Source organism: Rhinolophus sinicus, linkage group LG16, assembly GCF_036562045.2.
Source record: "Rhinolophus sinicus isolate RSC01 linkage group LG16, ASM3656204v1, whole genome shotgun sequence".
NCBI lineage: Eukaryota > Metazoa > Chordata > Mammalia > Chiroptera > Rhinolophidae > Rhinolophus > Rhinolophus sinicus.
This window is the reverse complement of record NC_133765.1, coordinates 14,701,912-14,845,095: the sequence shown is the minus strand read 5'-3', so window position 1 is coordinate 14,845,095 and position 143,184 is coordinate 14,701,912. Positions and strand designations below refer to the sequence as shown.

The window sequence follows — 143,184 nt, the reverse complement described above, 5'->3', positions numbered from 1 at the left end:
ATTGTGGGGGCGGAGCCCCAGAGAGTAGTTTCCAGGCTCTCGGCCTCACATAGACAGGTGCTGGCTCAGGTAGTAAATGGCCAACTGTGATTGCATGGCCATCAGCTGTGGCTAGTTGGCCGTCAGCTGTAACCAGTGAGCCATTGGCCACAATATAACTGCTGTGGCTACGACAAGGAGAGGGGAGAGAGAGACCCCGCAGGCCTCCCCGCACGACAAATGGCGCAGCGAGCAGGGTATGGTGCCGGCCAAAGCTCTCCGAAGGACGGTGGAGCAGTTTGTGCGTGTGAACACTCAGTCTGAGGAAGACCAGGAGGAGCAGCTGCCGGAGAGCTGGACCCCCGTGGAGGGGTGGGAGGACGTGGACGGTTCTCCCACCAGCACAGGAAAAGCCATGCAGCTGCTGGAGAGATGGAGCCCCGTGGAGAGGTGGAAAGATGTGGACGGTTCCCCAACCAGCACAGGCCGGAGAAAGCGAAGGTCGTTGCAGCCCTGTGGGCCGGGGAAGTTCCTGCTCAGGCAGCCCGGATGCAGGACTTATAGTCCCAGGAGGTAACGCTTGCTGAGTCCTCCGTGGGAGATGAGGGTGAGGTCAAGGTCGTCCCTCACCCCCAGGACAGCCCTGGTGAATGACTATGGACTATGGGGAATTGCCTTCCATCCCTAATTTAATGGACCGCTTGACTGTTTGTTTGGGAACTGTTGTTAGTGGAACTGGGGGATATTTGCTTTTGTCTCTTGACTGGCCACCATTGAGAATATGTAAGCACCTTGATTGTGAGTCGCTGTTGTTCCAGCAGGGTACCCTGAGAGGCACAGAGAGTGGCAGTGCCCTGAAAGCCCTGGCTGAGTCCAGGAAGTGTGGCTGTGCCCACAGAGAGTGGCAGTGCGCTGAGAGGTCTGGCTGAGCCCTGAAGATACCCTGGCTGTGCCCAGGAAGTCGGGCTGTTCCCAGAGAGAGTGGCAGTGCCCTGAGAGCCCTGGCTGTGTCCAGGAAGTTTGGCTGAGCCCTGAAGATACCCTGGCTGTGCCCAGGAAGTCGGGCTGTTCCCAGAGAGAGTGGCAGTGCCCTGAGAGCCCTGGCTGAGTCCAGGAAGTCTGGCTGAGCCCTGAAGTGGCTGTGCCCAGGAAGTCGGGCTGTTCCCAGAGAGTGGCAGTGCCCTGAGAGCCCTGGCTGTGTCCAGGAAGTGTGGCTGTGCCCACAGAGAGTGGCAGTGCCCTGAAAGCCCTGGCTGTGTCCAGGAAGTGTGGCTGTTCCCAGAGAAAGTGGCAGTGACCTGAGAAATCCTAGCTGTGAAACTAGTGGTACCCTAAGAAGTCCAGGAAGTCTGGCTGTGCCCAGGAGTACTGGTGGTGCCCTGAGAAACCCTGGCTGTGTCCGGGAAGACAGGTGGTACCCTAAGAAGTCCAGGAAGTCTGGCTGTGCCCAGGAGTACTGGTGGTGCCCTGAGAAACCCTGGCTGTGTCCGGGAAGACAGGTGGTACCCTAAGAAGTCCAGGAAGTCTGGCTGTGCCCAGGAGTACTGGTGGTGCCCTGAGAAACCCTGGCTGTGTCCGGGAAGACAGGTGGTACCCTAAGAAGTCCAGGAAGTCTGGCAGTGCCCAGGAGTACTGGTGGTGCCCTGAGAAACCCTGGCTGTGTCCGGGAAGACAGGTGGTACCCTAAGAAGTCCAGGAAGTCTGGCTGCCCAGAAGCACTGGTGGTGCCCTGAGAAACCCTGGCTGTGCCCAGAGAGCCTGGCTGTGTCCAGGATATTGCATTCACCCCAGGCTCCTCCAGGTCCCATTGTGAGGCGAGAGCCTGTAGGGGTGGAGTGTGGGGGCGGAGCCCCAGAGAGTAGTTTCCAGGCTCTCGGCCTCACATAGACAGGTGCTGGCTCAGGTAGTAAATGGCCAACTGTGATTGCATGGCCATCAGCTGTGGCTAGTTGGCCGTCAGCTGTAACCAGTGAGCCATTGGCCACAATATAACTGCTGTGGCTACGACAAGGAGAGGGGAGAGAGAGAAGAATGGTGCTAGCAAGAAGATGGCGGCTGGGCTGGTAAGCGTGGATGGCGGTTTGCGGACAGTGTGGATCCAGCCTCCAGTGAGAGTATAGTGCCGCCAGAGAGAATATAGTGGTATGACTCCCCTACCTATGTCTCCGTGGGTGTTCCTTTTTGGCCTCACCATATCCTGCGTTCTTGTATGGGGAGCGGGAGCAGAGACCCCGGCACGACAAATGGCGCAGCGAGCAGGGTCTCCCGCACGACAGGTATATTAAAATTATAGTGCACAGACATTTGAGTAAAGTGCAGTAGGTGATAGCAGGCAAATGCTCCTGCAGCAACAATTAGAAAAAGCTATATTAATTTAAAAATTGTGCTTTGTGAATGTAATTATCAAAGAAACAAAGACAAGATGAATTAAAATTCCACAGGAGATGGAATCATTTGGGGATAAGAAGACAACCTCCAGGAATTTTTACCCTGGAGGAATTTTCTGCTTCTTGGTACCAACTCACCATTGGTCTTGTTCCAAGCGGAGGGTTTCTGTTGGGGAAAGATGAACCATCAAAGCTTTTAGTGGTTGTTACAAGGGTAAAGTGACTATTAGAAGACTTCAAACACATGTCAACTCTTCCTCAGATATTTACTGAGTGTTAGGGTTGTCAGACTAGACCAAAAGCTTCTAAAATGCCAAGCGAAATGCCCTACACCCTGTGGTGATTAGGAAACAAAGACACAGCAAAGGGAGGGAGCCTGCATTAAAGTCACTGATACAAACTCACTGAGCCAGTCTCTTCTTCAAAGCATGTGCCAAATTGTGAAGCTACATGTGGTGGGAGGCGAAGAAGCAAGCTGAAATCCTCTGAAGATGGTAATAAACTCAGAGTCTTTCAGAGGTTTTTAGAGACAAAGACCCAACAGATTCTCAATCAAAAACCTGGAAAGATCAGACTCTAGGAATAGAAAAAAATAAACATAGATTGAAACTTACAAACTCCAGTACAGACCTAACTCGGCTCTGAGCCTGATTGTATTCAGTGGCCAGATACTCACATTATATGCCTCGCTGAAGAAAGGGGAACCACCTTTGGTGAAAGACAGCATTATCTAGAGCACCTCTGGTCCTTATGGTTCTTTTACCCACAATGTTCAGCGTACGATGCAAAATTACAAAGAGGTAAAACCACGTGTAAAAGTAGATTGTAGAAGCAGATACAGATTACCCCAATCCTGGAGTTAGCAGTAAGGATTTTAAAATAACTCTGATTAATATGAACAAGAAAATAGAAGATGTATTAATTAGATGAAAGTATGAAGATTTTCACCAGAAAATTCGGATTTCTAAAAAAGAATAAAATGGGATTTTTTGGAGTGATAATAATGTCCTAATCTTGATGAGGTGTGGATCACACAGGCGTATGCATTTGTCAAAATCTGTGTGTGCACATTTAAGCTCTGTGCATTTCATTGTGTGTAAATTTTACCTTAAAAGAAACAAACTGTAAACAATATTGAAGTAATGTTAGTGATGTGCATGGTAAAGTATTTAGGGAGAAGTATATCAGTGTCTACAATTTACTATAAAGTTATCCAAAAAATAACATGGTTTGATGGGTGGATAGAGGTATGGATAGACAAAGAGATGGATAATAAAGTAGGCCAAATGAAATGCTAATAATAGAATTAACTGTTAAGGTGTTTACTGTAAAACTCTTAACTTTGCTGTATATTTAATTTTTTTCATAATACAATATAATAGGATATTATAAATAATGGTATGTGAAAAAATTGACAATTTGGTTGAAAAATGGACAACTTATTCAAAAATTTAACTTATCTGATGTAGTGGTTTAAAATATACCACAAATTATTTGATACCCCCTTTAAAATGTGGAGCTTAATTCCCCTCCCCTTCAATATGGGCTAGATTTTGTGACTTCCTTCTATTTAATAGAAAAAAAAATTAGATGTAGCAGTTGCAACTTCAGAGATTAGGTCATAAAAGGCACTGTGGCTTCCTGTTTGCTCTCTGTCTTAGATTACCTGCTCTGGGAAAATCATCTGCCATGTTGCCCTAAGGAGATGCCCACCTAATGTGGAACTGAGGCCTCCTGCCAACACCCAACAAGGAACTGAGACTCCCATCCAATGATCACTGAGTCAGCTTGTAAGTCCCCATCAAGACTTGGGAGGTCTGCAGCCCCAGGCAACATTTTCACTGAACCTCATGAGAGACCCTGTGCCAAATAACCCAACTACGCTACTCCTAAATTTCTGATTTACAGAATCTTTGAGATAATAAATGTTTGTTATTTTAAGCTTTCATTTTCAGTACAATTTTTATGCAGCAATAGAAACTAGTGCATCTCAACTACCAGAAAAGCTAGAAAATCTGAATACCCAAATATGTATTAAGGAAATTGAATCCACTAAACGAAACCTCCCCACAAAGAAAACCCCAACCTTTGATGTCTTCACTTGTAAATTTGTCCAAATATTTAATGAAGAACTGATAACAATCTTGCACAAACTTTTCCAGAGAATAGATAAAAAGGAAATATTTCCGAACTCTTTTAGTGAGGCCAACATAACCTGTCAAAGTACTTAGAAGAAAGGAAAATAATATCAAGCTTATTCTATTTCATAAATACAAATGCAAAATCCTTAACAAAATTTTAGCAAACTGAAACCACAAAAAAAAAAAAATCAAGAAGATTTTTATCAGAACCAAACAAAGTTTATTTCGTGAATGCAAGAATAACATTCAAAAACCAATCAATGCCTTTCATCACAATTACAAATATAAGGAGAAAAAAATCATGTTAATATCTCCAAATATGCAGAAAAACTTTTTTTAAAAATTGAACATCCATTCAAAATAATCACACTTAGCAAACAAGGAATATAAATGAATTTCCTTAAGATGAAAATGAATGTCCAGAGAGAGAGAGAGAGAGAAGGAACACCCACTATCACTACTTACATGGGAGGTTCTAACCAGTGCAATAAGGCAAGAAAAAATAAATTTTTAAAAAGAAATGAAAGGCACAAGTTTAGAAAATAAACTGGTCATTTTTCATAGATGACATAGTTGGGTAGATAGAAAATCCAAAAGAATCTACAAACTATTAGAATCAATAAATGAACTTAACAAGTTTGCTGGATAAAAGATCAATATAAAAACATCAGTTGTATTTCCATATACTAGCAACAATTAGAAAATCAAATTTTTAAAAAGATACTGTTAACAACAGTAACAAGAAACATCAAATACCAAGGAATAAATCATAAAAAAAGATGTAGAAGGCATCTACACTGAAAAATAAAAATCACTAGGAACAGAAATTAAAGACCTAAAGAAATGGAGGTATATACCGTGTTCATAAATTTAACAACTCAATACTGTAAGGTATCAATTTTCCCCAAATTATGCTATAGATTTAAGAGTTCCAATAAAAAAATTCTGGCAGGTTTTCATCCTGAAATTGATAAGATGATTGTAAAATTCACATAGAAATGCAAAATGTCAAGAATAGCCAGAACAATCTAGAAGAACAATAAAACTGAGACATTTACACTGCAGGTGAATAGAGCTTAATAGTAGTTAAGACAGTCTAATATTGGTACAAAAATAGACAAATTGTCACCTGGTTTATGAAAACAGAAAACTGCATTACAATGAAATAGATGATCTTTTAAATAAATTGTGCTGAGTTGACTGGATATCCACATGGAAGAACCCTGCCTTCTCATGATGTGCCTGAAGTAGGACAGCTTCAGTTTTGTCATTTATGCCTCCAGCAAGGTTTCATGGTTAATTTGCTCTAGGGCCCACTTATTTGTCTTTCTGATGGCTCAGTGTATCTGTAGAGCTCTCCGCTAACATCATATTTCAAATGAATCAATCTTTTTTTCCTATCAGCCTTCTTCACTATCCAATTTTCACATCTGTACAAGTAATTGGGAATATGAGGGTGTGGATGATCTTAGCCTTGGTCTCTAATCTCTCTAATCCCTACCTAATCCCTGTTTATAGTCTCTAATCCCTATCTCATCCCATATGTTAAAGAAACAATTCCAGATGGACTTAGATCTACATGATAAAGATAAAACAAAAATATTTTAGAGAACAGCTAGGAAAACATTTTAGGACATTGGAAGAACCAAAAGTTTCTTAAATAGGACACAAAGTACTACATACATGAAAAAACTTGATACATTAACTATTAACTACATTAAAATTATGAATTACTAGTAATTAAAAGACACCATTAACACAATGAAAAGTCAACCAATAGAGTAAGAGAAAATAATAAGTAAAACATATATTTGGTAATAGTCTCATATGAAAAATAGAAAAAGAACACCTGTGAATCAATAATCAATATAAGAAGAACTCCTGTAAATTAATAATCAACAGAAAAGCAGGAAAAATACTTGAACATGCACTTGACAAAAGAAGATATCCAAATTGCAAAGGTGGCCAACTGCACTCATCATCAGAGAAATGCAAGTTAAAACCTCAATCCAATGCTACTACACAACTTCAAAAATGGTTAAATTGGTTTTTAATTGCAAATACATAACGGTAAGGTTGTGAAGCAAATAGGACTCTCACAAACTGTTGATGAAAATATAAATTAATATAAACACTTGGAAAACTAATAAAAATGAACATATACAAAGCATTATGGCCCAGCAATTCCAATACACCAATTCTCTTTGGTATATACCCAACAGAAATGCATACATGCATTCATCATAAGACATAAATTAGAATGTTCACAGTAGCATTATTTTGCAATAGGAGGAAACTAGAAACCCAATTGCCCTTCAGTTGGTGAATGGATAAACAAATTGTTGTACTTCTGTACAATAAAAGGAATGGAAATCTGATATTCACAACAACATAGACAAATCTCAAAAAATATATTAAGCAGACATGGATAGGAAGAATTACATCATTAAAATGTCCATACTACCCAAAGTAATCTACAGATTCAGTGCAATCTCTATCAAAATACTAATGACATTTTTCACAGAATTAGAACAAATAATCCTAAAATTTATATGGAACAAAAAAAGACCCCAAATAGCCAAAGCAATTTTGAGAAAAAAGAACAAAGTTTGAGGTATCATGCTATCTGATATCAACCTACAGTACAAGGATATAATCATCAAAACAGCATGGTATTGGCATAAAAAAAAGACACATAACTCAAAGGAACAGAATAGAGAGCCCAGAAATAAACCCACACCTATACGATCAATTAATCAGTGACAAGGAAGACAAAAATATACAATGGAGTGAAGACAGTCTCTTCAATAAATGTATTGGGAAAACTGGACATAAATATGCAAAAAAATGAAATGAGACCACTTTCTTACACCATATACAAGAATAAACTCAAAATGGATTAAAAACTTAAATATAAGACCCCAAGTCATAAAACTCCTGGAAGAAAACAGAGGCAATCAATTCTTTAACATCACTGTTACTAATATTTCTTTTTGGATATGTCTGCTTGGGCAAGAGAAACAAAAGAAGAAATAAACAAATGGGACTACATCAAACTAAAAAGTTTTTGCACAGCAAAGGAAACCATCAACAAAACAAAAAGACAACTTATTGAATGGGAGAAGATAGTCTCCAATGACACAACCAAAAAGGGGTTAATATCCAAAATACATAAAGAACTCACACAGCTTAACACCCAAAAACCACACAATCCAAATTAAAAAATGGGCAGAGGATTTCAATAGACATTTCTCCAAAGAGGACATACAGATGGCCAATAGACATATGAAAAGATGCTCAATGTCACTAATAATCAGAGAAAAGCAAATAAAAACCATAATAAGATATCACCTCACAACTGTCAGAATAGCTACCATCAATAAATCAACAAATGACAAGTGTTGGCAAGGATGTGGAGAAAAGGGAACCCTCAGCACTATTTGGTGGGATTGCAAATTGGTGCAGCCACTATGGAAAACAGTATGGAGGTTCCATAAAAAAATTAAAAATAGAACTACCATTTGACCCAGCAATCCCACTTCTGGGTATTTATCTGAAAAAATTCAAACACTAATTCAGAAAGATATATGCATCCCTATGTTCATTGTAGCATTGTTTACAATAGCCAAGATATGGAAGCAACTTAAGTGTCCATCAATTGACAATTGGATAAAGAAGATGTGGTATACATATATAGTGTATGTATTACTCAGTCATAAAAAATTACAAAACCTTACCATTTGTGACAACATGGATGGACCTAGAGGGTATTATGCTAAGTGAAATAAATAAGACTGAGAAAGACAAATACCATATGATTTCACTTATATGTGGAATCTCAAAAAAACAAAATAAACAGAAGGGAGATCCAAGATAGTGGAGTAGATAAACATTGTGCCTGCTTCCTTCCATGAACAAATTAAAATTACAACTAAATTATAGAACAATCAACCTGGAGAACCATCTGAAGTCTGGCTGACCAGAAGTTTTATAACTAAAGATATAATAAAGAAGCCACGTCGAGACTTGTAGGAGGGACAGAGACATGGAACTGGCTAACACCAAAGCTCCATGTGGTGGTTGAGAAATGGGATGGATACCTCAGCTGTGGACATTCTCCCCAGAGGAGCAAGGGACCCCAGCACCACACCAACCTTCCCAGCCCAGAGTGCTGGTGCTGGGAAGAGAAACCCGCACAATATCTGGCTGTGAAAACCAGTGGGGATTCCAACCATCCAGGTGGAAGGGATGCAGTGGGAAACCCAGGCGTCCTCTTAAAGGGGCTGCACACACTCTTTCACTCCCAGGCACTCACCTTGAGCTCCAGTGGAAGGACAGTAACTTGGGGGGTGTCAGAGACTTACAGGGGGCAGACTGAGTCATGTGGGTCAACAGCTGGAGGATAGTCAGCATTCTCCCTGTGAGAGATTCTCTTCCTGTACAGCCAGCAAGCTAGAGCCATCTTTTCTGTGTCGAGCCCTCCCCCTACGCTTACGGCCAAAACTGAATCTGATTGGTCTGGTGAGCTCTGAAGCTCCAACCTCCTGAGTCACTGAGATCCCACCCCACCCAACTCCCCCAATGCCAGAAGCACTTTCTCCAATAGCAGCCAGCTACACTCGCATTGCACTCTTTCTTGGGAAACTATCAGAGTTTGACAGACCCCAAGCAGGTGGCGACTGGCCTCGGTGTGCTCTGAGACTTTTGCTGAGTAGCTTCAGGCTTAACACTGGCAACAAACCAGAATTTGCATTAACCTGGTGGGGGGACAGAGCCCCAAAGAGCAGTTTCCAGGCTCTCGGCCTCATATGGAGGGGTGCTGGCTCGGGAGGTAGATGGCCGTCAGCTGTGGCTAGTTGGCCGTCAGCTGTAACCATTGAGCCATTGGCCACTAATATAACTGCTGCGGCTATGGAGGAGAGTCGAGGAGAGCAGAGGAGCAGAGTCAAGGGGAATGAAGGAGAGTTGTCGGTCGGTTGGCAGAAAAGCGGACAGCAGGTCGCATGTCCGGTGAACCCAGCCTCCAGTGAGACCATAGTGGTATGACTTCCCTACCTATGGCTCCGTGGGTGTTCCTTTTTGGCCTGGCCACATCCTGCGTTCTTATATGGGGAGAGGGAGCAGAGACTCCCCACATGACACCTGGTGACCACAACTCTTCTCACTCACCCTGATACCCTGCCTCACCAAACCTGCGTACTGCACGAGGCTTTATCAGGGGCTGAACCTTAATGGAGCAGGCCTCAAGATGTCCTGGCATTTTGCAGAGCTACCCCAGGCCCTGTACTGGTGGCAGATATCCTCAGCTCACAGCATGACCTCTCCCACATGCCTCCAGAATTAGCACAGGCAGCAATCAATCATGGTTCATTTTGTAGCTCTTACCACATACTCCTTGGCCAGTCACAGGCAGTAGGAATCTTGGGCCTATACCAGAGCCCCTCCCAAGAGGCCACAGAACCAACATGTTTGGAGGTTGGCTTCAGACCACAGCAGAGCACTGCCCAATTAGTGCCACAAGCAACACACCCAAAGGGCAGTCTCAACAGACACCAGAGCCTGCTGGGGTGAATCCCACTCAGTGGGGTAAGCCACCCACACAGCAGCCTGTAAGCTGTGGATGTGGCCGAACCCCACAGCCAATCAGCCTGAGGGTCAACCCCACCCACTGATGTGCCAATAGCAACCAAGGCTCAAATATAACAGGAGGGCACACACAACCCACACAAGGGACATTCCTGGAACACCCAGTGCAGGTGACCAGGAAGACTGTGCCACTGAGCCCCACAGGGAACCTACTACATAAGGCCACCTGGCCAAGACTGGGGGACATAGCAGATCTACCCAATACATAGAAGCAAAGAGAGAGGCAGCCAAAATGAGGAAGCAAAGAAATACATTCCAAATGAAAGAACAGGAGAAAACTCCAGAAAAAGAACTAAACAAAATGGAGGCAAACAACTTACCAGAGACAGAGTTCAAAACAATGGTTATAAGGATGCTCAAGGAACTTAGTGAGAACTTCAACAAAGATATAGCAAGCATTGAAAAAGGACATAGAAACCATAAAAAAAAGAACCAGTCAGAAGTGAAGAATACAATAACTGAAATGAAGAATGCACTAGAAGGAATCACCAGCAGACTAGATGAAGCAGAAGATCAAGTCAATGATTTAAAGATAAGGTAGCATAAAACACCCAATCAAAACAACAAAAAGAAAAAACATCAAAAAAAAAAAAAATGAGGATAGTTTAAGAGACCTCTGGGACAACATGAAGTGTAACATTTGCATCAGATGGATACCAGAAAGAGAAAAGAGAAAGCAAGGAATTGAGAACCTATTTGAAGAAATAATGACTGAAAACTTTCCTAACCTGGCAAAAGAAATAGACATATAAGTTGAGGAAGCGCAGAGTATCCCAAACAAGATGAACCCAAACAGGCCCACACTAAGACACATTAAATTAAAATAGCAAAGGTTAAAGACAAAGAATCCTCAAAGCAGCAAGAGAAAGGCAACTAGTAACTTATAAGGGAGCTCCCATAAGATTGTCAGATGATTTCTCAACAAAAACTTTTCAGGCTAGAAGGGATTGGCACAAAATATTCAATGTGATGAAAAGTAAGGACCTGCAACCATGATTACTCTATCCAGCAAAGATATAATTTAGAATCTAAGGACAGACAAAGAGCTTCCCAGACAAGAAAAAGCTAAAGGAGTTCATCACCACCAAACAGTATTACAAGGAATGTTAGAGGAATTTAAGATGGGGGCGGGAGGGAGGGGAATCAAAACTATGAATAATAAAATGGCAAAAGCTACATATCTATCAGCAATTACTTTCAATGTAAATGGATTAAGTGCTCCACTCAAAAGACATAGGAGGGCTGAATGGATAAGAAAACAAGATCCTTACATATACTGCCTACAAGACACTCACTTCAGATGGAAAGACACACACAAATGGAGTGTAAAGGGATGAAAAAGATATTTCCTGAAAATGGAAATGAAAAAAAGAAAGAAAGAAAGCTGGATAGCAATACTCATACTAGAAAAAATAAACTTTAAAACAAAGGCTATAACAAGAGACAAAGAAGGACCCAGTAATCCTACTTCAGGATATTTATCTGAAGAAACCCAAACGCTACTTCGAGGGGACATGTGCATCCATATGTTCATTGCAGCATTGTTTACAATGGCCAAGATGTGGAGGCAGCCTGGGTGTCTGTCGAAGGAAGAATGGAAAGAGGAGGTGATACATATATACAATGGAATATTGCTTGCACATGGAAGGGAATGGGTTCTTGACATCTGCAGAGGCATGGATGAACCTGGGAGGTATTGTGCTGAGTGGAGTGTAAGACAGAGAAAGACAGATGCAATGTGATTTTGCTTATATGTGGAATCTAAAGAACAAATTCAACAAACAAAACAGAAACAAAGTCATAGATACAGAAAACATATTAATGGTTGCCAGATGGGAGTGGGGTTGGGGATGACTGAAAAAGGGGAAGGGATTAAGGAGTACGGATTGGTTGTTATACAATAATCATGGGGATGTAGGGTACTTCATGAGGAATGTAGTCAATAATATTGTAACAACTATGTACAAGTATGGTGTCATATGGGTACTAGATTTGTTGGGGTGATAGATGGGAGGGAGTTGGGGGGCAGGGTGTAAAATTGAAGGGATTAAGAAGTACAAATTGGGCTGGCCTGGTGGCTCAGGCGGTTGGAACTCCGTGCTCCTAACACTGAAGGCTACCTGTTTGATTCCTACAAAGGGCGGTGGGCTCTCAACCACAAGGTTGCTGGTTCAACTCCTCGACTCCCACAAAGGATGGTGGGCTGTGCCCCCTGCAACTAACAACGGCAACTGGACCTGGAGCTGAGCTGCACCCTCCACAACTAAGACTGAAAGGACAACAACTTGACTTGGAAAAAGTCCTGGAAGTACACACTGATCCCCAATAAAGTCCTGTTCCCCTTCCTCAATAAAATCTTTAAAAAAAAAAAAAGAAAAGAAAAGAAAAGTACAGACTGATAAGTAGGAAATAGTCATGGGGATATAAAGTAAAACATAGGGAATATAGCAAATAATATGGTAATAATTATGTATAGTGCCAGGTGGGTACTAGACTAGTCAGGGGAGTCATTTTTTAAATTACACAAATGTCTAACCACTATGCTGTACACTTGAAATTAATATAAAATAATATTGAATGGCAACGGCAAGTGAAAAGTTAAAAAGTGGGTGAAATGTGAAGGGGAATAAGAGGTTCAAATTTCCAGGTATAAAATAAATAAGTCATGGGTCTATAATGTACAGCATAGGAAATAAAGTCAATAATATTGTGATAGCACAGTATGATGTCAGATGGTTATCACAGTGACCGCTTCTTTAGGTATACAAATGTTAAGTAACTATGGTGTACCCCCGAAACTAATATAATGTTGTATGTTAGCTATATTTTAATAAAAACCTTTAAAAAATAAAATAGAGGGAAAAAACAAAAACAAAATAAACAAACAAAACAGAAAAAAACTCATGGATAGTGAGAACAAGCAGATAGTTGCCAGATGGGAAAAGGGTTGGGGGGCTGGGTGACAATGATAAAGGTATTAAGTAGTACAAATTGGTAGTTACAAAGTAGTCGTGAGGATGTGAAGTATAGCATAGGAAATATAGTCAATAATATTACAGTAACTATGTATGGTGTCGGGTGGGTACTAGACTTACTGGGGGGATCACTTTGTGAGTTGTCTGAATGTCTAATCACTATGCTGCACACCTGAAACTAATATAAAATTGAATGTCAACCGTAATTGAAAAATTTAAAAATATAAGTCCCACATAAATCAGTGAGAAATGGAAAAAAAAGTGTATGTTGAGCAGAGAATCCAGTCACAAAAAAATGCATACATGTGATTCCATTTACATAAATCCAGAAACAAGAAATAAAATGGTTGATTCTCATAAATCTGATGTAAAACAAAAGAAGCCCAACACAAGAGCGTATACATATGATTCCATTTCTGTAAAGTACAATGAGGCAAAACTAATTTATGCTATTCGAAGTTAGGATAATGATTACCCTTTGGGAAATGACAGTTATTACAAAGGAGCACAAAGATAGCTTCTGGGCATTAGTAACGTCCTGTTTCCTGATCAGATGAAAGTTGATTGAACTGTACACTTATGCTATGTGTATATGAATAGATGTGTATTATACTTCAATAAAAATGTAAACTATTTTTTAAAAGCAAAAGAAAACACATGCATGCAAACCAATAACAAACATTTGGCAAAAACACACATAATGAAAAGATGCAGAAATGGGAGTGTGGCGGGGCTGAAGGGGAATGAAATAAAAGATCCCTTCCCCTGCTCCCATGCCTCGGTCACTCCAGTTAGCACACACAGAGCATCTCTGAGTCAGAGTTGGCCTCTAGCCTGGGGATGGGGAGAGAGGCACACCCAGCCCAAACATTTGTGGGCCCAGGGAAAATAGTTCAAATAGAGGCCCACATACTATATACCTAAAAAATTAAACATTACAAATACAATATGTTCTATCTGCCTATCTTGACATATTTACACATATACACACACATACACACACAAATACATACATACACACACACACCCTTTATAATGATCAGGAATGCCAGTTTTGAATTTAGAATCTTCAGACTCCCCAGGGCCCTTCTTCCCAACCCAGCTAAGTCCCACATTGCAAGAAACTTCACAGTCGCATGTGTGGGCACCCCAGGACTTCTAAATTCCATTCAAACCCCCACAGCAAGCATTCCCTAGTCCCAGGGGTGTGCACACCAGCAGCGAGATCTGTCCATGGGAGGATGCACCTGAGAAAAAGGCCTGCACAAACCTTGGAGGAGGTTGCAGCCATCTGGGCAGGGAATGACAACGTCCCGCATCCCAGGAGAGTGGTCTGGAGCAGGCACATAGGCTCTGAATGGGCATGTCCTCTTGGCCCCACGGACTCCTTGGCTGTGGGAAGGCCAAAGCCAAAGGGGAGCAACATGAAGGCCAAGGTCAGAGCCTCTCTTGCCAAGTCTCAAGACAGATGCCCTAAGCCCCACTATTTGCTTTCTGACCCAACCCCACCAAATAGCAATAAGAGTTGTCATTTGCCCGACACTTTACAGTTTACAAAGTACCTTCACATGTAATACTCATAATCCTCACAATCTTGTAAGATTACAACATAATACCATTTGATAGATGAGAATACTGAGGCAAAAGTGACTTCTTGAAGTCACACAATAAAAAGGAAAAAAAAAATGATTATTGCTAGGTCTCCAGTGCAAGACTTTTCCCTCTAAATTTCAAAGGTCATGTTCTTTCCACGACTCAACACTGCCATCCATCCCTCAGCTTTCTAAAGAACTGACGGGGTTAAAAACATAGCAAATACATGAAAATTGTAACTATGTGGTTGAAGCATGTTAGAAAAATACCAGAGTCAGGGAAGGAAATTTAACACCAAATACAGAGTCCTTTCTGGGAAAGAGGCTGGGCCAAATTCATCGCTGGGACAAAGCATAGTACGTAGGAGTAGAAAACCTAGCTGAGTTTTGGGGGCCTCATCCCCACCCCAAACCACAAAATGAGGGCCTTCAATGCAATTAAGCAATCTCCACCCAAATTCCACACCAATTACATGAGGGGCCTGGCTTCACAGCATGCCTTCTCTCCACCGCCCCACCAAAAATACTTTATTAATGAGAGAGCAGCGTAAAGCCACGGGCCTTCATCTGCTCAGGGACAACCCAGAGACAGCAGGCTGGCACCAGCTCCAGTTAATGCCCGACCCTCCTCCAGCGAGGATCCACTAAGCTATGCCTCCCTCTAATTACCAGGTGTCGGGCTCAGGGCCTGGCCAGTTATTTAGAGAACCAGCGCCTGTTCCCAGCACAGATCTCTATGAGGCTGGGGCTGCAGGCACTCTGCTCAAAGCCAGCTGCTTGAAGCTGCCGTCTCCTCACTCTGCTATTCCAGGACCCCTCCTGCTGCCTCTGCACCCCAAAGCTCAGCAGCATCATGTCGCTCGCACACACAGCTGCAGAGTATATGCTGTCAGATGCCCTGCTGCCTGATCGCAGGGGCCCCCGCCTCAAAGGACTGCGCCTGGAACTTCCCCTGGACCGCATGGTCAAGTTCGTAGCTGTGGGCTCCCCTTTGCTGCTGATGTCCCTGGCATTTGCCCAGGAGTTCTCCTCTGGTAAGTGGCTTCCAAGACCTAGTGTATAGGAGAGATTCCACTTTGTGTCACTCTTTACATGGGCTCTGAAGCGAGGCAGCTCCCACATTGTCCAGGTGGCATGACTGGCCTGGGCATGACCTAAAAGGCAGACTGTGCATGAGTTCAGTGCACCAGCAAAACAGAGGCAGCAAGAAATTTTGAAAAGTCATTTCCAAAATGTTGCAATAAAAATTTAGTTTAAATTTCAGTATTCATGTATTTTATGTCATTGCAATAACTCAACTTTTATTTTGATTGTATATGAAAGAGAGATTAGGGCCCCATAATATTTTAAGGACGTAGGCCCTCTGAAGGTCTTGGTCACCCATGCTTTACGTAAGTCTCTTATCTTCTTGGAGCCTTCTTCCTACTCGCCACCTCTAGGGTTACTGACTTGAGAACAGAGGTTAAGTGGCTGACAGAGCCTGGTACATCATAGGTGCTGAATAAACCCATTCCTTCCTCTGAAAACAGAAACATTAACAAACACATGTATGTAGTGTTCTAGGTGCTGGATTAACTCAGCAAACCTGCCACCTCTATTAAAGAGAAGGTGGATTTCCCAAGAATTGGGATTTCTGGCGTTCTTTTCCGGCTGTGTGATTAGCTTACCACATTTCCCAAGGAAGGGTGTCAACCTCCCACTGCCTCTCCATTTACCTAGAAGATGGGGAGTACTGGTTCCCATTTCTGTCTCTTGGGAATGATGGGAAAACCAAAAACCAGAAACTCTCCTTCCAAGCCTACTTTCCTTCTAGCACCACTCCCCCACGTTTTCCCTGATTTGGGCTCAGAAGTCCAATAAAATAATCCTCTAAGTTTTAAAACCTGAAAGACATCAGCTCTCTCAGAAAAGTGATGTCACCACCAAACTGCAAGCCTTCCGGTGCAAAACTGCAAGAGCGCAGGGACGCTCCCCACCTCCCCCCTCCCACTCCCACCACCACCCACTGCTGCCTGCCTGTCTGGGAGTCCAGGGGGACCCCAGAGGGAAAGGAACTGCGGGACATCAAAGTCAGTGCATGGGCAGGCCTGGGCCAGAGACTGGAGTGCTGTCCCGTCATGCCCTTCCTACGGTGACACTGCCTTGCCAAACCCAGAAACTGGGGCATGGGAAAAGTGCCTACCAGGTACAGAAATTGGCAGAGTTGTGGAGGGGACCCCTAAAAGCTCTTAGTTGCATGTCTCCTGGATTCCCATTCCTCAAAGCTGTATTCCTGTTCCAGGGTCTCCCATCAGCTGCTTCTCTCCCAGTAACTTCAGCGTCCGGCAGGCTGCCTATGTGGACAGTTCCTGTTGGGACTCACTGGTTCACCATGAACAGGACGAGCCTGGCCAGTACAAGCTGAAATCCCTCTGGCCTCACAAGGTAAAGGGGGCTGGGACTCCATCAGGCTGGCTTCCTGGCTGAACGGAGAGGGACAGAACTGCATCATTATATTCTCACTTGCCTCTTCGCCACCCCTCCCCTTTCATATGTTGGTCACTGACTTTCATGTTTCCGACATTCTTCAAATGTCTGATGACCTTTGGTTTCCCACTTTTATCTGATTGTCAGCTTTGTGCTGATGGATGAGGCTTGTTGACCAGCAGCCTTTAGTTTAAGGAGATGTCTTGGGCCATTTTATGGGGAAAAACCTCAAATATCAGTATCTGTGATCCTGTCTCTAGGGCGGTTCAGTTTTCACAAGTATGATTCGATCATGAATTTGTGTAGAGAGGGCAGGTTGCAGTTGGCATCAAGTTCAACTGCCAAACTTCTGGGAACTCAGCATTCAGTATTAATTCAACTAACCCCCTCCCCAATCTCAACATGGTCGTCCCCCCCACCCCCCGCCCTCAATAGACTTAAGTGCAGAATCTCTCTGGTTTAATGTTTCCAAGACATAAACCACAGCCTTCTGCCAGGGACAGGAAATCGCTTGAGTGCATCATGTTACAGAAAGGGTCAGCAGGGCTGTTTCCAATATTCCTGTTGTTTCAGCCCCACCTGCAGCCTGTTTCACATGTACTTGGTACCTCTAATTCCTGAGTCTTTCTGATTCTATGGCACAAAACAGCTTGCTTGCCCCTGCCTCAACTCCATATCCACCCACAGGCTGGTATCTTGTCACAAAACTGCTTTCCAGTTTTCAACATTTTGTTACTGTTGTCTCCCCTCCTGTTTTCTTTCTCTTTGCATGATTATGTCTTTTTAACCTTTATTCTCATTTCAGTGGGGTTTTATGAGGGAGCAGAAGTCAGACGTGCATCCAATTCACAATGTTTAATCAGAAGTCACTCATAATATTTTGTAGTTATGACAATTTACAAGGCCTCAAAACACCACAGTTCTAGAACCCCAAACCAGTGACTTAATGCAGAGTTCACAGAGGGTTGGCAGTTGAACTTGATGCCAACTGGTCTTTGTCACTGGAAATGCGTAAGCAGGATCTGGAAGGCAATAAGTTCAAGATATTGCAGAGAATTCATGTCAGAAGAGTCAAATCTCTAGGGATGAAGAGTGTTTTCAAGAAATGTCATTTTACAAACATGCGTGAAAAGCTTCTAGTTTTCTTTTGTGGCCAAGTATACCTTTCCCAACTTTCCTCCTTAGTTTAGAAACTGTCTCTCACACACACATGCACACATACTCCTTTCTCGTCTACCTAGATGCAACCAAGTACTATGTGTCCTCCCTTTTTCTTCAAATTGTCCTCTAAAATACAAAGCACCCCTGGTTCAGAGAAGCTGTAGTCAAGTAGTCAATGAAGAAATAAGCACCAAAACCAGACTGCCGAGTTTCAAGTCCCACTCACTCACCTACTACATGTGAAACCTTGTAGGTTACTTAGTATTTTTACACGTCAAAAACAGAGATACTAACAGAGTACCTACCTGATAGCAGCCTTGTGAAGATCAAATGAAACGATGCATGTTAAGCACCTAACACAAACATAGCTTTAAAAAGCCTTTACATGTAGAGTTTTCACTGTGACAGAACAGTGGGCCCAACCCCATGAGGTGTGGTGTACGATGAGGAAACAAGGAAAAGCCCCTTATCTCAGGCAGCACGTGAGAGGAGGCTGGGAAGGCAATGGGATCGGACCTCTTTTCTAGAGGGTCTAAGTAAGTCAGCAATGTCGGGGATGCTGGCTGGACTTTGAAAGCTAATGGGCTTTGGATGTCTGGTAATGAGAATCTGGAGCAGAGAAAGAAAATGGAAGACTGAGAATAAAGACACTGTCCCCTGGAATGCCATGACCACTGTTGGCCATGCCTTCTGGTTAGCTACCCAGGCTAACGTGCTTGGGCACTGGGGAGCACTCTTGCTCTCCCCATCCACTCCCTCTCCCCCCAACTTCCTTCCTTCCTCTCTGCCTCTTGCCTTTCCAGATCAGGAAAGTAGAGACGGGGAGCATGGAGATGCACCATCCCCTCTCCTGGGCCCAGTATTCAGCCAGCTCAGTCAGTAGAGCCATAGGTCCTGGGCTGCTGGTGGCTCATCCCCCTTCTGAGGCAGGAGCCCCACTCAGAGCGCTCTCCACAGCTCACTCTCGCCCCACAGGCCCTCCCCTACTCCCTGCTGGCCCTGGCCGTGGTCATGTACCTGCCAGCTCTGCTGTGGCAGTACGCAGCTGTGCCAGCCCTCAGCTCTGACCTGCTCTTCATCATCAGCGAACTGGACAAATCCTACAACCGCTCCATCCGCCTGGTGCAGCACATGGTGAAGATCCGGCAGAAGAGCTCGGACCCCCATGTTTTCTGGGATGAGCTGGAGAAGTGAGTTGTTCCTTCCACTCCTTTCTGAAGGACTCCGTCAAGAATTAAAGTAATATCCGTGCAGAGTAATCTTTAAACTATCCTCTATACCACCTTTCTCCATAGTGCAAAGTGCTTAACATCTCATTAACTTTCTAGCATTTCTGTACCGGAAGAAGAGCAAGGACTCTACCCCTAGTTTACAGATGAACAAAGGGATGGTTCTTTAAAATACTTTCATATACCACTCCCCTGCTCATAAACCTTGACTAGCTCCCCTCATGTCTACAGAAAAATATCCACGTTCTCCCAAATATTTTTCCAAGGCCCTCTACACACTGTCACCAACTACTTTCTGGAACTTCTTACTACGTGACAGAAATTTTCCATTCTAGCTAGGCAGTCTCCTTTTCTCCCGAACAAGTCATTCATCCATCTCAGCATTCATCAATTGTTTGAGTACCAGGCACTGTTCTGAATGTTTTAGATACCTGTGTCTTTGTTGGGGGCAGAGATGGGGAGGAGACAAAGCTACACCTACCAATCCATGTGGGGCTTATATTCTACTGAGGGAAAACAGGCAACAAATAATCGTAACACATTAAGTAAATTTTATGGTAGAAGAGGTATGAAGAAAAAATAGTAAAGCAGGTAAAGGTGGACGTGGACAAGAAAGCTGGAAGGTTGTGGAGTGGTGGTTATTTTTTATATTTTTATCTTTTTAAGGAGGGTGCCGCTCACAGGGGCCCATGCAGGGATTGAATCAGCAACTTTGGTGTATTATTAGCACCACACTCTAACCAACTGAGCTAACTGGCCACCGCCAATGGTGCAGTTTTAAACAGGGTGGCCAGGGTGGATAGTTGAACCAAGAGGATAGGTGAGCTATTTGCAACCATATTCTGTCTCGTGTTTGCGCACATACTCTTTCTGGCCCCTATCTGCCTTCTGGAGACCGACTGTAAGACAATCTTCTCCATGAAGGTTTCTGAACCCTCCAGCCCACACTGTTGTTGTCACTCGCCTAATTTATAACTACCTTGCTTTGTAGTCATCATTTTGACAACAAACCAAGTGCTATTTTTATTTTACGTTTGCATATCTTATCCGCCCCTTCCCCACAAGCCAGACTGGAAGCTTCTTCAGAGCAGAGACTGGCTTACACGTACCTGAACACCACAGCTCCCAACAAATACTTGTTAGCAAATTTATTTTTATAAAAGTGAATGAATTGACCTAAAAATCATAGAGTATACAGACGAACCCGAATGCGCTTATTTAGACTCCCAGTCCAGTGCTACTTTAATAAGCCTTACTGCTTCCTAAGGGTCCAACTTCAGCTTACAGGTGTAGTCTGCCCTGCTGGGCAGAAATCCAGTGTGACCATTTATTATTCATTGATCATTCACTGGACTTACTGCATTGCACTCACTGCTTGGATAATTAAGATATACTTACACACCTTCTTTTGGGGAGAGAGGTAGTTATGGTCAGAGAAGGGAGATTTTCATGTGAATTGAGAATACCATGTTGGATACACACATTGTGTTTTTTTCCACATGGCTCTTTCAGGATATGGTTCTAATGTCCCTCACCTTGTCTCCTTTCTTCTTCTCCCCAGGGCTCGGAAAGAACGATACTTTGAATTCCCCTTGCTGGAGCGGTACCTGGCATGTAAGCAGCGCTCACACTCACTGGTGGCCACCTACCTCCTGAGGAACTCCCTCTTGCTCCTCTTTACCTCAGCCACCTACCTGTACCTTGGTCACTTCCACCTGGATGTCTTCTTCCAAAAGGAATTCAGCTGTTCCGTCAAGACAGGGCTGCTCAGCGATGAGACCCACATCCCCGACCTCATCACATGCAGGCTGACCTCCCTGTCTGTTTTCCAGATTGTTAGTCTCTCCAGTGTAGCAATATACACCCTACTGGTTCCAGTGATAATCTACAACCTCACACGGCTATGTCGGTGGGACAAAGGACTTCTGTCCATCTATGAGATGCTCCCAGCATTTGACCTCCTCAGCAAGAAGATGCTGGGGTGCCCCATCAATGACCTCAATGTGATCCTTCTTTTCCTCCGAGCCAACATCTCTGAGCTCATCTCTTTCAGCTGGTTAAGTGTCTTATGTGTGTTGAAGGACACCACCACCCAGAAGCACAACATTGACACGGTGGTCGATTTCATGACTTTATTGGCTGGCTTAGAACCCTCAAAACCGAAACACCTCACTCACCGGGTGTGTGATGAAAACCCATAGTGAAGAAATCCTGGAACAAGAAATTTTATGATAGTAAAAATCTCTCTCCTTCATCACAAGCCTCACAGACTAATATACAAAAATATCTGTTTTAGAATTGCTAAGCTTGGATTTAGCTGACTCATACATTCTGTATCATGTTATCCTAAAGGTGTGAAGAGATAATCGACACACGGAAATAAATCTGAAAGTTGGATCTGAAGAGTCAAAGAACTGAAAAATTAAGTCTAGAGCATATGAGGAGAGAAGAAAACCCTACAACCAAAATAAAGTCTAGACATTCTACAAGGAAAGAAGGTTCTGAAGGCTATTTAAGGAGGCAGGTTCTTCTCACTGTATTTACTCTATGGCCCTTCTAGGATACACACACAGTTTATCCCAAAGAGCAAGTGGGTTAATCTGGTAGGAGAATAAAGACATGGAATCCCTCCAAACCCTTTGGTGGGGCCTGACATCCTAGGAATTTGCCCAGCTTGCTTTGTCGAAGCCATCAACCGCGCTCAGGCCTTCTGTGGTCTGCAAAGTGGGCAGGAGGTAATGATGGCAGGAACCTGTAATCTGCTCTTTGTGCTTAAGGACCGTGTAGAACAAGACCAGGGCCGTGCCACAACCATGAGGTGTGCAGATACACTGTTTCATCATCTAAATCAGGGACTCCCTTAACCACGGGCTGGGATTATGGGCTGCGGACTACTTCACAACTCTTAATGGGCCCTAGTGTGCTTTTAATACCCCAGGGGAGGTGATACTTCCATTAGCAGCCAATCACCGAAAAGCGACCGCGTAAGTGAAGTGCTGTTGAGCCTCTTCTCTCTTCTCTGACTCACCACCATATCTAAGTTGGTAACTTCCATTCCTGGGCCTGTATTTAAGGAGACCTTGATCTGACTCCAAAGGCCACACTCAGCCCACAACACTATGCTCTCTCTCATTTGATAGTTCTTTTCAGAGGTGCACATTGTTACACCCTTCTTCAGATAGGTAAACAGGAAAATTATCTTGCTCCTGACAAATCTGGGTAAGTTCACCTAAAACAAGCAAAGTGGCAGACAGAGGCATTCATCAATGGCTTCCTATTGTCATTAGGTAAAAGTCTAACTCTTCAATTGGTACAACACCCTTCACTATCCAAATACTGTCTACTACTTCCGTCCTCTTGCCTCTCTCCATATGCATCTTTCACTCTATTCAACTACTTGCAGTTTGTAAGTTCACATGATGTGGAGGACAGCATATTCAAAAGCTTATGAATATGCTGTCCCCACTGTCCAAGATGCCCTCCTGTTCTTCACTGGGCTGACGACTACCTCTCGTTCAGTCAGCCCAGACCTATTTCTTTCAAGAAGTGTTCCTTATCTCCTCCCCTGCCCCCAACTAGGTGCTACCATATCATCCAATACCTACCTCTGAGATAAAACTTATTACACTGTGTTAATACTGCCCCTTTATTTGCCTGGCTTTCCCTCTTAAATAAGTTTCCTAAACATTCTGCCATACTGAGCACTAAATAAATATTCTCCTGAGCAAATAAGTGACTGCATGAGTTGCTTGGTAATATTACATTGTCTGGAGTGCACAGACTCAGCCTCTAAATAATCCTGTACGGAAAAAGCTTTGTGCGCAAAGATGCACTTTGCAGCAACTGGTGACCAAAAAATCAAATTACATGAAAATAATTATGAAAAATTATTAGGCCATAACTGGAATATTAAGCAGCCATTTAAGATTTTGTTTATAAAGAAGTTGTAATAATACTGCAAAATGACTATACCGTGTTTCCCCGAAAATAAGACCTAGTGGGACAATCGGCTCTAATGTGTTTTCTGGAGCAAAAATTAATATAAGACCCAGTATTATATTATATTATTATATTGTATTATATTAATTATATTATATTATATTATATTATATTATATTATATTATATTATATTATTTTATATTATATTATATTATATTATTATATTATATTATATTATATTATTTTATATTATATTATATTATATTATTATATTATATTATATTATATTATATTATATTAATTATATTATACTGGGTCTTATGTTATATAAGACCCGGTCTTATATTATAGTAAGATAAGACCGGGTCTTCTATTAATTTTTGCTCCAAAAAATGCATTAGAGCTAATTATCTGGCTAGGTCTTATTTTCGGGGAAACACGGTAATAATGGTAAGTGAACAAAAGGGAAACATTATATCCATATGATCTAACCTACATAAAGATGCATGAACATATGCAGTATGATATAACCTATATAAAAATGCATGAAAACATACATACCAACATGTTAAAAAAGGTTCACTCCATGTGGCAGCATTATGAATTTTTAAAATCTTTGTACTACATTTTCTAAATTTCTAAAATGTGCATGGAATGTTTTACATATTATAAGGAAATGTTTCTAATGAAGAACGAACAATAAACATCTTAATGCAAATACCACTGAAATCCACTGGCCAGAGGAGTTTGCAAACTAATGCAAATGATGGCACTTTTCCTCCCACTATGTATTACACATGTATATCAAGAGGAATAATGATAATAAAGTCAGATCACAAAGCCTGCAAGGACAAAATACAGCTGTACAGCAAATAAACCAGGCTGTTAGCAGATATGGGATTTAAAAAAAAACAAAACACCCACATCTCTTCCTATCACTCAGAACTATTTTCAGGTTCCAAGGTAAAGTTCCAATCTGTAGTATCAAAGGCATGAGTTGTGGATATTTTGTAGGATAAAAACATTGCTGGCAGTTTCCAAAAACAAATCTATATGGCTGCCTTGAGTATGTTTGTGGAAACATACTGGCACCGTGAAAAGTTGCTCTGTTAAAACCCAGCCAGGTGCAACAAGGGCAGCTTACAAGGTAGATGGACATAAAAGGACTTTCGCAAGCCTTCTCTCTGCGTTAAAACTATTTTGTCAAGACCCTGTCACTAGTTTTACAATTTTCTGAAATGAAATACGGGGTCAATTCTAAACCTCTTTTTTTTTGAACTGTGTTACTATATTAGCGTTAGATTTTTCTCCAGTAATTCAATGAACTTATTAACTATGTATTTCCTATAATTTCGATATACAACTCTAGAAGTCTAAACTTGTAATATATGACCGTAATTCTATTTTGTATCAGTAGTGCCTTACGGTTTAGAACTCTCGTTCACCTTCATTATTCTACAGTATATTGTTTTTCAAAGGAAAATTCTGCCGCCAGAGGCTCACTCAGCTGGTTAGGGGCCCTGCTGAGAGGAGAATGAACACAAGCCTCTGCCTTCCAGACCGGTGCCCTTACCAATACTGCGTCCTAAAGAACTGTTACCCTCCTTACTTGATTTTCAGCTCGACTTTCCTTATGAAGTTAGAGCTACATAAATAGACGTATAAGTATAGAAACATACTTCTGTGTTAGCGTGTTATTAAAGCTGCTTGTTCTACCTTCCATCTCCCCGCTTAGATTCTACCCTGACACAGCAGAGGCTTGTTTTCCATCCAGCACTGGAGTCCCGGCTCCTAGTAAAATCACAGCGTCATGGAAACATTGATGTCACCTGCACAAGGGAAGGGAATCAGGAAGGAAAGCAGCAGCACCAGCACTTGCGTTCGAGCGGGACCTACAGTCCGGGGAGGACTGTGGGCACCAAGTGTGAAAAGCTGGTGTTGACGGCACTGGGCTACGGTGGGGGATGGGACTCGCGCCGCCACGGCTTTGCGGGCTCCCGCCTCCGCTCACACTCACACTCCCGCTGAGCACGCCCACGCGAGTCACGGTCGGTCACGAGGGTCGCTTCCGGCCGCCGGCCCACCCAGTCGCACCTCCTCTAGGCAGCGGACCTGCACGGCTGAGACGGACCCGCGCTGTCGACCCAGAAGTTACGTCAGTCGGCGTCATGACGTAACTTCCGGGCAGACGCGGAAGTGCGGAGAGACTTTGGGAGCCGGCTCAGCGGTGGGGTTTTTTGGCCCAGCAGCGCGCCTTGGGAGCGTTCTGGAGAGGTCGGTTCCTCCGGGCCCGGCTCGGCCAGCGCAGACCGGACGAGACCGACGCCCCGACGCCCCTCGGCTCGGCGTCGATGCCCGCCGCGCCCGGGAGGCCCCGCGGCGGGGCCGGGCCATGAGCCTGCCCCGCGGCCTTGCTCCATCGCTGCGGGCCCCGCTGCAGTCCGGCAAGACCAGGATGAAAAAGCTCCCGAAGAGGAGCCAGAACGAGAAGTACCGACTCAAGTACCTACGGCTGCGCAAAGCCGCCAAAGCCACGGTGTTTGTGAGTCTGACGCCGCTCGGCCCTTCGCCTCGACACTCAATTCGTGAAATCTTTCCCCAAACCGTCCCCCTTCCCAGAGTGGCAGGACTAATACAGTGTTAGCTTTTGCGATATACATCGCTTTTCTGTTGCCTTATGTCCTTGGACAGGTTACGTAATTTCGGTACTCTTATTTCCCCACCCGTGAGGGAGAATAACTACCTTGCCGAGCTGTGAAGATTAAGTGAGGAAAGTAAAGTGCTTGGTACCTAAAAGATGTGCCAATAAGTTTCAGCCATTATCGTTATCACCGCAGAACTCTTGGAAATGCGATAGATTCTCAAGAGAACCCTGAGAATGAGGCACTATTTTTAAAATGACAACACTGAAACCCAAAGAGATAATTAGCTTTAAGGGCACTGTCAGAGCCCTGACTGCAACTTAGACACCCCGATTCTAGTTTCTTTATTACTTCCACTTCACAGCCTATTTCCTAAACACGCCATGTACTCATAACTGACCCCTTCCCTAAACGGACACGTAAAGCTTTCAATAATTTACCTCCTAACCTCTTTTGAGTCTCTCAAATGTTACTGCCTTTCTTTTATTATAGACGCACTGGGTTTATTGGATGAACTGGTTTGCCAGCCACACTTTGCTTTACAATGTTCTGGATCGCGGAAGCTTGCCTCAGTGATGGGAAATAAGTAGGGGAGTCCTCAAAGGCCCTCCCAAGCCTGAATCACCACCTTAATTGTTTTTACCAAAAACTTGAACATCTCACCTTTTCTGGAAGCATAAGGAACAGTTCGGAAATTAGAACATGCATTCCAGAAACATTTATTAGCACTTGCTGTGTGCACTGTAGAGAAATAAGGAAAGTAAAATTAAGAGGATTTGATAGCCAATTGACTGTTACCTTTTATTCCCTCCACATCAAAGGTACATAAAGCTTGAGGCCTATGTTATTAGATTCCATTAACTAGCTGAAGAAGGGATATTGTGTTGTACATTCAGAGTTTGAGGTCCCACCTATGGACCATCAGATTGGAGCATTCCCTTCAGGACTGATGCTTGGCCAATAGATTGAGTCATCAGTAAAGACAGATGATACTTGAATACACATAAGTAGATTATGAATAAGAATTTTACATACTAGAGTTGATTTGGTTCCATCCAGTTTTGTCTTTAAGGTTCATATTACATGGGATGCTTTGGGTTAGGTTGGTTTTGTAAGATCGACAAGAGTCAAGGTACTTGGGAATCGATATTCCTCATATTTATATAAGGACTGAATTTGAGCATCTGTGGATTTAAGTACTATGCCCTTTTCTCTGCCAGAGGCTACCCTAATTAGGGTACATCTTGGTTTGCCTAAAATAGCCCGAGTTCACCATATTGTTCTGGCATAATCATTAATAGCTCCCCCTTTTTACTCATAGGTACCCCAGTTGTGATAAGTTCTATAATTACCCTGCCCCTAGTAGAACTTGACTCTACCTATAGGTTCTCTTATAGTTTACAACAAAGACGTCTTTGGTTTGAAATACAGCTCCTCTTCCCAGCATAATCCTTTGATTTTCTATTCATTTTATATGATTATATTCAAAATTTTTCTTAAAGGAAAATGCTGCTATTTGTGATGAAATTGCTCGTCTTGAGGAAAAATTTCTTAAAGCAAAAGAAGAAAGACGGTGAGCTGACTTCATTTTGTGTTCAGAAACACACTTTTGGTGATTGATATGGTGTTACTGCCCTAGGGATTTTTCTCCATGGTGATTTTTGTGCATTGCACAGTCCATTGGCCCCTGATCAAGTACAGAGAAACTCACAATTTGTGGTATTGCTCCCAGTTCATTTTGGATCACAGTGATGAGACAGCTCCTCTACTCATCTTTCTGACACAGCCCTCTTGCCACAACTAATGAGTAATCTAATTATAACTCCCCAATTATGAAAGCCAAGGGATAAAAAGAAACTCTTCATCCTACAAATATTTATTATGCACTACTCTGTGCAAAGCACAGTGGGTATGTACACATGCAATTCATGGTCTATATATATATATATACCCTTCAGAAGCCTAATACCTTCCAACGTCAAGGTAGAACAACCCTCAGATGCAAAGAGATATGCTACAATTCTTTATCCTTGACTTCTTGAGTATTGTCCTCTAGAGCGTCATTATTCCTAAGGTCCAATAAGAACGGTATTTTTATGAGCATAAGAATCTTTGTATATAGTTCTGGCTTTTCCCAGTCCTTAAGTAAAATAGTGACTTGAGATAAAACAGAAGTTCATACCTCTGCTCCTTTCCTTCCCAACCTCAGGTACTTGCTGAAGAAGCTCCTTCAGCTTCAGGCTCTAACTGAAGGGGAAGTACAGGCGGCCGCTCCTTCCCACAGTTCCAGTTTGCCCCTGACTTACGGTGTGGCCAGCTCTGTGGGAACGCTACAGGGAGCTGGGCCCATTTCTGGGCCTAGCACTGGGGCCGAGGAACCATTTGGGAAGAAATCCAAGAAGGAGAAAAAAGAAAAGGGCAAAGAGAACAACAAACTGGAAGGTACTTTGGAGTTACCCCAGTGGCTCAACAACTAATGACAAAGACCTGGTACTAACTGGTAGACACACACGGCCACAGATCCACTTCACCTCTCCTCTGGTCCTTGAGTAGCCCTAATAAGCCCTTGGAAAACAAGTGCATTAGCCATATTGGGTGGAGGAATTCCAGTTAGACACAAAGGGAGCAGGCTAAGGCCTCCCCATCCTTCCCTGCCAACTCTGGGTCTCTGGGTTGCCTTCAGTTCAGTCTTTCCTAGAGGTAGAGAAATGAGGTAAGTGGCCTTTTGAACACACTGCTGGTTTGGGAAATTTCTGATCTTAAAAGTGAAGTAAGAGGCCTTGAAAAGTATAAGACTCTTAGGTCCTAAGCAATAATAATAAAATTGGTCACTGCCAGGTGGGCGGGTTAGAAAGATACTCAGGGCTTTGGGGCAAAGTCCCATGTGCCCAGTCAGTGAGTGTGTAGAACCAGGATTGGCTAATTGCTCTTAGCATTCATGTGTAAATTTTTTCCTTCCCCTCAGCATTGGGAGGGGCTTAAAGTGGGTGACCCCAGATTTGCGTTTCAGTTCTGAAGAAAACATCCAAGAAAAAGAAAATGGAGGGAGGTGCTCGCAAGCTGGTTCAGCCCATTGCCCTGGATCCCTCAGGACGGCCTGTGTTCCCCATCGGACTGGGGGGTCTAACAGTATATAGCCTGGGGGAGGTGAGTGAGACCAGCGATCCATAGACAGGAGAATCAGAAGCATGGGAATGGGGTTGAGCCTTCCCTCCCTATTCCCATTAGCAGCAGCCCCTTGCTGATGCAGACCAACCCCAGAAACCTCCAGTCCCTAGGAACCAGGTCGGTTTTGTCTGCTACACAGCCTGCACTCCCTCTTCGCAGCCCCAGAGTGGTTCCAAAGGCTACCTGCAGTACACTGGACTTCCACATTCTCCAGTGACCTCACTTGTAGGTTGGGGGAATCCTTTTTATAGATCATCACCGACCGGCCTGGCTTCCATGATGAGAGTGCCATCTACCCTGTGGGTTACTGCAGTACTCGAATGTATGCCAGCATGAAGTGCCCCGACCAGAAGTGTCTATATACTTGTCAGATCAAGGATGGTGGTGTGCAACCTCAGGTAGTTTTCTTTGCAAAAATTCATTGAACTTTCTAGAAAACTAGTCAAGGATTTAAGTTGGCTAGATAGCACTTTTTACAGAAATACTTTCTTGGCAAAAATTCCTATTAGAATAATTCTGATTTAACAGTTTATAGTCAAGGTATTTTGCAGTTCAAAAAAGAAAGAAAATAATGTGAAATGGGGGTTTGCAGTCAAAGTGGCTAACTATTACAAGGATAACCTAAGATTACATAGAGAATGATCTCATGTGTTTTTAAAATAGCATTTGCATTTGAACTTACAGATGTAAGTAAGGATAGCAAGGGTCTGGAAAGGCATGTAACAAACTGTTGACCTCTGGAGAGCAGCCAGGCCAGGAGTATAGAGTTGAAACAGTCAAAGGACTTGCTCTGTTTTCTTTTTTTGTTTGAATTTTTAACAGCACTGTTAGGGCATTGTACCCACCTCCTAGTATGGATTATATCAGCTTCAAGTTCCAGAGTGAAGAATAGTACTGGAGTAGTATGACTTTCTACTACTTCCTCCTTGAAGATTGCGCTCATGGCTCCTTTATCTTTCTCAGTTTGAAATTGTTCCTGAGGATGACCCCCAGAATGCCATTGTCAGCTCTTCCGCAAATGCCTGCCATGCAGAACTGCTCAAGGCTATAAGCGCTACTATGTAAGTTGACCAACAGCTTGAAGGCAGGCAAAAAAGATCACTTTTGGTACAGCGAGACCTTTTCACTTGCTTTTAAAGAGCAGAGATCCCTTATTTTAGAGAACGCTATCCTGAATCCCTCAGTTGTCTTAGCAAATAGTTTCCAGCGTATCCAAGTCAAAGCTTACTGTGTGTGGTCATGTCCGCATTCCATTCCTAAACCCATTCTCATCTCCCTCTGAGGTCTCAAATTAAAACTCTCCCTCTCCTATTTAGGGGGAAACTAATGTCTAACCTGCTTCCATCTGGAGCTGACTTTTTTGGGTTTTCTCATCCAACCATCCACAACCTGATCCAGAGCTGTCCAGGAGCTCGAAAATGTGTCAAGTAAGTGTGGTCAAACCCAGTCCCTTGAGAGAAGCTCAGTAGTCAGTGGGGCAGGGACCTAAACTGCTTTGAGCTGCTTCTGTGCACAAGGCGTGCATGCTCTTTGAGCAGTGTGCCTCAGTATTGGTCCTCTTAGCCCTCTAGACAGGTGAGCAGAAGGCAGTACCCCAGTGTACTGTAATTACCATTTTCTGTGTGTACCATGATAGCCAAAGGAAATCCTACAGAATGGGTCACTAAAAAATCCTGTCTAATTTTTTTTAGCGGTTTTTTTTTTTTTTTTTTTTGGGGGGGGGCAGTAATAAGTTTTTAGATGTACATGGGAGAGAGCTACAGAAAAAAATAGCTGAGACCTCTGGAGTAAGAATGGGTTATGGCTAACAGACGGCTCTTGATAATGATTCCCTTTGATCCTACAGTTACCAATGGGTGAAATTTGATGTGTGCAAACCCGGAGATGGGCAGCTACCCCAAGGACTGCCAGAGAATGATGCAGCTATAAGCTTTGAAGCCTTTCAGACACAGACCTTTGATGAAGATCGTAATGATCCCATTCTACAAGGTACCTTTTAATTTTACCTTTCTGGTTTAAAAATTGACCACTTTTAGACTACCCTCCCCTCTTCATTCATAGCTGAGTACCCCAAATATCTGGGCAGTAAGTGATACAGGCTTTTCACTGTTCCACCATTGAGAATCCTGAGTCAGGAGGACCAGCTGCTCTCCAGCAGTCCTCGCAGAAGTCGCAGGGCATGGCTGTGGTCACAGTAAAGCAGGGCTCCACAGGAAACTAGGGTTCCTCATTGCCTACCTAAGTAAGACCTAAGCAGAACTGCAGGTAAAAGTTTACTAAGATTCCATTTGAGGTAAAGGGCATCAAGTCATGGCCTTGGTCCTGCCTCTGGTCCACGGATTCCTTACCACGAAATGGGTAGTGCAATCGGGGGATCTGGCACTGGGATCCCCTGATACAGGAAGAGCTCTGGACTGCAAATAAGCAATTAGAATTAAAATTGTCCCTCTTTGCCTGATATACTACATAACCCGAGACAAGTCACTTCATCTATTTCAGCCACAGTTTTCTTCATTGTAAAAGAAAGTATCAGTCCTATCTTACCAAACAAGGGCACAGATACACGGGTGTTAAGGAGGTGAAAGAACATACATGGAACTAATCAGTCTCCTGAGATTCCCAGGCAGCACTGGAACTGAAGGAATTTTTTCCTCAGGATCATTGGCCCTCCCAGAGCTTCAGCCTACAGCCTTTGTGTCTTCTTACCGGCCCATGTTCTTGACACGCGAACCCTTGGCAGATGACCACCTACAGCACTTGAGGTCTCCGTCGCAGTGTAGTCCAGCGCAGTCTTCAGATTGAACAAGAAGGGATCAGATACTACATCATTTTCATCATGATGATTTTTTTTAACTTAAACTAAAACTTAGAATATGTGGAAGAAGGCAGCCATTCCGGACTGAAGAAGATATTAAATGAACACATTCTGTCATGGAGGTTCCCATGGTGACTGTTCCCTGAGAAAAACTTCACCTGCTTTATTTTTAGTAATAAATTTCTTTTAACAGTTCTGCTTATTTTCATCCTGTTGTAATCAGGATATAATCTGTTTTGTTTAGCTCTAAGGTAAACTTAAGTCGTTTTTCAACCAGAGTAAGAGACGGCTGCTGACTCATGAAGGAGTTAGTAAGATTCCGACAACCTCGACCCTTGATTCTGATCCTAGTTTAAGGAATATTAAGTCTCAGCCCCTGTACGCCAGGCAGCTGCTTTATTTTCATGTCAGTATGATCAAAATCGAATCCTGCTCATCCCCAAGCTGGAGAGTCCAGTCCAAGGTACCCTTCGTCCTTTTCTTCACGTCTCACATATCAAAAGGTCCTTTTTAACCCTTTCTGCACCCTCTTTGTGGTTCCTTATTGGAGAATGTGCTTTTAAGCTATATATGTTGAAACCACATTAACACAAATTTAGATATATTTGAGGTTTGGCTCCCATCCTCCATTTCATTAAGGGTAATAACATAAATCCGCACTTAGTGTGACTGAATTGTCTGGACCCTGCGCATGGCATTAATGCGGAGGCTAATCTCGACCACTGCACAGCAGTTAGATGGATGGGCAGTGAGGCCATCCAGGTCCGGGTGCTGGAATGGGAAGGAACAGAAGGACTCCAGAAATAGAAGAATGGGGAAGGAGTGGTGAGAACTGGGTTGTTAACTGTGCTGTAATTCCTAACTGCACAAATGGAATGGGACAACACAAATGGAATTAGCATGTTATAGGAGTGAATCTGGCCAGCCGATTCAGGAGGGGCTCAGACAGCACATTTGCACCACACCACACTGACCACTATAAAGTATCAGAAGCTAAAGTAATGTTAATTTTATGACTAAATTATAGTCTTTTTGTAAGTTTGTATAGCTTTTACAGTGCAAAAAAATTATTAAAGTTTAGATAGTGGTAAATCAAGGGTGGAAAGGTATTACTTAGCTGTTAATGTTTTAATATTTTTTTGTCTTTTTTCTCTATAACTTGCCTGACATAGCTGCACTTACACAGAAATGATACATGCTGCTTTTGTCAGATAGCAAATATCTTTCTATTCTATTACAGCTTGAGTAAACCACATTAAAAGACAGCCTCATTTTAAGAAAGATGTTTAAAATTTTTTTTATTAGTGTGTTGTTTACTTTTAATAAGAGTATTCACTTTATAACTTTCCTAGAATGGAAAGAACCCATTAGTTGTTATAAACTCAGAAGATCAAGACCTACATCTTTTAAAATTAAATAATTAGAAAATATTGCACTGCATTCATTGCATGTTGGAAGGTTGAAATTTTGCTTTCAACCATAATGTGTATATATGTATTTATATAAATATCACACATGTCTGGGGATACGTGGAATAATGTTAAATGTTTTTCCTATGGATCATCATTTGAAAAACCTCGAAAAATAACTGCCATATTGTACTTAAAATATCTTTTCATTTACCGGATTGTTACAAAGATTTTTAAAATTTGACAACATCCCATATCATTGAGAATGAGTTAAAAAAAATGGGACTGTACTTGGTGGGAATTTTAACTGTTGAACCCTTTGGAAGGGGTAAGCTGTAAGTATCAAAGTTTTAAATGTATCTACCCTTAAACCTGTTATTCCACATTAAGGACCATAAGGAAATTAAGTGTGGTATGCTGTTTCCAAGTAACATTATCACACTATTAGTTTAATAGTGAAAAACTGGAAAATACCTGCATGTCCACTAATGAGAAATTGGTTAAATAAAATGTGTGGCTCCCACAAACTGAAACACTAAATCTATGTTCAATTTACAAAGGAAAATTATTTTGAAAACAAGTCAAAAACACAGATTACACAATAATAATATAGCATGGTGTGTAAATTATAACCCAAACAAATCAAGTGACTTCACCAAATTATTTAAGTGTGTCTCTCCAAATGGTGAATTTTGGGGTGATTTTTACTTGCTTACACTTTTTACTAGCATCCAAATGTTCTACAGTGATTATAAATGTCATTTTTCAAACAGTAACATGTTGTTTCATTTGAGAAATAAACTGAATTCCCCCTGAATGTTTTAAATTATTCAACCATTAAAATTAACTTTCACATGACTTTTTATTAATACATCCACTCCATAAACCTCATTTTTCACATTGCATGCACTAGGTTATTGGGGATGAAAGGAACCTGGGGGTTCTTGGCTATCTCTAGTTTATAAAGTAAAAAAGTTACAGCAAGCTAAGGTTAATTTATTGTTGAGGAAAAATATTTTTATATAAATGGTAGTGTAGCATAGGTGTACACTGTTTATAATAAGGTCTGCAGTAATGTAACGTCCTAGGCCTTCACATTCACTCATCGCTCACTCACTCACCTGGATCATCTTCCAATCCTGCAAGCCCCGTCCTTTCATGGTAAGTGCCCTGGACAGGTGTACCATTTTTTATCTTTTATACCGTATTTTTACTGTACCTCTTGCATGTTTGGATAGGTTCAGATACACAAGTACATATTGTGTTACAAATGTCTCCAGTATTCCGTACAGTAACATGCTGTCCAGGCTTGCCGCCCAGGAGCAAGAGGCTATACCAGACAGCCCGGGTGCAGTGGGTTATACCACGAGGCTTGTGGAAGTGCACTCACAGTGATGTTCACACGACATAATCACCTGATGGCGCATTTCTTAGAATGTGTCCCTGCCAGTAAAGCGATGCGTGACTATATACTTTTATTTCTAATTTCTAATAGAAACACACAATTATCAAGTACCATGAGCTGTTTTTAATCAACCAATAAACAGCATTATGATTTTTTTTTAATTAAAGTTCACTGGGGTGACAACTGTTAGTAAAGTTACATAGATTTCAGGTGTACAATTCTGTATCACATCATGTATAAATCCTATTGTGTGTTCACCACCCAGAGTCAGTTCTCCTTCCATCACCACATATTGGATCCCCTTCACCCTCATCTACCACTCCCCTCCCCCTTTACCCTCTAGTAACCACTAAACTATTGTCTGTGTCTATGAGTTTTTGTTTCTCATTTGTTTGTCTTGTTCTTTTGTTGTTTTTTATTTATATACCACATATCAGTGAAATCATATGGTTCTCTGCTTTTCCTGTGTGACTTACTTCGCTTAGCATTATATTCTCAAGATCCATCCATGTTGTCACAAATGGTCCTATTTCATCTTTTCTTACCGCCGAATAGTATTCCATTGTGTATATATACCACAACTTCTTTATCCATTCATCTATCGAAGGACATTTTGGTTGTTTCCATGTCTTGGCCACCGTAAATAAAGCTGCAATGAACATTGGAGCACACGTGTCTTTATGGATAAATGTTTTCAGATTTTTTGGGTAGATACCCAGGAGAGGGATTGCTGGGTCATACGGTAATTCTATTCATAATTTTTTGAGGAACCTCCATACTGCCTTCCATAGTGGCTGCACCAGTCTGCATTCCCACCAACAGTGTATGAGGGTTCCTTTTTCTCCACAGCCTCTCCAACACTTGTTACTATTTGTCTTGTTGATGATAGCCATTCTAACTGGGGTGAGGTGATATCTCATTGTGGTTTTGATTTGCATTTCTCTGATGATTAGTGATGTTGAGCATTTTTTCATATGTCTATTTGCCATTTGTATGTCCTCTTTGGAGAAATGTCTCTTCAGGTCCTCTGCCCATTTCTCAATTGGGTTGTTTGGTTTTTTTTTTGTTGAGTTGCATGAGTTTCTTGTATATTTTGGATATTAGCCCCTTATCGGAGGCACTGTTTGCAAAAATCTTCTCCCATTCAGTTGGTTGCCTCTTTATTTTGTCAATAGTTTCTTTTGCTATGCAGCAGTTTAGCATTATGATTCTTAATAGTACACACAAAAGCCTTGCACAGCTGTCCCATCTGAATTATTTTTCTAAATGCTTATCGTGTAGCTTTCCTTTCAGCCTCACTTTTTTCTTCCATCTGGATTATCCTTTATATAGTTAAACCTCTTACCTAAAAAGAGCCTGAGATTTATATTCAATTCTAATGACCTGTTAGCCTCTCAGTGACCTCCACTGTCATATTTCATAAGCTTGTGATCCACCCCCACCACCCTCCTGTTACTAGCAGCATGAGTGCCTTCCTGGGTCAGCACCTCCCAAGACGCCTGCATCTGGTTCTGCTTTGTTAGCTTTCAATATTCACATTATCATTATTTAGATTGAAGCAGCAGAATTGTTTATAGGGCCATCTTCAATTATCTGAAAGACTCAGGTAGTAGAAGAAAGATTTCAGTTCCACACAAGGAAAAACTTGGGAAATTTAGAAAGGAAACTTGATAGTCAAATTCAATAACTGCTTGTCAGATTTGGAAAAAAAAAAAAAAAGAGAGAGAGAGAGAGAAAGAAAGAAAAACACATAAATACTAGCTGGCCTACCTGGCCTTGAGAGGTCTTCCAACCCTAGTTCCCACAATTCTGGGTGTAAGGGGACAAAGTGTCAGGCATTTCACTCTCAATAGTGAGGAAGTGAATGACCGTGAGGTTCAGTGTGCTTGTGGTTTGGAATGAGTCCAGTACAGCCACCAGCCTAACTAGAGGACAAGGACAGGTACTTCATCGTCTGCCGGCCCTGGCTCATCTCAGAATACAGAAACAGCCACGTGCTAGCTGGGAGCTCTCCAACGAGGCTTTCCTATTAATTTCCTTTAAAAGCAACAGTTGTCATCATTTAAACTCCTAAATGCCCAAATCTAAAGGTTCCACACTTACGTCTTAGATATGATCATACCGCAACTAAATCACTGAGCAACCTGTAATTTGCACGCATCTGGTTTGTAATGAAAGCAATGAAGGGAGGAGCTGGCAGGGCACTGCTGGGATGGTACAGGGGACACCATTTATATTCACAAGGCCATGTGGTCCAGGCATAGCGGAGAGCAACCGGAGTGCCACGACAAGAACTGACACTCAGTGCCAGGGTCTGGGCGGAGAAAGTGTTCATGGGAGCTGGAAGCCACTTGCACTGATGGTCATCACAACATGAGATCTAATAAGAGAATCATAAATAGGAAGGGTCAGGTCAGGTAGAAGGATGTGCTAGGGGCCGGGAACTGCTCTTTCAGACAGACTGTAAGGGAGGGAGGGAAGGGGCCACTTTTAGCCAACGATCCACTTCCCACAGTAACCAGAGCAAATCTGAGTCCAGGCTGGGTCTGCTGAGTACAGCCACAGGTTGGTAACATGTTCATGTGATGAAATAAACAACTTAAACCAACAAAACATAAATTACTGAGGGAGACAAGGAAGCACCATCACATCCAGGATCTTGGGAAGGCTCCCCAAACAGCTTTGCTGTCAGCCTCCCACCAACAGCAAAGCCGGAATCTGAGAGTGAAGTAGCCCAGCTGCGGCTCCCCTTTGGCGCTGACAATTGCTGAGGAATGACGAAGGGGCACAAAGGAACTGCGGATAGTAAGCCCTTCTCAAGTCAGGAAGCAATCCAGGCAAGGGAACATAAGTGATCCAGTACCCAAGGGTTAAATTCTGACCTGATCCCGACTGTGACCTCAGGTCCAGATGATGGACACACTGCCAGCAATTGACTAGAGCGGAGAACACGGGGTGCAGAAATTTCCTGGGAGCTAGAATTCACGAAAACCCAGGCTCCAGAAGCTAAGAGGGTAAGCGCTGACTAAGCACCTGAGACAGTGGATGCTGTAGTCAGGATTCCAGAGGAGAAGCTGCCCTAGATCAACTCCCAGGAGGTTAAAGTCTCTTAAATACTATCATCTCCTCCGCTGCCCTCTTTTCATATACCACCCCTACCCCAGCCAAATGGCCTCATGGTTCGCAGACACTCATGTTAAGAAATGTTCCATCTAGGAATGCCTCCACCCCAACTACAGAAGACTCCTGAGAACCTCTTTAATCAATAGCCCCAGTTCCACAGTGGAATGACCCTTGTTAGGTATTAGAAGAACATAGTTTCATTACATTAATTCACACTAAGTTACGAATCACCAAGCTTAAGCCTCTCAAAGGAGACACTAAACTCAAAAGAATTTCAGAATTTAGGATAGTGTGACATAGAGACATCCAAGCATAAGCAAAATATTCTGGAACAAGGATCCTTTCAATAGTTAACCTACACATAAAGCTGCGGGCCCTGCCCAGAGCAACGATAGTTGCTCTGGGAGGGAAAATACAAGAAGAATATTTTAATATGGACTCATTTCCCCTTCCTTAATTGACTTGTCTATCACAATTGCCTCTAAGTGAATGAAAAGCTGCTTATTAGCCCCTCTGAGACAATCTCAGCCCCCCACCAACCAACACCTGCCTCCCAAGCATGTTATAACTCAAGACACGGGCGTCACTGTGGAGGAAATCCTGACTCCCAATACAGTAGGAACCCCTACTGTTTCTGCTATTCTTCTCACCTCAAATATTGTGTCATCTTGTCTCTGCACCCGGATTTCCTGGGAATACGTGATGTTGAGCAGCCCCTTGACAGCAGAGAGCTCTATCTTCTCAGGTAGTGGCCCTTGGAAGGTCAGCTTCTCACCATAAGCCACAGCGCGGGCCCCCAAGTGCAGCCTGTAGGCCACAGTCTGTTTATCTCGAGGGTGGATGCTACAGGATAAACAACAAGGAGAAAACTTTGGGTTTGAGCTCTTATAATAACCACGTTTCAAGAAAAGGAAGTAGTATACAAGCACCCTTCATGAAGGTGAGAACAAAGTTGACTAAATCTAATAAACAGTGATCAGTGGCTAGTTAGCTTAAGATAAATGGTGAATGGTAACCATAGATGGGGCTCTGGGTCTTCTACAGGTTGGGAACCTTGAAATAACAGATGACTTGGAAGGAAGAAATAAAGGGAGGGAGGGAGCGAGGGTGGGCACTGGAACTAACCCAGGAGAGTTAACTCATGTAAGACCATTCCAACCAACATAGCCTATGTTTCATCGGAATCTGCTGTTCATTACTTGGTCCCCTCCAGGTTTTATTTGTTCATTCAACAAATATCTACTCATTCAAAAATAAGTAAATACTAGTTCAAGCTCCTACTATAATCCAGACGCTGTGTGTTGGGCTGCACGTCACATCTAAAAGCCCCTCGTATCCTACAGCTAGCATGTGGCAGTCACCGGGGCCACTCACAACTACCATTGCTCCTCTTCTGAGTCCATGGCAGAAGCCCCTTTCCTGCTCTCCCTGAAGCTGGGGACGGCTACATGACTGCTTTGGCCAATGCAAGTGGGCAGAAGTGACTTGTGTTGCTTCCAGGGGGAGTATTTAATTGCCAGTGTGGGACTTTAAGGGGACAGTGGAAGCACAGATCAACTTGGTGCCTCTGTCTCTCTGGATCTGTGAGTGACTATGATGGCAAAACCTCTCTGGTGACCCCTGGACATGTAATGAGAAAAAGAAGTAAGTTTTTGTGGCATCAAGGCTGAGAGGTGGAAGGGTTTGTTTGTTTGTTTGTTTGTTTGTTTGTTTGTTTGTTTGTTTTACTGCAGCACACCCCAGTGTAAATGATGGTAGATAATGCTTCTAAGGTCCAACCCTTAGACCTACTCTCTGTCCCCTCACAAGTGAACTTCACAGTGAAGGCCTCAGACAAGGAACATACATGATTACTACTCAAACAACGCCCAAGAAGCACTGATACCTGCCGAAAGGTGAGGTTCTGTCACAGAGATCCATAGCTACAGCCATGAAAGTGTTGGGCATCCTTAGGTTGGGGACATAGCCAAAGTCTGCTGTTTGATGCCAACGGATCTGGGGAAAGCCATCATCTGAGGCCACACTGGACAAAGCTGAAGACAACTAGAAAGGAGAGAGATTGTTGTATCAGAATTTTATTGCATCAGAATCCTGCACTGGAGTCCTTTTCACAAGCAGACCCCAGTTCCACTTTCCTCATTTGTTCAAAATGGTCATTCAGCAGGTATTTCCTGAGCCTCTCACTCTCATCCCACATGCCACAGTGTGTAACTCTGCCAGCCCGCTCATCATGAGGTGAAGCCTGTCTCCGCCTACTGAAGCTGGGCTCAGTCTGTGATGTTCTCTGACCAACGGAATGCTCAGCCGTGATGCTATGCAGCTTCTGAGTCTTTGCCTCAAGGCTCCTGCCTTCTGATTTCATTCTCCTGGAACCCTGCGGTGGCCAGGCAAACAAAGTCCAGCTACCATGCTGGAGAAATGATGTGGAGAGAGGGGCCTTGGAATTTGAAAGATAGTGAGGAAGATAGTTGTAAATGTCCCAGCAATCCCAGCAGAGGGGCCAGTCACGTGACTCCCAGATGCTTCAGTTTAAACTGCAGCCACGTCAACAAGCCTGGTGACATCACATAGAGCAGAGGTGAGTCATCCCAGTTGAGCCCACCTGGCTAACGCACAGAATCATGAGCAAAAACAATGGCTGATGCTTTAAGCCACTAAGTTTTGCGGTAGTTTCCTGCAAAGCAATAGGTAACAGACACATCTGTATACAACACAGGGCTAGGCACTGTACGAAAGCACAGAGGGATCTGCCTGTGAGCATGTGGCAAATTGCATCAAAGACCCTAATTCTATTCATCTTTCTATATCCATGCCCTCTTGCCACATGGCTTTGCGGTTTCTCCTATCAAGAGAAAGAGTATGGATTTCCCCACCACTTGATTCTGAGCTCAGCCATGTGGTTTGCTTTGGCCAACAGATGAAACAGAAGTTATGGTGTGTCAATTCCTAGCCTAGCCTTAAGAGACCTTGGATGGTTCCGCTTGCTCTTCTGCTATCACCATGAGAACAGCATGCCTGGGCTAGCCCACCACTCTCGAGAGAAGGATGACAGCTGTGGAACAGAGCTAATCCACTCCAGCCAAGCCTCGACCGGAGCAAAGCCCTCCCAGTTGAGCCACAGAGATATGAAAGTGTCCAGTGAAGCTCAGCCAACATCAATCAACCCCCAGCTACTCAGACATGTGAGGTATAATAATAAAAGTTATTTTAAGTTATGGAGTTTTGAGGTGGTTTGTTACCTAGCAGTAACTAACTGGTACAAGTACTTCACAGCTTTTTTGGGGGGACAGACCTGCACATAAGAAATGTTAATAAAAACTATACAATTGCATGGATTAAATACTATATAGGTAGTTCTAAATTAGAACAGACAAAGTTTATTATTATAAGAACACACATCCTCAGAATATGTAAAAAATTTGGATGGGTATAGAAAATACGAGAAGTCGCTACAAATTAGACTGCTCATATGTCACGTGTTAGAACGTTATGAGATGCAAAGGTAGGAAGGACAAAGGCAGTTTTGAGAGATGGCAGTCTAGTTGAAGTGGAGGGTTTCTGTGGGAAAGACAAGGGTGGAAAGATAGTGAGGCAAGTGTTTGCAGGGAGTTTGTCCAATAAACAACAGGGAACCACTGTGGAGGTAATGGGTGCAGAACACTGTGAATATACTAAATGCCACTAAACTAAACACTTTAAAATGGTTAGTTTTATATTATGTGAATTTCACCTCAATTTAAAAATTAGAGAGCCACTAAAAACTATGTCTACTGTCAGATGGGTACTAGGCTTATTGGCGGGATCTCTTCATAAATTATATAAATGTCTAACCACTATGCTGTATACCTGAAACTAATATAAAGTAATACTGAATTTCAACCATAATTAAAAAAAAATCATCGCGGGGATATAAAGTACAGCATAGGCTATACAGTCAATAATATTGTAGTAATTATGTACAGTGTCAATGGTAATAGACCTATTGGGGTTATCACTTTCTGAGGTACATAAATGTCTAATCACTACATTGTTTTGTACACCTGAAACTAATAAAAAAAGTTCAGAGGAGTCTGGAAGACAATCCAGTAGAACTTTCTAAGTTAAGCTAACCAGTGTCTTTACAATTCTAGAGCCTATCCCAAGAGGAGAAACTAATGCTTTAAATGCACAAAAAGCTCATATTATAGAACATATTTTAAAAGTATGCTTAGTTGTATTGACATTTGCATTGAATTCAATTCAAATATTATAGTAATATAGTGGAAAAACATATATATGTATGTACATACTTATATGTGTGTGTTTGTGTAAAATTTATTCCTAAGCTTCATATATTTATTGTTTAGAAAAATATGTACTAAGATTTAACTTATGACAAGAACAATAAAGCATACTTTTATTACACAGAAAAAAATTAGAGTCACTGAAATTACTAACATGATATAAAGACTTTCAAAAGACTGCTTCAATGATCATACAAATGGTTCTGTGAAGAAAACAAGACTGAAAGCAGAGAGACTGATTAGTTCGGATGCTACTGTAATCTTCTAGACACAAAAGAGAAAGGTCTAACCTAGAGGATAGTACTGGGAATGGGATGGCTCGAAATAAGGCAATCTGAAAGACAAACTTGGCAGAGCCAGGCAGCCAACGGGATATGGACCACAAGAGAAAGAAGGACATCCATCACGCAGAATCGGTAACATCTGAATTATCTGCTTGGGATTTTGCAGATGTAAGTTAAGGTCCCTTATCAGGTGACTTCAAGATAACCAAAAAGAAGAGGATTATGGGGAACCCAACCCAGTCAGATAAGCCCTTTAAAAGATGGCCTGGAAATCAGAGATTTTCTCCTGCTGGCCTTCATGAGTTCTACAGCTTCAAGGAAATGAATTCTGCCAGAAGACACATGAGTTTGGAAGAAAACCCTTGGCCTCAGAAGAGACCCCAGCTCCATCCAACATCTTCACTGCAGCCTTGAGCAGAAGACTCAGCGAAGCCATGCATACCCAGACTCCTCACTCACAAAAACTGAGATAATAAGCTGCTAAATACGCAGTGATTTGTAACGCAACAATAGAAAACTAATATACTGGGGACAGAACTTTCCAGGCAGAAGGAAAAGAAAATGGTGGGCCCTGGGGCGGGAGTATACCTAGTATGCTTAAAGAAAGTAAGACAGAGAGTGTGGCTGAAGTGGCTTAAGCGAGGCACAGAAAATCGCAAGATGAGGTCAGAGGAAAAAGGAAGCAGGAACAGATAACACAACATACGGCTGGCTGCTTAACCTCAGTCATAAGGAGGAACCAATGGAGCCTTCTGATGTGACACACACTTCAAAGGATCACTTCAACTAATATACTGAGAATATCCTAAAGGAGACGAAAAGGTAGAAGCAGGAAGACCAGTAAGGAGGCAATAACTCAGGAAGAGATGATGGAGGCTTAGACTAGCGTAGGAACGGTCAGATTCTGTACACATGGTAAGGAAATAGGGTCTGCTTTCATCTGGACTAAAAGTTAATAGACTCCTATTCCTGCCAAGGACAGAGGGCTCTCCGAAAAATTATTTAACATTACTGTGATGCATGTGGTCCCACTATTTCTTCTTTCCTTACTTCTCTGCTCTTTGTATCACCCTGTTCTCTGATTTAGATCGCACCTTATTCTTAGCCCTAGTTCCAGCCAATGAGAGGTATCAACCTATCATCTCTCTTTACAAACCATGATCTAGCAGTTAGGTCACACCACAAATTAGGAAACAGTCCGGGCAGGCAACACATTGTCTTCAGACTCCATTCCAAAATTTCTGTCCCCACCAGAGGCGCTGCATTAGGAATACACTGTTCTTCCCAGTCACAGAGCCCAGGAAACACCTGAGACTATCCCTACAAACGTGGCCAAGTGATGCTTTGAATAGAGGACCTTTCCTACTGCTTGAGTTATTCCAGGAAGACAGGAAAATCATCAGGAAAACACTGGAGAGGCTGCAATAATAGCAGAAGCGCTATGGAATACTACGGAACGTAAGGGATATTTCCAATTCTCTCATTAAAATCTCTTATGCAAATCGGTTTTAATCTATGAAATAATAAGAGGTACTGAAGCTTCACAATGGAATCTCATGAAAACTAGAAAATGGGATAGAAAGATCCATGAGTCATTCCACTGGTTCCCCCATGACACCCAGAAGACCATGTTTAACAGTCAGTGCCACGATGGGGATCAGAGCAACAAAGCTACCAGAAAGATCTAGGGTATGTACCAGCCTGAAGCGCAACAGGGAGAAATGTTAACTAAGGCCAAGGAAGTTTTCTCAAAATGGCAGTTTGCTGAGAATTCCTGCAGCAATTCTCCACTCCATTTCACTGGCTGCACTACTATATACTGGCCACATGGGGGCACCAGCATACTCCACAACCAAACGAATTCCTGTGTTTTTCCTAATCTGAGATCTAGTAGGGTGCTGTCCAGTCTCTCACGGTGATTAGTACAAATATTGCTACTAATGAAGGCATATAATAGCCAAAGAATAAAAAGTGGCCACATTCAGAGGACTTTACAAATAACATACGGTAGTTTGCAGTCTGTTCCACTGGCCCTCTAAACCCCTTTTAAGAAAGCGTAGTATTAAGGACTGCAGTCGCTAGCCTCCTGCTCTCTTTCCTTCCCACGCTTCAGGTCACCTCTCTACGAGTAACTCTCAGACACAAGTGTCTGGCGCTGGTCTCTCCACTGAACTCGAGTCCTTCATCTCTAACTGTGCTCCAGTTACTGCAACCATCATTTCAGACCTGACACTTCTCTAAAGCCAGCTCATCTTTCCTTACAGACCAACTGTCCTTCCAGATTTTCTGACTTCTCTTATTAATAACAAACACTAATATTATCTGGTGTGTGCCAGGCTTTACGTGGGTTAACTCATTGAAAACTTCAAATAACCAAGAGGTTCGATATCTTGTCCAAAATCCCATAGCTAAAGAAATGTCAGAGCTGGGGTTTGAATTCAGGCAGACTCGTTCCAATCCATGCTCTGAACCATTATATTGTCATGTTGGATATTTCCCTTTAAAGGTGAATGTTTCTATTCCCAGTTTTCCACAAGTAACCAACATATTTTTGATGATGGACTGAAAGCCCATAGGCTAAGGGGCTTCTACTAAATTGTGAGGCCTAAGTACAAGGACCAGGTCTCTGATGCATGTTATTTCTGCACCTTACACAGTTCGTGGCATATAATAAGCATTCAACACACAGTTTAAGCTTGAGTTGGCTGAAATCACATTCAAATCACCATGTACACAGACCAAGAGACCAAAAAAAAAAGTGCCTCAAAAATCCAAATGTAGTCCCACCAACAGTAACACAGAGCTGGTGACAGGAGTTGCTATTTTGATAATAATGAGCAGAATCATCTTGTTTCAAAGTCAAAATAAATGTAAGAAAGAACACGATTGTAAAGTAATTATAAGTGCAAAGAGTGTCTATAAAAATTTTACCTAAAAAAAGTATGGTAAAGTAGGACAAGGTAGGGGAGATGGGCGGGTGGTTGGAAGAAGGTATCGTGAACATGCAGAGGCAGCTCTAGAAGTATCATATCCAGTTCAAATATTAAAGCCCCTTCCATTGTTATGTTGTGAGTTGGGCCTCGTTTTTGTAACACCTTACTTGTTTAACTTCCTATGTTCCAGAAAAGTCAGAAGAACTACCACCCTCCTAAAAAGTCGAGGTCTTGGAGGGGTCCTATGAATACGTGAGGCATATTGAACTTCGTTAAATAAGTTTACGTATTCTTTTTAGGCAAGGCTGAGAGCAGAATCTTTCTGACTAATTACCACTAATTAAAAGTATGGTTTCTCCTGGTATGTTTTTTATTTGTGTGTTTGGTCATATTTAATAAGTGCCAACCAGTTAGGTACTGGGGATCTAAAAGTGATCCAGGAAAATATGGTCATGTGTGCAACCTGCAGGTTAAGTAAAAAGGGAAGTAAAGGGTGCTATGGAATCCCCCATCTGGGTGAAGGGGGTTTCTAACCCAGACTTCGGACAGTCACAGAAGGCTTCCTAACTGATCTCCAGGCTGAGACCTAAAGGATGCTTAAAAGTTAGCGAGGAAAGTATGGGAGAGAAAGATTCTTCCAGGCAAAGAGCAGGTGCGATGGGCTGGCAGTGAAAGAACAAGGTTTATTCTACAGAGTGGCAGGGATAACCAAGACCAAGTTCGGGAGGGTGTAGGGAAGTGGACGTTCTCACACGTTGCTAGGAGTATACATCTATACAAATTCATAAATTTCTACAGAGAAATTTGCGAACATGTTCAAAGCCTTAACAAGTATTCAATTTAACCCAGTAATTTCACTTCTTGGAATTTGTCTTACGGAAATAATTAAGCATGTATAATGATTTAGCTACAAGAAACATAAACATGCCACTGCTTATAAAAGCAAAATGTGTAAAGCAACCATCTATTGAGGACTAGTGAAATGAATTATAATACAACCATATTTCAGAATACTCTGCGATCATTATAAATTGTGCCTAAGGTTAATATTTATTGACCTGAAAAAAAATGTTCACAATATGACAGTATGAGAAAAAGCAAGATAAGGTATAGTATTATGGTGTGGGTCTGATTTCAAAAATACATGAGCAGAAATGTCTGCTTACTTCTAGATTGTGGAACTATAAATCTTTTTAGCTTTTTTGTGTGTATCTTTTTAATATTTATTTAATAAACATGTAATGCTTTTCGAATAAGAAATACTAGTTACTTAGTAACTTTTTAAAAAGATTTAATTGTCCCATCAGTGAACTGAGATGAATTAAGTCTTACATTCAGTTCTTGACCAGCCAGCTATGAGAGCAAAGAAAGGAATATGGATTCCAGGAAAGAGATCTCAACAGCACATTCCCACACCAAAGTCCACAAACCCTCTTCCCCTCGACACATACCTGGACAAATCCAAATGGAAAGAGACGCTCTGTCTGCCCCTGGGAGCCATGGTGGAAGGTCTGACGCCAGTCTTCAATGAGTGCAGGGAACGTGCAATTGTATAGGTCCCTATTAAAATTTACATTGGATTCCCCTAAAAAACAGTCCACACTGTCAGAGGAGTTTGGCGTAGATGCAAACATGGTCACACATTACTCCCCAGCCTCTATCCATGCCCTTAGGAAGTGGGCCTTCCTATAGTCTCTCTGGATTGGCTTAGTGACTTGCTCGGGCCAATGGGGCATCAGCAAACATGATGCAAGCAGAGGCTTGGAAAGTGCTTCAGTTTGGGGGGTCTGCTCTCTCTTGATACACCTGGAGCCCTGAGGTTGCTATGTAAATAATAAACACAACTGAGCTACTTGCTGAAAGATGGGAGGTCACATGAGAACCACGATAACCCAGCAGATAGCTCCCAGTCAACACACATGAGGGAGGGGTCATCCTAGGTCATCCAGCCATTAGACAACTTGCCAGTGGCCAAAGACACCTAAGAGATCCCAGCAGATATTAGCTTTAACAGTCCAACCAGAAAAATCACCCTGCTAGCCCACAGAATAGTGACCTAAATAAATCTGTCTTTGTTTTAAGTCACCAAATTCTAGGATGGGGAGTGTGTACGCAGCAAAGCTAACTGATACAATGGAGAAACAGCATATTGAACACTCACCCTGGTACCATATCACGCCTTTCAGAGTCATATTACACAGTGGATGGATCATGGCATTCCAGAGAACAGAGCGTTCACTGGGACCAGCTACAGAATCGGACAGAATGAACCTGAAACCAACAAGATGCACAAGTGTCACGAGAAAGCTAGTAATTGATCACATCATGATCCCTAAGCTGGGCGTCTATCCAACTGTCACTTGTGGCCAACTCTGATGAAAGCAACACAGAATTACACTGAACCACTCTGTTTCACATGTAAATGTGTGAACAGTCTCTGAATTTCACCTCCAGGTTCTTCCCAGGATAAGTGTGTTAGTCAGTTTTCTGCGAATTCAGAGTGGGCCATCCCAGCTTCCAGATAAGGTCATTAAAACCAGAGAGGAGGAATGTTGTATTATGAATCTCTCACTCAGGCAATAAATTTATTTAACTAGCACTCAATGGATAGACAGTCAATGGATAGATTGTTTTAAGCTTTTGCCACGATTCTCTTTCTCATAGCTTAATCATTGCATACAGGCTTAAGTATTTCCTTAAGATAAATTCCCAGAAATCAAATTGCTGGGTCAAAAGGAACATTTTTTAAGGCTTTGAACGTGTTCCTACATTTCTCTGTAGAATACTTGTATGAATTTATACTCACAGCATCTGTGTAGGGGAACACCCACTTCCCCACACCCTTGGAATTGTCCCTTCCATGTCCTCAGAGATGGGAAGCCTGGCTCCAGATTCCTCCCACTGTACCACAGGCAATTCTCTCTGCTCCAAAACTGAATGTTTTCACTCCCCCACAGACATGCCTTTACCCAAGCTAAACTAAGAGCTCAAGTCCACCCTCTTCCCAGAGGCCTGCCCAGAACTGATGAGACAATGTCTGTGCAATCAGTTCACATATTGTCAATCTTTGTTAGTAAGAGTAACTAGTCCTTTCCCCACACACATCCCCACCCCCACCAAGCATTCTTCCTGGTCCAGCTTGTCTTAAATATGCTTTCCTAACCAGTATGCTATGCACTTCTTTGATTACATGTATATTTGTTCTTCCTGTTGGGCTGCTTATGCTTGTAAGTGATACAGCCCAGTGGTTAAGAGACAGACACTGAAGTTAGACTTTGCCACTTACTAGTCATATCCATGAGCAAGTTACTCAACTTCTCTCAGATTTAGTATCTTTAGCTACAGTGTGTTAATAGTATCGACATTTCAAGAGGCTGTTGTGAGTATTAAATGAGTTAATACATATAAACTGCTTATAACATTTTTTGGCGTAAAGCTTTCAGTAAGTATTATCTACTATTGTTAAGAAAAAGAATCATAATTGCTTCTTGATATATTCTCAAATGAGTGTGGTGGTGATGATGGTGAAAATAATACCTTACCTGTGCATGGAATGAGTTAATACATATTTGGACATTCAATACATACTTGACTCCCCAAAGGAGACCATGATCCTTCTCTCTTATATAATTTCCTGGTCAGCTTTCTCTAGAGGATGCTATCTTACCCTTGCTTAGGGACCCCACAGGCTTTCAGTGACCTTCCAGATGACCAGGCTTCAATGGGTGTGCCACCCCACGAGGAGGAGACCAGCCCAATGGGATACCGCAGAGTGTCATACAGGTAGCGCCCAAAGAGCCAGCACATTGCTGACATGTACTCGAAATTTCCATGGCCTAAGTTTTCTGTTCAGAGAAAACAGTTAAAGAGAAAGAGTCAGGGAAAAAGGAGATGGATACTGTAGGTACACGATGGGTCTAGGTGAGAAGAATGGGGTGAGCCATTCCTTGCATTCCTTTCCAAGACTTTCCAAAAGTAGGATAAGACTGAGGGGCAATTGTCTCATTAGCAGGGAGCCAAAGCTGCCTAGCCAGGCAAGGACGCTTCCCATCGAGCTCCCCCATCACTTCCAGGTTTCTGAGAATCTAGGACTATTAATTGTCCTCCTCAGGAGGTGAGGGGCAGAAAGGTCACTGAGTCCTTATACTAGCCTCACCTACACTTCTCTTGCCACACCTTCGTTTCCCCTTAGCTCTGCGGAAAAGAATAAGCAAGTAGGGAGCATGGCGAGAAGAAATTGGTATTTTTTTCTGGGTAGTTTAATACCTAATTTTATAGTTATGGTAATGAAAACACGGACAAGTAAGTGATGGGAAGTTTGGCCAAAAGGGAAAGCAACAAAAACCAAAACCAGTGTTTGAATTTTCAGTATAGTCTAGCTCATTTGTCCATACAGCCCAGTAACCAACATAGACCAGAGAGGGCAATTTCCATGTTAGAAGAAAGCTGACGAAGAGAGGAATGAACACACACAGAAAAACTGATGGGATCATTCACCCTAATATATATTAAAGAACTACTTACTATGTGTAAGTCACTGGCTTGGCCCTATTAGAGACTCAAATTCAATACAGTCCTGGAACTCAAAAAAGTTGATAGTATGAGAGGGAATTCACGTCAATTAAAACTGATTGAGCACCTACTAAGTGCCAGGCCCTTCTAGATGGTTGGGACACAGCAAGCAAAGAGATATGGAGAAACACGGAATCTCTCCTCACAGGTCTTATATTCTATAGAATAAGACATCTATTCAGTTGAACAAAATACATGGCAAAATATGGTTAAGTGCCTCAAGAGGTACAAACAAGTGTTAAAGGGTTTTAACTGCAAAAGAAAGAATATCAAATGAAGGCATATCATTAAAAGCCTACTCCTCCCTGGTGCTTCCACGATACTCTATGCAGTGTTCCCCTCACCCCACTAAACTATTAGCTACTTAAAGGCAAGGACTTCATCCTATGCAAGTTTATCTGGAACCTAACGGAGTCAGTAGGTGTTCGCGGGCTGGTGTCGGGTGGCTGTGCATGACTGTTATAATGTTGGATTCACCGATGGGCAGGTAGAAATAAAAGGTAAGAGGAAAGGGGAGAGGGGTGGGGAAGTCTTGAAGGATAGACAGACGTTTAATCAGCAGAGCTGGCATTCTAGGCAGAAGAAACAATACATCAAAAGGCACATAAGCTAGGAAAAATTTTAAAACTGTTTGCCTGGAGCATGGGTTACAAAAAGAACATAAGGCTGGAGGGGAGGCTGGAGTCGCATTGGGGAGTAAAAATGGAAAGTCACTTGAAAATGCTTGCGAATGAGATGGTGTGTAGGCAGAACAGCCCCCCCCCCAAATGTCCACACCCTAATACCTGTAATCTGTAAATATGTTGCCTTTTATGGCTACAGGGACTTTGTAGGTGTGACTGGGGTTAAGGACCTTGAGACGGGAGATGGTCCTGAATTATCCAGGTGGGTCCAATCTAATTGCATGAGTCCTTCAACTCAGGGAAGCTTCCCAGCTACAGACAGACGAGGCAGGAGAGACCGGAAATGTGAGCGGACTTGGCCTACTGCGCTCTTCCCCACATACCTGCGTCGTCTCACCTCTTTCGGGTTATTACTGAAATGTCGCTTTTCTCAGTGGGGCTTCCATGGCCACTCAAAACTGGGACTACTATCCATCCCAGACCCAAGAGTCTCTGCTGCCCCCCTCCCAATCTATTTTGTCTCATTAGCACAAATCACCATCTAACCTATCCCTTATACCTCCAAATTTATTCGGTTTCTGAAGTCAGAGAGTGAAAGTCAGCTGACAGCAAGGTACAAACACATTATCCAAATCTAACTGATTCCTAAGTTTTGGATAACATGTAGTACGAGTTCATAGACCAAAAGATTCACCCAAAAACTTACCAAAATAAATTTAGTTCCCAAGTTCTTATAGGGAGAGTTCAGATAGCATGATACTGGATAGTATCAGATACTTCGTATATAAGTAACTAATTTTATTATTCATTTTCTGTACTTCCCTGCTCTAGAATGCAAGCTCCATGAGATCAGGGGTTCTTGCCTGTTTCACTCACTGTTATACCCCCAGCACTGAGACCCACACCTGACACATACCCTGTTTCCCCGAAAATAAGACCTAGCTGGACAATCAGCTCTAATGCGTCTTTTGGAGCAAAAATTAATATAAAATAAGACGGGGTCTTATATTATATTTTATTATATTATACCCGATCTTATAGTAAAATAAGACCGGTCTTATATTAATTTTTGCTCCAAAAGACACATTAGAGTTGATTGTCTGGCTAGGTCTTACTTTCAGAGAAACACGGTAAGACGCACTCAAATATTTGTTGAATGAATTAATACCTGAGAATGTAGGAGCAACTGAGGTGACCAAGGTAAAGCATGTACAGAGAAAAAAGAAAAGGGACTAGAAAGAGCACAGGGGGCCACATGTGGAGGAAGGGATTGAAGAAAGCAATGACAAGCAGGGAGAAGACAGAGGAGGAGACACGGGGAAGGGAGAACCACACGAGCGAAGAGGAATGTACAGCTCCTAAAAGGGGTGGTCAGCAGTGCCGAATGCTGTAGAGGTATCCAGGGTGTATAATTAGAAGAACAGTAGTCACTCTGAGGTGAGAAAGTTGTTGAGATAGAAGCAGAAGACAGATTATAAAGGGTTAGAGAGAGAGCACGTGGAAAGAATGAAAACAAAATATGTTCTGGAAACCACTATCCATCCCAGACCCAAGAGTCTCTGCTGCCCCCCTCCAATCTATTTTGTCTCATTAACACGAATCACCATCTAACCTATCCCTTATACCTGCTTTGTGTTAACAAAGGGGAGAGGTAAGGCACCTTGAGAAGAGTGTTGTCATGTTTAGTTTTGCTTTGTTCCATTATAGTAAAAGAAAAGCTAAGCTCCAAGAGTAGAGACTATGTCTGTCTTGCTCACTGCTATCTCCTTGGGGCCTAGCACAGAGCCACACAGAGCAGGCATGAAATAAAAATTTCTGGCTGAATGGACAGTGGGTGAAAGAACTGAGCCTGAGGGACAAAAGGCGGCCCTGAAGGAAGTAAGAGCCCGCATCAGAGGTAGCGATGAGAGGACACCTGTCAGTTGTGTGCAGACAAGGCAAACAGGGAGGAAAGAAAAGGAGAAGAGAGCACTGAAGAGAGATGCTGGCAGACTTCATGCTGAACGGCCTCAATGTATTGAGTGAAGCTGAAGGAACAGTTGCCTGCTCATAGCAAGGAGAAAGACTCGCTGGTGGAGTCTTGGGAATAAAGCTGTGGAATGGCTACCACCGGGAATGGGGCAGAGAGTCAATAAAAAAATGAAAAACAGGATGACTGGATCATAATCAATAGATAAGAATCAAATTCGGGATTACAGATTCCACCTGGGGCACTAACCCGCTACATAAGAGATGGCACGTGTTCCAGCAGTCACTTACCTGAGGTGGGCTTAGACCATCGCAAGTCAACCTCAGCGAGGTCCTCCAGCTCCTGCTCTGCCTGAACGAGAGACACGGAGAGGATGCGGACAGACTGATAGGCAGCGGTGTTAGACAGCTCGCTTGTGGCATTAAATATCTAGAGAAGAAACAGGAATGTCATTTCTTACACCAACCTGCTTAGCGGGTGGTCAACTATCCTACTGCGTCTGAAACACTCGCAACCCTCTGTTTCCTTCTGAGCCTCCAATATACCAAGATCAAATGAATAACCAAAACCAACGATGCGCTGGTGTGAGTCACCTAGTTCATCTTGACCATGAAGAGTCATGTCCCCAAAGAAGGCAGGAAGGCAGTGAAACCTGACATCTCAAGGAGCAAGTCTGTATCAGATGAGAGGAGCTAAGGAGTGGTTTGGGCTAAAGAAGATCAACGCTCAGCTAGACCACGGTGATATCCTGAAATGAAAACACTTCTATTTGGAAAACGTATCCGATAACATAAAGCCATGGCATTAACTTCTTTGAAAAATGGAGCCCAAAAGGCCGTGGGGAGGTAGATTTGTGTAATCCACACTCCATAAGAGAGGTGTACCCAAAAGAAACACAAATGAGAAATGATCACGGAACTACTGAAACATGCTGAAATCAGTCTCAAAATGCTTATGTTCTCAGCTGGGTCCAGGCAAATCACCAAAGAAAAGCTTGGGAAACATGGCAATCTGAAAGGTAGTATTCAGAGTGACTGCTGAGCACAGTCCCAATGAAACAAAGAAAATGAGACAAAGAAAAGCCTCCCTCCAAAGACACTTCACTTTTCCCCAAATCACTCCATGAACCCTTGGCCGTTGCTGAGAGTATGACAGAAAGGACATGGGGGTTTTCTAGACAAGAATGTATATGCTCTACTGTGTAGATCGTTGTTGGTCCCATTGGGCATCATTCCTCTATGAGCTTACACAAAGTGCTATTTCTTTTCATTCTGATTTTTTCAGTTATTTTATTTTTAAAAAGAATGTATCGTAAATACATTGTTTTGCTTTATTTGTTTGTTTTTTCTTGTCTTCTCTCTATCCCCTTGGACTAGTCCAGTTTTCCCAAAACAAAGGGCTAACAGGAGCATCAGGAAGCCCAGTTATCACTGGCCTCAGGGAACAAGCACTCCAGCTGAGGCAGGACTGGAGATGCACAGGAGGCTGGATACCTTCCATTGGCCGCAAGCCGCAGAGTGTGCAGCTGGCTCGCTTTCCCTCCTGCGCACCACAGAGAATACAGCTGGCCCTCCAGCCCACAGAAGAGAAATGACAGAGCAGCCAGGGTGCCCCCACAGAGTATTTCACTGAAATATGCTGCCCCCGAATCGCCTCTTCACTTGCCACCGAGCCTGTTGTGGCCAATAAGATGACCAGATGCAAATGAATGGCTCTTTTGGTCACAATGGGAGCCACAGCCTGAAATGCTCCCTCTGTGGCAACAGCTCTAGCCTGTCAGGGTTACTGGGCTTTCCACTCTCAGGACACAGATTACATACGGTTGCAGGAAAATTCCATAGTAAATCCAGATCTGTTTGTTCAGGATCTTGCCTGGCAAGTTTAATGTAAAATAAACATTAAAAAGTAAGAACAGGCTAATGCACACACAGTATATTCTGGCAGGGAAATTATTTTTCAGCAGCAAGTACCTGTTAAAAGAATCGCCTGCCTTGAAATTCAGTTCTTCACTAAGCGCTAAGGATCGTCTGCTGCTTCCATGGAAACAGTGCATGGCACTGCTTCCATTCTTGCCACCCACACGAGCTTCCGCACTGACTGGGGACTCAAGTGCCTCATCGCAGGAGATGCCAGCTTGGGGAGGCAGCATGGGTGAACGCACTACTTGTCTTTTCGACCTGGTGCTAACACTGTAGAGCACAGCAAGGCCAACAGGTCGGTGTGGTTGACGGTCTCCTATATTATTACCAGCACACCAACTGGATTCAAAACATTGCCTGAAAAATTTATATTTTCAAACTCACATTTGTGTATCATTTCAAGTCAAACTTGAAAGCCACAGAAAGTGTTAAAAAAAAAAAAAAAAAAAAGGGCGGGGGGCATGGGGAGAAAATTTTTGCTGTACCTGATGACAATTACCTCTTGGTATCCTTTCCCAATATCACCAAGCCTTTTTGATGGAAGCATTTCCTCAGGGATATGGGCAGCAAACTTAGGAATAAAGAGATTTCAGGAAGATTTTCATTTAAATGACACTTGGTTTCCCTGCTGATGAAAGGGGAAGCCTTACTCCATCTGCTGAGATCAAATTTCATCTCATCAAACACCTCAGTGTAATTATTTTTCTACCAAGTATTTAAATGAGGATGTAAATGAATACCGAGGTATTTGAAGTCATTAAGGCTGCTGCGCCTGAGAGGGACCGCCACTGCCTCTCTGGGGACCGGCAGTTCGCCATCAAAGCAGCTGCTCACTAGTGTTCATTTTGTAACCTTTACACCACATTCTTGAATTAATGAAGAGACGTCAAGAATCTATTTCCTCAGAGAATCTTGGCATGGGGTCTGCACAGGGAGCAAGGCATGTGTATGACTCTGTGTGTGTGTGTGTGTTTGTGTGTGTGTGTGTGTGTACGCACACTAAAGGACACAGGAAAACTTTACTTAAAAGAATTTGGATTCTGTAAGTTATTTTACCTTCTACTACAGTGTAATTTAGCAGTTTTTAAAGTTGAGGAAATAACTATAAATAAGCCATCCGTCATGACTTCTGTGAATCTCTTAGTGTAATGTGCTACTGAACCTTCTCTATCTGGATTTTAATTTCTCTACTTGTAAAGTAGAAATGTGGGGATTGCCAAAATATTGAAAAATGGGTTTCCTGTCAAACAGTGGCCATTTTCTCCTGAGCTTAACTAGAAATATCCAAGTCTTAAGACCTACCCTGTCTTAGGAGGAGACAGATGAACATTTAGACTTTTCTCCATTTATAAACATCTCACTCAGTGTTATAAATAACACTCAATTTTAAAATTCCACTTTACCCTAACAAGATGGCCATACAATCTGCCATTTCCTTCATTTGAATATGAAGAGTGGTAGGTTATAGTGGAAAACTTATCTCCACAGAAAAGTCACATGGAGGGAGGGAAGGAAAAAGAACAAGACAGACACTAAGTATGTGTGTGGCGGAGGGAGTCTTTAGGAGAAAAGGAGCAAAAAGGAATAACAGAGGAGTCACATACAGCACCCTTTTGATCAAAAATAAAGTTCTCCAAAATGTTAAGAGACTAAGAAAACTTGGCTTTTGGTACTGTCAGCACCTAAAATGCCATCATATAAACTAAGTGCATCATTTAAAACCAAAAAATAAAAAATTAACACTTTGCTGTGCCAGATGGAATCTTTTTTCTATTTCCCTGTATCTTAGAGCTTATAGCCTTTGTTTAATAAAGACGATGCTAAAGAGTAAGTTCTAGCCAGAAAGAATGTGTTGACTCTTAACAATCAAAATCTGACTTCATTTGACAGAAAATGGGATGAGATCCACTGGCATAGATTGCTATTGAGAACCTGACTTTATAAATACAAATAGATCTGGTCCATGCCTTTCTGTGTAAACAGAGAAGTGCAATTAAAGCATTAGGAAAGAACTGTTTTCCTTAATGAGTTAACAGCAATCCCACTTCTACACAAAACCATGCTTTCTATCAAAAGCTAAAAACTTCAATTTTGCTTCCATTCATTTATGCTAAAAGGGAGCCCGGTTAAAGTTCACTTTAATAAACATTTAAATTTAAAAAGTTTACATATTTTTACGTAGGGCAGGAAGCAAGAGTAAATAAAAAAGGGTGGCCAGTTAGCTCAGTTGATTAGAGTGTGGTGTTGATAACACCAAGGTTGCCGGTTCAATCCCCACATGGGCCACTGTGAGCTGTGCCCTTCTTTAAAAAAAAAAAAAGAGAGTAAATAAAATATTGGTTGGGAAGACATAAACACAAGAATTTAGATTTTGAATTAGAAAACTAATAATGAAGTGAAGTACCTAGGTCCAGAGTAGAATCTTTTTAGTAGCTTTATTTATTAATCAGTTAAAACAAAAAGAAAGAAGAAACTATAAGGACTATAAGGGTTAGAAGCAATTCAAGCAAAACAAGAAATAAAGTACGTAAAAGGACTCAATTTTATAAATTTTTTTAAAAAGAAATTAATTGAGTTGATGGTCTAGTTGTAGAGATTTTTAAACCTCAAATTTAAACATTTCTGAAAGACAGAAAAGCAGATAATGAAAGAAAGGCAGTAAAATAAAAATCAACTTGAGAAGAAACTGAGTTTTAGAGAAAGAGCTAGAGAAGACAATAATCTTTCCAAATTCTTAACCTATTAAAGGAAACAAATCAAAGTACACAGAACATATTAATGGCAATCAATAATGCAAATTATGTATTCCTGAGATCCTCATTTATATAATGTGTCTCTTTATTGTATAATGAGCCTTTGATAGACATTTAAGAGATTAGTTAAGTCAATACCAATTTCTTATTTTTCAAAACTTTCTTTTTAAAATTATAGTTATTTCATGCTTAATATAGGAAAATACAGACAAGCAAAGAAAATCAGTCCCGATTTCAAATGTGCCAAAGAACTTAATTCATGCTATTTCTCTGGAGCTCTGATAATGAGTGACAAAGGTAGCACTGATCTTTCAGCAATATTTTAAGCTGATATAATTTAAATACGTCTATGAACTTGCTATTACACTGTCTAGCCCTGATCCTAATTTAAATGAAACAATGGTCTCCTTTACTTTTATTTCTAAATCAGACAGCTGCCACTAAAGAAACAAAGCAATGATAATTCTGAGGCCCAAAGCACTAACTCCAATCACACCCTATCCAGAAATCCACTCTCCTTATTCTCGACTGTTTTTTGTGTTTAATTAGAAAGTAGAGTTGACCTCAAAAAGAAATCTGAGTGCTAAACACATATAGCACCAAAGCTTTTGTTCTACCAGATGCCTTGCTATAATACCAAACTATTAAGAGATCTTCTTCCCTTGATAACTTTTCCAATATTCTTTTTATCCAGCTTTACTTAGGAGACCTCACGGTCTATCAGAGGGGCCCTATTCTCTAATAGCAATGGAGACAGGAACACTGCAAGGTGAGTTTCATCATTGACCGACATACTGGCAAGCTGGCATCCTCTGGATCTGTCCCACCTGACTCTCCATGTACTGTACAGTGGTACCTCGGTTTTCGAACGTCTCCATTGACGAACATTTCAGTTTACAAACGCCGTAAACCCAGAAGTAAATGCTTTGGTTTTCAAACACGCCTCAGAAGTCAAACATGTCACGTGGCTTCCACTGAGTGCAAGATCCTGAGGCCTAGCTGTCAGCTATTTTCGAACATTTCAGAACTCGAACAGTCTTCCAGATTACGCACAAAAACTGAGGTACCACTGTATACACTGCATTCCCTACTTAGGAGCCTACACAGTGCTCTTGCTCTTGACACTCTAGCAGGGGAAAAAGAGCCCAGTGATGCCTCTGTATATTCATAATAAAGGAGAAAAAATACTAGGTCTCAAAATTTAAAACAGTTAATTTTCAAAGGCAGTAACTGAAAGTGAGGAAAAAAAATTGACACTAACAAAAGAAACCATAGGCTATGAAATAGTTGCGCAAAAAAGGTCATTACTAGCATATTATTTTTTCTATGTGGATAAAAAATGTATATTAATTTGACATATGAATATTTATATATCAATTTGATATATGACACCTAATTGAAGTATTGAAGTATTAAGATATCTGTAACTTATCTCAGATGGTTCACCAAAAAAAAAAAAAAAAAGATAAACCAAATATGGCAAAATATTAACAACTGTCAATCCAGGTGATAAGTAGATAGATGTCTATAAGTCTCTCAACTTTTGTGTCTGTTTGAAATTATTTATAATAAAAAGTTGAAAAAATAATGACATATTATACTCAGACAGCAGTAAAGGCCTTTTAGAGGCAAACAAAATAATTTACTCTTCCATAATGGTTCTGTAAAACAGTTAGGTCAAATATAATCACTGCACCATACAAACTAAGCCTCAGACATTTAACAAAATTCAACATACTTTCATGAGAGAAAAGTCCTCAACACGATAAAATGCATTTATGAAAAGCCCATGGGTAATGTCATACTCAGTGGTAAAAAAACTGAAAGCTTTCCCCCTAAGTTCAGGAATAAGACAAGGATATCTGCTCTCACCTCTGCTATTCAACATTGTACAGAAGTTCGAGCCAGAGCTATTAGACAAGAAAAAAGAAATAAAAGGCATCCGAATTGTAAAGAAAAGGGGTAAAACTACCTCTACCCACAGATGATATGCTTCTATACATAGAAATTCTCAAAGGAATCCAAAAAAGCTACTAGAGCTAATAAATGAATTCAGCAAAGTTTCAGGTACAAGATAAACATGCAAACATCATTTGTTTCTATATGCCAGAAATGAACAATCCTAAGAGGAAAATAAGAAAGAAATCCCATTTGGAATAGCATCTAAAAGAATTAAATACTTGGGAATGAATCTAGTCAAGGAGGTGAAAGATCTGTACACTGAAAACTATTTAAAAAATGCTGAAAAATATTAAAGAGGATCTAAACTAATGGAAAGAAGTCCCATGTTCATGATAGGAATTAAAATGCCAACACTACCCAAAGCAATCTACAGATTCAAACACAAGACCTATTAAAATTCCAACAGAATTGTTTCCAGAAATGGAAAAGCATATCCTCACATTCGTAAGGAATTCTAAGGGACCCTAACTAGTCAAAACAATCTTGAAAAAGAAGAATGAAGTTGGAGGATTCACACTTCCCAACTTTGAAACTTACTACAAAGCTACAGTAATTAAAACAGTATGGTACTGGCATAAGGAGAGACATATAGACCAATAAGGAAAGAATAGAAAGCCCAGAAATAAACCCTCATATATATGGTTAATTGATTACTGACAAGAGTGCCAAGACCACTCAATGGGGAAAGGACAGTCTTTTCAGCAAATGGTGCTGGGAGAACTGATATCTACTTGCAAACAAACAAACAAACAAAAATGAAATTAGATCCTCACCTTATATCATATACCAAAATTGACTCAAAAAGGAATGAAGACCTAAACTTAAGAACTAAAACTATAAAATTCTTAGAAGGCAACACTGGAGAAAATCTTCATGGCATTGTATTTGGCAACAATTTCATGAATATGACACCAAAAGCACAGACAACAAAATTAAAAAATAAATAAACTGGACTTCATAAAAATAAAAAACTTGTGTCCATCAAAGGGCACCCTCAAGAAAGTGAAATGACAACCTACGGAACAGGAGAAAAATATTTTCAAATCATAGATCTGACAAGTGATTAATATCTAGAATATATAAAGAATTCCTACAGCTTAACAAATAACCCAATTCAAAAATGGGTGAAGGACTTGAATAGACATTTCTCCAAAGAAAATATACAAATGGCCAATAAGTACGTAAAATAATAGTCAACAACATTAGTCACTAGGGAAATGCAAATCAAAACCACAATGAAATACCATCTCACACCTACTAGTATGGCTACAGTCAAAAAAAATGGAAAGTAACACATGTGAGGATATAGAGAAACTGGAACCTTTGCATATTTCTAGTAGAAATGTAAAATGGTACAGCCCCTGTGGAAAACAGTTTGGTAGTTCCTCAAAAGTTAAACATAGGGGCAGCCGGATGGCTCAGTTGGTTAGAGCACGAGCTCTGAACAACACGGTTGCCGGTTTAATTCCCACACGGGATGGTGGGCTGTGCCTGCTGCAACTAAAGATTGAAAATGGTGACTGGACTTGGAGCTGGGCTGCGCCCTCCACAACTAGATTGAAGGACAATGACTTGGAGCTGATGGGCCCTGGAGAAACACACTGTTCCCCATTATCCCCCAATAAAAACTAATAAAAAAAAGTTAAACATAGAACTGACAGATGACCCAGCAATTGCAATCATAGGTAGATAGCCAAAAGAGTGGAAAGCAAGGACTGGAACAGGTATCGGCACACCAGTGTTCACAGCAGGATTATTCACAACAGCCAAGAGGTGGAAACAACCCAGGTGTCCATCAACAGATGAATGGATAAAAAAATGTGACACATCCAATAGAATATAATTCAGCCATAAAAATGGATAACATTCTGATACGTGCCACAACATGGATGGACCATGAAAGTATTATGCTTAATAAGTCAGACACAGAAGGACAAATACTGTATGATTCCATTTATATGAGGTACCTAGAATATGCAAATTCATGGAATGAAAGCAGACAGAGATTACCAGGGGCTGGAAGAAGGAGCAAAAGGGGAATAAACGCTTAACAGGTACAGGGTTTATGTTGCGGATGATGAAAAAGTTTTGAGTACAGATAGGGTGATGGGTAAACACAGCATTGCGAATATATTTAATGCTACTGAATTGTACATTTACCAACGGTTAGAATGATAAACATTACATTCATGTAAATACATTTTTTTAAAGCATGTTTTAAAAACAGTCTCAAAAATACCAAGTGATCTGCTCCAAGACATACCCTAGTAAAAGGCAAAGCCAATGTTCCGTCTCAATTTTTCAATCTCCATGACAACAAAAGACATATAGTATATTAGCTGCTCGGCATTAAAACAAAATCTAATTGTTTTGATTTCCTAGGCTCTCCCCAGAAGCTCATCTTCTAAGACCAGTACAAAGGAAGAGTAATCTACTTTGTCTTCAATTTGTTAAGAAATCGCCATTACCATCACATAGGTTCTAGCTTCTGCCTTCAATGTAGCCCAGGGAGGCGGGAAAAGAGATGCCTCACGCCTGACAGCACACCAGCCTCTGGAGTTTCATGACCCATTCATATTCTGGCTCCACCATTCACCGTGACCTTAAGCAGGTAATTTAACCTCAGTGGGCCACTTGCCTAGTCTGCGAGATGTGAATAACAGCACTTACCTCATAAAGTTATTAAATCAAATTAATTAATATGTGCAAAGCCCTTAGAACAGTTCTTGGCAAATGGTAAGAACGAAGGTATCTACCTCCTTCTTTTTCTCCTTTTTCATTGTCAACATCATTTATTATCACTGAGACTGCAAATTACCTGTGAAACCGTCATCTGCATGTTACTCTGCCCACTGCAAAGCCAGACATCACCAAATAAGACATCATGCACTCTCAGGGTTAAGTTCCTTCCCCCGAAAGTCTGTTCTGCCATGACTTCATAAGGTCCACCAGCCTTCATAGGATCCAGTATCACCATCCAGCTACTGGAGTATGCTGAAATAATAACAAGGCTCCAAGGAATTAGTCAATCAATTAATTAAACTGAAATTAAAGCCCAATCCTGTCATGCATCATACTCATGTGTGGCTATTCCCAGCCTCAGTGATGAACTGAAATCAAAGCTATGAAAACTGGCCAAATTTCAGACAAGCAAATAGAAATAACAAAAGCAGCCACATTTCTATCCTTAATCTGTGCCAATCCCTCCTTACTATTAACTGGAGCATTTATAAGAAAAGTTACCCAGTTATAATCCTAAATGAGGATAGACAAAAATACAAAGAGATTAAAATTCAAGGGAGTTTAATTTAAAAAAAAAGAAATTCTTATTGTATTAGCCAACTGTCAATATTAACATAATCATAATCTAATAGATTTACACAGTGCCCCAAATGTGAGCTCAGGTTAGAGAAAATCATTTATAATCTGAAACTTCCCCTTACTTGATGGTATCGCCTTGTCATCAATCCCCCCGACCTCCTCCCCACATTGCTACCAAGAATTAATACTAGCAGTGGTGTTTTTGCTCCAAAAAACACATCAGAGCTGATTGTACGGCTAGGTCTTATTTTCGGGGAAACACGATATCAAGAGTTAAATAGGTGAGTGGAGAAACTGACACATAAAGAAGTAGTGGGAGGCATATAAATTAATCTCTGTGAAAAAGATATTTAGACTTTTCCAATTAATTATTTTCACAGAGTTATTTACCAGACTTAAGGTTTTCAGGCTGAATTAAGGAGATGAAAAGCTATCCAAAAAAGACCCTGTTTCAGAGATTCATAGCATATTCTTAGGAACCACCCCCCTACCACCTTCCTACCTCTCACCCACTCACACCACCACCCCTGCAAACATCATACTCAGAAACTTAAGGAAAATGTCTTCAAAATGGCAAACTTATGCCTAGGAGAACCAACCAACATGAACAAAGTTGAAAAAAAAAATAAAAGTGAGAACATACCTAAATTGGAGAAATTATCATTTAAAAATAAATGTTCTTGGGATAACGCAAAAGAATAGGAACTGATTTATAACTTGTGTCCATCAGATCCATGTAAATTCAAAGGAAAAGTAATGGTAAGAACTGGAAATGGAGCAACCTAAAGTGATTATACCAGCCTGGAAAAAATAATTATAAAAATACTATCCACGTGCTAACCAGCGTGCTAAATTCTTTCTAATCAGCAAGAGCAAAGCAGAAGCATAAGAAGTCTGGATGCACAACAGGAGCTCAGTAAAAGTTCAAACTATAAAGGATTACTCAGTTTTGGGGGAAATATCCAAAACCCCCCAGGTATCAGTGAAAGGGGGCATGTTTGCTCCTCTCTAAAGCACAGCTGACTGCGCTTGCTCCTCCAGCCCTAAGCGGTCAATTAAGCCCGGGACCAAATGTTCACTATTGTTTTTAAACCACTAATAGCCAGACATCAACATATTAAATGTATAATTCACCTAAAGCGGAAGAATCACTGTTTTGGAAACAGTGGGCAGCTAGTACAGATTGTGTCCCACAGGTGCGTGCGCTCTGTATGGCTCACACTTCTGAGCAGGCAGACACTCCAATCTGTCCCAAATGCAGTCTTGCCAAGGTCTTCCCAGGCTTCTTGCACTGACATCTCTTACTGCAGCTCTGTCCTTCTGCTACCAACATGACTCATTCAGAACGATCAAGTCAACCCCCAGAAAACCTAGCACAAAACTATGTGTTAGCCTTCTACGACTACACCATCCTTTCCTTGTCACTGCTGTTGACTCGGTATTTACACTTTGCCTCACGTCAGGCAATATGGTTGGCGAAGAAAACGGCCTTCACCAGAGCTTCTGAAAGTTTAGCTGCCCAGCAATAAAAAGACAAATAAGGGAAGACGGACATTTGGGCAAAACATGACAATCCCATCCTATGACAATCAGAGGACGAGCTCCCTCCGCGGAGGGGAAAAGAACTACAAATCAAGGCCTGAGCCTTATTCCCAAGAATCGTTCTCCAGAGGAAACCTGTCAGCTCACTCAAAGACCCTGGAGAATTTCCTTCTGTTCTACTCCTCAAGTTCTTCTAATTTCTAGCTTTTCCCCTCTCCTACTTTACAGAAAAATACATTGATACAGCAATGAGTGTTAAGTGAAGTTTAACTGCCAGGAGGGGCAGAGGTAATCAGATCCACTACAGAAAGGTGCGTGTCTGCCTGAATTTATCATCATGATTTAGGTAAACAGATATATTTTCTCTAACTTAGGAAAATACAAAAAAGACTAAACCCCTTAGAAAAATAAAGTCCATTAGGTTGAGTCCAAATAATAAAACTGAGTCACTGACCACAGAGAGTTGAAGTTCACCAACCAGCTGGCTTCCTGCTGATTCTGGTGGGCTTTCGGAGCAACAGTTGCTCTGGGTCCTTCTTCTGGGCCCTAATCACTTGCTATTTTGTAACTTCATTTCCCATCCAGGCCTAGGTTTCATTAAATTGTCTTCCTATTCAAATCTCTGCTTCCTCATATTCTTTTTTCCCCCATCTAGGAAGATTCACCTCCTACCTTCTTTACACAGCTACTTGGGAGTGTTTACTGTGTGCCAGGCACTCCATCATGTAAATGACAGAAACACACCACCCCACACCCCCAGGGTTATACTGACAAGAAAGCCTAGGGCTTTGTGTTTTCACATGTAATGGTTAGCATACCTAGTGGCCTATTCCTTATTGTTCATCTTCTCTTCACATTCCAGCCAAGAGCACAGGTAAAGAACTCTGTGTCCGTTTCCTCTCCATCTCCCTGACCAAACCCCATCTCAAAATGGGAAGAACAAACAATTAAAGGGAAAAAAATTAAAATAATTTGTCTAGAGACATGATTAGTCATAAAGTGCTTTCTCTTTTCTTTTTGCTATTCACATCAGATGTTAATTATTTTTCAGGTTGTTGTGCCAAATTTCAGATGCCAAGAACAGAAAAAGGAAAATCATCCATGACCTTTCCCTTCTCTAGAGGAAAAACCTGGAGCTGGAAAAAACCACTCTATTCATTTCCTCCCCTACAGAACCCTGGCACTTCACCAGCTGCAAATCGGTTCAGTGGTTTGTGGAAGGGACTTGGAGGTAAAGAAGGCTTTACTGCCCAAACTGCCCCTTTCTGACCTGTCTTTATTCTGTATAATATCCATCTCCACCATCACCAAACATAAATGTGAAAAAAAGCTCACTTTTCAGTCAATAAAACTGTTTATGTAAGTTACTTAAACTGTACCATGTTATGGCAGACACACCCACACCCTACCGTGACCCCTCAATAAGTCACACCCTTTTATAATCCCCTCCCCTCAAGTGCAGGCAGTCTCTGATTTGCTTCCAACCAACAGAAATGGCAAAGGGCACGAGACATCATTCTCATGATTAGGTCACATTACATGGAAAAGATAAAGGGATTTTGCAGATGTGATCAAGTCCCGAGTCAGTTGACTTTAAGTTAATAAAAAGCAAGATTATCCTGGGTGAGCCTGACATAATAAGGTGAGTCCTTCAAAATTGCGTCTAGAGGTCAGAGGTTGGAAGCAGCTGAGACATGGCCAGGAAAATCCTACAGGCAGAGGGAAATGAATCTGCCAGTAGTGTGAAGGGGCTTGGAAGTGGATCATTCCCCAGTCGAGCCTCTGGATGAGAACACACCCTGGCTGAAGCCTGAACTTCAGCCTGTGAGACCCTGAGAAGAGAACCCAGATAAACAACAGCCAGGCTACAGATCTACAGAAATTGTGCGACAGTAAAAGTATGTCATTTTAAGCACTTAAGTTTGTGGTAATCTATTATGTAGCACAGAAAACTAGTACGCATGCTAACACTGCAACCAGGAGCTTTTTATTTTTCTAAGGGGTTTAGTCTTTTTGTATTTTTCTAAGTTAGAGAAAATAAATGTTTACCTCAATCATGATGATAAATTCAGGCAGACACAACCTCATTTTATCACCCACATATGCATCCCCCATGTGAGTAAAAGTGAACGGATGTGCTATTCTCCCCAATTTGATTCCTTGTGTCTGAATCATCATGCATCATTTGACAACATGGTTTGAACAGGCCCAGTAATTGACCATATTCCCAATCATCCCTCAGGTTTTAATTTTCCCAATGTTTAAGTGTCAGTCCGCTGGACAAAAACCTTTATGTTGTTAAATTCCACTTTGTTGTGGGCACCTAGGGGATTACAGGTAATAAGTTAAATATTAACAGAGATAGACAGAGTGGCAAACTGCAGTAGTCTAGCTGAAAAATCCCAGAGTCCTCATGAATATTTAAATAGAAGTCAACCCTTCCATATACCCTGCAGTGTCTCTTGTGAGAACCATTTTGTTTCCTCCCCTGTGAAATTTCCTACATGTCTACCTTCTTTATTCCAAATAACGCTTTATCCATTTTGCTTCATGGGCAGGACAGAGCAAGATGCCCACTGAAGTAGGTTTGTGGATCTATACAAACTAAAATACCTTTGTTCTCTACCAAGCAAATGTAGAAAGCCTAAGAACAGATCTGCCCCCGCCACCATATCTTGAACTCTTCTAGACAGAGGCTCCTTTGTAGGGACTCTGCGCATGAAGGTTGCTAATTCTCACCTTCTTGACCATCCTCACATGACTACCTTGGGTCAAGCCTTCACTGGCTGTTGCCTGAATATCATAATAGCCTGGTAACAGGTCCCATCACCTCTACTCTGATCGATCTCCAATCCATCTTCCACAGTGCTGCCAGGGTAATCCTTCTAAAACAAAAATCTGATTGTGCTATTTTGCTGCTTCAAATCCACTGATCCAAAATAGAGTATCCTCTCCTTAGCAATGACAAACAAGCCTCCTACAATTCCAACCTTGTCTCCTGTCACCCACCACCAGTCACGTACCCCAGTGTTCCAGACAAACACACCTACTTAGCATTTCTCCAATGACCCATGCTCACTTGGGCCTCCAGGCCTTTGCCCAGACTATTCCCTCTACCTGGTTTGCCCTACTCATCTTTCAAGATGAGTCATAAAACTTAGACTAAGTTAATTATCCCTACTAAGCACTCCCATGGCACCCTGTACTTCCCAATTGTGACACATATCACACTTAATTGTAATTGCTTATTATTTTTCTGTCTCCTCCCCTAATCTATGAGCTTTATTAGGGGAGAGACCACATCTATTTGTCTTATCACTGTATCACAGTACCTAACACAGTATCTAGCACATAGAAGACATTCAATAAATGTTTGAGTGACTAACCAAAATAATGACAACAACAGTAACAACAGCTAACATTTATTCAGTATTTATTGTGTGCCAGGCACTGTTCTGAGTGCTTTATATGTGTTAACTCAATGAATCCCCACAACAATCCCAAATACTACTATTATCTCACTTTTCAAATAAATAAATTGTGACACAGAGATATTAAATAGTATGTCCGAGGTTATACAGCCATTAAGTGAGGGAGTCAGGACCTAAACCCAAACAGTGAATTCCAGAGCCTAGGTTCTTAACCAGTCCTCCATACTGCCTTTCCTTTATACACGATTCAGTTCAAGTGCCCCTTCTGTAGAAATCTTCCCTTACTGTCCAATGTGAGGTAGGTGTTTCGTTTCTGCATCCCATGACACCCCTTATATAACTGCCTCAGAGCAGTTATCACACTGCTCTCTGGGACTTGGTACCTATGCCCGTTATTCCATGAGCTCCTTGAGAACAGGCACTTTGACTTAATCTCAGTTTTCTTTGTATTCTCAGTGCCTGGCACACAGTAAACACTCAAATAACTTTTATGGATGGATGAATCAATGGATGGCCTGAGCTGGAGCACACGCATTCATTTTCAGATACTCCAGCAGATGGCAGAAGAAGACAAAAGCTGAACAGAGGATGGGCAGCCTTACTTTTCACAGCGGTCACTTTCCTCATGATGGTTTCCTGATGTTGGCAAAGGGTCACTGTCACTGTGGCTCCAGATGTGCCATACCCCCAAATCACTGCCCCCGCAGGCTTCTTCTGCAGCACCATGTGATTATCGATGTATGAAGCAAATCGAAAACCAGCACCTAAAAAATTTAGCAAACACTTAGAAGAGCATCCCCAGGAAGAGCATCGTGGATTGAATCTGGTTGAACAGCAAGGAAAATACAGCCTTTATACAAGAGAATTTGAATATACCCCATCGTTTTAATCTTCTAAAACTAGATCTTACTCCTCCTAATGAGGTAAGCAACATAACAAGAACAGTTTCCAACAATATGCAGCCCAGTACAAGACCAATAAGGAAAACATGAAGAGCCTAGAGCACCAATGTGCCACAGACCTTGTCGCCTTCAGAGCTCTTGATGTGCCTTTGCTCTCAGGCTTGGCCCTAACACTCTCCCCCAAAATCATTAAAATGCTCCTTTTATGCACCCCATACGTGGTGTTTATGAGAAAAATAAACCACTTCCCTTCCCCTACTTTCCATTGCCACGCCCACTTCTAGCAGCTGGGAATAAAGCAGCCTGCCTCTCTCCACTAGTTCTATCTAATCATGTCTCCCCTTTCCATCCTACCAGTGTGAATTTCCCTCGAATAACTCCCCTCACTGTGGTTTTTTGACAACCCACTGAAAATTCTAAATAAGCATTTATGAATATCTGCGACAAGCCTGCTTCCTTCTAAGGTAAATTCAGAGAAATTAAGATGTAAAAAATAAGGTCGGTGAAAGACAGAAGGTCAAAATGTCTGAACAAAGGTCTTTTGTCCCCATTTTACCCATTTCACAAGCTAAATTATGCAAAAAAGAACAAGAGGAAAAGCACTAGAAACTGGGTTCTATTCTAGAGTCACTAACAAGACTGAATAAGAACTCATTTTAACAAGATCGTTCCTATTTTTAACATCCAGCCTATATCGAAGTATTTTATTAATAACAAGTATCTATCCAAATGATCTGTGAGTTCCTTATCACAGCTTAAAAGGGAGAAAACAACTTAAGTTACATCCCAATTTGTCTGAACAGAACAGACAAAAATCCTTAGAATAATTAACAAAAATTAAGATTTTTTTTTTTAAAGAGTTTTAAACAAAAATGATAGGCAGGAAAGAGAATCAGACCTAACAAGGCTGACATTTTCCTCCCTGGAAGCTACAAAATGATGACAGCCCCTTAGGCTATACAGAGCAGCACAGCTAATGGGGCCTCCTACACAGAATCGGTGGCCTATTTGTCCCGTGCTTCGAATAACAGCCCCAGTCCCTAAATATTCACAGTTCTCTTATGAATTAGTTCCATCATGAAACCTACATGACAATCAAAGTTCATCCAGAAGGCCCACTGGGCTGGAGATGCACGGCTACCAGGAACAAAATGCTCTAAGACACCCAGAATTGCATAAGCTCGTTGGCAGCCTGCAGTAGAGAAGGGGAGAAGCACACACTTGCGCATGTGTGTGCATGTGTGTGTGTGTGTGTGTGTGTGTGTGTGTGAAGGCCTTGTCTCTGGTAGGTGCTTCTTATAGAACAAAACTGAAAACCAACGGCCTAAGAGCTAAGCAGAGAGAGGGTGGGGAATAGGGGAATGGAGTGAATAAAACTGGCTGCTGCTGCATATGAGCCCATGCAAATGGAGGGTTCTAGACATGTGCAGCCACTGTCTCAGAAGCTGGGGGAAATGCCTTTCCAAGTCAGTATGTTTTCCCCAACACAGATTTACTGAACCTCTTTGTGCATAGCTCTACTCTGAGTTAAAGAATAGTAGAAGTGGAAAGGATCTTTCACACCCTGGGGTATAACCATGTTATTTACTGATCAGTAAGACTGAGACCCTAGTAGATTACATAATTTAAAAAAATACCTTGAATATTAATTAATTCTACAAATATTTATTGATGCCTATGTCCCAGGCACCATTTTAAGCACTGAGGATACAACAGTGAAAAGACCAAAAAGAAAAAAACCAGACCAAATCCTTGCCAGCAGGGAGCTTACATTCTACTGGGGAGCTTACCTGTGGCAGGCACACTGCAGACATTACATTTCTTTGGCCTCCAATCACATAGGTAGTTTATGACAGGAATGGAAACCAAGCCACTTGATTCCAAAGTTACTGTCATTTCCACTCTGTCACAGTTCAAAGTGGTAAATCAAAGAAAAGTCATATTCCCTGTGCTCACATTCTAAGCTGAGTAGACAACAGAACACTACCAAGGAGCAATGGACAACACAGGAGAACAAGAAAGGAGTAGGGATTGGTAACTGTTTTTGTCAAACACAAGACACACTTAATGTTTGATTTTTTTTTTTTTTTTTTAGGTCTTTAATTTTTCATTTGGGTGTTGGGACTAGAAAAACAGGAACTCTGTTCTGGGGAAGAGACCATCATCAAAAGTAGGCTGACAAAATTAGGGCAGTGGTTACATCTGGTGAGGAACCAGAGGCTACATTGGGGAGGAACACCCAGGGAATTTCAGTAAAATTGGCAATGTTCTAGTACTTAAATTGGGCGGAACACCCATAGGTGTTTATTTTATTATTTCATTGTCACATACGTATAGGGCAGAGCATCCATGGGTATTCATTTTATTATTTCATTGTTACATATAGAGCAGAGCACACATGGGTGTTCATTTTATTGTTTCACTGTTACATATGTTTTGTACATCTCAAGTATTACATGATAAACATGGGCACAGGAGTAATAAATTGAAAGAAAGATGCCAGGATATGCAACCAAATAAGAAGGAAATTTTAAAGCATTAATCAACGAAAAATATAGTCAATGTTAATAGTGATGCAACAACATGACCCAAAGGCAAAGATAAAATATTCAGTTAACAGCCTTTAATAGCAAAAATAATACAATAATGGCCCTACTCTCCTTTTTATCTTCTCCTCACCTCATATGCTAGACTCAAAGGTCACTGGGTGGGGATGAGTCAGAAAACTATTAGTTTCCACTTTTGTTAAACCCTGAAAAACCACATATGGGCTGCAGTTTGTCCAAATCTGGGTGCTTTTTGGATTCTTAGGTAAAGCAGCAGTCATTTTTCTGCACTCCAACTGTTCTCCTACCTCAACTTTCATTTCTTAACAGAGATCTTTGTGGTCCACCATTTGCGTGTTTGAAGATAAACAAACAGATCCAGCATTATCACTTAAACTTTGCATCAGCAGACAATATTCCACCTTCTGGTTTCTCCATGGATGTGACCCAGTGTCCAGCCCCGCATATTCAAATGACAGGTTATCATCTGGACAACAGTCAAAGTGAGTCACCCTCCTCCCCAATGCCAGGAATATTATCCCACCACCAATATCTGTAAGCTGCACCAGAAACCAAAGCTGAGCCTTAAATATTCTGAGCTAGTGAGGGGGTTGTTTTTCTTAGCCCTAATCACCATTTAAACGTAAAATCTAATTTCCAGCCTGAAGCAAACCCTCCCCCAGGATACCACTGAGGAGGCAGCACTGAAATGTTTTGGATGACTCAGTCACCTGTTTCCAAATATTATTTAACTGGCTTCGCCCCTCCCCTGCAGCTTTTCAAATACCCCGAGGCCCTCTCCACTCAGATCAACCCAACTCTCCCTCTGCCCAACGCGCCGCATTCTAACAGCGGTGGATCGGAAGGAGGAAGCTAAGGGCTGGGGCACCAGCCCAGCAGAATCTGCAGCCCACGCCTGGGTCGGAAACCCCTTCCGGGATCTCGACAGGGGCGTTAGTGGAGTCCTCCAAGCATGGGGGATGTCGGAACCCGCGCAGGCTGACCCGTGGGGTCGGGCCGGACCGGGCCGCCTCACCTGCACCCGTGTGGGCCCGCAGTATTAATGGCAGCACCATCCACAATACATATTCCGGGCCCACCATGTTAGCTAGGATCCGTCCTCCAGCGCGGGCCTCGGGCCTCGGACTCCGGGTGGGGGTGGGGACTGAGCGGGGCGGGGCCTGGGGGCGGGGCCTGATTGGGGCGGGGCCGTGGGCGGGGCAGACCTGACCCCACCCTTCCAGGCCTTTGCTCCGAGTAGCCGCTGGCGGCCGCCAGTCAGGTCTTATCTCTCCCCTTCGCGGCCGCCATAGTTAAGTAAACGACAACAAACGGTTCCCCAGCAACGAGAAAAAAAACAACCAGAACTATCGGCACCAGCTTTGGGAGAACTAAGAGGTGAGGCAGTTTACCCCACTTCCTCCCCGAAACGGAGACCTCACCTTTTCCCTTCGCCCCTTGTATTCTGTCCGGATCCCCGACACATTCCGGGAACCCTGGGGCAGATTGGGAGCCCAGGCAGCCGGATCTGAAGTCCCAGATCCTCGACGACCGGCCCCCTTCGACCGCCCTCCGCTCCTCCGATGGTTCAGGGTCTAACTAGTCCTTTTCACAATCCTAGAATGATTCAGTATCTCATCTCCTGTTCCTTCGAAAAACGGTGGGGGGAGGAATCCTCCATAGAGTGGCCCTTATGAAACCGTCTAGTTTCCCACCGAGACCCCTACATACCACAGCTTCCGGCCTGTTGACTGTCGAACAGGCCAGGGCCGGAGTGTTGCGTGCATCCTCCGTAGCCCAACCCGCTTGCTTGGCAGCTATCGTTAATCTAGCCCTTGTATTCCAAGATAGAAAGACAAAACTTGGTCAAGACAAAACCAAAAAAATGTAAGAATCACAAAATATTGGAGGCTGGGTTTGCAAAATCAAGACTGCCCCTGCCCTACTGCCTCCGCTGCCCCTTCTTGAGTATACCAGTGTTTCGAGGCATTGTTTCAGAAGTGGAAGCTAAGGGAAAGGCGAAGTGTAAAACTCCTTCGTTCAACAATTAATTTCTAGCGCCTGGATTAGTTTCTACTTATTTTTTCAAATTTTAGACCCTAAACAGGATCTTCTCTGTAATTTATTACGAATTTTTAGCAATCATTCTCTCTTAAAATCCCATGGGATAGCAATATTACACTCACGTTTTAAATAACAGAATAGGGACAGAAAAAAAAGTGCTTAGTGTTCTAGTGAAGAATCTGTGATTTTTGTTACTAAAAAATGATTTGGCCTATTAAATAGGTCTGTGTTTGTAATATTCTAACTAATAATGGAGAATTCAAAACTCTTCAGAAGAAACGGGTGGACTTGAGTTGTGTTGATTTAAAAACATTGAAGCCCAGAAAATTTGGGACTCAGAAATAATTTGTTGCCATAGTTGTGATTATATAAGTCAAATCAGACAAATTTAAAGACAGTACTCTTTAATGAATCTCTAGGTACAATAGGCAGTTTCTTCCAAGGAGATGTCGATTCCATTCTCCAACACCCACTACCGAATTCCACAAGGATTTAGGAATCTTCTTGAAGGGCTGACACGTGAGATTCTGAGGGAGCAACCGGACAATATACCGACTTTTGCAGCAGCATATTTTGAGAATCTTCTAGAGAAAAGAGAGAGTAAGCTTTTTAAACATAAGCATTTTTTAAAAATAAGAGACTAAGCATTTGGTTATGGTGAAACTTGCTTAAGATCATCCGTGTTCCACAGGAAGCCTTTATGAGGCCGGTAACTTCAAATAACAGTTCTTGCTATTTGAAACAACATGTGCTTTTATTTATAGGTTCTCTTAAATCACATTACTTCACATTATTGGTTATCTGCTTATTATTCAGACCTTCTTGGTTGTATTTCTCATGGACACACTCTGTAGAAGGGGCCCTCAAGAGATCATCCAGTCTCGCTCTCCATTTTCCAGCTGGCTGTTTCTATGCATCCAGGCAGTTGACTGTATACTTACTGGGAGGAGAGTTTGTGGTGTTCTTTACATTTTGACTCTTCTTACTTGAAAGTATTAAAAGTATTGTAAAAAATAATTCTACACTTCTTAGATTAAATATATTGGTATTTGCTGGGGGATATGAAACTGTTCTACAATAAAGGCATCGAGAAGGGCTTTGAAAAGTGAACTTCCAGCTTGGGAAGGTAATTTATAATCTTTCTCTATACTCTCAAGGTTCCATCCAGCCCAGAAACTAAGATTCAGGCTAACAGTGACTCTTTGGTTGAGAGCCAAAGCAGAGTTTCTTCATTTCCATAAATAAAACGTCCAAATTCCCAGCCTTGAGGGTTCATTACTATCAAGATGGGACCCAGTGGTCAAAATGGGAATTATCACAGCCATAAGTTTTTATTAATAACCTATTCTTGACTGGAACAGACATTTTTGTATAAGCTTTAATCATTACTTTTGATTACAGTATTCCAAAAGGGTGTTAAAGGCAACTAGAAATAGCCACAAGCAAATAAACATTCCATTTTAAACCATTTTACAGAGGGAGGAAACCTACCACAAGGCTTGAACTGAAACAACTCCCGTCACACTGCACAGCTCCATCCTGGTATCTTTCCTGTCCTCCAGCAGAGTTCAAAATCTGCCAGTTTCCTGAATATTGTTGGTCTTTTCCATATCCAGTCACTGCGAATATTTGTTGCACAATCTGAAATTTAAGTGCCACTAAATACTATTAAGAGAAACTCTTAGGGCAAGAAGTAAATTGTCATGAACATTAATTTAATTTTGTTACTATAACTTTAATTTTACTAATATATGAGTAAAATGTCTTTAGTCATTTATTTAATTTTAGACCTCGGAAACATCCCATTACAAAAACATTTGAGTCATTGTGACCAGATCATAATTAAAGCAGTTGGTGATTCAGAGTAATGGTCTCAGAATACTATCTCTCTAGCTAATAAAAAATGGGTGAAACTATTTGGAACAGTTGTAAGGACCACACCCATTTCCACTCGTGTAAACCAAAGGTGAATTATCCACCTGATACAAGTATTAGAATTTAGTCTCTCCAAAAGGGAAGAAGAAAGTCCTCTAGGCCAGTCTCTCACACAACGCAAGAATTTCCTTACTAGCGTTCCTAATAGGTAATTAATAGTCTTAATTTTTATTTTTGTGACAGGAAATATGTTAGTATATGAAATAAGTGGTATCTCAAATCACTGGAAAATGTGGGCTTTTTATTCAATGATGTTGTGATAAAGATGGAAAAAGATAAAATTGACTCTATTCCTTACATCATACACCAGGATAAGTTCCAAATTGATTGGAGATTTAAATATTTTTTTAATAAAATTATACAAATACTAGAAGAAAACATGGATAAATTTCTCTATAACATAAAAGAGGAAAACATTTTGCTAGCTAAGTTGCTATAATTACTTTGAAAATCGAAGAGCAATTAGGGAAAAGATGGATAAAATTGACAGTATTACATGACAAAAATTGCCATAAGGATAAAAAAACTACACATGATAGATAAACTGGGAAACAGTGTTTGTAATTTATATCACAATGGGTTAGTAATCCTAATAAAGAGCTTGTAAAAACAGTGAAGAAAAAAACCAACAGCCCTATATAAAAAATGGGCAAGTGATATGAACAGACAGTTCACACACACAAAAATGCAAATGGCCCTTAACATATTAAAACATACTCAAACTAACCCAGAATATAGAAGCCCATGTTAAAACTACACTGAAGTACTACCACCCACACCACCCCTACTCATCAGATTGCCAAAAAGCCAAAAATTTGCCAATTTATTCTAGGCAGGGCTAAGGGGAAATAGGCACTCAGATACAGGGCTGGAGGAGATACAAAGTGATACAATCCCAAAGAGAAGAAAATGGCAATATCTACCAAAACTATATATGTATTTAACCTTCGACCCAGAACTTCCACTTCTTCACTTTTCATTGCATTTTTATTTGAGGAAGCAACCCAAATATCCATAATGGGATTTATTGAATAAACTGTAGAATACATCCACATAATGGAATAGTATAAAGCTTTAAAAAAAAAACAAACAGAATGGGAAAGATCTCTATATGATGCTATGGAGTGATCTTCAAGATAGATTAAGTGAAAAACATGAGGTGGGAACAGATTGTTTAGTATGCTACTAATATCTAAGAAAGGGATACTGATATGAATATATAACTGTTCATTTCTATTTTTTAATGGAAGAATAAATCTTTAAAAATTAACATTTACCTCTATGGGGAGAAAGACTAGAGTCAAGGGAACAAAATAGAAGCTAGATTTCTCTGAATATATCTTGAATTCAAAATCATAAATGTTTAACATAGTTATAAGAATAAAATTTAAAGATTGTTAAACAATTTCTAAAATTTAAAAGCCAAGTAAAACAGACTTAACTAGTATTTACTGGATACAATAATCACATAGAAAGGAATTATTTCAAGTGACTATAACACAGTAAGTTGATGGTACCTCCTGGTGGACATACCCTAAACACACAAAATGAAGTGAAAAAAAATCTTAAATTATTTTCAGTAATTATTGTTAATATTTAGTAAACTTATTCTGAAATTATTTGTTATATGTTGTAGGACATAGCAAATAAATAACTCTCCTACTGTCATTAGGAATAAGATTTTCAGTGTAAGAAATATGACTAACAAATATAAAACTAAAATTAATAAAATCCTGTAATCCGAAATTTGAATTGACAAATATCAGTGTAACCTCATGATACATTTTTTATTTAAAAAAGGAAAGAAGTGTTTTCTAGTTCTTCACATTTTTTTAAAAGGCCTCAAAACATGACTTACCCCTGAGCACCTAGCCCCTAGACCGTGGATTCTAACTACCATTTCCCAGTAACCAGGCCTTCTTGGAGAACTAGGTAATTCCTTGAACTGTGCAGGAAATATGAACATGAGCCTGAACATGTTGCCATACCAGAAAATAAGGAAAGGATCAAAGATTGCTAGAGTTGTTTCCAAAGGACTGAAGAGCATCTGAGCATGTGACTAAGCACTTACTGGCCAAGTTTGGACAATTAGAGCATCAATAAGAATAATAAATGCAATGGATTGAAATTCTTCCAACTTGTTGAATATTCATGAGTTGTTAAATATTCATGAATTTGTGATTTTTAAAAAAAAATTCCTTGAGAGACGATCCTAAGGAACCAAATGGTTATCCTGAAAACTGGTAAATAAAGGGAAAGAATCAAAACTAACCTGCCTTATTTATAAGAAGTGTATTTCAGGGTAACCAAATAGTTGATGAGGGAAAGTTTTTTATTGAGTACTCCAGAAATAAAGAAGAAATTATCAAATTAGAACATTGCAATTTTGCAACCCCTAAAGAAATTAAGCAATCATCAATGGGCCCATAAAAATTATAAAGAGAGACAACCAGGTATTATACATCTCCTGACAGAATTACACTGCACTACCTATAGTTATGCCAAAAAACAAAATCAAAGATGAATCAGATCAAGCTGTAGATGTAACTAGCAATCCACAGGAAATTTAAAGGGAAAGGAAATTGTTAAAATCATCATAGGAATGTAATAAAAAATAAACTGGAAAACTCCAAAGGAAAAATGGCCTAATTTCCTCAACAAATTGTCAGGAAAAAAATGAGGCGTGGGAGGAAGGGGGCTTTCAATAAAAGATTTGAAAGACATAATAAAAGGCTGTATGTGCCCATTGTTTGGGTCCTGATTTGAATAAAACAATATAAATATATATATATATATATATATATATATATATATATATATATATTATCCAAATATATTGATGATATTAAGGAATTATTTATAGTATTTCTAGGTGTGATAATGGTATATTGGCTTTATATTTTAGAGATGCATATTGAAATAAATATTTGTAGGTGAAGTAACGTGATGCCTGGGATTGATTTGAAAATAATCAGAAGAAAATGAGTGAAATTTCAGATAAGATAAATCATGAGTTTATAATTGTTGAATCTGATAACATGCACATGGGAATTTGTTATACTATTCTCTATTTTCTAAATTTGAAATTCTTCATAATTAAAAGTTAAAGAAAAATTCTGTCTCAATGTAAATACTCCTTCCTGTCTCTGTCAACTGACTATATAATATGCATGGTGTTTTGAAAAAACACCTCTCCCATTCTTCACTTTTCCATACTTCCTTACAATTTAGCATTTATTTTTGTACATATTCCTGTGTTTACTAATTCATGTTTATAAGTTTTCATACTTATTTATACTTAAGTATTGGCATTTGTTCTGTTTCTACCATTTTATTATAAATTTTATGAAGGCAGCAATTTCAGTTTTTACTGTCTTTCTAAATATACCCAATGGCTCATCTAATGTTTAATTCATCATATATTTAATGATCACTGGTTATATCTGCAGTGCTAGGCTTTGAACAACATTAGTAAGATTTTTAACTGACAGTTATAAACCTGGATTTAAAAAAAAAACTTTTGTGTTACTATTCTAGATTTATTTTAATGAATGCAAATAAGTTTAAAATTATATTTTTATTATTTAGAAACCAACTTTGATCCAGCAGAATGGGGGACTAAGGTAGAGGACCGCTTCTATAACAACCATGTGTTCAAGGTATGGCCCTGTGAAGCTATTGGATTTGGTTGTTTCTTCTCCCTGGCCTCCAAAACAGAAATTATTGGGATTTCCCCAGAATCATGGAAATTGTGAGAGGCATCACAAATATCTTATTAAACCTTTTTAATTGTGCTGTTCTTTCTGAGGAGAAATTCTTTTGTAACATATCTGAATCACATACAGAGACATAGTTTAAATTTAAAGATGATCAATAGGCAGAATGTACTTGAAAGTTATAGAATAATTACTCTCATTTATCCAAGTTTTATTGCATATTACAGTGCTTAGCAGTGGCAAATAATACATATTTGTTGAATTAATGAATGCTATTTCATAAAATAAAACTATCCAATTATTTCATTATCATTGACATCCTACAATAGACTGATTAGAATTAAAGATAGTGGTATGTAGACTTTTCTCTATAAAGCTAATCTGTTCAGAAACTGAACCTATTTTCTCTTCGGTAGCATTTTTAGAACCAGCCTTTCTCAACCAAGGTTCCTCAGAATAATTAAGCGCTAAGCTAAAGGCACTCATTGCATGTAAGGAATCAATGTCTTTCCTTTATATCTAGAATAATTCTGGTATGTACCGTCCTTGGGAGAATTGAGACAATAGTCACTCAAAATATTCTGTGTTCTGTGGTCCAGATAAGGAATACTGATTGAGAAAAACTGTGTGGCAACCAGCATCATTGGCATCAACTGGGAGCTTAGGAAAATTCAGTCTCAGACCCTACTCCAGGTCTACAAATCAGAAGTTGAATTTTAACAAGATCCCCAAAGTAAATTGTAGGTACATAATAGACTGAGAAAGCACTACTTTAGACAACTGTGATAAAACATTAGCCACAAAGCACCCTCAGATATTTGAATTAAAAGAAATTAACAAAATTAAAGTTTTGATGGTGTTCCACAGTAGATTTGGGGGAATATCTGTCATTTATTCCATGAGTTCACAAATGAAGTTCCGGGATTGCTGGTTACCTCAGTTGGTTAGAGCGAGGTGCTCTTAACAACAAGGTTGCTGGTTCGATCCCCACATGGGCCATTGTGAGCTGCGCCCTCCACAACTAAATTGAAACTACTGCTTGACTTGGAGCTGATGGGTCTTGGAAAAACACACTTGAAATAAATAAAAGTGTGAAAAAAAATGAAGTTCCATCCATTTGTGCCTGCCAGATAATGGGGGTGTTCTTTTTATTTCTATTTAACTAGATCCTCGGTGTTCATGATTTATTGAAGTCAAAGGGAAAATGTTGAAAATTTTAAAATATTTGTGTCATATAGCAATTTCAGGTGTTTCCCTTTTTCTCTTTTGACTTTTAAAGGCTTTATTTGATTAGCATATATGTCCTTTCTGTTTTATGGATTAAGGAAGCTCTTCCATAAGTTGTGAATTATTAATAGTTCCTCTGTTTTGGAGCAAGATTTCAATAACCATATGAAAACAGGCAGAGCTGGTTTCCCTTTTTCTATTGAAATCATTCCCCACAATAAAACTTACCTTTTGACTTAGTTTTTAGTCTACAAACGTCATTAAAAAGTTGACTTGACCTCACAATATGCAACACAATATTTATTTTGTTTTATTTTAGAAACTGTTGACATCTCTTCTTTATACAATGTTCAGAATTCATTATAGCATCTTATCAAATTTTAGTATAACTTAATGATTTGTTTTTAATACAAAATAATGTCACATACATTCCAAAAGCAAAAGAACAAACTTTTTTTTTATCAATTCCTTGGTCTTTAATATTTGTTTATGCATAGTCCCTTGAGAGTTTTCATTTACTTATTCTTTTTCCAACCTATTTTCCTTGTTGAAAAATCAGTATGTATTTAATTCCCACTACTTCTCAATAACGTAAAGTAATATTTAATTACCTCTAAACGGTTTAATCCAAGACTTTACTATTTTGGAAACATTGCTTATTTGGTCCTCCCGATTCTTTCTAGGAGCAAGAACCACCTGAGAAAAGAAAGTCTCAGACAGCTACAAAGGAGGAGACACTAGTCACAGCCTTAGTAAGTTCTATTTTTCATGTACTATTGGATTCCTAGAAGAATGATATTACTCGATTTAAAGTTAAACTATATATGAATCTAGTCTGTTATTCATATTCCTAAAATTATGATACTGCATTCTATATAACTAACATCAGTGATAAACTAACAGGTGCAGCATTTTTAGTCATGTCTCTTATAAGGGAAAACTCATTCTTCCCCTTAAAAACAAAATCTTATTTCTCCCAAGATTGACATTTTCCATGTCAATAGATGGAAAAATCTCCCCAAGGGAGAGAACAGACAGAACTCACAGTCCCAGTCTGGTTTGTGTGTGTGTGTGTGTGTGTGTTTTTACCAGAAATATGTGTCTTTTAATTGTTTACAAATTTTATAGCAATTTTTAAAATTTTTTTTGTTTTTCAATTACAATTCTCATACAATATTTTATTAGTTCAGGAGTCCAATGTAGTTATTAGACATTTATATAACTTACAAAGAGATCACCCCAATAAATCGAGTACCCATCTGACACCATACATAATTATTAAAATGTTATTGACTATATTCTCTACGCTGTACTTTACATCCCCATGACTATTTTGTAACTACCAATTTGTACTTCTTAATCCCTTCTCCTTTTTCACCCATATCCCTAACCCCCCTCCCATCTGGCAACCATCAAAGTGGTCTCTGTATCTATAAGTTTGTTTCTCTGTTTTGTTTGTTTGGTTGGTTTTTTAGATTTCATATATAAGTGAAATCATATGGTATTTGTCAGTCTCTGTCTTACTTATTTCCCTTAGCATAATAGCCTCTGGGTCCATCCATGTTGTTGCAGAGGGCAAGATTTCATTCTTTTTAATGGCTAAGTAATAGTCCTTTGTATATTTGTCCAACTTCTTTTTTATCCATTCATCTATTGATGGACACTCAGGTGGCTTCCACATCTTGGCTATTGTTAAGTAATACTGCAATGAATATAAGGATGCATATGTCTTTTTCAAATTAGTGTTTTGTGTTTCTTCAGATTAAAACTGGAAGTAGAATTACTGGGTCCTTCTTTGTTTCTTGTTATAGCCTTTGTTTTAAAGTCTAGTTTGCCTGGTATAACTATTGCAATCCCAGCTGTTGTTTTCCATTTCCATTTTCATGAGATATCTTTTTCCATCCCTTTACTTTCAGTCTCTGTGTGTGTTTCGATCTGAAGTGAGTCTCTTGTAGGCAGCATATGCATAGGTCTTGTTTTCTTATCCATTGAACCACCTTGTGTCTTTTAATTGGAGTATTTAATCCATTTACATTTAAAGTAATTGTTGATAGATATGTAGTTGTTGCCATTTTATTATTCACATTTTTTAAAAAATTGTTTTTCCTCTTCATCTTAAAGAAATCCCTTTAACATTTGTTGTAATACTGGTGTAGTGGTGATGACCTCCTTTAGTTTTTTTTCATCTGGGAAGCTCTTTATCTGTACTTCCATTCTTTTTGCTGGGTAGTAGTAATCTTGGTTGTAGGTACTTGCTTTTCATCACTTTGACTATTTCGTGCCATTCCCTTCTGGCCTGCAGTTTCTGTTGAGAAATCAGTTGACAGTTTTATGGGAGCTCCCTTGTAGGTAACTACCGTGTTTCCCTGAAAATAAGACCTAACCAGAAAATAAGCCCTAGCATGATTTTTCAGGATGACATCCCCTGAACATATGCCCTAATGCATCTTTTGGAGCAAAAATTACTATAAGACCAGTCTTATTTTCAAGGAAACACAGTAACTGCTTTTCTCCTACTGCTTTTAAGATTCTCACTGTCTTTAACCTTTTGACATCCCAATTTTGATGTGTCTTGGTGTGAACCTCTTTGGGTTCATCTTGTTTGGGACTCCCTGTTCTTGAGCTCGTATGTCTATTTCCTTTGCCAAGTTAAGGAAGTTTCCATCATTATGTCTTCAAATAGGTTTTTTTCAATTCCTTGCTCTCTCTTTCTTCTCCTTCTGGTACCCCTAGTATGCAAATGTTTATAGGCTTGATATTGTCCCAGAGTCCCCTTAAACTATCCTCATTTTGGGGGTGGGGAATTATTTTCTTTTTGCTGTTCTGATTGGGTGTTTTCTGATACCTTATCTTCCAAATCTGTGCATCAGTCCTCTGATTCATCTAATCTACTGTTGATTCCTTCAAATGTATTCTTCATTTCAGTTATTGTATTCTTCATTTTTGACTGGTTCCTTGCTATGTTTTCTATCTCCATTTTTATGTTTGCTATCTCTTTGATGAAGATCTCACTGAGATCATTGTGCATACTTATGACCAGTGTTTTGAACTCTGTGTCTGGTAGATTGCTTGTCTCCATTTTGTTTAGCTCTTTTTCTGGAGCTCTGTTCCGTTCTTTCTTTTGAAACATGTTTCTTTGTCTCCCCATTTGTCTGGCTCCCTGTTTTTGTTTCTGTGTATTAGGTAGAGCTGCTATGTCTCCCAGTCTCAGTAGAGTGGTCTTATGTAGTAGGTGTCCTATGGGGCCCAGTGGCTCAGTCTCACTGGTCACCTGAGCCAGGTCCTCCAGGTGTGTCCCTTGTGTGGGTTGTGTGTGTCCTCCTGTTGAAGTTGAGCCTTGATTGCTGTTTGCACATCAGTGGAAGGGATTGACTCTTGGGCTGATTGGTTGTGAGGACTGTCCATTATTACAGTGGAGAAACTGTTGTGCAGGGGCTGACTCTATGGAGCAGGATTCGCTTTATCTGGGCTCTGGTGCCTCCTGAGTCTACCCTTTGCAAGTATCATTTGTGAAGATGCTTGGGTGGTGCTCTGGTGTGGTCTGAAGCTGGCCATCAGGTGTACTGGTTCTGAGGCCTCGTGGGAGGGGCTCTTTTGTAGGCCAAGTTCAGCTACAACCTGTGCCCTGGAGCCACTTAGCATGAGCTACAAAGTGATCTGCAGATGGTTTCCACTTGTGCTGCGCTTGGAGGTGCCTGGGAGACGCCAGGCTGTGAATCAAGGCCAGTTTCCGCTAGTGCCAGGCTTAAGGCTGCTTAGCAAGAGGTATGGGGCACACCAAGGCCAGATGCTGCTTGTGACTTGGATGGGGTGGATCTCGGAATCACCAGGGCATGGTGAAGAGTGTTAACCAGGGTGATGGAGGCTCAGATATGGCACCCGCCTTTGTCTGCCCACTGCGTGGTGGGAGGGCTCAATAACAGAACAATGGCTTCTGCCAGCACTTCTGTCTGGGAGAAAGCTGCCCCTTCAACCCTTGCCCTGAAGACAGACAATTCATTTCCTCCCCATATGTCCCTGGGGCCTTTTGCACTGCTGCCCCTGTACTGGAGTTCAGAGCAAGTGAGTCCATCACTGAGTAAATCCATGTGCAGGCCATTTAAGAGGAGCGCTTCAGACTGCCGCCACCCTCATCTCACTCAGCCACAATCTCCACTGGTTTTTACAGCCATAAGTTGTGAGGACTTCTCTCCCTTGCACTGGAACCCTGCGCTGAGGAGCCTGGTGTGAGGCTGGGACCCCCTAACTCCTCAAGGGGGACCTCCACAGCCGAGATATTCCTCCCGATTTTTTAACACCACACACAAGTGTAGGACCAAGTCTTCACCTCTCCTACCAGTCTCGAGGTGGCTTCTTCTGTATGTCCTTAGTTGTAGGATTTCTGTTCCACTAGACTTTGGGCTATTCTTGATGATGGTTGTTCTGTAATTTAGTTGTACTTTTGAAGTGGTCCATGAGAGGGGGAAAGCACAGCATTTATCTACGCCACTATCTTGACCATTATATATATTTGAATTAGTGTTTTAGATTTCTTTGGATAATAAAAGGAAATTCACAGGGAATTACATACAACCAAATGAAATGGCTTTACACAATGTGTCTTACTCACTTTCCATGCGTTGCCCTCAATAAAAATGACTTCCTGCCTGACAGCCTATATCTAAGCAGGAATGACATGGGTAGATACCTGTACTCAAATATACCTATGTTCAGTGGTGTGCTAGAGCCAGCTCTTGAGAGGATTGTGCACATCTCTACACAACCCTGTGCTCAGTAATGTCACTTTGGTAGCTTGAAATCGGCCACAGAAGGAGTATTGAGACCAATGACAAATACCACAAATCAGGCCTTTTTTTTTTTTTCCTGGAGAGCCAGTTTTGAAGCATTTATCAGCATATCACTGCCTATATTCTTCATAGGCCAGGCTCAAGAAGACCAAGCCTAGTGAGAAAGAACTCACACTCCACAATATTGAAGGCCAAACTTTTGAGTTCCTTTTCATGTCTTAATGTCCCAGTTAGTTACCCAATAATCAACACCCAAAATGGATGCCCCCTCAAGGAATACCTTACTTCCTACCCAGTGGGGCATAACTTTATCCTATAACCTTTATAAATTATTGCAGAATTATATCAATACAACTCAGTCACCTAACATTGGTGTAAGATGCAGTAGGTGGTCAGGGAAGAAGGACGGGAGCGTTATTTCCTTACATCTTTAATCAGTGTCCTTACACAGGTTTTCATGAGTTTGAGTTGAGATCCCATTGATTTCCAGCTTCAGAATAATTTATTTGCCCATATTGGGCATCATCTCAGAGGATTTTATACCATTTTGTTTGCATTTAAAACTTTAAGAGCTAGAGTTGCCTCATTATTTGTGATAGGGAGAGAGGGGAGGTGAACAACCCGAAGGTCTATAAACAGGAGACTGAGTAAATAAATCAAAGTTCATCAATACAATGTAAAACAATAATGTTATTTTTAAAAAAGAATGAGTAGAGTTATAGAGTTATATACTGATTAATAACATAGGTGAAGAGAACCAAGATGTGTTGTTACATGGAAAAAGTAGTTGCAGAACATTGTGAATAGCATGATCTCAATTTTAAAATTAAAAAGTATGGTATATGTACCTGTATGAGTACTTTGTCTATAGAAATTTTAAAAAGATATTTACACTCAACCTATAATAATGGTCACCTCTTAGGAGTGAGATCTGGGAAGGGGGAGAAAACTTTCACTACCAGTGATACTTAAATTTTTAAATATTTATGTATCACTTTCATAATTTATAAAGATATAAGCTATATACCTATTGAATTGTGCACTTAAAATCTGTGCATTTTACTGTCTGTAAATTATACCCAAATATAAAAAACAATAAAAAAGCTAGCTGTGAAAGTTAAACCAACCATGTTAAAACTGACATTATTGGACTAAGTAGGTTTTTAAATGTATGTTTGTGGTTAGCTAGTCATTGAGAAATTAGGAAGTTAACACTTCAGTTCATCTTATGTAATCGTTATTTTGAAACAACCTATTTGCTATTCTCAACATTTTTACCAAGCTTCAAGGATTCTTACTTATTCACCCCCCCCAAAAAAAAAAAAAGTTATTGCTTGGGAAACTGTTAAATAGGAGCTATTTGGGGGAGAAAAGTTGGCAATGATGATTTATTGCAGAGACATATTAAAGAATGCCAAAACAAAATGCTTATTTTGGCATTTACCATTTGGCACATATACATCGTGACAATGCCGGGGGTGCCAAAAAACTGTATACTAGTGGACAATTTAGTCAACATTGCTCAAGCAGTAGTCCGCAATAATCAGAAGTGTCTGGATGCTGATGGTAACCACTTTGAACACCTCTTGTAATTGCGGGAGTCAATCGTGACTTGTAGTCATCTTTTATCGGTATATATTGAGTACTACAATTTTAATACAGTTTTTTCCTTTCTTAAAATGTGTATATTAGGTTGGTGTAAAAGTAATTGCAGTTTTTGCAATTATTTTTAACCTTTTAAACCGCAATTACTTTTGCACCAACCTAATACATTTTTTTGGCACCCTCTGTATATAAAATTCCCTTAGGAAGCAATTAGATCTCAATTGTTACATCCCTAAGTTGATTAAATTTATGCACTGTTTTTATGGCATCAAAATACTGTATGGGATGTTTATGAAGTCTCTTTTTTTTTCCTTTCCATGAAGGAATCTTCTGAAGAAGATAAGGAAAAAGTGGAAAATGCTGCTGTCAAAATCCAAGCAGTCTTCCGGGGACACTTAGCCAGAGAGGAGGTGAAGAAAATTAAAAAAGCTGATCTTCAAGAAGAGAAAACATAGGAAAACAACTGAGGAGACTGGTTTTGTCACCCACCCCAACCCGAAAACATGAAAAAATAATCCAAACCCATCAACCTTGTTGTGATTGTCGTTTTTTTTTCCTTAGGGAAATTTGATGTAGTGAAATAACACTTGTTGCTATTGTGAAAATCTGTCATGAGCATTTGTTTAATAAACATGCCATTGAACACATGCCTCTTGAAGATTTCTCTGAGATCATGTCTTATTTATACTTCTCCCAAGTCTATGTTTAGAGACCCTTGGATTTAGAATTATACAAGTGGAGTATCTGAGTTTTCAGAGATCTCAGAGATTATGTGGTCTAACCATTTATCTAATGAATAATGCCTCTCTATCACATGCCTGAAAAATGGGCTTTTGGCTTCAGTTGCACTCCTAGTGACAGAGAATTTCACTGCCTTTCAAGGGTAGTCAACTTAATTTTTGAATACCGTGAATTATTAGAAAGATAAGCTGAGGCAAAAATCTGCCTCCCTGGGTGGCTGGGTGGCTCAGGTGGTTGGAGCGCTGTGCTCCTAACTCCAAGGTCACCAGTTTGGTTCCCACATGGGCCAGTGAGCTGCACCCTCTACAGCTAAGATGGTGAACAGCAGCTCGACCTAGAGCTGGGCTGCCGTGCGACCAACTGCCTCAGCCAGGTAGAGCATAATGCTCATAATACCAACATGGGCCAGGGAGCTGTGTCCTCCACAACTAGACTGAGAACAACAATGGCTGCTCAGAGTTGGGGGAGGGGGAGGAAAGGAGGGAGAGGGGAAAAATCTGCCTCCCTGTATGTTTTCATCTATCACGCCTGCACTTAGTCATTTACTGAAAAATGTATTGAGCACAATTCATGTGCTGGGATTTACTGGTGAATATCTGTTCTTACATTCAGGCAGCTGACTTTTTATTATTTCACTCTCCAGAACAACACAGAGTAAGGCTAATACATCATATTTGAAAAAAAATAAAGCTATCATAGTATCATAAAGACTCTGTTTCAGCTAGAACTTCCTACATTTCTTTACAAATGGTCGTATCTTCATCACAAACTCACAAACTTTTTCAGTGAACCACTCAAGTCCCACTGCCTCATTTTTAGAAAGTTCAGTCTGTCCTTTTTGAGGCCTCCCTACCGTTGAATATTCAGGAAACTGCAGGGTTCATCTCTTAGCCCAAAAGATGCAGTTCCCTTCCCAAAAGAAAATGGAGAGAAAGTAGGTTCTTACCATTTAATCAATGCTGTTGCCTTCTACCACAATATGTAGCATAGGCCAGCAGGCTAATGTAATGTCCTGGCTGCTTCAGATTCCCGTCTGCACTGCAGTGGATGTCCCAGACTTTGATTCCAGCATTATACCTCTCAGTTCACAGTCACACGGCCATTGTTCCCCAAAGCTCAATAACATGCCTGGGTAATTGTCTTGAGGAGCTTCTAAAAACAGCCAGATGTTACACATAACAAGTGGCCTCCTGCAAACACTTAGGTTTTTGTCTTAGACTTTCTGCAAAGGAGTGTTATTTCAGGTGCCACGTTGCCCTTCCCTGTCACTGAACCCTTATCAGGCTCCACAACAGAAGTTCACTCAAGTATTCTTCACTCAAATACAGATGATTTATGCCAATGCTTTCAATATTACAGCATTCATTCTCTAATCTCTACTCACCTCTGGGCAGTCATCCCCTTTCCAAGGTCTTGATGGCACTAGAGAACTGCATGCTAGCAAACACAAGTCTCTAATATCCACTGGACCCCTGCCTGCCATCCTTAACCAAGGAAAAAAAATAAACTCTCCTCCAAGATTCCAGCTACTCATTCCCCCTATTGCATTCAAAGCACCAGCCTGCTTTTTCTCCTCAAGCAAAGCCATCCTGTTTGGGGGATTATCAACAGGACCCAGAATTAATGTAAAGACTTAGCTTCCCTGTCCTGAAACGAAGACCAGAAGAGAAAAAGATTTTTCCCCCCTTGGGAAACAACAAAAAAAGAGAGGCCAGTTAATTTTTTCAATAATTGTTATGCCTGTAAAAGTGATTCACACTGTGCATTGAGTACACACACACACACACACACACACACACACACACACACACATCTAGTGGTGGTGATGTTTTTGGTGAAGGAGAAAAAGGAAGAGGAGAAGGTAGGGATGAATGGGTGTGGTATTATAGTAACACATAGGACTAGCACTTACTAGCTCTTCTGGTTTTCCTTTTATCTCTCTGGCTGCTCCTTCTCAATCCCCTTTGCTGGTAACTCTTCAACTTCCCAACTACTAAATGCTAAAGTGACCCCAGGCCCAGCCCTTGGACCCCTTGTCAAGTGACCACACTTACTTGTTGATCTCATCCAGTCTCATGGCTTTAAAAACCATCTACACACTGATTACTCCCAGATGTATACCTGTATCTGTTTGACCTTCTCCGCTCCAACTCCAAACTTGTATATTCCATTGCCTACTTTAGCATCCCTATTTGGATGTCTGTAGGCAAACTCAGACTTAACATGCCCAACAACACGTTATTGCTCCTGAGAACAACTCCTGATATTACCCCTCAAATCTTTAATTCCCTCTGTTTTTCCCATCTCAGAAAGTGACCACTCTATTCTTTTATGTGCTCAAACCAAAAACCTAGAATTCATCCTCAACTCCTCTCTTTCTTTCACACCCTATTTACAATCTATCAGCAAAATCTGTGGGCTCTATCTACATAACATACTCAGAATCTGACCACTTCTATGATTACTACCCTGGTCCTACTTGCCATCATCTCTCTCATGAATTATTGCGATTCCCTCTATATTGGTCAGTCATTGCCTCATTGCCACATTAATTCTGCACAACCCATCCCAAAGTCAGGGATTTAAAAGAAACAATTACCTTTTCTCATGGGTCTGTGGGTCAGAAGCACTTTAGCTGAGCGAGGCTGGACTCCAGCCTCGAGATTAGGTTCAAGTCTGCTCTAAACTGAGGGTTTGTAGGTTGGCTGGGGAAGGTCCGCTTCAGGCTGTGCCTGTTTCATGTGTCCTATTCAAGGCCCATGCTGAAAATGCTACCTACGGCATGCTCTTCTCATCACAGAAGCACAAAAGCCAAATGGAAGAATATTTCTAGCCTTTGCTCATAATACTTCCACTGACATCCTATTCACCAAAGAAAGTCACTTGACCCAGCCCAAAATCAAGAGGTGAGGAAATGCACTGCTCATCATGCAACCGTGGCGAAGGCCTCGTGTATGCAATACTACTACTGCAGGGCAGTGGAGAATCGTGAAGAACCAGTAATGCCCTCTACCTCAATCTGCTCTCTGGGCTATAATTATTCACTTTATTTTCACATGTAAAACACTTTCACACCCATCCCAAGACTCCTAAAATGTCCATCAAATATTTGAAATACTGGATCTACATTAGGTCCAGATACGGCTCTTCTTGATGTAGAGACCTGTAAATTAAAAGAGCGAGTAGGTATCTTCTTCTCATATACCCAACATAAACAAATGATGGACAGGGACAATACAGCCACACACAAACAATATTCTCGTTCAAAAAGGGAATAATGAAAGCAAACCACATTCACTGGTCCATAACAATTATTAAATCCCACTGAGCGAAGATACCAGGTTTTTCTATTTAGGGGAGGGGGGATAATGTTCCGTGATTAGGCATTGGTTCTGCGCCCTTAAAATAACTCTCCAGTCTATTCTCCATAGCTCTTGGTTCTACAGTCTGGGAAATCATTTTTTTCCATCATCTTCCTTAGACATTTGGAAAGGGCACTGGAAAATAGTTCCTTCTTGGTGGGAAATGGGTTTCTCGACCTGATTCCTGCCTGCAGAAAAATTGAGAGCCCAAGGTCTGCTTGTATCTTACACATCTTCAGGCTCTTTTGGTTGTTGTTAGTTCTTTTGCCCATAGACTTAAAAATTTTGTGAATTTTCTGTGTTTGACTCCAGTCAACTCCAGGTGCCAAAAGCTGCACCTCCAATTTCTTTCAAGATAGGCCTCCCCCTTTCTCTCTAGATTTAATTCTATTAAAAGGGGTGATAAATTGGAACCAATATTTCAATATACTAAAGCCTCATCACTGTCATAAGTAGTCTCCTGCCTCCACCCTTTTCCCCTTTCAACAGAGCAGCCAGAATGTCCTATTAATTTAAGTCACATCACGTCATTCCTCTCCTTAAAACCCCTCAGTGGCTTCTCCTCTCACTCACAGGAAAAGCTAAAGTCTTCATAATGATTTACAAAGTTTTATGTGGATGTTGCCTCCTGTTACCTCTCTAACCTCTTTCCCTTATCTTTTTTATTTTTCTCCTTGGTTCTGAACACCATCTAATACATACCTTGTTTACTGCCTGCTTCCTCCTACTAGAATATATGCTCCATGAGGATTGACATTTGCTATTTTGCTCACTGCCTAGTACCTTTTTCACATGCAGCAGGGAAGAGTGATCATTTCTAGTGGCGCATACAGAAGTGGGAGGAGCCCTAACAAATATCTTCTTCGATCAAGTTAGCTTGGATTGGGTTATATATGTATCCATGGCTTAAGGAATCATTGAGATCTGGGAAAGAATATGCTAATTAGCTTATGCCTTTCACCATCAGAACTTGCCTCTGGAGCAGGGGGTTCAGTTCTGCCCCAAAACCCTGGCTGAAAGTCAAGAAAGTTTGAAGTCCTTTGGAGGAAATAGAACAATATTGTCAGGAAGAAGGGATCGTGAATGCTGAGTAGGTAACCAACAAATACCCAACACAGTACTTTAACCATCACGTGGCTTCTCACTGCACTGTTTATTAAATTACTTGTCAAAACCAAAGGCTAGGGAAGTATCAAGAATGAAAGGAAAAACTTAAAACAGCAAATGAGGGGTTAACAAACTTGGGAATGTAGAGATTTGCATGGCCTGCCACATAAATTGCTATGTTAATACTGTCTGTTGGAGTTGTGCAATGCGAACAGGGCAATCTCCCACAAGAAGGAGCTTTGGGGTCTAGGAGAGTATGAAAAAGCAAGTGAGGAAGCCCTTAAACTGTTTTTAAAATATGTTTAAAGGTTGCTCTGTGGGAGGCTAAGTGTGAGAGTTCATGAAACGTTCCTATGAACACTGTACCTAGCGAAAAGGAGTCTTCTGTCAAAATCATCAATCAGCCCTTTTTAATAACTATACGTCTAACGTAATCTGGAGGGACCTGCTCTCTGTTGCACTGTGAGAGGAGCTTAGTCAGTGGCTCTGCGTGAGAGAGAAACCTAAGATAAGAATTTGAATGTTTGTTGTCCTTCTGCCTCCAAACCTATGACATCATTCACTTCTGTTATCGTCCTCAAGCCAACTAAACAGTGACTTCCCCAATTTGTCAATAAAATTAGCCCAGTAGCTTCTTTCTATCCTTCAATACAATTTCAGTTTCTAACACTTGGAAACATTTCACCAGGTGCATTATTTTCTTCAAACTGTGGGTTTTCACCTCTGAAATTATTCCCCTGTTCTTATTTTGTGGGAGGGAGAGGAGGTTATACAGGAGCCACGTACTAATTTCCCACATGCAGCTCTCTTGGCCTGAGGGTATTTCTAAAGAGCAGGTTACACACGTAAGACTAGGACTTTGGCTCTTCATTTTCAGTCCTATTTTCCCTCTCCCATATCTCTGTAATGAACATATAACGATGACCCACTTTGTATCAATTTATGATGTGGCTAAACTCATTTCCAAGCTGAAATGCTTTTGACAAATATAGCTACTGGGATTGACAATTATTTATGCCTTGAGGCTCTCAGAAGAGACTGAACATGCAAAATACAATACTTCAGAATGTGAAATTATTTTTGTGAATGAAATGTACTTGGGAGTAAGCAGGCTCTGTTGGGCAGAGCCAAAAAATAAGTCTGCTGGATGGTGATGTTGTTGTTCCTAAAATCTCAAGAGCTCCCACACCCATTACCAATCACCTTGGCAAAGGATTGTCAACACTCCAAGACCACGAGATCACCACGGGCAATGTATAAACATCCTATCCCAAAGGGTCAGATATAATGGAGAAGGTGTGAAGTCTGCCATTATTCTATCCCTGAAGACAACTGTCTCAAAGACTTCTGACCAAGAACTAACGCATTTTGTTACTAAGAAGTAGGGCTCAGTTTGATAAAACAGGCATTAAGCCAAGTTTGGAAGCTATCAGAAAAACTTGGTTTTGACATCCTTGAATCAATAGGAAATATGCTGGCCTGGAGACGTAAGAAGCAATTGGTAGGGGGAAATAACCACTGTGGTGCTATCCCAATAATGAGTTTAGAGTCCCTTGCTTTTAGATTGTTTGGGTAATGTAGTGAAAGCTGTGGTATGCTGCCCAGACCTGCCTCCACCCCACCCCTCTTTTCCAGGACTAAAGGAATTCCTTTCTAGGAATTGCCTTCAGCATTGAGGAGCTGCCTCACCCTGGGTTTTACCCTCCCTGGAGGCAGCTTGCATCTAATGACTAGCCACTGCCATGATACAAGGGCTTGGCCCCTTGTCTCAAATTGAGAAAACTCTGCAGGGCCATCTCAGCTCTCAGCCATCCCACAGGATTTATCACAGTTCAATTGCATCCTCTATCCAGCTCTGCTTCCCTACCATCCTTACAGGTGTTGTCCCAGAATTTACTTTCCAATAAATCATCTCTACTCAAATTCTCAAAACCATTAGTCTCAAAAACCATTCCCAGGAATCTGACCTTTGATAGGTAAGTTGAAAATCTCTGACATATCTGCACATTTAAAAACCCTTTGCTTCATCTAGTGCCATCGATATAAAACTTCAATGATGAGCATACCTGCTGACCTGGGGTTAATGTATAACAGAAAAATAAACATTTCTCTTTCTTCTCTAAATGAATTAGAATTACCAAAATCCCAAATATTAGGTTGGTGCAAAAGTAATTGTGGTTTTTGCAATTATTTTCAACCTTTTAAAACTCAATTACTTTTGTACCAACCTAATAGTAACACTATGGAATGAACTATATCTGCTTCAAAATTCATATGTTGAAGCCCTGACCCCCAATGTGATGGAATTTGGACGTGGGGCCTTTGGGAGGTAATTAGGTTGAGATGAGGTCATGATGTTGGTGTCCTTATGATAGGATTAGTGCCCTTATAAGAAAAGACACCAAAGTCTCTCTCTCCCCCGACTCTCTCTCTCTGTCCCATCCTCCCTCTCCCCGTTAGAATGGAAGAGCTAATGGTGAGGGCTTAGTATTCATTGATTATCAGATAACAAAGTGAGAATAGAGTAGCAATGGTTACTTACCTACCACTTTGAGCCTTACATCAGATTTTTCGGAGTGACCATTTCTTGACTATCCAGTATCACTTCCACCTTCTCCCTTTCTGCTAGTACCTAGATTTCCTTTTTGGTTTCTACCCTTTGTAAACACAGACCAAATGTTGATCCAGCTCTAGAGATAAGTCCAGATTGGCTTAAGTCAATCAGCACCTTCCAGCCCCCAGCAGGCTTTCATTGTTTCTGGACCACACATGTGATGTAGGCCCATCTAACAGCTCTCAGCCAGGGGAGATTTCACCCACCTACTCCCAGAAGACATTTGTCAACATCTGGAGACACTTTTGGTTGTCACAGCTCCCTGTGGGGAGGAGTAACATTGATATCTAGTGGACAGAGGCCAGGGATGCTTCTTAACATCCTACAATGCTCAAGAGAGATCCCCCACAAAGAAAGAATTATGCAGCCCAAATTGTACTCCTGTCAAGGGTGAGAAACCCTGAATTTCGCATCAAAAAGTCATGGAGGAGAACAAGCTTTAGAATAAAGCTGACCCAGTAGGAAGGAGGGGAAAACACAGAAAGACATGTATCTATTCCTTTAGTGATCATGTCAGTGACCTGCTGAATCAAAGCTGAATGCAAGGACTTTCCACTCGTATGAGCCAATTAATCCCCTTTATTTCGAATAGTTCTCAGCTGTAACTGACATTCTTCTAAATTTGTGAGTCCTGCATAAAAGAGTGGAAAGGAGAAATATATATATGAAGACAAAGGAGAAGAGAGGAAAAGACACAAGCCAGTGACTGCAGGGAGCAGCAACCAGAGCTGGAGACGCAGAGAAAGACAAGGTGCTCTCCACCAGTTGGGTCTTTCTGACCTGCCATTTGGGAGTTACTGGAATTAACATCATAGAGGACGAACGATCCTTTCCTCCAGGGAACACAGACATTCATCCGGGAGGTCAGACATACATTCACAACAAGAGTACAGAAAAGATAGAAAAAGAATTTTTTAAATATAACACCAAAAACACAAACCATAAAAGAAGCATCTGATAAGTATGATCACATTAAAATTTTAAATTTTCATATATCAAAAAACACCATAAGCAAAGTGAAAAACACAGCACAGAATGAGAGGAGGTATTTGCAATTCAAAATGCATAAAATTAACAAAGGCTTAGTATCCAGAATATAACTCCTACTCAGTATGAAGCCTTTGCATGGGAATGGTAACACTAAATTCATGATAGTGATTATTGTGGGAGGAATGGAGGATATCAAGCATATATATATATATATATATATATATATATATATATATATATAGTTTTATTTTAAAATCTGAAAGAAATAAGACAGTGAATGAAGATAAATAAGACAATTTAATGAAGCTAAGTGACAGGAACATGAAGATTTTTTATATTATCCTCTGTTCTTATCTATATCTTTAAAATATGTTTTACAAAAAAATCAGTGAATTCCTGCAAATAAGTAGAAAACAAATTAGAAAAATGGGCAAAAAAAATATATAAGCAGAAGAGGAAATCCAAGTCCAATAGACAGACATATGTAAAAAAGATGTCCAGCCTCCCACATAAGAAAAACATAAATTAAGCAATAGTGAAATACAATTTCTCATTCATAGATTGGCAAAATCTAGGAGTTGGACAATACTAAGTGGATGAGGTGGAACAACTGGAACTCGCTTATACTGCTCTTGGGAATGAATGTGAATTGGCACAATAGGTAATAAACTTCTTGATGATAAGCGTATACCTGTTAGTGTTTAAGAAGGTCAACGTACCTTGTCTTCCCAACCCAAATTCCAAACCATTTGAAGGACACAAAGGGGGAAAATTAGGACCAAATGGTAGTGTTTAGAAACAGAATATTCAGATGGGACTCTAAATGAATTCCATCAGTAATTCATATAGCTCAGAAATAGTGCGACTATCTCCCATATATAAATACAATTGCTGCTGTATTTGGACTTGTGTCTCCTCATTTTGGAGAGAGAATGAGAATGGTTTTATAAGAAGGTGGAAACATGGAGTTCATTCTGTTGTTGTATGGAAGTTCAAACATGCTTAGTAGCAGCGTGCATGTGAATCTGAGTAGCCAAAAAGATAGACTATGCCGGTTATTAACATAGTGTCCCTCAGCCTCAAGCTCACCTTCTAGTTGGCTCTGCGACACTGGGATTGGGTTCTGCACACCACGTTTCTCCTTTTCCAGCTGGATCTCTTTGGGGATCTGACAGCAAGGACCATAGGGAGAGACTTCATGGCAGGAGCAGAAGGAGGGCACATGCTCCTTGCTGTTTAACTTCCTGTTGGCTTCCTCTGGCTGTCGATGCCACTCAACATTGCTTCCTCCTCACGCCAGAGCAGTTCAGTCCAGAAGTAGCTGAGTCCAGCTTTCCAACTCTCATAGCCAGCCTCCTCGTGCTCCCTCAGAGACACCAGCCCCAACCAAGCAGTGCTTCTCCTCAGAGATCTGAGTTTCAACTCACTGAGGCCTTTTCACTACATTTCTAGGTATTAGTAATTCCAACTTCTTCTCTTTGTTCCTCCAAGCCTAGGAGTGGTAGCTATTTCCTGCAATTTCTAACTCCATAAAAACTGAGTTGTCTCTTTTAGCTTTTTCAGTCAGTCACCATATTAACAATTCTTGATACCTGATTAACAATTCTTTATAATAAATTCTATCTGTTAATATAAGTATAGTGGTTTCTGTCCCCTGATTAGATGGTGACTAATTCTGATAGGAATTAGTTTGGGGTTTTTTTGTTTTTGTTTTCGTTTTTTACTTAGAAGGGGGGATTGGAGACTTCTAGATTAAGACAAAAGATTGAACACGTGCATCTAATTCTGTATCCTTCAGAAAGGCCATTAAAACAACCAAAAAAAGAATTTTTAAAATTAAGACATGGTTAGCACAACAGGAAATGAGATAAAATCAACAAGTTTTGGAAGATGTTAACCAGATTCTTCAGAACACAGAGAGTGAAACACCAAGCCTCAAGGGAAGAAGGCTGAGAACCAACACAATTTGCACCACAAAAGTAACAAAAAGCACAAGAATAGGCAGTATCTGTTAGCACTGGAACAAGAAATAAAAGAGAGAGGGTTAAATTAAAGAAAACTGTGTAAAAGCTGTTGGAGAAGCAGCGAGATCCTCAGATTCATTTTCCACCTCTTACCGCTGGGAACCTGTCCCACACCCCATCCTCGCAGAACTCCGGAGGTTTACAGTCTAGAGAGAATAGATTAGCCACTAGACAGGGAGATAGCAGGCCCATTTGAGGACAAAAGCACCAGGTCCCAAGAAGAGTATGAGTGACCATGCACATACCAAATCGCGAGTCCAGAGACTTCCAGCCCTCTTCCCACTCATCCCCCAAGCACAGGTAGAAAGATCTTAACTTTCCAAATGAAATATTGGAAGGTCCTTCTCTGAAGAGTCTGACCTACATAACTGATATTGGGGGTTCTTAACAAATAGCCCATCAAATCACTTTGAAACTCAAAGTCATCAAGACTATCCACATGATAGAGAGCATGACACAATCAGCTTTTTGGTTCCTCATTCTTAACAAAATCACTCTTGATCAACCAAGGATTGTAAGACATAGGCATTTGGGCAAAGTCTCTAACATACAAAAACAGAATTTAAAAAAATGTATTTAAATGAACTTTATGAGACTGACTATGCAGGGAGAAGAAGTCTTCAAAAAAAAGTGTCATTGATATCCTCAGAGAGGAGAGATATTACATTCAATTTGTTAAAAAGAGAAATATTCAGAAAATGAGAAAGAGCGGGGGGAGGTCTGAGAATGGTGGTAGAATTTTAAAACTCAGTGGAATTTGGCACTTCTTCAAAAAGTTAAACATAGGGCCGGCCCGGTGGCTCAGGTGGTTAGAGCTCCATGCTCCTAACTCCAAAGGTTGCCAGTTCGATTCCCACATGGGCCAGTGGGCTCTCAACCACAAGGTTACCAGTTCAATTCCTCGACTCCTGCAAGGGATGATGGGCTCCGCCCTCTGCAACTAAGATTGAACACGGCACCTTGAGCTGAGCTGCCTCCTGAATGGCTCAGTTGTTGGAGCACAGGCTCTCAACCACAAGGTTGCCAGTTCGATTCCTCGACTCCCGCAGGGGATGGTGGGCTGCGCCCCCTGCAACTAGAAAACAGCAACTGGACCTGGAGCTGAGCTGTGCCCTCCACAGCTAAGATTGAAAGGACAACTTGACTTGGGGAAAAAAAAGCCTGGAAGTACACACTGTTCCCCAATAAAATCTTTAAAAAAAAAAAAAAAGGTAAACATAGAATTGCCATATGACCCAGAAATTCCACTTCTAAGTGTATACCCAAGAGAACTGAAAATATGTGTTTACATAAAATCTTGTACTTGAATGTTCATAACAGCATTATTCATAATAGCCACAAAGTAGAAACATCCCTAATGTTTGTCAACTGATTAATGGAAAAACCACATGTGGTATAGCCATACAATAGAATATTATTTTGCCATGAAAAGGAAAGCAGTATTGTTACATGCTAGAATATGGATGAACCTTAAAAAGACTATGCTAAGAGCAAGAAACCAGACACAATAGGCTACATACTGTATGATTCCATTTATATAAAATGTTCAGAATAGGTAAATCCATAGAGACAGAAATTAGATTAGTGATTTCCAGGGGATGGGAGTAGGAGGGAATTGGGATTAACAGCTAATAGGAACACGGTTTCTTTTGGGGATATTGAAAATGTTCTAGAATTTGATAGTGGTGATGGCTGCACAATATAGTGAATATACTAAAAATCACCAAAACATACACTTTAAAGTGGTGAATTGTATGTTATGTGAGGTATATCTAAATTTTAAAATGCTATTAAAATTAAACTCAATAGAAGGATTGATGGACAAAGTTGAGAAAATCTCCCAGGAAGAAGAATAAAAATACAAAGATGGAAAATAGGAGAGAGAAAATTAGAAATATAGGGAAAAGGAGAGCAAGAAAACAGGATAGGTTAAATTATTATTTTTTATTAGTTTCACATGTACAAAACAACATACTGATCAGACATTTACACCCCTCACAAAGTGGTAACATATACAGCTGTTACTATACCATTGACTATATTCCCTATGCTGTACTTTACACCCCATGACTATATAGGATAGGTTAAATTATTAATGAAATAACTCTAGAAACATTTCCAGAACTGAAGGACATAAATTTACAGATTGAAAGCACCCTATGAGTGTCTATAAGAACAGATGGAAGTAATTCCACTGCAAGGCACATGGAGAAAATTTGTGAATATTTGGGGACCAGAAGAAGATTCTACTAACTGAGGGAAGGAGGGAGAGAGAGAGAGAGAGAGAGAGAGAGAGAGAGAGAGAGAGAGAGAGACAGAACAGCTCACACATAAAAGATAAGAGGTCAAAAGAACTTCAAACCTCTCAATAGCTACACTGAACCAGAAATTTATTTGAACTTCTGAAGGAAATCATTTCAAACCTAGAATTCTCTATTCCACCAAACTATCGTACAGGGTAAAACAAAGTATGAGGGTAAAACAAAGACATTTTCCATTTTCCCTTCCAGATGGTCATCCTGCTTTGTGCACCAGGAGAACTTTTTTAACGGCCTGCCTCAATGGGCACCCTTGCCTTCTAGGTTTGAGAATAAGAGAGCAAGGAGATAATATTTATTCCCGTTGCCTCCCTCCTCAGTGTCTATGGATTGTTTATCCCTCTATCAAAGGCTCTTGTCAAACATCCTCTCCTATTGTTGATTTCTCAGGTTCTAGTAACTTCTTCCTTTCCTTGAACCTATAAGCCTACCATCAATGCTTAAGGCCTAAACTTTGAACTGGCCAGCTCTCACTTCTACCCACATGACATTGGCCGAAAAGTCATATGACCAAGCCCAAAGATGAGAAGCAAGGAAGTACACTCTACCCACAGTGAGGACATCAAAGGGTATATAATGATAAGTATGAAGAACTGACCTCAATTATTCAATCTACCAGCCCTGCCTTCATCTTTATAAATAGTCCCTTTGTTAAGTCTACCTCAATTACATTATTTGAATGTGCCATATGTTGCCTTACAGGCTCTAGACTGATGTAACAATAGATACCAAGAAGGGCCAAAAAAAACAGACCTCAAAACAGGATCCTGATATTCCATTGTTCTCATGTTTAAGAAGCACACAACTAATCTCCTTACCAACTGAAAATGAGATAATGGCAACGCATGGCATTCAGTGGCATCACAGTGTCTCAACTTATCATTAGTGGTGGCAAGGAATAAAGTTCTGGTGGAGGTAATAGAAATAAAGTGACTGTGATACTTAGTCACCATGGTGACAATAGTGATTACAAAGATTGTGGAGTCAGCTGGCTGCTTTTGATGGCTCCAAAGAGAGTAAACAGGGAAAAGGACATATTAAAATCCTTAAATACCCAACTCTGAGCCAGGTGGAAAATGAGAAAGTCTCTATGGTAACATGAAAGGACTCCTCCTGTAGTCTCTGGACTGATATGGATGAGGACCAAGACTAGATAAGGATTTTAATGGGCGTAGAGTTGCAAACCCAATTAAATACTCAGATACTTCAGTTTTAGTCTCTCACAGTAATCTGAGGGTACTGACGGGAAAGACTTGGAACCCCAAGATATGTGATAGAGACATTTGTGCAGGAACAGAAGAGACTGGGAACTTGAATGCTCAGATCCTCTTAAACCTCCCTGAATATCCTGCAATCCCATTTACATTGAATAAAAACATTTCAGTGACGGCACCCAGGAAATTCTACTTTCCTCTGAACCCACCTTCCCTACCCTCATTGCTTACAGAGCCTCAAAGAGAGTTAAATGGCAGCATAGCTCAGATTGTAAAATATAAGACCTGGGCCTAGAGGAGATTGACAGTATGCCAAAAGAGGTGCAGGACTTCATTAACTTGTATCAATAGGAGTTTGGGGAGCATGTATTTAAGTGGATTCTAATGTGCTTATACCAAGAAAACATAATTTAAGACTTGATTAGCTAAGTTTTTTAAATGTGTGCACAACTAAGAACCAGGATTTAATGCCATTGTTTGAGCACTTGGGAATTGATATCAATAGCCCACTAGGTTGGTCAATCTCAACAGTGAGCTACAGCCAGTAAGTTTGAAATGCCAGAACTTCCATGGCATACTATAGACAGAGAAGACGTCTAAATGCTAAAGAACACAAATGCCAAAATGGATCTATTACAAGCAACCTGCTCGACCACCCCTAGCCGTATTCCCTCAGGAGGTCTCAGAGGATGCTCCATTCTTTGGGGTATTAAGAAATGAATTGAACTGACACTAATCCTAAAACCTGAAATGCCACCTTGGTTCACTAGTCAGAGTGTGAAAGTCAGGTAAAAAGATGGAGGGGCCAGCCCTGTGGCTCAGATGGTTGGAGCTCAGTGCTCCTAACTCCGAAGGCTGCCGGTTCGATTCCCTTACGGGCCAGTGGGCTCTCAACTACAAAGCTGTCAGTTCAACTCCTTGAGTCCCGCAAGGGATGGTGGGCTGCGCCCCCTGCAACTAGCAAAGGCAACTGGACCTGGAGCTGAGCGGCACCCTCCACAACTAAGATTGAAAGGACAACAACTTGACTAGGAAAAAAGTCCTGGAAGTACACACTGTTCCCCAATAAAGTCCTGTTTCCCTTCCCCAATAAAATCTTTAAAAAAAAAAAAAAAAGATGGAGTTTTCATCCAAGTCCAGTGGGGCCATGGATCTATTTCATGGTTCCCAAGCTTTCAGAAGGTATATTTGGAATAGATATACTTAGCACCTAGAAGAATCTTCTTATTGGTTCCCTGATCTGCATAGTGGGGTCTATTATGGCCAGAAGAGAGGTCTAGAACTGCCCTACCCCACTTCCCACTTCCCGCCAACACACTTCCCACTGTCAAGCTAGTAACCCAAGGGCAAACCCACTATTCTGGAGGAATTACAGAGTTAGTGCCACCATTAAAGATTTGAAAGAGGCAGAGGTGTGATTCCAACCACATCCCCATTTAACTTCCTTCCTGGCTCTTCCAAGATGCTCTTGCAGAACGATTACAGATTATCACACACTTAATCAGTGATGCCACTTGCAGCTGATCATGGATGTGGTAACTTTGCTGGAGCAAAACAACAGGAGCCCTTGGAAACTGGTATGCAGATATCAGGCTAACAAATTATCTCCCACTCTCAGTTGGTTGCATCTACCCACAAAAAAGAGGTACAATGCTTGGCAGGACTCTATGGATTTAAAGGCAACATACACCATATATGAGTGTGTTGCTCCTACCCATTTATCAGGAAACTCATAATAAGGCTGTCGGTTTTGAGTGAGGTCTAAACAAGAAAAGACTTTGCAACAGCGGCTGATTGAGCTATCCTGCCACTTTTAATTGTATAGGACAAAGCTGATCAATGATAAATCAATGGGGTGGGTACTGAATTCTCCACACAGATTATTTTGCACAGCTATGGTTCAGGGAAGGCTTCTTGGGGAAAATGAATCATATGTCGGAAAGGAGTGGTGAGTCCATCCTAGTCAGGGAAACAGCTTAAAGCCTCATGTATTTTCATTTAGCTTTGTTTCCAAAACCCCCAGTCTCAGGAAGAAGTATCATTCTTAAGTTAGAAAGGTCTCATGAAGCTCAGAGTTCCCTGTCCTCTGGTGACATAACCAGGATTAGGGACCATGGGTGTGTGGCTACCCAAGTTCTTCCAAGTCCCGAGGAAATCTTGAGTGTTTTAAGACTTTGCCAGCAGTGCCACCTCTGTCTAAAATGATATCAGGCCGTGACCCAAAATGAGGAATGTGATGTCCTGGGTAAATCTGCACAGTGCAGGGGCTACGGCCTCTCTTACCTGACATATCCAAGGATGGGTTTTAAAAATTGTTTTTCAAAAAAGAACAATGCTGGAGGTATCACACTCCCTGACTTTAGTTTGTACTACAGGGCTACAATAATCAAACCAGCATGGTATTGGCAGAAAAACAGACACATAGACCAATGGAGTAGAATTGAGAACCCAGAAATAAACCCACATAAATATGGACAGATATTTTTTTTTTTTAAAGATTTTATTGGGGAAGGGGAACAGGACTTTATTGGGGAACAATGGTCAAATTGTTGTCCTTTCAATCTTAGTTGTGGAGGGTTCTGTTCGGCTTCAAGTTGTTGTTCTTTCAGTCTTAGTTGTGGAGGGTTCTGTTCGGCTTCAAGTTGTTGTTCTTTCAGTCTTAGTTGTGGAGGGCGCAGCTCAGCTCCAGGTCCAGTTGCCGTTGCTAGTTGCAGGGGGCACAGCCCACCATCCCTTGCGGGACTCGAGGAATTGAACTGGCAACCTTGTGGTTGAGAGCCCACGCTCCAACCAACAACTGAGCCATCCGGGAGGCAGCTCAGCTCAAGGTGCCGTGTTCAATCTTAGTTGCAGGGGGCAGAGCCCACCATCCCTTGCGGGACTCGAGGAATTGAACTGGCAACCTTGTGGTTGAGAGCCCACGCTCCAACCAACAACTGAGCCATCCGGGAGGCAGCTCAGCTCAAGGTGCCGTGTTCAATCTTAGTTGCAGGGGGCAGAGCCCACCATCCCTTGCGGGACTCGAGGAATTGAACTGGCAACCTTGTGGTTGAGAGCCCACTGGCCCATGTGGGAATCGAACCGGCAGCCTTCGGAGTTAGGAGCATGGAGCTCTAACCGCCTGAGCCACCGGGCCGGCCCTGGACAGATAATTTTTGACAAAGAGGTAAAAAACATGCAATGGAGAAAAGACAGCCTTTTCAATAAATGGTCCTAGGAGAATTGAAAGCCACACTCAAAAGAATGAAACTGGACTGCTACCTGTCACCATGTACCAAACTTAATTCAAAATGGATCAAAGACCTAAACATAAGACCTGAAACAATAAACTGCATAGAAGAAAACATAGGTACTAAACTTAGGGACCTTGGGTTCAAAGAGCATTTTATGAATTTGACTCCAAAGGCAAGGGAAGTAAAAGCTAAAATAAATGAATTGGACTATATCAAACTTAAAAGCTTCGCACAGGGCCGTCCCGGTGGCTCAGGCAGTTAGAGCTCCATGCTACTAACTCCGAAGGCTGCCGGTTCGATTCCCACATGGGCCAGTAGACTCTCAACCACAAGGTTGCCAGTTCAATTCCTAGAGTCCCGCAAGGGATGGTGGGCTCCGCCCCCTGCAACTAAGATTGAACACGGCACCTTGAGCTGAGTTGCCTCCCGAATGGCTCAGTTGGTTGGAGCACATCCTCTCAACCACAAGGTTGCTGGTTCAACTCCCGCAAGGGATGGTGGGCTGCGCCTGCTGCAACTAGCAATGGCAAATGGATCTGGAGCTGAGCTGTGCCCTCCACAACTAAGATTGAAAGGACAACAACTTGACTTGGAAAAAAGTCCTGGAAGTACACACTGCTCCCCAATAAAGTCCTGTTCCCCTTCCCCAATAAAATCTTTAAAAAAACAAAAGCTTCTGCACAGCAAAATAAACCATTGACAAAATAAAGAGTCAACCAACTGAATGGGAGAAGCTTTTTGCAAACAGTGCCTCCAATAAGGGGCTAATATTCAAAATATACAAGGAACTCATGCAACTCAACAACAAAACAACAAACAACCCAATTGAGAAATGGGCAGACGACCTGAAGAGACATTTCTCTAAAGAGGACATACAAATGGCCAATAGACATATGAAAAAATGCTCAACATCACTAATCATCAGAGAAATGCAAGTAAAAACCACAATGAGATATCACCTCACCCCAGTCAGAATGGCTATCTTCAACAAGACAAATAGTAACAAGTGTTGGAGAGGCTGTGGAGAAAAAGGAACCCTCATACACTGTTGGTGGGAATGCAGACTGGTGAAGCCGTTATGGAAGGCGGTGTGGAGGTTCCTCAAAAAATTACAAATAGAATTACCGTATGACCCAGCAATCCCTCTCCTGGGTATCTACCCAAAAAATCTGAAAACATTTATCCACAAAGACATGTGTGCTCCAGTGTTCATTGCAGCTTTATTTACGGTGGCCAAGACGTGGAAACAACCAAAATGTCCTTCGATAGATGAATGGATAAAGAAGTTGTGGTGTATATACACAATGGAATACTATTCGGCGGTAAGAAAAGATGAAATAGGACCATTTGTGACAACAAGGATGGATCTTGAGATTATAATGCTAAGCGAAGTAAGTCAGACAGAAAAAGCAGAGAGCCATATGATTTCACTGACATGTGGTATATGAACCAAAAATAACAAAAGAATAAGGCAAACAAATGAGAAACAGAAACTCATAGACACAGACAATAGTTTAGTGGTTACTAGAGAGTAAAGGGGGAGGGGAGTGGTAGATGAGGGTGAAGGGGATCCAATATGTGGTGATGGAAGGAGAACTGACTCTGGGTGGTGAACACACAATAGGATTTATACATGATGTGATACAGAATTGTACACCTGAAATCTATGTAACTTTACTAACAATTGTCACCCCAATAAACTTTAATTTTTAAAAAAAGGAAGAAAAAGGAAAATAAATTATTTTTCATTGTACGAGGTCAGACAATTAAGTTTGAGAACTCATTCTAGAACAAGTGTTAGATACCTCATTGCTAAATATCACTATGATCACCTTCAAAGTACTCCTCTTGGGAAGCTATGCACCGACGCCAGTGCCTAGTCCACCCTTCAAAGCAATTTTGGAACTCTTTTTCTGTAATGGCCATCAGAGCTGTCATCGTATTACCCTTGATGTCCTGAATGTCAACAAAATGTCTTCCTTTCAATATTTGCTTTATCTTTGGGTAAAGAAAGAAGTCATTGGGGGCCAGGTCAGGTGAGTAAGGAGGGTGTTCCAATACAGTTATTTGTTTACTGGCTAAAAACTCCCTCACAGACAGTGCCGTGTGAGCTGGTGCGTTGTCATGATGAAAGAGCCATGAATTGTTGGTGAAAAGTTCAGGTGGTCTAATGTTTCTTTGTTTGTTTTTAATTTATTGAGGAATATTGGGGAACAGTGTGTTTCTCCAGGGCCCATCAGCTCCAAGTCGTTGTCCTTCAGTCTAGTTGTGGAGGAAGCAGCTCAGCTCCAAGTCCAGTCGCCCTTCTCAATCTTTAGTTGCAGGGGGCGCAGCCCACCATCACATGGAGGGAATTGAACCGAAAACCCTGTTGTTCAGAACTCAGGCTCTAACCAGTTGAGTTATCCTACTGCCGCAGGGGCTAACTTTTTCATGCAGCCTTTTTCAGCACTTCCAAATAGCAACTTGGTTAACTGTTTGTCCAGTTGGTCCAAACTCATAATGAATAATCCCTCTGATACCAAAAAAGGTTAGCAACGTAGTTGAAAACAAGCTTGCGAACTTAATATCAGACCTCATATAACAACCACTGTGCTCTGAAAAACAGATTCCTTCCTCCGAGCAGAGTATGCCTGTCCTAGACGTGGTTTCTCTCTGGGCTCTTCCATAACCTCCGCACTCAGAGGCCAGAGGGAGGGGAAGCATGGAAAGGGTGCACTCTCTAGCTTTGCCTTCCCTCTGGCTGCAGCCGTGGCACGTGTTCCAGCTCCCTGACAGCTGGGAGGGTCCAGCGAACGGTCAGTGGATACCAGGTCTCATTTGGGGACCAGTAGAGAGGAATAGAGACACAGGCTGCAGTCCACCCCCACACCGCCCCTGCCCTTGCCAGGATTTCTCCGGAGAGTAATGGATCAGAACCTTGTTTGCCAGTGGGTGGCCCGGGAGGCGGGAGCGCAGTGAATCCCGGCAGAGCGCCCCCCTTTCGTGTTTGGGGGCGGAGGAGATGGGTTTGGAGAGCTGCAGGGGTCGGGCGGCTGAGCATCAATCCTGCTCCTGCTCCGAGGAAAAGGGCCAGGCTTTCCAGTGCTGCCTGCTGACAGGGCAGCACCTCCTTCCCTGAGGGTCCCCAGCTCCTCGCAGCTCAGGGACAGCGGGGGAACGAGGGGACAGCGGGGTGGCTGCGCATCCCTGGTCAGGCCCAGGGGAGCGAGGGTGAAGCCCTTTGCTCAGGGGCTGTTCTGGGTGGAGATGATTGGGGGAGGGGGTAACATCAGGCAATGCAACAACTTCTTTCTCCTCGACCACGCAATTGTTGGCGGCGGCGTTTTTATTGCGGTGGTTAGCACGTGGCAGCTCTCCCCTCCCTCATTGTACCCGGCGCAGCCCTCTCTCGGCCCTCGCCCTCTCACAGCCCTGGCCGCAGGGACATGGGCCTCCAGCGGGCCTCGGCTCTGCCCCGCCTTCCCCTACCATATCAGACACTACCACTGCGAGAGAGGCAGGCGATGCTAAGGTACTAATTGTATTAATGAAAATGGCAAACACATCCTTTCCATCTGGCAGCACAAAAGGAGAGGCTGTTTGGGGAGCAATTACCCACTATTAGAGAGCGGAAAATATTTGTCAGGTTTAGCCATAAAATTAATATCCCCAATTACTAGAACCTCACTAATGAGATGAATACAAATTGCCTTTCCTGGTTGCAAAAGGAAAATCCTGTCGCATAAAACCCAAAGAGCCATGTTTCTCAGGAATCTCGGCCTCTGAGACAAGCACTTTCATGTTTGGGTATTTAGAGTACTGAAGCTGGGGACGATATTCCATGGTTGGTCACGTGTACCCTGACACCACGCACTGGGGTTTTGTGTGCAGGAATGTCATCTGGAGCCTGTGCTTCCAGGACTTCCGAGGGCTCTGGACAATCCCCGGACACACATAACCAGTTGGCCAACGACCCCAAGCCCGCTGGCCACCCGTCGCTTTTCCCACACCGTCCGCACAGCCTTCCAGAACGCCTGCAGCAAGTGGTTGTAGCCCATTTATGGCCAGATATTTCTGTAATTTCCGACATTTTTTTTCCTTTATGAAATTTGTATATAGCAAAAGCCGAGTTTGCTTTAGGCAAAGCATATGCTTCATATTTATTGGAATAAGTTTTCTAGTTCCTTAGCATTCTGTTCACTGATATTCCGTATGTTAAAAATATCTCTGCGTTTTCCCCTGATACTCAGTAGTAGGCAGCCACAGTTTTCCTTTATAGTTTTTCTGGTAGGAACCAGAACCCACTCTCTACGGCCCAGGGGAGTACGCTGAACCTTGGGAGAGGATGACCTGATTTCCCACCCATGAAGAGAAATTTGATTTTCTTACTCTCCACTAGCTTCATGGATAATGAGATCAGGCAGCCTGATTCCAGGGAGCGAAGACCCTTATTTCAGAAATGAAAAAGCTAAGGTCAAACACTTTGTCTCCCATTTAGGGATTCTGAATTCTGATTCCTCTTGCAGATCTACAACGTATTCCGTGTAGGAAGCAAAGGAGGATCTGAACACTGCAGTGAGTATGGGACTCAAGCAGGTTTTGAATAAGTTCAGCAGGTGCACCCTTCCCGAGGGGAGTGGGCTGTAATCCCCTGCGGACCTCACATGCTGAGCCCACAGCTACATCAGGCTCTGTGATTTCCCAGAGGTCCAATGGGGAGGCCATCTTCCCTGCCGAGCCCCCAAGAGCCAGGGGGGGCTACTGTCTCAGCAATGGGAAATGACTTTTATGACAACTCCAGCAACAAGAGAACAATGGATAAGCCAAAACTATTCACATTTAAAAAACAGAATTTGGAGTTAAGGGTAGACTCAATGTCCAAACTCATATGCGTGTGTGAGAGAGAGAGAGAGAGATAAAAGCAGAGAGAGACTGAGATGGTGGGGTGGGTTGGGGAAATGTTTACAACTAAGAGGCAAGAGCACACCACTCCTTGGAGGAGACCTCAGTTGTATACGCTCTCTCTCACCTGCTGAAACAGTGGGATAGAGATGAAGTGGCCAAGGTCAAGGCTGACTTTCCACTGTACGGGCCACAGCGGCCTCTCAGAGATCTCCTGGGAAGACCTCTCAAATCCATTTCTAGGAATGACTGCAGCTTGTTGTCTTGTCTGGCCCAGGAAGCTGTCCAGACCTGGGCTACAGGTCATCGCCGGGTCAGGTACCCACACTGGACCCTGACCTGTCTTCTATGGGCCTGACCTCAAAGAGAGTCTGTAAGCAGCTCAAACTTAGTAACATTCAAATATTCTTTTGTAAGCTGGTTTTCTTTCACTTAAAATGCCTGTTCTCACATAAACAACGTGCTTGTTTATTTAGTGCCTACTCGACCAGGTGCTGGGGACACAATGGCAAAAAACAGACAGAGAGGTTACATTCCCAAATCAATCCATAAAAAAAGTTATTTAACCAATAATGAAGGCAAACTAATTTTTGTGAGTGGGAGAATTATATTCTGTACTCCATCTTGGGCTACCTGGAAAATAGCATTCCCTGCCTTGGCAATAGCAGTTGCAACTCCCACCTGGTCCCCAAGCAACTGCAACCACAAGTAAGCAGCACAGAAAGCACTACATGTTGAGTGTGTCGGGCTGTGCTAGCACCTTACGTACAGCTATGAGGTATGACTCCATGAGACAAACACAACTGCTCTCAGTTTACAGATAAAAAATCCAATTCTCAGGAGCTAAGTAAGTTGCTTAAAATCATACAGTGATTTAGAGACTAAACTAGAATTTGAACCCAGGCTGCTGACACCAAAGACCGTGTTCTTTCTTCTAGTCTTCAACTGACTGCTTCAGCTGGGGCTTTGGCCTGTAAAGGTGGGGCAGATAGGGGAGGTGGAGACTGAGGTCACCTTTCCAGGGCTTTGGCCACGGGGAAGGGGGGGCGGGGCAGGGAAGTGAAGCATGCAGATTACAGAGATCATTCGTAGTCAGGGGTTCTGAAATGGGGCTCTGAGTACAACAGCCATTTCCTTGTCTGACATGGTTTGTGGCTGTAATCCCCCCCACTACCTATCCAGGAAACTCTCAGGATTGACCATGTACGCAAGTCACCAAGACTCAGCTGGAACTAAGAAACTTTTTCTTCCACTGTGTTTTCCGGGGGAGATGTTGTAGGAGACTGTCCGGGGCACGGGCTTCTCCCGGAGCCAGAGAGCGAGGATTCCAGGGTTCTGTTTCAAGTTCTACCATACTTGGATCTGTCCCCTTGAGTAAGTCACCCCACCTTCTCCAGTTTCCTCCTATGTAACCTTGACAAGGTGATGCTCTCCCTCACTTTTCCTACTGAGAGACCCCACAGAATGCTGTGCACAGGGACGGCCAGCAGCTGTGTGCAGCCTGACATCCTTCTGGCATTCCAGCCAATGCCTCTCTCACTGTCAGGCGTTCACTTTGCATGACATTTCACAGAGGTGGCTACCATTTAGCTCTCACATGTCTTTAGACTTATTTGATTGCCTAAGATGACTGGGTGGGTTTCCCCCCTCCCAGGGGCCCAGCGAGGTTCTCATGGCTTCTAATTGTTTAGCTGTGTACAGAGGAGAACCAACAAGCTTCAACTTAAAATGGAATGAGTCTCGATGTGGGCATCTGTTTTCTAGTTCTACCTCTGCCACTAATCAGATCTGTATCCTGGGAAAGTCACTTCTCTAGACCTGTTTCTTCACCTGTAACAGAAGGAGATTAAACCAAGTGTCTCTAAGAGTCTTTGCAGTTTCCCAGTTTCAGTCCCCCACCTGGGAACCTGAGTCATCTTATGCTTCCTTATATTTCATAACCTTAGGAATGACAAAGATCCAAGGGTTGATGCAAATGGAGACAGACAGACAAATCTAGGCCCTTCCCAATCATGCACCTGGTCAGGCCCCTAGCGAGAAGCACCATTCCAAACACTGCCATTAGGTGCTGACTTAAACTAGGGTGGGGGCTGTGTCCCCTGCCCTGCACCTTTTGCCCAGCGCACAATCCTTTGCCCCAGTCCAGGTCATGGAGGGTTTCTTCTGCACAGCAGGTGGCTTCCAGCCAGATAGCCCGTCTCTGAAATTAGAGGGGCAAAGCTGTCGCAGGAGAGTTCCTCACCTCAGCCACCGGCGTCTCAGCCCCTGGACAGTTTTGCTCTGCTCCACCAGCGCTGCCCTGCGTAGGCTGGCTCCTGTTGCTAGGAGAACCTGACCATTTGCATTTCCGCTGCTTTTATTTAGATCAGCAGCAGCACTGCTTCAGGAACACAGGGTATTTTAAGAAAGACAGAAATGGGAAGGGTGAGGGGAGCACCTAGCGTGGGACCTCCTTCCCAAACGCCTCCGCCTCCGAAACACTCAGACCCAGGTGGCACCTAACCCAGACCCCCGCCCCATTCAGGTCTCTTTCCTCTTCTTCCTGAATCAGTTCCATCTCCCAGTCCTGACACCTTCAGGAGCACTTTCAAGTACAGGAATGAAACAATACAGTATTCTTCCAGAAAAAGGTCAGGCCTTGGGCTCAACCTAACAGGCACAGAGCACCAGTTTCCTGCTGTGAGCACAAGTAAATAGAAACGCTTCTAGGTTCCGCAGCAATTCTCCAGCCATGCTGAATACCCGATCTCCACAGACGGCTCATGTTGTCTCCTTTCTCCTTGCCGCCTTCTCTCCCTGTCACGGCCTGAAAGATGGGGCTTGACTTTTATTTCAAGGCCTCGCACAAATCAGTGTTACCTTCCCAGATCCCCTTCTATTCTATTAATCTCTCCCTCCCCGTTCTAAAAATACAGCACCTTATCACCATTACCTGTGTTTCAGATGTGTAGACTTCTACTGTCTCCCCCACCTGACCATGAACTCATAGAAGCCAATGTCCCCGCAATTTTTATTTTTTAATCCCTTTCTTATCTCTAGACTATTTCATTCACAGTAGATGCTCATTAACACGTTTTAAGATTTGTTCATCTGTATCAAACCTATATTGAGCCCTACCAAGAGTTGCATATGACAGGTAATCACGAAACAGACTCGATCTTTAAGGAGCTCTTAGCCCAGTGGAGGAAGACAAGTAAATGATTTTAAACAATGTGAAGAATGCTGTAATGAAGATATGTTCAGAACTGCAAGACGTTTCCTGAGGCCATGGTGGGGGTGGGGTGGAGTATGAGCAAGAGAAATCAGCAATGGTTTGTGAAGAGGATTAGAAGTCCCCTGTGGGATGGTCCCTCCAATGCGATGAAACACCTCGTGCACAGGGACAAAGACCTCAGAAAAATGGATTGAATTTAATTTACCACTAGGTCCTTAACCAGTAGAATCTCACACTGGCTCAGTTCACCTCTCTTGATACCCACACCCCAGACCCATCCCCATTTGCGTCTTTCCTTTAGAAGTAAAAATGCCTTCCCTCTCCTCAGCTACTGATTCTAGGCTGTGGGAAGCAAAGTGCTGCCAGGAAGAAGGTAATGATGAGCATAATATAAACAAAGCCATTCCTAGACACACACCACAGAGCCCCCTGCACAGCCACATCCCTCAGTGGAACAGGCACCCATTTATTTAGCCTCCTTACAAACAGCCACTCTTGTCAGAGGCTAAGCCTGCCAACCTCCCTTGGGTGGACCAGACTCTGAGGACCAGTTGTGACCTCAGGAGTGGCTGATGGGACTCGGGACAAAGTAGGCACTTGGATGCTCAGCCTTTGTCTTCAGTCAGCTTTGTCTGGGCAGTGAACAAGGAAACCTAGAGAGATGGTAACTTCTCCCCTCTGGATGAGAGATTCTTGACCTTTAGTGAGACAGAGACTGTGGCAGAAATTCCTAGTTGTCTGCCATTCTATCCTTTTCTCATGAACAGAAACACTGGTTTTATGTGGAGCTGCAACATGGTCAGTGAAGGGCCATGTGTGCCCTCTCTTGCAGGTGGGTGTGGACAGTAACATGGAAATGGATTTCTGGGATAGCTCATTAATACGGGGACAGAAAATTGGAGTCGAGCGTTTTTGTCCCCTTTTCCCACCCCACCTTTCTCCTGCTTCCTGCCTAGAAGACAGATGTTAGGCTAAGACTCTAGCCACTGTCTTGAACCGTGAGGGATCCTCAGAATTGGGTACCACATGCCGAGGGTGACACCGTGGATCATCACACCAGCTCTGACAGAAATTCACAACTCTCCCCAAAATGCTGTTCAAATGCACACACGCAGTTTTGCAATTTCCAGGGTTTCATGAGCGCCAAAACTAATGCATACACCCCAGGTTAAGAAATCTGCTTTAGAATGTATGGTGCCAGGTGGGTGCCAGACTTATGGGGCAGGGGGCACTTGATAAGTTATATAAATGTCTAACCACTGTGCTGCACACCTGAGACTAATATAATATTGAATCTCAACTGTAACTGAAAATGAAAAAAAAAAAAGAACCTTGCCTTAGAGATGTATGGAGATCCAACTCTACCCCAAATTCTTAGATCATTCTGGTTAAGGTGGAGAGAGACTAGGACTGAGTCGTGGCCGTCCTCTGTGGCCTGACAAGCCCCCTTCTTCCCTTTGGAATTCTAGCACAAATTCCTCCCTTGCCTCATTCCTCAAACGGTTCTGAAGCAGGGCTGCCCATCTCCCTTTACCTCCTCTCTCCTTCCCCATCCCCAGCTATTTACCCTGGGCTGCCAATCCCACTCCAAAGTCACTTTATACCAGGAAGAAAATTAACATTTGTGTTGGGACAGAAAGTGACACTGCTCAGCTCTCACTGTCATTCTGCTCTTAATTAATATTTAACTTCAGAGAGATTGTGTAGCAGACGGAAGTGGCTGATGGGAGCACACAGCCTGGGCTGGCTCTCCTTTTCAGCACTGCCTCACTCACTTCCAGATCCTCTCCCTGTACCTTAAGGCTCTGAAGGACTCAGGCAGGCCCACGGGAAATGAGGCTGAGTGGCAGGGGACACCCCTGAGAACCCTCTATTGTACTTTATGAATTGGATCCCTTGGATCTCTTGTCTAGAGAACCCTTCCGCCACAAAATGAGAGCAGCTGGAGACCAGAACCTGGTTCCCAGTGCCCAGAGCTAGACCCAGGCCTGGCCTGCTGAGAAGGATGAAGAGACAGGCGAGGGGGGAAGAAAAGTAATGCAAATGTGCCCCTCAACAGATTATATTTAATGCACTATTTTTAGTTGCCTTCAATCCCTGGGGCTGTCAGGGCGGTTGCAGCCCCACTCCCCCGGGAGAGGAAATGACAGGCATTATTACCCAGCCCAGAACACTGGTGCAGCGCGTGGTGGGTGGGGGAGGTGCTGACTTGCCAGCTCCAAAATTTGGAAACAACTTCCAATGGAAAATTGGAAAGATCACGCTACATACAGAAGGCCCACAGGACCCCCTCCTCCATTCTCAGCCAGCCTGCCAGACCGTCCCCAAATACATGTCCACTGGGCTCAGACCAGGAGTGTGGGAGTCTCCTCAGTCCCCAAGCATCTTGAAAAGTAGGTTATACAACACGCCTCATTGCCAAGTTCTTCCTTCTCTCTAATCTTAGCCCTGCCTTCGGTCTAAGCCCATTTCCCCTTGCTTGTCACCATCCTCCAGCAGGAGAGCCCTACTTTGTCTCAAGAAAACGATTCTGCTTCCTCTGGGTCTTTTCTTCTCCAACCTGAGTCATTTCAGTTATTTTAACCTCTGTACACATGTCATGTTTTTAGCTCATCTCCTTGTCACTCCTCGAACCCTGCTCTAAATATACCCCCAAGTTCCTCCTTGGAAGCTGAACAGACACTGGACCTTCTCCAGCTGAGTATCGATTTGAATGGGAGAACTTATCACATACTGTCTTGAAGAGGTTTGCTAGTTGTCCTGGTTCTCTTGCCTCTCCACAAGACCAAACTCTCCTTACACGTCACATCCCTACTTCTGTGACCTTCCTCACGTCCTCTACACCCAGCTAAGTGGAAGGCTTACGAGACATGGTACATACATCTTCATTGTGTTTAAGTTTAAATGAGACGCATATATGAAATTTTTCAGCAAAGCAGTTATCAATTACTTTGTGAATTATACAGTGGTATCTAAGTGGTAGCTTTTATTGTGGTGCAGGCCAGACCTCTCAACACTCTATGGTTTAGAATGCTCTAAACCATAGCATTCTGTTCTATTCATTCATTTGCTAACTATTTACTGAGTGCCTACTCTATGTCAGGCACTATGCTAGATGCTGAGATGTCACAATAAAAGACCAAATCCTGGTTCTATAGGTGTTCATAGCCTAGTGAGGAAGAGGGGATATAAACAATTACTGGGCAGTATGGGAACTGCTAGGAAGGGGCCAGGAGACTGTGGACAAGGAGGGGATTGACCACAACTCCTTACTTCCTGTTTCCACTTATTTGGCGTTGCTGTGGACACGTTTAGGACTGCCAGCATCCTGTCTTAGGCTTGACCCAGTCCATGTTGTCCTGGAGCATTTGTCAGTAAGTTTCGCACATACCCAAGAAGGGCCATGCAGAAACCTCAGGATATGGATACATAGAGAGAGCGAGACAGTCTCTTTTTCTTTAATAGTTTTGGGCCTGTCTGCAGCCTTCTCACCAGTCTGAGGGTCAATCTAGATAGAGAGACTACGGGGGAAGCACTGCTGAAAGATGGAAAAGGAAACAGACCTGACAGCACCGCTCTAAACCCTTGTGTCCAACCCAGTTAAGTAGCCCAAGAAATCTGTGTTTTGCTTGTTAGTAACTCTAGTAGAAAACAGAAGCCTGGAAAGAGTCCTCAATCCCAAGAATGCCTTTCCTGAAGGGGAACAGCGGCGTAGAAGGTGGTGGCCTAATGTGAAAACTTAGAATAATTTGTCTGAATAGCTCCATGACTCTAAGATACATAGATTGAGGACAAATTCTAGTCAGGGAGAGGTGGCCAGATCATAGAGTAGCTGTGGAGTGAAATCCCAGCTCTGCTGCCTACCAGCTGTGTGACCTTGTTCAAGTTCCTTAACCTCTCTGTTTCCCCACATGTTTCTTGCCCATAAAGCATGGATAATAGTATTTGCTTCATTGTGAGCATTTTTATGACATAAAGTACTGAGATGGGCATACATTACTTAATCAGCCCGGTCTGGAACAATCCCCTTTCTTTTGTGGAACTGCTCTTTCCCCACTCTAACCAAATGGTTCTGGAGGGCACAGCGAATCACATAATCCAGCTGCCCACGTGGTTGTGCCACAGGCTGGGTCAATTATAATACTTCATCCTCATAGCCACAGGGATTGATTGGTGCAGGGATGGGTATGTGGTCCAGGTCTGGTTTATCAGAGACCTCGCCTGGGAATTTTGAAATTATTAATGAATTTGGGACTGAAGAATGATATTTCCTCTTTGGTCCCAAGGGTATAATGACTTAAGTTCAGAGCTGCCTGCGGCCACATTTCCCATATTATGGGGATGACTGCATTATGCAGAAGGAAGCAGAGACAAGCGATAAAAAGGGACGAGAGTCTTGATAAGATTTTGTATTACTGCATCTGGTTGTTCCTGAAACCCCATCTCTGCCCTTGCAGTGAATTGTGCTGACACTGATGGAAGTTGGGTTTCTATTCCTTACAACCAAGAGAGTCTTTTTTTTTTTAATTGGGGAATATTGGGGAACAGTGCGTTTCTCCAGGGCCCGTCAGCTCCGAGTAGTTGTCCTTCAGTCTAGTTGTGGAGGGCACAGCTCAGCTCCAAGTCCAGTCACCATTCTCAATCTTTAGTTGCAGGGGGCACAGGCCACCATCCATGTGGGAATTGAACCGGCAACCTTGTTGAGTTGCGCTCTAACCAACTGAGCCATCCAGCTACCCCTCCAGAAGCTCAGTGGCAGCTTGTTGTCTTCAATCTAGTTGTGGAGGGTGCAGCTCACTGGCCCATGTGGGAATCAAACTGGCAACCCTGTTGTTCAGAGCTCATGCTCTAACCAACTGAGCCATCCGGCCGCCCCACAACCAAGAGAGTCTTGGTCAGTATGTCATATAGTGTAAAGCCGATCAGACATAATAAATGTTTGGCACAGAAAGTGCTCCCAGGAAAATGGTTTAGATCCCCCAGATTATGAAATCTCTACTTCAATTTAAATTCAGAAGTCCTTGTATATATGTACTGGTTTACAATAATGCTAATGGATAATAATAAGTGTTCTCCCAGTGTCCCAGAGGTTTCTGCATATGGGTACAAGCCATTCCTAAATTGTGGTTAAAAGTAATGCCCATTTGAAAGGAGACAAGCCTATTTTAGCCAAAGAACTGGCAGTGAATTTTTGTCCTGAGGATATCCAACCCTTCAGAATATCAGCGCTACTAGATGGGTAACTCACGTGCTGTCTGAGGAGCCATGTGCTGAAAGAGCGCTAACGGCTGTACAAACAAGAGATTCTGGATGGAGATCCGCTCTGCCTTGAAGCTCTCTCCTTCCAGTGCTCACTTAGGAGGGTTTTATTTTGATTGAAAAAGGTGGGAAGATTCTTCATTAGGTGGTCTGAGGTGGTTAATCCCAGTTCCCTTAAATAAGTTCATGTGTTAATGATTTCTGCCTACAGAGCTAAACCAGTGGTCTGTTGGGTGGACGAAGACCAGCCTGTCACTGCCATTTAAAAAGAATTGAGGTTCCACCACTTATCATTTTTTAAAAACCAGTAGAGATCAGCCATCTGGCTAGAGAAAAAATGCCCAAATCTACCCAGTCCTCATCTATCTCTGAGTTCTCATCTCTGTCATAAGGAATTTTCCTTAATCGTCAGTAAGTCTAATTATAGCAAGCCCACACACCAGACATGGGACAAGTGGGAGAGGGTGATGTGACTGAAATGCTGAGAGAGACCAGGGGACAAAGGATTTGAGCGTGACTGCAGGAACTATAAATGGTCACTTAAAATCCTCCAATGGTTCCTTCAATTAAGCAGAGCCAGTCTAGAACAACCAATCGGGAAGGCAAGCTTCACAAGATCGCATAAACTCGTGTCCGAATTATCAACTCTTCCAACTTAAAATTCTCAGGGTCTGTCAACGAAGAATCCAGGAAAACCACCTGCACATGCAGTCCCCATAGTGTCAAAATGATAGGTACATTCGTCTGACGCACTCAAATACTTCTTGTATCATTACGGCTTGTTAGGAATTCATTCTTGTAAAAAGCCTGAATGATAATGGCTTAAATATGCAAGTTGTTTCCCTCATGATTTTAGCATTTGATTTCTTGCTTCATGTCAAAAGACAGCTGATGCAGCTCTAGACTTCAGGTCTGTATTCAAGTCAGAAAGAAGGTACACTGGTGGTGCCATCCACGTCTGCTTCCTCCTATCTGGAAAGCAAAAGCTTGCCCAGAAGATTTCTCAACAGAAATCTACTTATATCTCATTGCCCACACCTGGGCCTCGTGACCAGCCCTAGCTGCCATAAAAGCTAAGAAAAGGGAAACAGGCTTAGACTGATTATGAAGCATTGTCAGGTGCAAACTCATGACTGCCCCAACAAAATTACCATTCTGTAAGCAAGCAAGAAGGGGCGGATGCCTGGATATTGACTGGGTAACTAACAGTGTCTGCCATGATGGTTCTACACATCCTCACATAGTATACCAAATGTAGGACTTTCCTGTCGTTTGAACTGACATATGTTCAGCAAATCATAAAGTAGTGCAGCTCAAGCATGCTGTTCTCAGTAGAATAGAAAGTACTCTCTCTTCTTTAAGAACAAAGCTTTATATTCTTTCACTTCTGAAGAACATCTCCTCCATAGAATTGTGTCTACTGTACAGATCTTTGTCTCTGTCTCCCAGGTATATGTGAACACTGATCTCCTGTCAAAAGACTATTTAAATACCTTAAGGCTTCGGGGTTAAAAGGACAGACTGGTTTTACCTAGCATGCCTTTTCTCTAAGCAGCAGGAACATTTCCATTAACAGTCCAATCCAAAAACAGCTCATGTTCCAGCACTCCCCACCCTCACGGCACTCCAACACACAATCCCACGGCAGGCAAAGCAGAAATAACAAGTGTATCAACCTAAATAACTACCAGTGCCGGCCCAGTGGCTCAGGTGGTTAGCGCTCCATGTTCCTACCTCCGAAGGCTGCCGGTTCGATTCCCACATGGGCCAGTGGGCTCTCAACCACAAGGTTGCTGGTTCAACTCCTAGAGTCCCTCAAGGGATGATGCGCAGCGCCCCCTGCAACTAAGATTGGCACCTTGAGCTGAACTGCCGCTGAGCTCCCGGATGGCTCAGTTGGTTGGAATGCGTCCTCTCAACCACAAGGTTGACGTTTTGACTCCCGCAAGGGATGGTGGGCTGTGCCCCCCGCAACTAGAAAACGGCAACTGGACCTGGAGCTGAGCTGCGCCCTCCACAACTAAGACTGAAAGGACAGCAACTTGAAGCTGAACAGCACCCTCCACAACAAGATTGAAAGGACAACAACTTGACTTGGAAAAAAAAGCCTGGAAGTACACACTGTTCCCCAGTAAAGTCCTGTTGCCCTTCCCCAATAAAATCTTAAAAAAAAAAAAAAGTAGATGGAGAAAAAATAAATAAATAAATAAATAAATAAATAAATAACTATCAGTACTTACCTAGTAGACTTAAATGCTCCACCCAAAAGACAGAATAACAAAAGCTTGTAGTTATTAACCCTTGACTTTCCAGTGCTTCAGTCTGACCAAAAAGGAAAAAAAAAAAATACAGTCAAACAAAATAAACATTGCTCCCAAGGTTAAAGCCAGAGTTAATCTGTGTAGAACTACTCAAAGACATTTGACCAAATAACCAAATTCTGCGTCATGATCTAGACCCAAGGTTGTGTTACATGTCTTCCCTGTTGAGTGGTGCCCTTAAGGAAGCTTCCTCTTGCAGGTGGCCTGCCACTCAGGCCCTACAATGGCTGAGTTCTGATATCTGTTCAACTATATCTTGGCCATATTGGATGATAGACTGCTGGGACAATTCTGTCAATATTTCCTTCCTTTGGAAGTCCAAAGGTAAGAGACCTTTCCATACCAATACTTACTGTCCTCACAGGAGCTCATATGAAAATTGCGTAGAAGACAATGGTTGGTAACACCATCTCCGGCCACATGGCTGATCTTTATTGGTTTAAAGAAAGTGACAGATGTTAGGCTCTTGAGTCCTTATAAGTGGCAGTGGTAGGCTGGTCTTCATCCACCCAACAGGCTACTGGTTTGACCTGGTCAGCAGACGTCATTAACACATAAACTTCAAGGGCATTGGGGTCAAATATGTCAGACCACCTCAATGAAAGAAACTTACCACTTTTTAAAATAAAAATAAAACCCTCCAAGATTATCAATGGAAAGAAATACTCCAAGAGGGATGGAGCACCAACACCACAACCTTGACTTGGTCCCCGAGAGCCAGCTTCCTGTGAAGATACCTCACTTAGGGATGCTGCCACCAAGTTGGCTGTTCCACGTTGGGCTCTCTGGTCTAAGACTGAGTACAAAACCCTTCCTTAAATGTCCCCTTGCATAGCTGAGACAAAGTTGAAATGCTTAACTAAGATGAAGGAAATAATAAAACGGAAATCGAAACAGTAAACTAGATAAAATCGTTGACAGACATGGCTCCTTGCCATGTTCTCTCATGCTGCTCCCACGAAGCAGGGCCACTTTGTGTGTCTATAAACATGTAAATGCTTGACTATACATCTCAGCTTTGCAGAGTTAAAGCACTGAGTGATGATGACACACATTGCTTGCCTCCCTCAGGCCCACTTACTGAATTCTGGTGGGGCCTCTGGCAGAATCATAGCCTACTGCAAATTGGATCACACCAGACCACAGAAATATGAACTTTTCTTTACCCCTTGCTCTCTGATGATAATATTATTTGTTCACCCACTTATTCAGTCCATCATTCAAAAAATATTTGTTGAGTATCTGCTATGTCCCAGACATTGTGGTAAGACTACAGTGGTTAAAAAAAACTTTTTTTTGCTCTAATCTCTTTCCTTTTGGAGCTGTCAGTCTAATGAATATATGCTTTAAAAATAAGTATTAAAGAGTCTTTATATTTCAGAGACATATACTTAAATATGAATGAAATGATAATGGGAAGAATCATTAGGAATATAGATTAAATAAATTTGATGATGAACTGAGAATTATTGAATGTGGATACAGTGGAGTTCAATATACTACTTTACTTAGTTTTGCATGTGTTTAAATTTTTCTAAAATAAAACAAAAGGTTGAAAAAGTATTAATACATGGCAATAATTGCTAGGTGCCAAATGAATGTCAGCCATGGCCAATGGATCTAGATCAAAACCACCACCTCATGCTCTCAGATTAGTGTCAGCCTGGAGGAGGGTGGGGGTAAGCTACTGACCACATACACACACTCCCAGAGACGCTCATCCTGGATGATTTCAAGATGGTCTCCATCTCCTGGATAAGAGTTTCCCCCCTTCTGCCCTGAGGTACACAATGACGGGGAGAATGGCCTAAACTTCATTTGACACACATTGCTGGTGGAACCAGAAATTTCTTTTATCTGACTATCTAGCTCAACCACAATAGGAAAAGGATCTAAAGAATAAGATAAGAATTATACCTTGTGTAAGTCTTTTTATTAAAACAAGCATTTGTCCGGACCAAAATTGAGGTGGTTATTAGGTTTGTGCTAGAATTTATTATTAAAATATTAACAACATGGTTGTTACCTTGTTATGAAAATGATTGTGTTGGTCCAGTGTTCACAGGTGGGTTGTGCCGGCCCAGTAGATACACACATTACTTGGCCATCACTAGCTTTTATGCAGAGACAAAGGTGGGGAAGCAAACTGCCGAAAAGGAAGTGAAGTGGTACAGAACAAGTAGATGTTTGGGGCAATAGAAGAACAACCTTCAAACCACATCCATGACTTTGGACTACACTGAGACACAGAGCAAAAGGGGGTGGAGGTGGACACCAGACACCTAGCATACCAGTAGGAGCGAGGGGTAGGTATACGTTAGAGCTCCAAGGAACAGCAGGGCTGTGGAGCAAGCAGGAAAACCCATTTAGTGTATATGTGAAGGTCCTGGCAGTCTGCAAAATCCCCATAGATAAAGTCAGGGAGCTGAGTTTCAGACATAAAACACTATGTGAGGGGAAGGATATTGGGATTGCTGTCCCCAGAGCCTTTCTGAACTGGGGTAGCATAAGCTCACAGTGACACTACATGCCGTGCCTGGCTCACAACACTTGCCCTTATTTCAAACACCCTTCTGCCCATCCTCAGCCCCCTCCACTTCTCCAAGTCCTATTCTTCCTCCAAACCATCTTCAACCAGGAAGCCTCCCTTGATCAACCAAATTCTAGTCATTTCTCCCACACCTCACCTCCCATAACGTTTACTGTCTGCGTCATTCATTTGGATCTATCATTTATTACTGTAGGAGATATAAATATATTTCATACATATATACATAGATATATATTTATACAGATATATGTATATATGCACGCATATACATATATACATCTATCATCAGATTATAAGATCTAAGAGGGAAGAGACTATGTCTGATTTGTAACCGCTGTAACCCCTTCCATCTAGCCCAGCACAAGTGCTGAGAGTAGTACCCAGCCATTTTGAGGGGAAAACACAAAATTCAAAGTCAGGACTCTGGCATTTTAGCCCTAGTCTTCACTAGAAGTCTAATACTGGACAAGTCACAAGTCTAGGCTTGTTTCCTCCTCAGGAAAGAGGTTAAAAATAGTAATAAACCGATGCTAAGTGAAATAAGTCAGGCAGAGAAAGACAAATATCATACGATTTCTAAAGAACAAGATAAAAGAACAAACAAAACAGAAACAGACTCATAAATACGAGAGCACACTGATGGTTGCCAGATGGGAGGAGGGAGTTGGGGGCTGGGTGAAAACGGTGAAGGCATTAAGTACAGATTGATAGTTGCAAAACAGTCACGGGGATGTAAAGTACAGCATAGGGAAAATAGTCACTAATATTGTAATAATTGTGTATGGGGCCAGGTGGGTACTGGACTTATTGGGAAGATCACTTTGCAAATTATATAAATGTCTAGCTATTACGCTGTACACCTGAAACTAATATAAAATAATATTGAATATCAACTGTCATTGAAAAATAACAAAATAAAAATACTAATACCCCCTCACACACTTCTCAAGAGCACCAAATTAAATCATGGATGTGGAAGCACTTTGTAAAGCACTAGGTATTCAGATTCAGGATATTGTTATTATTCTGCTCTGAGTTTTAACTTGGACGCTTCCATTTAATGGCTGTGTAGCCTTGGGCAAGTTACTAACACCTAGAAGCTCTCGCTTCTTCATCTGTAAAACAGGCAACATAATGTCAGCTCACTGTGTTGTGGTCAGAGTTAGACGAAATCACATATACAGTGTGACTTGCACAGCACAGGGCACCCCGTACTCACTCAGAAGTGTCATTCCTTCCCCTGTCTTACCAAACACATTTTATTAAGCCTTCATATTGTGCCCCTAACAGCACCCTGCGCACACAGAAGTTCAGAAATATTTACTCTTCGGGATAATGCTGCTAATGATAATGGTGCTGATGATGATTAATAAGGGCTATTGTTGAAGATGAATTATTAGTTGCCTAATGTCCAGCAAACCTGATTTTACATTTGAATGCATCCGTTGAGCTGTGTGCTTCTCCCCCTCTCCTTATGACATGAGGGTGAGAGTAGGAGGCCTCCAGTCTGGCAGAGGCCCCTTTAAAAATGTGCCCAGGCTCCTCCTCTGCCAACCAAGTTGCTAAAAATACTACTACAGCAAAAGCTGAAATATTTGCACAGAAAACTGAATTTCCTGATAACCCCCACCCCTTCCACTCAGATGGGTAAAATCCTGACCTAAAAAGCCCCCAGATCGGCTCCATCAAAGGCACAGGACTTTTCTGATCACGGAGTCCCTCTGTGGGCTTGAGCTGGGATATTGTTTTCAGAACATGCCCATTCCGAGGAGGGGAAGACACAAGCATTGGCAAATAGCTTGCCATGTGCTATGCCTTTTCTCTCTGCTTACTAGGACCAACTCGCTCCAAATCCCCTCCATCTGTCCCAAGAAGGGTCTTCATGGGACCCCAGAAGCTTTTCACTAATCCATTTTTTTATCCTTTCTTTTGCCTAACCACCACCTCCTCTCTGGGCAGGGGTTTCTAGTCAGTGCCCCTCCTGCTCTGTGCTCCCTACTGGATAGCCTGCCCACCCACATGCCCAGCTCTCTCTCTCTGACCTGGCCCTTCCGGAGCTTATCTGCCTTCCAGGCCTGTAGTCTTTTCCTTTAGTAGCTATGGGGGCCAAGAGTTTTTGAGATTCCAAGAGTCAAGGAAGCCCAGCTGGTTAATAGGTAATATTCCAAAAGCTGAGTTTGGTACCCAGGCCCTAGGCCAAACAGTCCTCTGTGGGGAATGACATCTGACATTGCTCTGTCAAGGTCCAGAGCCTCATAGAGTGAAGCAGCCTGCTCCTCAAAGCAGCCAGACCCAGGCATTCTGTGTAGCCCACTGTCCCTTTTCCTAGCTCATCCATTCCAGAATCCAAGGCTCAGAGTTCCACCCAGCCCATCTTGCTGACACGCCCTGGCCACCTGGTCCAGAAGAGGAACCCCTGACCCAGGGAACATATGTGCGCTTGATGTGTGGCGGAGGAGCGGACCACTTCTGTAGACATCTTTGGATGTCCTTGTGCGGCAACGTGCTCACTGTATTGTCTCTGTGGATGTGTGTGTTTCTGTGCCTCTGGGTCTATGCGTGTGTGTCATTTCAATGAGATCGTACGTGTTATTGCTCCTGCCTCCTAATATTTGATTTTACGAGTGTCTGTCTTCTCATTCTGGTCTCTGCCTTCCTCTCTATACACCTTTTCCTCACCTCGGAGTCTGCCCATCCCCCAGGGCAAGCTCCGTGGCCAGTTCTGCGTAGGCGCCTCAAGTGGGCTGTTGCTGAAATGTCTGTTTTGCGGATGGAATTGACAGTTGCCCTATCTGTTCTCCCATGGACCCGCCAGTGTTTAGACACCCTCGCCCCACACAAAGGTGTCTTTTAGGAAGAGGGAAGGGCTGTGCTGCCTGTGTGGGAGTTTGTGGGGAAGCGCGTTGTAAGATATTCCCTCACCCACCCACCCTTCAGCTCTGACCAGCAGGAAGAGGGCCCAGAGGCAGCGCAGGCTGTAGAGGGATGTTGCCTAGCAACTTGGGAGACTTTACTGCAAACTCACTACATCCCGAATTCCTCAGCTCTAATTTGGGAAGAGAAAAGCTCAGAGTCCAGGCCTGATATCCACTCTGCCCCCAATTTCCTCCTTTTTTTCCTCTCCTCTGGATTCTGGGGTTGAAGTCCAATGGGAACTGGCAGAACTTAAGGGCCCAGATGTGCGCATCATTTAGGCAAGGGCCTGAGTTCCCCGGATATCCTGCCAGTTGGTGGAGGTGGGGAATGGAGGATGTGCCAGAGGCAGATGGGGGAACAGATTTTCACTTACAAGGTGGGTGGGTCCCAAACATGCTGGGAGAGACACCCCTACACCCCAAGCCCTGGAATCCCAGCCAGCATCCAGCTCAGTTTGGGGGCCCAAGCTGGCTAATCCTGTCCCCATCGTGAGTGAATTTACCACCACTGGAATTTACCTCCCACTCGTTTTCCCTTTGGCAAAGCAAAGACCATGGTGCAAATGGTCAGGTAGAAAGGAAGCGGTGGGTTCACTGCAGTGCTGTTTCAGGATCCCTGTCCCAACCAGAGCCCCAGGGTATGTTCCCCTCCTTGCTCTGCTTCAGTCAACAGACCTGAGTAGCAGCCATCCTTTCTTCCCTCCTGTGAGACCTGAGCTGGGAAAGTCTCTCTAGTTTTCTCAGAAATGGCCCATCCCATCCACTTAACATGCAACACTACCAGCTCTAGAACCTTGACAGGTTGGGGGAGGCTGGAGACCACAAAAGTGTCAGCTGCTCCTCTTAGATGCTCCTCCCATGTCTCCCCTTCCCAGCCTCTCACCAAGCCCACATCCTTCCTTCACCATGGACCCAAAGAACAATGAGTTCAGATACTTTCCTATACTGAGGTTTAGAGTATTCTTCTCCCCAGGGGCAAGGTTGGTGGCTAGTTTTTGTCTTATTCTGAAGCAGTGGATCAAGAGGTTAGGGAGCGTCTGGTATGGGGAGTGGGAGGGAAGGGTGTTTTTACCAAGTCACTGTCCATATAGAAACACATGCAAAATGGGCGTTGGGCACACAGGACTTTGTCTGTTTGGAGCAGGGCATACAGATAGATAATAGATATGTAATCTGATATTTCTGGTAGGGTGATTGCTCTTGTGCGCGCACGCGTTTGTCTGCATTTATCTGCACAGAGTGTAGGTCTGTGGAGTTATTTTTGCAGGTTGTGTCTGTAGTGTCTGCATGTTGAAGTGCACTTTTCAGTGAGCCTGGGAAATCATATACGGGAGCTTTTGTGTTTGTGTGCCCAGCACCGGGTTATGTACCGACAGCGTCCTCCGTTCCACAGCAGAGTGGTAACGGGACTTTTTAACCGCATGTTTTGGGGGCTTTTCTTTGAGGACTGAGTGGGGGGGGGGAAGCTAAAGGAGCCCTCTTCAGGACTTTGGCTAGATTGTGGAGTACGGGGAGGTGGTGAGGAGTGCGCGGTTTTCTGTATATGGGTGGGAGGGTGTTGTGCCCAGATGTGAGTGTTTGTGCCCGGGATGTCGGGGGTTTCCATCTGCCAGGCAGTCTGCCGCCTCAGCAGCAAGGGGCTGTGTTTGGGAGGACGCGTGTGTAGGAGGAGTGGATGGAAGTGTGCGGGCGGAGGGGTTGGAGCAGGAGCAGGAGCGCGGCGAAGAGGGCGTGGTCATCCTCCAGTCTCCCCGCCCACCCTGCCCGAGGTGGCTCCTGATTGGCTTCGCGACCGCAGGGCTCAGGTTACATTCGCGAGCGGAGCCGAGCGCGGGAGAGCTGACCCCAGAGCGCTGCGGAGGGCTCGGCGCGGGTCCGCGGGCGCCGGTCAGCCGCGGAGTTCCCACCCCGGCACCACAAAGACCCAGCCCCGCCCTGCGCCAGCTCCGCCCAGCCGAGGACCCTCAACACCAGCATGGACTGCTGCACCGTAAGTTAGAGTGCCTGGGGGACGGGCACCCAGCTTGGTCTGGGGCAAGGGCTCCTGAGAACCCCCTGGAGGGTGAGGGAGGGAAGTGGATGCAAAGACCTAGGAGCTGAGACGTGGTGGTAGGTCGTGAAAGGGGCCCGCCTGACTTGGAAGCTCTGGGAAAATGCATCCTAACTCGCGGGGGCGTCTGGGCGCCCATCCGCCAGGCAGTCTGGGTTGGACTGGGAGCTCCGCAGGGCTCTGCAACACCGAAGGGTTAGAGGAAAACAGGAACTTCCCCTAGAGGCACCCTGGAAACCGACTCCTTTCCCCTGGCTTTCGGCCCCCACCCCATTTCTCATTCCTCTGCCGCCGCCGTCGCTGGGCAGACTGCTCGCTCCTCCGGACCCTCGTGCCCTGTACGGCTCAGGTGGGATAGTCAGTTCATATTGGTTAGCTTCGTAGTGATGATGGGCAGCAACGAGCCTAGTCAGTGTGGTTCTGGGGAGGAGCTGGCTCGGCCCCCAACGCCTTCTAGCCCTGGATGGGGCTGGGTGACCGACCGAGAGAGAGCCCTGCTGGCGAGGGAAGGAAGTGTCTGCAATTTGCCAGCGCCCACGGAGACCGGGATGCGCAAGTGCCTAACGCCAAAGTAGGTTGCTGTTAAGGCGCCTGGCTCACCAAAGGAGTACAGTGATCAAACAGACACAAAATTTATTGTTGTAATTATTGATTTTTAGCCTCTACCTATGGAGGGAGGCTACTACAAAGTCCTTGCATTATCAGCCATTCAGTCAACCCAGCTAATGGTAGAAGAGCTTGTGACTTTGCCTGGTCCCCACCCTCCACCCAATGGCTTACAAAAGAAAACAAAAGGTGAGGTTTGGGAGGAAAGGACAGCCCAGATTATAAGAGATGAGACTTCCTCATGTCTGAGTACCAAGAGGCAGAAAGAATTTACGGGCAAATCGTTGTGGTTATTATGATGATTTTAACTCATGTTAATATCAGGAATAGTTGTCAACTTGTGAATGCTTACCAGGTACCTAACACTTTATATTTAATTACCACAGTGGTCCTGTGAGGTAAATATTATTTTCTCCATTTTACAGATGTGCAAACTGAGGTTTAGAAAGATTAAATGATTTGTCCAAGGAGGCACAGCTTCTAAGTGTGGAGGCAAAATTCGAACATAGCCTTATCTGATTCAAACACTTTACCGCTAAATATTTACTGTTTTTCCTTATTATAAAGGTAATATGCTCATAATAAAAAATGTAAAAACTAAAGATAAGTATAAATAAGACACATGTTAATCATCTACAATCCTACCCCCTGGAGAAAATCCTGATAAGATATATTTCCAATCTTTTCTTGTTTGTTATTCTCCAGGAAGCCATTTTTGATTGTGATAGGAGGAATGGGCTTTTAATGGAGGTTCTTGGGCTTCACTGAAGAAGAGCTCCATTATTTTATAGAGAAAATAAGTGGATAGAAGGTTCTGCATATGTATGGGGGGGGTGATGTTGCTGGGATGGTGAGAATGATGGGGAAAGGAAGGCAGGAGGAATGGCCAGTGGAAAGAGGTGAGAGCGCAAAGATTCCAAGAGGCCAGGAAAGGAATGTAATTTGTCTCTGATGGTTACCTGCAGGCGTTAATTAGGGTAGAATGTTGGGTCCCTGCCTGTAGGCCCTGATCTGCCCTGACCATGCCTTGAGTGCCTAGGAAGCCAAACTGAGTGATTGGTAGGCATGGTTGGAATGAGTGTCTCCTAAAAAAAGGAGAATCTTTCCGTTTTTTACAAAAAATACAGAAGAGGCAAATACACAATTATCCCAGTGGCCCAGAGCCCTGGGATACTTCCTCCAGTGTGTTTTGTACATATGAGCCTTACCCTTTTAAGCCCTGTCCTAGGTCGTCAGGGCTAAAGGGGTGAACAAGAGATAGTACCATTGTCAGACTGCACAGGGGGGCAAGAAGAGATAGAAAGGGTAATGGGGCAGAGGGTTGGGGCAAGGCTGGAACTGAGCATGTTTCTACCCCACCCCCTTCTGTGGAGGGCTGCGCTCAGTGCTGGAAGGGAACTGGAACTTCTGGGGAGAACAGTGCCTCTGGGAGACCAGAGGCAGGTCCCTTTTCATGTTAGTTCTGGGCTCTCCTTGCTGACCATCTGACCTGTTGTTTGGGAAACACCTAGTTCTGCCTTATTTCCTTTTTTCACCTTGGTAAGGAGGCTCAAACAGAAATGAGAAGAAGAAAACAGATCAGCTTTTTTTTTAAGAGACAGCTGTTAATGCAAATGTACCAGTTGCTGATTTACATAGCCATATATATATGACTTTTCTGCATCCACTTAATATGAAAGGCAAAGAAACATTGGCGGGGTGGATCCCACTCCTTTCTTTTGCTTAGGCTAGTTGACTTGGTCCAGCTGAACTCATAGAAGTAATTACCTGCCCTGAGATAGTGGTTAACAGCACAGGCTTCTGAATCCCACCACTATTTGTCAATTCTGTGATCTTGGGTAAGTTACAAAATGACTGAGGCTGTTTCTTGACCTCTAAAATGGGGATTAAATGGGTAATGTGTACAAAGTGCTTAGCTCAGGGCCCAGCATATAACAAGCACTAGGCAAGGATAATTCTTTTTTTTTTTAATTGGGGAAGGGGAACAGGACTCCACTGGGGAACAGTGTGCACTTCAGGACTCTCTCCAAGTCAAGTTGTTGTCCCTTCAATCTTAGTCGTGGAGCGCGCAGCTCAGCTCCAGGTCCAGTCGCCGTCACCAGCTGCAGGGGGCACAGCCCACCATCCCTTGCAGGAGTCAAACCGGCAACCTTGTGGTTGAGAGGACACGCTCCAACCAACAACTGAGCCATCCGGGAGGCAGCTCAGCTTAAGGTGCCATGTTCAATCTTAGTTGCAGGGGGTGCTGCCCACCATCCCTTGCGGGACTAGAGGAATTGAACTGGCAATCTTGTGGTTGAGAGGCCACTGGCCCATGTGGGAATCGAACCGGCAGCCTTCGGAGTTAGGAGCACGGAGCTCCAACTGCCCAAGCCACTGGGCCGGCCCAAGGATAATTCTTAAAGCTTTTAGGATTGGGGAGCTGAAGGAGACTATTTATCTAGGTCAAGTTCTAGTTGCAGCTGAGGAAACTGAGACCCTCAGAGGTGAAGTGACGTGCCCATTTGGGACCAGAAGCCATGGCTCCTGTTTTGCCCACGAGTGCACTTTCCATTTCCATGCCCACCAGCCCCAGAAGCTCCTCAGTTCATTCGGAGCTCTCAGGCACACACCATCCAATCTTGATTTGGGAAAGCAGTAGCCCAGGCACCATGACCCTTTCTGAATTCCTTTTACTCTTCCTCCAGTTCTGCCTGTGGACAAGCCACCTAGCAGCTCTGCCCTGAGAATTCAGCTGGAGGGAGAGGGAGCCAACTCTATTGGAGGAGCAGTGTTTTGGGGGTGGCTTTGCCTGTTGTTCCAGGTTTCCATTCTAGATCCAGCTGGGGTGGGTGGTAACAGCAGATCGGTCTTAGCGTGCGTGGTCGGGAAAGAAACCCCTTCCTCCACTCAACCTCCACAGCTGTGGGCTGAGGCGAGGTGGGTCAGGAACGGGTTCTTTGATCATCGTCTTCTTTTGAGGAGAAGCTTCACTGCTCCCTGAGAAGTCCCAAGAAAGGCTTCAGCTCTGAGAATCAAGGAACCAAAAAGCGTTGTTTTGGTTTATAGGTAGGGAATAAGATGTCAGGGAGAGAGCACTACACCAAGGAAAGACAAAAAGTGTTCTGGGCCCTCCATAATCACACTGGTCTCTTCGTAGCTCCTTTTAACTGCATTTAACTTAATTGTGGGCATCTTGAGCACACACTGAAGAACTCTGAAACCCAGGAAATGAAGACAGCCTTGGGAAGCACAAGGAGGGAAGGCATTTGTAAATTTGTATTTAGGCACCTGGGGTTTACACCTGTGCTCCTGGGGCAGAACCTGGTTGGGGGAGTGATCTCGAAGCCCCACTCATACCCATCCCACTTCTGTGAACTAAATGACTAGGTGAGACCTTGGTCATCTCATGCCCAGGAAGCAAAACACAGTAAAAGCAGTGGAAGTCTTCAGACCAAAAAATGAGAGCAAATTCCTAGAAGCCAGGGGGTCAGACCAAAGGAGAAATGTCCGTCTGACTACATAGTAACCATCCGCATCCCAGCCCATGTTAACGCTGTGAGCAACACCGGCGGCGGGGGGGATGGGAGAGGGGGCGCCTGAGGTCCTCTCCAAGCCAGAGCCCTGCCTCTGAAATCAGTCCCATCAGTTCCTTGCCCCCTTCTACTCTCAGCTGGGGCAGGCTGTGAGAGAAACAGGAACCTGGGGCATGGGGATGGGTCCATTATTATTAGGTTGAAACATACGAAATTGTTTTTACATAACCACTTTTGGCCTATAAAAACAACTATTTCACATCAAATTATTATTATTCAAAAGAATTGTAGTAATAGCTACCATTTATTGAACAACTAGATTGTGCCAGAAACTTTATGCATATCATGTTTATTCTCCCCCACAACCCACAGAGGTAGATATTATCCTGATTTCAGAAGGGGCCCTTCTGAGCTGCAGGTACCTCTGAGGATGGGGAAGAGGCAGCCACGTCCAGGAGCTCCGCCTGTTCCCTTTGCTCCTCCAAACGCCCGGGAGTCTCCCGTCCGCTCTGCTGCTCCCTCAACCCAACTAATGGCGATGGGCCCTTGGCTCACTCACTGCTGCCTGGCTGCCTTGCATGGCTTTCTTGGATCCCATCCCAGCATGCACTTCTCTTTCCTGAGTTGGGAACGCAACTGTGTCCACTTGAATCCACCATGCCTTAGCCCTTTTCCACGCCCTCTCTGCAATTCCCACTCGCGTCGCCCTCGTCTCAACCCCAAAGGCTCTACTCGAACCCCACTCTCGCGGGGTCTTGGCCCAGCCACCCCACAGGTATCCCTGCCCCACCCCCAGGAGAGCGCCTGCTCCAAGCCGGACGACGACATTCTAGACATTCCACTAGACGATCCTGGTGCCAACGCTGCCGCTGCCAAAATCCAGGCGAGTTTCCGGGGCCACATGGCGCGGAAGAAGATCAAGAGCGGAGAGCGCGGCCGGAAGGGCCCGGGCCCCGGAGGGCCGGGCGGAGCTGGGGGCGCCAGGGGAGGCGCGGGCGGCGGCCCCAGCGGTGACTAAGCCAGGTGAGTGGGTCCTTTCCCAGTCCCGGGACCCGCTGAGAGCGCCCGCTCCTCCTCGGAAGGAGCCAGGAAGACAGGGCGGGCTCGGTGTGGAGAGGGGTGTGGGGAGCTAAGGTTGGGGTACTGTAAATCCTAGACGGGAGGTGGTGGGGAAGCTGAGGGCGCTGCGGACCCGAAAGCTCACCTGTTTCTCCACCCTCCCTTCTGCACCCCCGGATCGAAGAATTGAGCATTTTTTAAGGTAATGAATACGATCCCGAAACGGCGGGGTGGGAACCCTGAGAGGGAGAAAAGGACCCAGTCCCCACCTCCTTACCTCTGCACGCCATCACCCCTCCCAACCGGGGAAAAGCACCCTGCGCCTGCGGGGTTTCTGATACATCAAGACGCCAGAGGCGGGCTGCGACTGGGACACACATGGACCAACACAGATACACAGTCACCCCGTTTGGCTTCACGAGCCTGGCGGCGGGGAGGGTGTTTTAAGAGCACTATGGCACACACACGAACCGGCTGCGGCTCGGTTCAGCTCAGTGGCTCGGGGTGGGAGGGGTTCAAGGTTCCTGGGGACCCCCCGTCGCTCAAGCCAGGGTATCTCGGTCCAGGAAGGGAGAGAGGAAGTACCGGAGAGGGCAGGTGCTCAGACCTTCTCTGTCCTTAGTTCCGGAGGAGAGATGGATGCCGCGTCCCCTTCACAGTGACGAGACTTCCCTGCCGTGTTTGTGACCCTCTCCTTCCCACCAACCTGCCAGCTTCAGGAGCCTCCCTGTGTCCCCAGAGACCCTGTACCAAGCAAGCTCCGTCGAGGAGTCTCTAAGTCCGTGCCCTTTCAGTTAGTTTTCCATTCTAGTCCTGGATAGCCCTTCCTCCCCACCCTAGCTCCAAACCTTGCGCTCCCCAATCGTCATTCTTTGCTGCTCGACCCTTTCCCTGCACCAGCATGCAGCTCTGCCACCGCAGCCTTGCGCTCCCCTGCGCGCACCGCGGAGGGCGCCATAGCCTCTGCGTTACCGGAGGAAACCACTTAAAACCACCACTACCAAGTCCTTTCGTTCCAAGCGCAACTAAAGGGGGCGCCCTTTGTCTTCGTGCTGTTCCCGCTCCCGCCCAGCCCCAGAACTTTGGATCTGGAGCGAGGAGAGGAAAAGGATTTGTATGGTGTCGGATACCCCTGGCTCGGATGGGAAGGAAAGTTTCTATTTCACACACTACCCCAAGCCTGCCTGTAATCCGCCCTGCCCTCTCCCGAGCGCACCGCCGAGTGTCACCCTCCCAGCTCTCTTGTTATGCAAAGGCCGAGCGCCCGGGAGGCTCGGTAGGAGGAGTCTGCCGTGGCCCCACCCCTGCCCTGCTGGCCCCATCCCGCCGGGCTCTTGGGGCTGTGGCCGGAAGGTTTTTTAATCTCCGTTTGTGCATGTGACCGTGCTGGGTTGGAATGTGAACAATAAAGAGGAATGTCCAAGTGTTCCAATGGTGCCAGAGGGGAGGGTGCTTGGGTGCACAGGGCCACCGCTGAAACTTGAATAAGTCTCCTTTGACCAAACCAAAATGTAGAGGGGTAGGGGGAGAGGAGGGACCTCGGTTAAAACCCACCCTTTGGCGCCAACCAAGACAGTATCACCTCAGGGATTTGAAACCCATTCCTTCCCTTACTGGTAATACTCCTTGGGCCACCTAGAGGAATTTGCTATACCAGCCGAAAGAAGAAGGTAATATGGTACCCAAAGGCTTTAATTGTTGAGATTCCCCCTTAGGGATCAGGAGGGAAATTAGACAACCATAGGCAGCTTGGACTTGGTGGTCGTCACAGTGCTGGCAGAGGGGGGCCTCTCCAGTAGCCCACTGCTGGAATCAGCCCTCACAGAGGTTTGCTCAGAAAGCCCAGGAGCTACGGCATCCTCCCTGACAGATATAAGCACATTCTTAGTGAAGACTGGAGGCATCTTTCAGAGGACCCCCTCACCCAACCCAGGGACTTTTACTCTTTACCACGCCTGAGACTCATTTGTGGAACTGGGGTTGAAATGAAGATCCAAGCCCCATCATCTCCAAACACACACACACACATTCTACTTCAGGATGGGTAGGTAGTGGCCTGAATCTCAATGTTAAGTTCCCCGTGATTTCTGTCCAGATAATCAGAAAAGCACACTTGGAGAAACATTACTCTGGTCCTTATTCTGGAGCCCACAAATAATAGCTAAAGAGAATGGCAAAGGCAGCTTTTGCCTCTCCTTGCTGCCCCACACAAAAGAACTAAACTCAGCTGAGTGCCCAGGACAAATCCAACTCCCGGCATCCGCATCCTGTTGATGTACAAGAAAAGGCCTTAAAAACTGAAAAGTGGAAATTCAGTAGGAGGGTGAGGGCAGTTTGTGAGCCAACCCCTCCACCTGTACACTGTTCACACACTCAAATGGGCTACACTGCCACCCTCACCACCAAATCCCAGGGCTGAGCAGCGCTCCTTACCCCAAACACCCTAAAGATGTCAGAGTTTGAGGACTGACATCACCTACCCTTACCCCAAGCTCTTTCCTCCCTCTCCGGACCACCCACCAGCCTCCTGCTCACCGAAGGTCACTACCCCCGTATGTCTCCGTAGGCCTCTTCCTCCTGTCTTTCTGGAACCTTATTAGGCAGAAGGCAGCGATGGACAGGAACAGCACGCCCAGGAGCGCCCCAATCACAGCCCCGGCCACTCGGCCTTTGGAAGGGTCTAAGGATACACAGGATCCTCAGAACTGCAGATCCTCCTCGGCCCCTCAGACAATTTCATGCAGCCTCCACACCCCAGGCCTGCCAGCATGGCCTCTGCCCAGCATCCCTACCAGTCACAGAGAGCGTCAGCTCACAGGATGCACTGCCCATCTGGTTGGTAGCCACACAGCGGTAGGTGCCCGAAGAGGCCAGGGAGAGATTGGTGAGAATGAGCTGGCCAGACACCTCATCTAAAGGGCAAAGAGGAAGTGTTCCGTCACTCGTTTGACTCACAGTGAGCACCTACTATGACGAAAGCATATTTCTTTTCATCCTTACAACCATCCTGTCAGGAAGGGACTAACCTCATTTTATTAGTGGGAAAACTGGCTCAGAGAAGAAAAGTAATTGTCTGAAGTGACCCAGAGAGGAAGTGCCAAAGCCACTGCAATTTCTGTGCTCTTTCCACCCTACACAGCAGCCTTTTCAGTGGAGGGGGAGACTGTGCATGCGCCTGTGCACACGGTTCAGAAACTGGCAATGGAATTGGAGTGGGGTGCTTACTGGCTGTCAGGTTTCTGATTGGGGTAAAGGCTTCATTGCTAGAAACTATCCTCTGGGGTGGTACTAAGCCGACCAAGTGCTTTTCTAGGTTGCTTGCCTTCCCTTTGAAGACAGAGCACACATCAGGAAGTGATCTCCGGGCTCTCTGGCTTGACAACGGGGTTGGCTGGGGCTGGGGCTGGGGGGAGAGACAGGGCACTGGAGCCAGCACAATGGAACTGAGAAGCCAAGGCTCTTAGCCAGTTATACGGTTCCTCCAGAGAAACTGGCAGAAGGATCCAAGACAATCTGTACTACTCTGCCTCAGTTTCCCCTTTAGGAAATTAGGAAATGATTCATGACCCTTAAGAAATCCCCCCAAAACAGACAAATGGGAATCATAGAATGCCCCTGCCTTCCACTCTCTTCCAGGATCTCAGGAGTACATTTAGCTTGAGAAATGCTCCCAGGACCATGCAGTCACAGACTGTTCAGGAAGACAGACAGGAGGAACCAAGGAAGGAGGGAGAAGATACAGCGTCTGTCTCATACCCCCAGGCATGGAGCTGTGGATGTGTGGGGTTTAGAGACCAGATTTCCCCAGGTCCTCAGTCCCCTTTGCTCATAGCCCTTACCTTGCATCATGCTGCCAGCAGAAGGTGTAGGAGAAGGTCCAAGGCGGGCCCAGTTGTACACTGGCCTGGGGGCTCCCTCGGGAGAGCTACACCTCAGTGCGGCAGAGCCCCCCACAGAGATCTGACCAGTCTGACTGCACGAGGGGCTACTGGGGGGCACTGCAAAAATCACAGAAAGAACCTTAGCACTGTTCTAACCCCATAGCCATTAAGTGCGATAGACTCCCTGCTTCAATACGCCTACCAAATAGCGGTCCACTTCTGTTCACGTACCACTGCATCCCCAGGAAATGATTTCCACTACTGGAAATTCTGATTGTTAGAAAACTCTTCTTCATGCTGAGCCACAATCTGTGTTAATATAACATCCACCCATTGGTCCCAATTCCTGCCCTCTGGGCCCACAAAGGGAAATGAGAAATCTCTCCTCCACAAGACAGCCCTTCAGCTATTTGAATGCAGCTCTCATACACCAACTCCTAAGTCTTCTCTTTTCCATGTAAACATCCTCAGCCTATTTAATAGTTTTTCTGTTTGCTCATCTCTGAGCAGGTTCTAGTGTGAGGTGAGATGCAAGCTCTGAACGCAGAGCTGATGCTTAGTTGTAGGAGCACTTGTTCCTTTAATGGCTACTCCCCTTCTCTGCCACACACCTGGGGAGGGACAGAATCTGAGCTACAAATGGGAGGTTCCTCCAAAGGAGGCATATGTTGGGGATATGACTCAGCCCCTATATATGGGACCTTTGTTACTAGGGACTGAAGGAGGAGCACTCTTTAGGAAGGTGAAGCAGGAGTATGACCATCTGGATTAGAAGACTTTGGGCAGGAGGTACTTTCCCTTGGGGTTCCCAGTGCAGTTGTGTGCTTGGGCCGGAAATCAGTGTGTGGGGGGATTTAGCAGGACCAGTGCAATCATACAGGGTATGTGCATGGCTGGGTGGCTGGTGGGTCCCCAGCCTGCCTTACCTAGCACAGTAAGGTTGATTAGCCCCAACCCATTGGTGTGGAAGTCTGGTGGGTTGTTAACATGGCAGAGGTAGGTTCCAGTATCCGAGGGGTGGACATCAGTCAGTTTCAGGGTGGCCACCCCTGCTGTGGGGGGATTCTGAAGCAGGCTGGCCCGCTTTGCCTTAGAACCAGTTGGATACAGATGTCCACTGGTGAAGTACAGGATCTGGGGGAAAGCAGAAGACACATATCCACAGCTTTTCCTGCCTGGCATCAACTCTACAGTCCTCTCTCAAAAGGGCCCCTTCCTTACACCAGGCAGGGAAGCTGATCCTCTGTAGCCAGAACCGTGAAGGTCTGTCTCTAAATACCATTCCTTCCCAGGTGCTAAATGAACTAGATTCATTGCTTTCAGCTAAGTATGGCTCTCAATTTGGAAATAATAATAATCACGGAAGGGGCAGCATTTTATCCTACTTTCAGTCACAACAGCTGAGCATCAATGGGATTAACTGAAGCTGGGAATGCACTAACACAGGGGAGTTGCATATGGGAGAGGAGGGTGGGTATACACAGCCATACACATGATCTGGGGTTACGCAGACTGCGGGCCTAAGAAGATCTAGAAAGAGTCCACTTATTTGTTTGTCTAAGGATACTGATCCCCCTACGCATTCTCCAGTTCCTGTGCCCTCTTCTTGGGTGGGCCCCCTGTTCCTGCCTCTCCAGGCCAACCTGGCCACAGGCTGGAGGCACCCCGCCCCCCGCCCCCACTCTCAGCTCACGGGATGGGACTCAGAGATGGGCTTCCCAGGCTGCACAAAGCTCCACTCCAGGACGAAGGTGTCTGTCACCGACGTGCTGTAGCTGCACGTCAGCTCCGCAGTCTTGCCCACTGGCGTACTCAGGGGCTCGGCAGGCACATGCACCTCCACAGCTGGTCCCGGGTCTGGGGATGCACAGGCAAGGGCGCTCAGAGGGCCAGCCAGGGCCCGAGCCCCAAATTCCCTCCGTCGGCGCCTGGCCCATCTGGTTCCCACAAGGAGACTGGGGGCTCCCTCCCCCCAACGCAACCCTTCTCGAAACCTGAGGTTCCGGGAGGGAGGAGCCCACGTCGCGATCAGGTTTTGTGGGTGAAAGGACCAGATTGGCCAGGTATGAGGGTGTGTTTGTCGGGGAGAGGAAAACAATGGTCCTGTGGTGGTTCCACTCTCCGACCGGCTTGCGCGCCCTGTCCTCGCCCTACCGGCCCTGGACGCCCCGTCCCCGGCCTCGAGCAGTCCCCACTGCGGCCCGAGCCCCCTCCTCACCAGTCATGCAGATCAAGCCCAGCAGCGCCCCGCACAGCAAAGGCCGCAGGAGTCGGGCCATGGCCGCGGCCCGCCGTCTGTGGTTTGGTATCCCGGTCAGGAAAGAGAAGGTGGCGCCCACAGGGCTGCCTCCTCGTGCTGGGCAGGAGCGAGACTGGCTATCTCAGAGCAAACAAGGAGAGAGGCCGGCTCCCACGGCGTAAGGAAACGCCTCTCCCTCCTCCAGGCCCAGTTCTGGAACCACTCTAGCCCTACTCCCTTTTTTGTCCTCCCCTCAATTTCTGAAGCTGTCAGGCCCTGGGTAGAGGGCTGGGCTGGACTGGAGCACCTGAAGGGAAGGGGTCAGAGCTGCAGCTCCGTACAGGAAGTTCCTGGAGGAAGAGGTGGAAGAGGTAGGCGGTTGGACAACTTGAGAGCTGGCATAGGACGTCACCACTTTGAGGCTGAAGACACTTTTTGACCCCTTCAGAGATTCTTGTTCCTTCCAAGCCCCTCCTCTTCTCTCTCAAATCCCTTTTCTGGCACTTTTATCACCACTGGCTGAGGTAGGAGTCTCCATGGAAACTACAGCTTCCTCCCCACTCCCAGCTCCACTCCCCTTTATGGGCAGAGAAACTGAGATTTGGAGGAGCCCCCCCACCCCTTGGTAGGAAAGGGCAGGGCAGCGTTGGGGCATACACCACATCCTACACCCAGCTCTCCTGCAGTCCAGGGGGATCATTGCTGGCTGGGCAAAATGTGTTTGTTAAGCCTTCGGTGGTCTGGGAGAGCCCCAGTCAGGTTCCTTTCCCCAGCCCTTGAAGAGGAAGCAGGAGATTAAGTATGCCCACAGCAAACTGCAAGCATTCAGGCTCCAGCAGAAAGGGCACCAATTTCATCCCCTTGGGGCTCAGAGTGGGTTAGAGTATCCCCAGCTTCCAGCTCTTTGTGCCTCTCCCAGGCCATCTGACAGCAAATGACCCTTTTAAAGCTCTAGAAAAGCTATCCTGAGCCAGTAAGGTGGAGACTGTGAAGAAGCTGTCCTGGGCACACAGCCTAGGTAGGGGTCCTCTGTGCATCATCTTTAACTACTGTTGGGAATTCCGAGTTTGAAAAGATGATTTGATTATTACTTTCCATACAAACACAATGTATCTTTATTAAAATTTGTAAAATAAAAACAAAACAAAACAAAACATTTCAAGTTAGTTTAACAAGTATCTTCCCTATCCCCTGCCACAACAAAACCCAACCAAGCCAGCAGGACAGGTTATATTAATGCAGGGAGCTGGAGAGGGAGGGAAAGATGGTGTTAGACAGGGGTAGGGTACAGGTCAGGGGGCCTGGAGGATTCATTGACTGGCAGACCCCATGGGAGGGGGTGTCCAATCGCAGCAGCATTCCTCTGCAGTTTTAGGGAAGCCCCTGGAGGGGATGGAGACTTCCTAATTCCAGGTCTTTTTCCTCTTCTTCTACTTCCTGAACTTTGGGTCTTAACTGAGACTCAGTTTACCCATAGGAAAGAAAGGTGGGGGCAGAGGACTGGAGATCTGGAAGGTAGCCACCCTCCCAGACTCAGGCCTCAGTGCTAGGGTGACCCCTGTAGCGATCCCTATAGGAAGGAGAGAAACCAGGTGGCTCTGCCAAAAATGTCTGGGCCATCACACCAGAGACCCAGCATGATTCTGGGTGGGCACCATTACAGGAATAGCACCCATACGGCTCAGAGCAGAGGAAGAGACTCCACCAGGGTTGGGGGATATTGGCTGAGAGGGGGGTCCATCTGTCCAGGGAAGCCTTGGTGAGGATCCAGCCTGACTGGTGAGGCTGGGTGTGGGGGTCGATGCATACGTATTAACAGGCTTAGGAGGGCCGTGGGGTGGCCTGAGGGCTCGCGCGGAGGTAACAGAGGAAAGGGTCCCATTCTTGGAGAGTGTGTCTGAGCCCTTGGGCCAGAGCAGGGTCCGGGGAGCCGTGGCATCCTCCCTAGTCATCAAACAAGTAATGAAGTCAGAAACTGTAAAGGGGAAAGTTTCTACATGCCTTGTCTTATTCTCCCTTCCCCCACTTCAACTCTCCTCTCCCTTAAAATCTGCCCATAGGAATGACGTTTCAGCCACTGCCCACTCTTCCATGAGTGAGAGCTGCTTAAATTCCCAGCTTGTGTAAGGGGAGCTAGGAGAGCTGAGTCTGGGCAGAGACCAGGGATACTTACTTGATATTGTTGGCAGGCTCCTCTATGGCCTTGTCCCGATGTTGGTACAAAAGGACCAGTCCAGCCAGCAGCCCCAATCCAATCAGGGTGCCCATAACAGCTCCTGCAACCACCGAAGCCCCTAGAAAAACCTTGGTGTCAGAGAACACCCAGCTGTTCCTCACCCCTGTCCAATCCCACTAGCCCACCGCCACCATACACGCTTTCTCTTGTTCCCTATTAAGAAGAGGTGGCTGTCAAGCAGAAAATGGTCACTGACCAAACATTTGTACAAACATTAGACCAGGACAAGCTCCTTGCCCTGTTACAATGAGAAGCCTCTTTCTCTCTTGCAACCCCACCCCCACCACTGACCAACCTTCTCCTAACCACACTTACCAATTGACCTTGTGCTCACTTCCAGGGTCACATTGCACCGGGCACTGCCCACCTCATTGTAGGCCTTGCAGATATAGACTCCAGACATGGAAGTGGAAAGGTTTTTGAGGCTTAAAGACCCATGGATGGCATCTGTGGACACAATTTAGCCATCAGGCCAGGGATCCTCTTTCCCATTAAAAAAAAAAAAAAAAATCCTGCCCCTCCTCTAGAATATCCTCTTTGACTCTCTGGGAGACTCAGCCTGATGAGGGAAAAGGTGTGACAGCCAACACTGGGTTCTCCCAGTTGCAGAACTGCTAGCCCAATACTGCTCACTATTGACACTGCTTAGCGTCGTCCCCAAATGATTGGGAAAAGAGGCTGAAGAAGCGATGCCCAGAAAAACCAAAACATGATTTTTACTTTTACTTCTGAAAGCCAGAGCAGTGTGAGAGAAAGAACATTAGGAATGAGAACACCTGGGTTCTAGAATAGGCTGTGTGACTAAGCAAGTTACTTGCTATCCCTGGGTCCCAATTTCTTCATCTGTGAAATGGAGTAGTATGTGTGACCTGCTAAATAGTGTTGAAAGGATTATATGAAATAATCATTATAACAGGTAAAGTTAATTGGCTACTTAGTATACACCAAAGACTATATGTTCTTTACGTGTACTAATTTAGGAAAGTTTCACAACAAATCTATGAGATAAGGACGATGTAAAAAAAAAATGAAAAACTTTTATTATAAAAGTGGTCAAATAAAAAGTAGAAAGAGGGACCAAATGAAAATCCATATATCCACCACCTCGACTTAACAATTGCTCACATCTAGCTACACTTATTTCATTTCCCTTTCTCTTTTTTTTCTGGGATGTTTTAAAATGAATGCTTAACCAAGAATCTCCAAAAAAATGAGGACACTGCCCCACATAACCACAATACCATTGCCATACCTGATAAATTAATAATTCTCTAAAAGCATCTAACACTCCAAACTAAAAATATTCCATCAATTCTCTCATTGAAATTGAAAAATAAATGTTCCAATTGCCCCCAAATGACTTTTAGTGCTGGTGTGTTCAAATCAGGGTTCCTGATATCCCGGTTTTACAAATGAGGAGATGGAGGCACCAAGTCACACAGCTAGTGAGCAGCGAGCTGGAATTTGAATGCAGATTGCCCAGCTCCAGAGCCCCCTTTAGCAATATAGTTACACAGCACCGTGAAAGCACCCAACATGTGGGTGCAGCTGGCAGGCTCTTTCTACACGCCCTCCCCCACCCCCTCCCCTTCCTCCCTGGTACCTTTCAGCATTGTCTTCCCTTTTCACCCCAGTCCCTCTGGTACCTCTCATCGTCCCAGACCCCAGCTACAGTCTCAGCTGTCTCCGGAAGTCCCTCACCTAAAATTGGTGCAAAGAAAACCTGGGCAGATGGGGGTGGCCGCTCCCACTGGTATTGAGCAGCCGGCTTACTCCTCGGGGACTGGCAGCTCAGGGTCACGTTGGTCCCCACATGGGGCACTCCCAGTAGGTGGCAGGATGGAGGAGCTGGTGGCACTGGGGGAGGGGACACTGGTTAAAAACTCACACCCAAGAGACCAACAGACACACACACCCCCAACTCCCACACATATACCCTCTGTCACTCCATTTGCCCCTCCTCCAACCTTCACACTCAGCCATTTGGGGGAGAGACCTGCCTGACCTCCCCTGGGGGTGGGGAGGTGTGTTGGAAAGTGTGTGCTTCTCACTTACCCAGTACATTGAGTTCTAAAGTTTTGCTGCTGTGGCCCCTGTTCACGCCTTGACTGTCTTGCACATTCACAGTACAGCTGTAGGACCCGGAGTCTTTCTCCTGGAGGCTCTGCAGCCGCAGGGACACATTCCGGGAGGGCATGGGGTAGACCAGGGAGACTCTGGGTTGGCTTGACACGGTTCTACTGATGTACGACAACACCTGGTGTGGGCATAACGCCTCCCCATTGTTACATGTGGGCACTGTGCCCGCAGGCTCAGCCAGTCCCCCTGCCCCAAACGCAATCCTCAGATACCCCTTAGCTGCACCCAACCCCTCTAACCTGTACTCGCCTTTCAACTCC

At 43.3% G+C, this 143,184-nt stretch overlaps 7 protein-coding genes and 1 long non-coding RNA gene across 13 annotated transcripts in view; 5 read left to right on the top strand and 3 right to left on the bottom strand.

Annotated features, from left to right (window-relative positions):
• Nucleotides 1–15,443: 15,443 nt before the first annotated feature.
• On the top strand, nt 15,444–21,836 carry PANX3 (pannexin 3). Its single transcript, XM_019710425.2, has 4 exons — nt 15,444–15,754; nt 17,002–17,144; nt 19,323–19,537; nt 21,138–21,836. The coding sequence occupies exons 1-4, from the start codon at nt 15,574–15,576 to the stop codon at nt 21,775–21,777; spliced, it is 1,179 nt and encodes a 392-aa protein (XP_019565984.1). The 5' UTR covers nt 15,444–15,573; the 3' UTR covers nt 21,778–21,836.
• Nucleotides 21,837–25,690: 3,854 nt separating this feature from the next.
• On the top strand, nt 25,691–41,251 carry TBRG1 (transforming growth factor beta regulator 1). 2 transcript variants are annotated; one of them, XM_019710424.2, is made up of 9 exons: nt 25,691–26,058; nt 27,661–27,731; nt 28,368–28,600; nt 29,169–29,305; nt 29,578–29,724; nt 30,290–30,387; nt 30,643–30,753; nt 31,173–31,315; nt 40,996–41,251. In XM_019710424.2, exons 1-9 carry the CDS (start codon nt 25,909–25,911, stop codon nt 41,031–41,033), a joined length of 1,128 nt encoding a protein of 375 aa, XP_019565983.2. In that variant the 5' UTR covers nt 25,691–25,908; the 3' UTR covers nt 41,034–41,251. The 2 variants fall into 2 exon arrangements, with proteins under 2 accessions (XP_019565983.2, XP_019565982.1); XM_019710423.2 differs by lacking the exon at nt 40,996–41,251 and adding an exon at nt 31,983–32,349 and having other exon boundaries at nt 25,693–26,058.
• Nucleotides 34,097–72,698, bottom strand: SIAE (sialic acid acetylesterase). Of its 2 annotated transcripts, none has more exons than XM_074321706.1 (10): nt 72,561–72,698; nt 68,273–68,434; nt 62,195–62,370; nt 53,033–53,171; nt 49,246–49,423; nt 47,740–47,849; nt 47,030–47,163; nt 39,964–40,121; nt 38,729–38,921; nt 34,097–37,335 (listed from the first exon to the last, which is right to left on the bottom strand). In XM_074321706.1, exons 2-10 carry the CDS (start codon nt 68,394–68,396, stop codon nt 37,072–37,074), a joined length of 1,476 nt encoding a protein of 491 aa, XP_074177807.1. In that variant the 5' UTR covers nt 68,397–68,434; nt 72,561–72,698; the 3' UTR covers nt 34,097–37,071. The 2 variants fall into 2 exon arrangements, with proteins under 2 accessions (XP_074177807.1, XP_019565981.2); XM_019710422.2 differs by lacking the exon at nt 72,561–72,698 and adding an exon at nt 72,155–72,285.
• LOC141569246 (uncharacterized) lies at nt 58,954–65,606 on the top strand. The gene is made up of 2 exons (XR_012492746.1): nt 58,954–61,987; nt 65,291–65,606. It is a non-coding gene; the product is annotated as an uncharacterized LOC141569246 (long non-coding RNA).
• SPA17 (sperm autoantigenic protein 17) lies at nt 72,371–87,099 on the top strand. Its single transcript, XM_019710409.2, has 5 exons — nt 72,371–72,516; nt 73,602–73,782; nt 78,706–78,776; nt 80,744–80,812; nt 86,776–87,099. The coding sequence occupies exons 2-5, from the start codon at nt 73,629–73,631 to the stop codon at nt 86,905–86,907; spliced, it is 426 nt and encodes a 141-aa protein (XP_019565968.2). The 5' UTR covers nt 72,371–72,516; nt 73,602–73,628; the 3' UTR covers nt 86,908–87,099.
• A 39,898-nt stretch (nt 87,100–126,997) lies between these two features.
• On the top strand, nt 126,998–133,857 carry NRGN (neurogranin). Its single transcript, XM_019710474.2, has 4 exons — nt 126,998–127,189; nt 132,167–132,393; nt 132,614–132,631; nt 133,052–133,857. Exons 1-2 carry the CDS (start codon nt 127,175–127,177, stop codon nt 132,386–132,388), a joined length of 237 nt encoding a protein of 78 aa, XP_019566033.1. The 5' UTR covers nt 126,998–127,174; the 3' UTR covers nt 132,389–132,393; nt 132,614–132,631; nt 133,052–133,857.
• VSIG2 (V-set and immunoglobulin domain containing 2) lies at nt 130,629–139,407 on the bottom strand. Of its 3 annotated transcripts, none has more exons than XM_019710470.2 (7): nt 138,529–139,404; nt 138,004–138,167; nt 137,237–137,444; nt 136,269–136,427; nt 135,222–135,341; nt 134,965–135,109; nt 130,629–130,862 (listed from the first exon to the last, which is right to left on the bottom strand). In XM_019710470.2, the coding sequence occupies exons 1-7, from the start codon at nt 138,587–138,589 to the stop codon at nt 130,799–130,801; spliced, it is 921 nt and encodes a 306-aa protein (XP_019566029.2). In that variant the 5' UTR covers nt 138,590–139,404; the 3' UTR covers nt 130,629–130,798. The 3 variants fall into 3 exon arrangements, with proteins under 3 accessions (XP_019566029.2, XP_019566028.2, XP_074177718.1); XM_019710469.2 differs by lacking the exon at nt 130,629–130,862 and adding an exon at nt 134,101–134,292; XM_074321617.1 differs by lacking the exons at nt 130,629–130,862; nt 136,269–136,427 and adding an exon at nt 134,101–134,292 and having other exon boundaries at nt 138,529–139,407.
• A 233-nt stretch (nt 139,408–139,640) lies between these two features.
• Nucleotides 139,641–143,184, bottom strand: part of ESAM (endothelial cell adhesion molecule) — an 8,356-nt gene continuing 4,812 nt past the window's right edge. Inside the window, exons 3-7 of one of the 2 annotated variants that reach the window (XM_074321616.1) lie at nt 142,841–142,949; nt 142,487–142,642; nt 141,101–141,232; nt 140,723–140,843; nt 139,641–140,493 (exon numbers count right to left, since the gene is read on the bottom strand). In XM_074321616.1, the coding sequence (XP_074177717.1) occupies nt 140,169–140,493; nt 140,723–140,843; nt 141,101–141,232; nt 142,487–142,642; nt 142,841–142,949 (843 nt within the window). In that variant the 3' untranslated portion in view covers nt 139,641–140,168. Of the gene's footprint in view, nt 140,494–140,722; nt 140,844–141,100; nt 141,233–142,486; nt 142,643–142,840; nt 143,043–143,184 lie in introns of both variants that reach the window. The other variant, XM_074321615.1, reaches the window with a different exon arrangement.

Coding starts and splice junctions, on each gene's coding strand:
- PANX3 (XM_019710425.2), top strand. CDS start 15,574: ATGTCGCTCGCACACACAGCTGCAGAGTATATGCTGTCAGATGCCCTG. Junction 17,145..19,322: donor AATCCCTCTGGCCTCACAAG/GTAAAGGGGGCT, acceptor CTCGCCCCACAG/GCCCTCCCCTACTCCCTGCT. Junction 19,538..21,137: donor TTCTGGGATGAGCTGGAGAA/GTGAGTTGTTCC, acceptor TCTTCTCCCCAG/GGCTCGGAAAGAACGATACT.
- TBRG1 (XM_019710423.2), top strand. CDS start 25,909: ATGAGCCTGCCCCGCGGCCTTGCTCCATCGCTGCGGGCCCCGCTGCAG. Junction 28,601..29,168: donor AGAGAACAACAAACTGGAAG/GTACTTTGGAGT, acceptor TTTGCGTTTCAG/TTCTGAAGAAAACATCCAAG. Junction 30,388..30,642: donor AAGGCTATAAGCGCTACTAT/GTAAGTTGACCA, acceptor TCTCCTATTTAG/GGGGAAACTAATGTCTAACC.
- SIAE (XM_019710422.2), bottom strand. CDS start 72,221: ATGGTGGGCCCGGAATATGTATTGTGGATGGTGCTGCCATTAATACTG. Junction 40,122..47,029: donor TTCCATTTGGATTTGTCCAG/GTATGTGTCGAG, acceptor TCTCCTTTCTAG/TTGTCTTCAGCTTTGTCCAG. Junction 38,922..39,963: donor AGAACCTCACCTTTCGGCAG/GTATCAGTGCTT, acceptor TTTATCCTGTAG/CATCCACCCTCGAGATAAAC.
- SPA17 (XM_019710409.2), top strand. CDS start 73,629: ATGTCGATTCCATTCTCCAACACCCACTACCGAATTCCACAAGGATTT. Junction 73,783..78,705: donor TCTTCTAGAGAAAAGAGAGA/GTAAGCTTTTTA, acceptor TTTATTATTTAG/AAACCAACTTTGATCCAGCA. Junction 78,777..80,743: donor ATAACAACCATGTGTTCAAG/GTATGGCCCTGT, acceptor GATTCTTTCTAG/GAGCAAGAACCACCTGAGAA.
- VSIG2 (XM_019710469.2), bottom strand. CDS start 138,589: ATGGCCCGACTCCTGCGGCCTTTGCTGTGCGGGGCGCTGCTGGGCTTG. Junction 135,342..136,268: donor TGCTGGCAGCATGATGCAAG/GTAAGGGCTATG, acceptor TTTGCCCTTTAG/ATGAGGTGTCTGGCCAGCTC. Junction 135,110..135,221: donor GCTGACGCTCTCTGTGACTG/GTAGGGATGCTG, acceptor GTGTATCCTTAG/ACCCTTCCAAAGGCCGAGTG.